Source organism: Metarhizium acridum (assembly GCF_019434415.1).
Source record: "Metarhizium acridum strain ARSEF 324 chromosome Unknown scaffold_347, whole genome shotgun sequence".
Classification (NCBI taxonomy): Eukaryota; Fungi; Ascomycota; class Sordariomycetes; order Hypocreales; family Clavicipitaceae; genus Metarhizium; species Metarhizium acridum.
The window spans coordinates 1-132,468 of NW_027094028.1; the positions used below are offsets into that span (position 1 = coordinate 1).

The following is a 132,468-nucleotide window of genomic DNA, read 5'->3' on the forward strand; positions in this document are numbered from 1 at the left end:
GTAGATGTTCCCATCATTATATCATGTAGAGCGAACTGTGGTCCAAGATCGTGGCGTTTGGGGTACAACCAGAAGAGGTGAACAAGACACGGCATCTCAATTATGCGGCTGGCCATTGTCCTTGATTTTGGCGCTGTTCAAGGTGGCCACAGTAGCGAAACATTTGGTGCAGACATTGTAGTCGGGACAGGTGGTGCACGTATAGACGCGCCCGAAGATTGGCTAGACAGACACAGGTTTCGGTGAGCTTCCATGTCACTAGTAGACAGACAAAAGGGGCTTGGAGGACACTCGAAACTCACACCTAAACAGATGCCACAGGTCGTAGACCATATGTTGTATCGCCTGACCAGCACATCATGACCCTTTGCAGATGCAGAGGCAGACATGGGTTCTCTTTTAACATCGTACTTTAGCATGTGGATGATCTTCTTGTCAGCGCCACACCGCAGCGCCAGAGTCAGGGGCGTCATCTCGGAGGCTTCCCCAAGCCTGAAAGTTACCAGTGACCGTCCGGTTCGCCCCGTGGCGTAGGAGGATCCGGACGACGCTAGCATCGTCCCTCTTTTCCGATCTCCTGTCCTCGGCCAAGTCCCCCTTTGCACGGACGTACCGCCCAGCACCGAGGCGTCCATCCGTCCCTGTTGGCTTGATATAGGTGCTGCGCCATCCTCGCCCCCTTGAGGCCTAGCCTTGACAGGATGAAATCTACCGTCTTGGCGTTGCTGAACTGTGCCGCCCAGTGGAGGCAGGTTTTCCCCCGTTGTCGGCGGCCATCATGTCGCCCCGGCAAGCCAGGAGGACTGCCTGGAAGTTTTGGGACACCGCTCGCAGCGGCGAGGTGAAGCGGCATGCGCCGGAGATGGGGTCAACAACCGCCGGCCTGTATTAGGACCTTCAGAGACTCGAGAATTGCACCACGAGCTGCGGCTAGGAAGGGTGTCCGGTCCGGCGTTTACTGTCGCGGCGGTGGGTCAATGGACTTGCCAAACTCGAGGAGGCACTGGGATCTTAATGATATCGGGTGGCCATCGAGGGGCCAGGTGAAGCAGACTGCGGCCATCCGAGTCGGTTTCGCTCAGATCGGCCCCACTGTCGGCAAGGAGCCGGACAAGGCAGGCATCCCGGACGTGGCCGACGGCTGCCCAGGTGGGGGGTCCGGCCCGAGCCGTCCGGATGGTGCACACTGCATGTTGTGTTTGCCTTCCTGTCAAGCAGCATGCCAACCACGTCCCGGTGTGAGCCTAGCACGGCGTTATTAATGAGAGAGTCCCCGGACCTGTTGGTGCTCTCCGGGTTTGCACCCGCATCAAGGAGGAGCTTGACTACTCGTGGCTCGTGGAGTGTTGTCTGCAGAAGTGTCATTCCGGACTGCGTGTCGATACCGTCCAGCTTTGGCTTCCACTCCAAGAGCTCTTGGACCAGCGCAGCATGGCCAGCCTTGGCGGCAAGGTGCAGGGCGCCTCGCCCGGCAGAGTCTAGGGCATTGAAGTCTGCGCCATTCTTGAGTAGCCACCGCAAACGGGTAGATTTCTCTTCTGCCGCTATCATGAGGGCCGTGGCGCCGCCAGGACCGCACATGTTCAGCTGCATGGGTCGGTCCCCGCTCCGCAGGGCGTCGCAGACTCTGATGACGCTGTCGGGGTCCAGGTTCGAACTCGCCAGCCCGAGCAGGAGTATGCGGATGCACCAGACCTGCTTGCGGTTCGGATCGCCGCCATGGCGGACCAGATGGTTGATGGGTCTGCAAGTGCGGGCCCGCACATGACGGCATACCATAGGGGCGTTCTCGCATCGTGCCCGCCGAGGGTATGAGGGCCTGCGTCGTATTTAAGGAGGGTTCTCGTCGTCTTTGGATGGTTCTGTGTGCATGCCCCTTGAAGCGGTGTCTAGTAAGCCGTCGCCGTATCCATTGATGCCCTCGGTGCGGTTCGGGTCTATTTTGAGTTCAAGGAGGGCCTCGACGACCGAAGTAGCTACCCTCAGTAGCCGCGGCAAAGAGCAAGTTGCTTGCCCGTCCCGACTGGAGATGCGAGGAGTTGTTATTGACATACTCTTGAATGATGTCAACATGACCGTGGCTAGCTGCCTGCCTCCAAGCTTGTGAACCTATTGCTCTTTAGCACGTCTGTCCGGGCGCCGCGTCTTAACAGGACCCCGGCGGTGGATGCATGGCCGAATCTTGCGGACATGTAGAGGGGAGACGGGAAACACTTGGGGGCACGAGGTTCGGTGCTTGCGTCGTTCCTGAGCAGCAATGGTCTTATGATCTCTTATCCCCTGCCTGCATGGCAGCCACGAGAGCATCCGTCAAAACTGCAACGGTGGGGATATCCTCCTGCAGGAACCTCGTCCTCATCTCGCGCCGTCTGGAACCCGCAGCGGCAATCAAACACTGTCTTTGCGAGTTCTCAGTGCCCTTTTTCACGTCCTCGTATGAGAGCATTCCAAGGCCCGCGAGGATGGGCGAGGGAGATTCGGGCGGTGACCTTAGGGTCCCGAGAGAAAGGATTGCTCATTGCCCAGTAGACCTTTGCCCACTGCACAAAGGACGGGGCAGCGGTATCCCTGAGACGGGACAACAGAGCATTGGTGGCATCGTTATAGGACATTTGGATAGGTGGTAGGGCGACGACTGTGCCGCATAGGACGCTATGCCATTGTCACCAGGCAGAATTGGGGCAACGACCTGCCGAAATTGTTTCCAATCAACCCGCAACTCGTATTGCCGGAATATAGAATTCAGAAGATTTTGTGTGCGAGTCATGCAAACATACGAGAAACAAGGCTAGGCTTTGGTGTGCAGCCCGTCTTATCTCATTCCAGATATACTTATTAGTTTCCGTATCTTCTTTAAGAAGATCGCATACGCCGCTCCGGGTGGTCACTCGGTCGTTGCTACACGCAGCAAGCACGCCAATCCACGATTCCAACTCGCACCAGATCCTCTCCATAGCAGCAGGACATGATAAACTCGGTGATTGAGCACTTTTTGTGTCATTTACCTGGCAGCGATGGTGAATCAAGTTGATGGTAAGTTCCAGCCGGCTCAACGGGCGGTAACCACAGAGCAGCCAGTTCAGCACACAACGGAGCCCCTCCATGTCGTGGTCGGATCTCAGTACTTTATCCGGTACAGTTTCAGGGGTGTCGCCAGCATTTGTACGACCCAGGAGACTATTAAATTTACCGAGAGACTTCAGCGAGGGTTCTTGGGCCATCCAGAATGCTCTTGCAGCAGTTCGAGGCATACTTGGCGCGTAGTCTTGTCCATCGGTGCTAGCCTAGACAAATTACGTGCAATTCGATCTTTTACGTCGTCAAGGGGGCAAAGACGCGTCAGTCGATCAGCGTTGACGCACATATCCTTATCATCATGGGGGTAAAGTCATCCAAGTTAATTTTCGGCCAATCCTGTAGTTCGCCCAGCAGAGCATTGGGTGTCCGCAAAGTGACTAGAGCCTTGAGTGCTCAATACGCTTCGAAAGCTTATTCTACTAGTCGAGGAACGCCCTTCGACCATGTTTGCCACATTCGTCAAGGTCATGTAATAGGAGCAGTGAACCAGATCCTGAATTATAATACCTGACTGTATCAAACATGTTGAGACAAGATTTCTCCGTCCATCCACCATCTACTCCTTGTCAGTAAGATTTTCCACATGAGCTCAGGAGCAAGCGTGAGTAAGCACCTCCTTGAAAAGGGGAAAGAGAGAAGGGGGTCAAACGGCGGGGATTTGTGAGTACTAACTGAAGTGAAAATCGCCCTGAAGGATGATATTTTCTTGGCCGAGAGACCCAGTGGCGTGGCCAGCTCCGGCCTGAACTAAGATGTAGGCGAGCATGTCAGTGGCGGAGTTACGGGAAGGATCAGTCGAGTCGAAGGTGAAGAACAGGGCCTTTGCGTAGTGCCGATGCCGATCTCGATGTTTCTCTTGCCATGCGACAAAGACTTGGTCTGCCATTTCATGAGCGTCGCGGGATGAACTTCTGTGCATGTACAGGATTTGGGAGCCCGCAAATTCGGCCCAGTCTGTGTGTGTAGGACTTTCTAGAACTGGGTGGGAGACCAGTTCTGGCACTGCGTGTAATTGAATCGGGCTATGTAGTGCGGAGCAGGCAAGAAGTGCCCTTTCCATGTGTATCCATCCCGCACAAGGAATCCAGTCTGAAAGTAAGCACCGTCAGCTCGGTCAGGGGAAACTCAGAAACTCGGGAACGTACGGTCGTGGTCCCGTGGTACGTGTTGTGAGAGAGATGGAAAACGCGTTATTGTGTTGCCACCTTCTCCTGAAGTATTATCTTGGATGGTATGCCGAGCGTCGCCGTGAAGTAGTTAATACCTGTAAGATGTTAGATCTCTAACTAGATTCGTCTTACTTGGGAATCTCCAAGGGTCTCACAGAATGAATCCTTCCCGCTCCTTTCTAGTCTGTAAAAAGGCTGATGATTCGGCTGCGCATAGTAATCTTTGAGCTGATGAACATCTCAGTAGCCCTTAAGGCGGAGTGGAGTGGGCGGGCCAGCGGATGGACGACTTCATTGAGCTGCGGTCTTATTTCATCTCCCTTGTCCAAGAGGAACTCAAAGAGTTTTGACTCGATCGCTTGAGGATCTATATTACGCTGGGGACGACCCGAGAAGACCTGAGGACAAATTTAAGCAAATAGTTTTAGCTTGCTTAAAGTGGCCGAGACTTACAACCTGCGCAGTGCTGGTACATATTGCGGGACGCTCCTCTTCGGACATGGCCGCAAGCGAGAGTGCCTCGTAGTTTACGCAAGTCAGTTACAGGCTTTGTGTCCAGAGAGGAAGAAGGAAGGGGATACTACCATTTCAACTACAATAGCACCAAGATCATAGGCAATAAAAATGATGGCTCGCTTTATTTTTGTTTCAGACACATGCATAAAACGGCTTGGAAACGCACTCACCCGCACGTCTTGGTGCCGTAAAGCTGCCAATCCATGTAGGAGGCGGATCGCCTGCTGCTTCACCGAGTTTTGCGTCAGATCTCCCAGCAGCAAACTGGCCAGCTCTAATCGAAATACGAGTTCCCTCCTCTGCATTTTCACAGAGGTGATCAACTGTTTGAGATAAAGCACATCTTCTTCCGGACACAAGACCGCCACATGCACCACACTATTCAAGGCATCGCCAGTGAGCGTTACATACCAGGGGAATGAGAGACAGCGGAGGTTCTGTTAGGATTGGGACAAACACTTACTCTATGTTTGGGTGCTTATTATTGTAGTGTCCGTCTTTCGATAAGAAGCTTTTGGTGGTGAGCCAAACCTGTGGCTGTGATTCCTTGACCATATGTCGACGGAATATAAGGGGGGTATAATTGCTATCCAATTAGAGCGCGTTCTTTTTCGTGATACCATGTTATCGAGTTCGGTGTCTGCTTTCAGTAGCTCTGAGCCGGCATATTGGGTCGTCTCTTCAACCAACATCACTGTTAGAGAGGTTAGATATGGTTGCTGAAGCGCCTTTGTTGGAGAATATGATACGACTGCCCGACTATTTGTTGAGTCAAAGGCCGAGTTCCGAGAGTTGGTGAAGAAATGGACTTTGGTTCGCTTGTGCAGGACGGGGCCGTAGGAGATGCGTGATAATCCAGGCTGTCAATCAGCCGCCCTTTCTGTGGGTGATGAACCGCGAAAAAGACGGGCTAGCAATGCATTCCACTCTCAGCAGAGCATTGGGTATCGGAAAACGAGGGCCCCTTTTGTAATTAGACGCAAAAAACGGGAAAGAGGAAGTAATGTCACACGGTTAGACCGCAGCACAGGCGTTGGGCTAACAAAGGTTATACAACAACAACAAAGGTAACTATTACGAGGACCCGAAGTTGGACCAGACCTTGGGCTAAGGCTGCCTCAGGCCTTTAGGGCTCACCGACTTCTTGTATTTATAGAGACCTCTAGCCCCTTAAGACCTTGGAAAACCAAAGACCTTTGATACCTTCAAGTTGATTATGAAAATTGAAAGCCCGCTTACACTGCCCTTGTCACAGATAAAAACAGGAACATTGAAGTGATCTGCGGTCAGCCTCATGAAAAATTAGCACACACGCCTTCATCTCATTAGGATCCGAGTTCCCCCGCGCGAGCGCCGATCGATCGACCCCACGAATATTCCACGAAAGTCAGCGAATTAGCTAGGTAGTACCACCGACGAAGTGCCTCACCACCAACTTTCCCAATTTCCAGTGCGTCAAATAGTCTCTTTACATCTCCCGAAACTTGCCAAGAGACTCGAATACAAATTCTAGTTGAGTCAGTCTCAGCCGCTAGGCGGATCTAGTCAATTATTGATGTGTTGGAGCCTTGGCGCTATACTAATCCGCTCTTTACAATCACATTGACTGCTTTTGCCCAACTTCCAGATAGCAATTTCGGGTCGTGAGCTCGCTTTCCTTGTTTGCTTTCTCAGCCCTGGTTAAACCGCTGAATCAACTCGAAGTCATACTTTTGCCTCAGGACTTTAGTTTGGCTCAAAAGAAGAGTCTTGGCAGCGATGGGCTTTACGTGACAGCAAGTATCCAAGTGCGGTCACCGGAGTGAAAAATTGGAGACCCTCATTCTATTTTCAACATCATAATCTAAGATCCCAACCCACCGGCTCGGCCCGATATGTTGAAGCATCCATGCCTGAGATTTCCGAGTACGCAGCTGAATAACTACCGATACGCAGGATGAATGCCTTTGCCCGAAACTCGCTCAGTTGCATCCTTAGAGCTAATTCAAGCCACGGGGAACCCTACCAAGTCTGCTTGTGATCCATTGACCGAAGCAATTATATGCCACCAGAGGTATCACCAACACGGAGTAGTTATCTCGGTGTCATTTTCTGGTCAAATACTTGTCAACCCGCACTGTGAGTTCTGCCTCTCGCTAGAGTATTCACTCCTCTAGTTCCAGACGGCATCAGACCGCGTAGGATAACACAGACTTGCATGATTACTGCAAAACGACAAAACTCTTTCCACCCTTTAATCAAGCCAAAACGTTGCCGCAGCTAAATTGGCCCTTGGATACTCCGGACTATCGGCCCAGGACCTTTTGTGTCTGCCGTCCTTCTCTGTCACTAGCATCCTTTTCCAGCTCTGCTGCCGGCACTTTTCTGACATGGACCCCAAATGGGTCGACTACCAGAAATACAGCAGCCGCTACCACCATCAATACTGCATCCAAGCCAATGAATAGTGGCTGGTCTCTGATCAATGTGCCATTCCAGCCACCGGTCAATTCGAGCGTACGGTAGATGCTACGGATGTATATGGCAAGAAGTGAGATGAACATGGCACCGAGGATCGCATAGTATGACCGCGGGATACCTAATTTGATGGAGCGCGTCACAAAATTGACGGCCAGCAGTGCGAATACGGTCATGGTGAAGAGCTGGAAGCCAACACCAGCTACCATGATATATGTCCCCGGCCAAGTGTCGCCATCAGGCCTCCCTGAAGCAAAGGATGCTAAAGCACCGCCCGCAGCCTGAGTACTCGCGTGTCAGCATTTCATTCCAAGTATTGCGCCTACACAGTCGAGCCGGGACGCAGTCGCCGTTGGCATTGAATGGCGGCGAAGATAGAAGCAGACCGATATGTCCAAGTACCCACCTGCACTACCAGTGAGATTACATCGCAGGTGCAGAAAACGATAGTATACATCCGTGCTGATAGCAAGCTTGATTTGCGTCCCATGACGACAATGAGTTTACCCAGCAGGATGTACAGTGCGGCTGTAAAGAACGTCGGTCCGATGATCAATGTCGTAATTTGCATCAAGAAGGCGTTTTGATTGTACGGGCAGCGGGATGACCATGTGCGACCAGCCCATCCGATCGTCTCGGCTAGAGGAGCGAGAGAGGTCTGATTAGTGCATATCTTCTTCATTCCGGAGAGTAGCAAAACGCACTCATTACGCCGATCGCGACAAGGCCCGCCGTCCACGACCTAAAACAGATGGCCTGCACGGAATGACCGAGAAATAAAATGCCGAAGAGAATACAAAACGCGATGCCCGCGGCGAGGCTAGGACGGTAGCCGCTCGGCGGAAGCCATCCTTCGAGTAGATTTGGGTAACAATTGTTGGGGTTTCGCACAGGCTCTGGAACAACAAAACTGGACATGATGAATGGAAAAGAATATCAGGACACCATTTGTACTTGGGAATGTTATAATGTAGTACGTCTCCAAGATGGTGTGCAGTGCTTCTATTCTTCCGATTGCAATACAAAACTTTGAGACCGGGTGCAAAGGACTGAAAAGACGTGTTTAGAGAAGGCACTCATAGAGTTATCAGTCAGTCCTAAGGACAAATAAACAGGACCAACGCGAAGAAGTGTGTTGGATAAACTGCCGCGTTGTTGCAATACCTAGAGTTGTCAGCCCCAACTCACATCATATTAATCTAATTCGACCATTTGTCGAAAAGAACGGATGGGCAACCGGGGGCCGGGCAAGGTGGCCACCCTCATTTGTGTCTGGTAAATGTCTCAGATGCATGGCTGGGAGTTTATTGTACGGAGTAGTAAGCAGGAGACGCAACCTACGTTGCATTGCTTACTGCCTGCAGAAATAACTGCATGGCATGCGCTTTTTAATTTTTCATGGCTCACAGCGCGTGCAACCAGAGTTGCCATGTTCCAATCCATTCCATTCGGATGAATTCCGAGTTTGTGCACAGCCCCTCGGTTTTCATTTGTGCCAAAACCTGCGCGCCCTGTCTTAACCGGCTAGAGGGCAAGACTTCTGAATTAGCTTCGATAGTATCAAAGTTTGTACCGGTATGATAGCTAGACATGTTCCATTAATGCGGGAATCAGTTTTGATAGCAGCGAAACTCTTGAGGTGAGATGAAGTCCAAGAGTGCCGTTCCAACGCCTGTCGTAATGCAAAGACGGCACTGGGCTCTCATTGCTGATGGACTCTTTGGTATTTCTCGCCCCAAATTTATGGCGGCTGAACACACGCGCATATACGGAGTTGACTCGGGTGGCTTTACAGTAAGGTGACAGTCTGGTTGTGATAACAATTACTACACGACGATCTTCTGTAGTCAGTATGTCGCCCCCATGTTCATCTGGCTCATGGAAGACATTGGCCTGGTTGACTTGACATTATCGCTTCAACACCGGACATGGCAATTTGGTCTTCCCTAATAGAAACGTGGACCGCTTTGTCTTTTACGCCTTCTTCGAACCTGCCTCGAAAACTGCACTGATACTTCATACCGCAAGCCGTCCGCTTCGACACACATTAAATGGCAGAACCGGAACCAAACCCACAGCGAGGCACACGCTTTCGACTCCGCGCATGGCTGCCATCTCTTCTCTTTGTTATATTATCACTTCCTTTGGGCTACTACACGCGGAGCAAACGCTTTTCGTTTATCCATTGGGTTGGCAGCAACCTGGGAAGCCCTAGTCGGTTCATTGCCCTGCTTCTTATCGCGACGAACTGGAAAGGATTGCCATTCGGGTGGAGTGTAAGAACAGCATTCATATGACAGCAGCTCTGCCGATTTCGACCCGAACCCAGCTAACTTGGATCTATAATTAGGTTCACGTAATTTCTGCTCTTGTCAGCCACCTTTTTGCCAACACATTACATAGTCATGGTCCCGAGAAACTGTTCCGCCATGTAGTCAGCCAGTCCCATGAGCCGCTGCTCGAGGTTGACTACAATCTTCACAAGTCGAATGCTACGTTCTTCAGCGATCTTGATGTATCCCGTACCCATATGCTACATCTCCTTTCTCCGGCCATCCACAGTCTATGGAATAATAGAGCCACCAGACTCGTCATGGATCCCTCCACGCCTGGTCAACTTGCGCGAGGGGGTGTGAAGATCGTCGTTGGTGCTGTGCAGACCAGCTACAAGAGAGAGCTCAAAGCATGTGGAACATACGAGATGTGGACGCGTGTACTGAGTTGGGATCGAAAATGGCTCTATCTTGCCACCTATTTTGTCGTCAAGGGAGCGGACAATCTGCCTGGACCAGGCAGTGATGGTTCTGGCCTCGCCTGTGGTGGTGCCCAAGTTCTCCCAAGAAACAGAGATGACATAGTACTTGCTACTTTCATAACCAAGTTGGTATTCAAAATCGGTCGATTGACAATCCACCCTGCCGTGGTGTTAGATGCGAGCGGCCTACTGCCACCTCGTCCTGGTGGTTGGACAAGTAGTGGTGATGATAACGAAACTCCGCTAGCGAAACCTGTTGCACAAGACTCGGAAAGGAGAACAGACGAGGAAACTGAGGCATCGTGGGACTGGCAGCGCACGGAAAGAGAACGGCGAAGGGGGCTAGATCATGCCTAGCATTTGGCAGCGCTAGATGATCTGTCACAAACGTTTCGTGGTGAGAAGGAGGACGTGCTCGGAAGATTTTGGTTGGGGAAATGTGTAATTATGAAAACACATATTCTTGTCGTGGGGCCACGGTATGGTTCATGAACTCACTGTAGCACAAATATTTCTTTCTCGCATCGTATTATTGTTTGGACGAACAGTAGTTTTGTGGTACCGAAGCAGAAGTTTTGCAGCAGCGTGAGATGACCCCAGTGTCTGCATATTCTTTTCAGCGGGCCCTGCCATAATTGGGCGGTCAAGAAATGTCTGGTTCTTTACAATGCCAGATGTTTTACTGATCAATGTTCACTTCACGGGGTGGAGCGCCTGTCTCGTCGGGCGTTGTGAACGTGGCCGAGAGTGAGACTGCCATCGCGTTCAAGTGAGGTTGAACGTGGAAGTTGGCTGTGAAGAAGGCTGGGTCAATTCGCGGCCTGCCTACCTACCTAATCCACGGTACGAAGTACGGAGTAGCGTAGTTACAATACGTACGGTACCAAGCTGACCCTTGTTGGTTACTATGTCAACGGCGAAGTCGATATACCGGGCATAGTAAGCCTTGCCGTCTCGTCAGCCATTTCCATTTCGAATACTCCGTCCTCCAGCCAATATAGGCTCCGCGTACATACGCAATACGTAATAATATCCCCACCAGAGTTGTTGGTCCTACTCACAATGCACAGACAACAGCCACTGCTCTATTGCTGATTCGCAGGCTTTGGGTCCCCTGGTAAGTTACGACCTGCATGCGCCATGACTCATCAGGTGTCGTAAGTCCAATCGCATTCCTCCCTGTGCCGCGCAACTTGGATCTGGAAGCAGCTTGTTGAGGGCAAAGGCCAAAAGCTTGGGCGGATGGCTCGTTCAAGTTTCATTTAGGCCGCGCCAGCATTGTCGTCGCCATGGCAAAGTGCTCCATTGAAACAGAGAACCAATTCGGTCCTGCTGCCGACTGTTATGGAGGGTTTGACTTCACGCTATTATTTGAAGAGACAGTCCTCACAATTATTCCCGCGACAATAGTACTGTTGCTACTGCCGTTTCTCGTCGCTGATAAGCTCGAGTGCAGTACCAAAGTTGCGCGGACATGGTCTCATAGTGTAAAGCTGGTAAGAGATCTTCGATCTCGCAATAGCCAAGCGTGGAACAAAAGTGTAAAACGCTGACTGAATTATAGGCAACATGGGCTGCCTTGGAAGTTTCGTATTTCGTGCTATTGGGATTGAGTGTGCATCCACATAGTCCAAAGACTAGAGCATCTATCGCCGCCAATACACTGGTCCCCGTTCTGGGTCTCGGTTTGGCATTGCTGTCGCATTTGCATCATTTGCGAAGCGCTCGCCCATCCACTGTTATCATTCTGTATCTTGGTTTGACCTTGATCTTTGATGTTGCTCGCTGCCGGACATTATGGGCACTTGTGGAGGGAGAGTCTACAGCCATAGCGTTTGGTGTCGCCGTCGGACTGAAGACACTCCTACTGTTGCTCGAGTCAATAGAGAAGCACAACATTTTGCTTCCAGAGTACCAGAAGCTACCGCCAGAGTCGATCGCTAGCGAATTTAACCAATGGTTTGCCTGGTGGATCAATCCAGTCCTCCTTAGAGGATATAGACGAGAACTCGAGCTAAAATCGCTGGACGATGTGGATCAGAACTTGCGAACAGGCGAGGAATTCGAAAGCTTTTATTATCGCTGGGGTGCCTGTAAGTGGCCTTTTGAAGCAGAATGCCAATCATGGTTCTAAAGTCTGACTGGAAATTTTTGATCGCGTCTCTAGGCAAGTTCAAAAAGCGACCTAGGGCGCTGCTGTTAGCTTGTATGGTACATAACAAAGCTCTCCTGCTGAAGGGATTGATACCTCGTGCCTGTCAGACTGGGCTTACATTTTCACAACCCTTTCTCATCGAGCGCTTAGTATCCTACATTCAAACTCCGGAGTTGACAGAACGACCAGCATTTGGCACCGGCCTCATCATCTCGTATGCCATCGTATACACTGGTATTGCCGTATCAACGGCTCTGACCCAGCACTGGACTCTCCAACTCATCGCCAAAATGCGAGCCGACCTCATCGATGTCATTTATCGCCACACTCTCAGAATTCGCTCGACTTCTTTACAAGACGCCGACTCTGTCACATTGATGAGTGCTGATGTGGAGAGGATCGTGACGGGCTTTAGGACTATGCATGAGCTATGGGCGTCGCCCATTGAAGTTGGCCTTGTTCTATGGTTGTTACACGCACAACTTGGTCTCGCTCTCGTGGGACCTGCTGGCACCGTCATTATCTGTGCTGCTTCGGGGGCCGTGGTGGCCTCTGGCGCTCCGGTAGCCCAGAAGGCCTGGCTCGACTCTATCCAGATTCGCTTGGCAGCCACGGCGTCGATGCTCAACGTCATGAAAGCCGTTAAGATGACTGGACTTGCTGATAAACTGGGTAAAACAATCACCAATACTCGTGAACAGGAGGTTCAGATTTCATTTGGGTACAGACTCGTGTTGCTCAAGATAGTTTCTATTTCTTACTTGAGTATTGCTCTATCTCCGGTCGGCGCCTTCGGTATCTACATCTTGTTACAGCGGTACATGGGTTACAGCATCTTGGATGTCACCAAGGCCATAACGACGCTAACTCTCTTGCAGCTTATGATTGCTCCCATGTCGCTTTTTGTGGAAGGCCTAGGTGGCGTTATGGGTGCCGTTGGATGCTTCCAAAGAATTCAGCAATATTTGAACACCGACATGCGTATTGACAACAGGATCTTCAGCCAGTTCTATCATCGAGATTCCATTCAATCGAAATCATTTATGCCGAAAACAAGTTCCAGCAGAGCAGGTTCCCTGAATGAAACTCTTGTTAATGACAATGCCAAAAGCTTGTCTCACCACGAGAAGAAAGAGGCGCGGTCCAATAAAACTTACGAGCTGGAGGAACTTACCGAAACGACACGGTTGGCCACTCCCCAAGAACCCCGAGAAAGCGCAGTTGCAATAAGAGTTCAGCATGTTTCCGCCCGATGGAAGGATCATCGACCTTTCATCTTGCATGATCTGAACTTCGACATTCCTCTTGGCAAACTGACAATGGTTGTTGGCCCTGTTGGTAGTGGCAAATCTACCCTCCTTCATACATTATTGGGCGAAACACTCATCTCAACTGGTTCCATAATATCAGCCTTTCCAGATGCCGCCTTCTGTACGCAGTCATCTTGGATTATTAATGCTACCCTCCAGAAGAATATTCTTGGATCTCTACCCCTTGATCCAGACTGGTATTCCACCGTGTTGAATGCCTGTGCTCTTTCTCAGGACATAAGTCAATTCCCACAAGGCGACAACATGCTTGTAGGGAGTAATGGTATCAGTCTCAGCGGCGGACAACAAATGCGTCTTACTCTTGCTAGAGCCTTGTACTCTCGCAAGCAAATGGTGATAATGGATGATGTCCTCAGTGGGCTTGACGCCACAACTGAAAAGTTGGTGTTTGCATCGGTCTTCTCCAAATCCGGACTGCTACGTCGTCATAAAATGACTGCAGTTCTCGCTACTAATTCTGCTCATCGCTTAGCCGAAGCAGATCTGATCGTAGCACTCGGTTCAGATGGTACCGTCGCTCAACTGGGAACCTATGATGAGTTATCAAGCTCCGAAGGATACGTGTCAAACCTTCAAATACAGGATCGACAAGATGATAGTATGCAAAGCAGCGGATTATGCCTCCCAACTGAGGCTGTTCGGGAAGCTCTCTCCAAAGCAGTCCCGGAAGTCAATGCCGCTGATGCTTCCATTAGCGATCTGGATACGTACAAGTATTATATTGAGTGCTTTGGATGGGTCAGATGGTCAATATTTGTTGTAATTTGTGCCATGTTTGCATTCTTCTCCACATTCCCACAGGTGTGGCTGAAGTGGTGGGCAGCAGACAACATGCAGTATCCAAACACAAACGCTGCTTATTACTGGGGTATATATCTTCTTCTTGGCGTTCTGACTGTTGTTAGTCTTGGATCTGCTGCCGGGTAAGTTGTAAAAGGGCCGTACTATACGAAGACGAATATTTGCTGATTTATTGTGTATTAGGTTCCTCATCACCGGCCTAGCTCCTCGCGTTGCGCTGACTCTACACAAACGCCTCCTTTCTACCGTAATGAATGCTCCAATGTCTCTATTTTACACCTCGGATACTGGCTCTATTACCAACCGATTCAATCAGGATATGGAGCTTATTGACATGGATCTTCCTTTGTCATTGATCAACACGGTGGTTATGATATTTGTTCTCATTGCGCGAGCCATCTTTATCGCCGCTACTGGCAAATACGTCGGAGCCGCACTTTTTTTCTGTGTCCTGGCTGTTTATGTCCTCCAGAGTTTCTACCTGCGAACGTCGCGCACATTAAGGCTGCTCGACATTGAATCAAGGTCTATCCTCCTCGCGCACTTCCTTGAAACTCTGGGGGGCCTGGTCATACTCAGGGCATACAAATGGGATCGGTACTTTATCGAGCGTAACAATGAACTTATTGACATTGTACAAAGGCCTTTTTACCTCTTGTTAAGCGTTCAGAGATGGCTTAGTCTTGTCCTGGACCTTATGGTTGGTGGTATAGCCATAGTTCTCGCCACTATTGCTGTGCAGGCACGAGGACTGGATGTCGGATTACTAGGTTTGGCTCTGGTTAGCATTGTTGGCTTCAGCGCTGGTCTGAAACAACTCATCATTCACTGGACTATGCTCGAAACATCAGCAGGTGCTATAACCCGAGTCAAGTCATTTGTTTCCACCGTCGGATGCGAGAACCTTCCCCCCGAGCGAGAGACCGTCTCTGAGAGTTGGCCCCAGTTTGGATCTGTGGCATACCGTAACGTAATGGCCTCATATGGAAAGGACTCTGGGCCCGTCCTTAAAGGCGTTTCACTTACCATCGAGCCTGGTCAACATATAGGCATTTGTGGTCGCAGCGGAAGTGGCAAGAGTTCTTTGATAGCTTGTCTTTTTCGCCTTTTAGAACTAGACGACGGTTCCATTCATGTCGATGGCGTTGATATATCAACAATTCCGCGGCAGCAAGTACGAGAGCGACTGATCGCCCTACCGCAAGATGCGTATATCTTTCCTGGAACAGTTCGTTTCAACGTTGACCCTATTGGTGATAATGACGACGCGAATATCATACAGGCGCTCGAGAAAGTTGGGCTGTGGGAAATGCTCTGCACTGACGAGGTCGGTGGTTTGGATGGGAAATTACCGCAGGATCTACTCTCACATGGTCAGCGTCAACTGATGTGTCTAGCGCGGGCGATGGTGCGGCGCTCTTCTATTCTTGTCTTGGACGAGGCAACGGCTGCCGTTGACAGTGAGACGGAGGCACTCATACAGCACATTATCCAAGAGCGCTTTAAAAGCTATACTATCATCGCTGTTGCACATCGTCTGGATACAATCCGGGAGTTTGACCGCGTTGCAGTCATGGATGCCGGCTCCATAGTAGAATGGGGAGATCCAGTCACATTATTGCGGAGAGAAAGTGCTTTTCGTACGCTTTACAACGATTTGAAGGGCGTTGCGGGGAAGCCTGGCCCTGAATGAAGATTCCTCTACCTCGATACAGTACACTTCAAGGTAATCTTATCATACCAAGTTTACATATTTCCAGATCCAGACGTAATCTATCAGCATGGCCCCGCCGTGGAAGATTCCAGAATTCAGCAATGAAGCAGGCCGTGGAGTGACTCCTCGCACCACTAAGATGAATTGTACAAGAACACAGTCCATACACATTAGTTCGACTAACTAAACCAGCTGTACATGAAACACTTTTCACGATAAACTCGAGATTTCTCTACCATTACCTGACTGTTTCATATTGAGTAAACTGTCCCAGAGTCCAGATTATCCACGACATTGTTATATCTTCCTGTAAAGCTGAAAAGCGCACTCGCGAAACTAGTGCCAACATGAATTTGCGAGGAACGGGCCGTTAGCGACTCAGGGGCAGAAACTCGAGCCAGGGACCATTTTTCTGTCCTGCAATGTGTTCACGCAGCTGATACTCATTCTCAGGTTGTCTACCTCGGCAGCTTGCTGCTGCTCCTTGCTTGCCTCGACCAATCCGTCCCAACTCTCCTGCAGCAAAACGAAAGTCTCCTCGGCGGAGGATGGTCCCAATGGTGATGGCAATTTCATGGTAAGCAAGGCTTTTACCAACACAAGACCGCGTTCCGAGTGAGAACGGATTGAAGGCGGCACGGGCTCGCTCGATGCTGTCGCCGGAGCCATCGTCCTCGATCCAACGCTCTGGTCGGTAGACAAACGGATCAGCGTAGCAGCGACCATCATGATGTATCGCGTAAATGCCCACACCAGTATTGCAACCGGCTCCTATGCGGCTTCCGTCCACGAGGAGGCTATTTGGAGCGACTACCTCTCGACCGAGCACGGCACCGTTTGGCGGTGACATGCGCATTGCCTCATCTATACAAGCGCGCAGATATATGCACGATTGGAAGGCTGCTTCGGAACTTGCGCGCACCCCCGCTGCCAGTCGATCGTATACGAATTTGTTGTCAGCCAAATAGAAAAGGACAGATGCAATGGCAGTTGACGACGTCTCTGACCCAGCCACGATGAGGGTGACGCTCTCGGATGCCAGCTCCTCTTGCCCAAAACTCCTTCCTGTCATGGAGTCTCGAGCTGAAGACAGTGCCTCGAACACATCGCCACCAGTTCCTCCTTCAATGGCGTCTGGGCTAGGCTCCTGTTCGTCGAGTTGAATGCCGCTGAGCTCCAGCTTTGTCCCTCGCTGGATGCGTTCCCGCACGCAACGCACCACGAATTTTAAGAAGCGGTAACGCGCAATGATGGCGTCACGGAAGAAGTAGCGGTCCATGTTAAACGAAGAAAGCCAGGGAATAATGACTAGGACCGACATGCGTACATTGGACTTGGAAATAGCCTCAGGGACATATCGAAATCGTTCAGAGCCGAGCAGATTGTAATACGCACTGAACACAACGTCAGACATGACGTCAAACGTCAACCAATTGCACCAACGGCCCATATCCAAAGAGGCACTCCATTGGCCAGCCGCAAGAGTTTCCTGATACAATATATCGCAAAGTTTGTTCACGTGTACTTTAATGCGGTCTTCGTAGCCTCTCTGTGCCTTCTCCGACACTGTCTGAGAAACTATACGTCGTCTGCGTAAATGGTCTTTCCTATCGCGTGACGTGAACGAACTGGGCGTCTTGTGTTCTAATGGTACGTAGTGCTTGCTCTTTATAACACTTGAAGATGAGCCAACCCCATATATGTCTTGGAGTCCTGCTGCTGAACAAACCAAGACCAAGTTTGGGCCATATCGGACGAAGTCACCTATTGACCAGAATACTAGTTACCAACTGCAGCTACCAATGCAGGAAGTTACCAGGAAGCAATTACCGTATTTTTGATGATCCTCCCATATTTTCAAATGAATATCACCTCGCCAAGCATAGTACGCGTAATATATGTCTGTGAGCTTGGCTAAAAGCGGCCCGGGGTATATAGCAAGTGGGTGGACGTATACCAAGTACAGCGCCCTCGCAAGAACCTGCACACAAGAATTAGGACATCTGTCACTTTCGGATGCTTATATCAAACCTGATGCCTACCCAGGTAGCCACAACGGCTGGGAGGAGAACTACGATCAACATCGTATCGATTGCAATTCCTGATTCTTAACGCAGTCTGTATTTCGGAAGTTGTATTCCGGAAAATAATTGAGATATGTGCCTGTATAGATCTTTGACTCGCAGGCCACGTTTTCTAACTGCGTGTATCCAGCCTCATGCATGACAGGGCCTAGGTTTCATGGTCGTAGAATTGCATAGTAAGCAATAATACATAGCGGGGACTTTTCCCCTCCGTGGATAGACACCCCATCTCATGTCGTATGATCTATGCCACCTCAGGCGAATCCAACCGATTTAACACTACACAGTGCTTAATATTGCTGTCGCCTAGAGACTAAATGTAGTAATACAGATACAAAATGTCCTTGATTCAAGCGTGAGTGTCTTTCCATTATAGATTGTGTGAATTGAAGATAATACCATGCGGGCAATTTCGGCATAGTCATTGAGCCAATTTTTGCCGTTTCTCTTACACTATGACTGGGTGCTAAAATGTGAGACACCATATTGCTTGTCACATTATAAGAGGCACTAATTATCACGATATAATATATATATAAGTTTATATTTAATTATAAAAGAGAAAATTATATATACTCTTTTTATAAGTATACTTATCTTTATAAGTACTTACTTATAATATCACGTTAACAGCTATGGAAGCAAATTGAAGAGTGGAATTGTCCTTGGGATTGAAGCTATCTAGGTACGGAAAACAGGCCCTTATTTATAGATATCAAGGTCGTCTAACAGGTCACCTAGAAAGTCATCAATTTGAGGGGTTCTACGGTATCCAGCTATTGAAGGTCCGGCTTCAATGGGGTGGTGGCGCGAGCCTTCTTTTGAAGCTTTTCGTACAATCGGAAAGCAGCTATTTGAGGCGTTTTGGGGCTTATCGGGGTCCCCGATGAATAGCAGCCTTTTTCCATTGAAAGGGGCCTTTGGCGTTGACATATAATTAAAAGCTTACCCTTATTAAGGTACAAGTACATATTTTATACTCGTAATAAGTAACCTATTTTAACATTACTTTTGCTACGCTAGCACTCTCTAGCTAGCCTTTTTTCCTTATACACATGATCAAGCTCTTCACTTCTTTTAGCTCTCTTACAATACAACTTGTCAGTTGCATCACGAGCTCTTGTAACCTCGCTGTAGCTCTCTTCCGCGGTCCCTCACATAAAACCTCCCAACGACGATAATCTTGTACAAAAAAACTGCTAGAGAGAATTTGAGCAGTGTGGCTTTGTAAATTTTGGAAACTATCGTATTCAGAACTGGTTGAATCAATGGGTACACCTGCCTGTCCTAACTACTCGAGATCTCTGATCCCACCACGAATAAGAATAGAAATTGAGAATGATATCCATAGCAAGTAATTACGACAGCAGGAAACCTCCCTTACTACACGAGATATGAGTAAATATAGAGTTTATCTATACACCTAACAACTATGCGCAAGGAAAAGAGTCGAATGGTTTTGACGGTTTTCAGAATACAACAGCATGAACGTCATCAACTTGAATCTGCATACCCTGGTCGTATTTCTCATTTCATTTAGGGTCCGATTAACAAGCATCCTCTCTGAGTTATCAAGCACCCCCATTGTGGCTTACTGTGGCTGGGACACCCGATACCGGGCCCACATAGATTTTTGTATGGGGATAACGTAAAGGTTATCTGTACGGTCGCGCCTTTGTAAAAAATCACTTGAATTAATCTATTTAAATGAAGCTATTCAGAGATTTCTATCGTCGGCACCGGCTGTCACATAATATCATCCATCGTAGCTGCCTGTTATGTCATTTCTTCAAAGACCTGATCCATTTTACCTTTAAATTCAGGCGTAATATCATCATCCCAAATAAACGAGGCATCCTGACTACCCCATTATGACTCTGTGAAAGGACGCTGTGAGGCTTTTAGCGATGAATTTTGTGGTGTTGAGGCCGTAATTCCGTCATTTTCATTGATATCATCACGGTCCTCAATTGCGGCTGCAAAACGCATGTAAGCTCGAGGGCCCTCGGTGCCCGGCTCGTATGAATCGTCTCGATCAACAGCTCTAAGGCTAATAGCTGTTGAAGTTGATCGTGATACTTTAATAGCTGTGGGTGCTATTAAAGGCGGCGGTTGTTGACGATTTTGATGATTTTTACGGTCGGCTCGAGCCTCGGCGGCTTCTTCAGATATCGTGCGTTATTTGTGGCCTGTTATTTTGGTGTTGTGGTGGTGTGGTGGGTGTGTGGTGCGCTGCAAGCGGCGTTAGTGGTGACTGTGAGGCCGGCCTGTCCAAATTGCCTTCAATGTTACTAATTACTAGTAAATTCCGACACCGGCACCTGAAGGGGCCCAGCCACAATGGGGGTGCTTGATAACTCAGAGAGGGTGCTTGTTAACTAGGGCCTTCATTTATTCTCCTTTAAAAGTTGGGGCAGAGGCAACTCATTACCAGTCACTTTAACTCAGGCAATAATCTGGCAGATTGATTTTCGTCGTGATGCCTCTGTGTTAAATATGCGTTCCACTGAAGTTGAGGGTCGATTACTATGCGACTAGGCTTGTGATTACTAGTACTTGCAGGGTTGACTACACAACGCGAATCATCTGCGCGGTTTGGGTACTCAACAATAAAGCCTTGGGATGACAGTTGACAAAATTGCCGTAATGGGGAAAAAGAAAACATGCAGAATAGCATGTGTATTCCGATGAATACGAGCATAGATATGGACATCAAGTCGCGGTCTTCCTTATACCGGAAAGAAAATTTACGCCTGCGAATCTATCTTATTTTAAATTATTCCTGTTCCCTTTATGAACGAGGTGAATTGGACAGTTCCGGACTGTCGAAAACACCAGTAGCTTTAGCAGTTCGCAAATTCAACACCTGGCCCCCGAGTATCTCAATATGGCTATTCCCGCACCCAACTCAGATATTGGTAAGTTCTGGCCTGAGATTGAACGGTACTATTCCGAAGAAGCAGTCCATAACGAACCATGACCTGTAGATTGGGCTAAACTGCAGCTCACCGACCACTTGCCTCTTAATGGGCACGTAGAGGCACGGTTTTACCAGTCAACCAAGCAGTGGACTGCGCCTACACTGGTAACCGACCCCAAAATCGCCATTTCTGGCATCTCACCAGCGCTAAACTACGGTCAACAATGTTACGAGGGTCTCAAAGCTTTTCGCACGCCATCCGATATTGTTGTGTTTCGGCCAGAGTTTCACGCGAAACGAATGGCAGGCTCCGCTGCGGCTGTCTGCCTCCCGCCGCCCCCAGAAGAGCTCTTCCTTGAGTGTATTCGTATGGCTGTAGCTTCCAATGGGGAGTATGTGCCACCGGAAGATTCACAAGGCTTCTTGTATATTCGACCCGTCCTCTTTGGCAGCAGCGATGGACTACTCTTGGGGCCTTGCGAGGAGACCATTTTTGCCGTATACTGCCATCCGGCCGTCCCATACCATGGGATTGGCGGAGGCATCAAGGGTGTCGTGTGCGAAGACTTTGATCGTGCAGCCCCCAAAGGTGTTGGTTACTTCAAAGTTGGTGGAAATTATGCTCCTGTAAGTTGGACAGTTTTTGGTTCTGCTTTCAACTCTCTAGAGCACCCATGGTAGTGACTCTCTTGGCTTCCTCTGTATCATTTGTTTTCTGCCTTGCTTGTATTAAAATAGGATGAAAAGCCCTGTAACCTGGATGTTTATGCACTGACGAGGGCAGGTCTGGCGGCATGCGGCCAAGGCCATGCAAATGGGTAGAGTGTAAAAACGGGTACCCGTGGGCACCCGTGGGTATCCAAGTTTTTCTTGGGTTATTCGCGGGCTACCTATTTTATTATATAGGTAATTTAGGTATACTATAAGTAACCTAAGAAAAAGATAAGTATCTTATAAATACCTATAAAATATATAATAATATAATATAATAATATAAATTAATTTCCTTAAATTAATTATAATAATTAATTATAATAATTAATATTAACTCTTTAATATTTAATTATATTTATAATAAGTTTTAAGTTTAAAGTATTATCTTTTAATACTTAATATAACTTTAATTATTAGGTTTTAAAGAGTTAATTAAAGAGTTAATAGAATTAATTATTACTTTCTTTTCTTTTCTCTCTTTTTTCTCTTTTCTCTCTTTCTCTTATTCTTAGTATTTTTTATACTTAATTATTATCTTTTTATTTTCTCTTATATATATAAGTTTAAGTATTTTTTTTCTTTTAATATTATTTAATTTTTCTTTATATCTTTATTCTTTATTTATTAATAAACGTTTTATATAAGCTTTATTTTTAAATTCTTTATTTTATTATAAACTATTATAATTATTTATAAGATAATTAATATAAATAATTATTATAAATAAATATAATTATATAAACCTTTTATATAATCTTATAAAAAGATAATATCTTACTTTTAAAAGATATTTAATATATTATATAAAGTGTAAAAGTTCTTAAGTATAATTATAATATACTTTATATATTAACTTAAAATATTTATAATTAAGTATAATAAGTAAATAAGTAATTAAATATATATATAATTTATATATTAATTAATATTTAAATTAATATTATTTTAGCTAACTCTTATAAGGCTTAAATTACATTAAGATTCTAGTAAGAAATAAAGATACTCGTATTATTAATAATCTTCTTTATTAAGTATTAAAATAATACCCTTAAAATAATAAGTAAGATATTTCTTTAATAGCGTTAAATTTTTTAAAGTATTATAATTAATTTAAAGTTAAAGTTATAATAATTATTTATAATAATTATATACACTTATTATTAGGTTTAAAGTAATATAATCTTTTAGCTAAAATTACTTAGTTAAATAATCTTTTACCTATTATCTTTTTAAATTAATTATATATAACTATTGTATTTTTACTTAAAATACTTTATAATATTATTATTAAAAATAATTAATAAAAATAACTAATAAAAACACTTATTAAAGTAATTATAAGTAAGAAAAATTAAAAGTAAAGAGTAATAAAGTAAAAAAAAGAGAGTAATAAAGAAATTTTAATAGCTAATAAAAGCTATATTAAAAATAAGGCCTATAAATATATAATTTTAATAGCTAATAAAAGCTATATTAAAAGTAAAGTCTTTAAGTATATAATTTACCTTACTCTTATATTTACTCTACTATTAGATTTTATATATTTTAACTTTTTATATATTATGTTATTACTTTTAATATATCTTTTTATATTATTTTTATTATAAAATATAGATTTTATTAATTATTTTTAATAATTATACTTATAATTATATAAATTCTTTTTTTTAAGGTTTTATTCTAACGTAATATTATATTAGTTTAACGCTATAATTATAGTTAATTCTAGTATTTTTTATAATAATATATATGTAATTATATTAATTATTTTTACTTATTAAGTTAACCTTTTAATTTAAGTAATAAAAAGTATAAAGTTAAGTTTAAGCTTTTATAAAATATATATATAAAGTAAGTAAAAGAACGTTAATTATAATTAACCTTTATTAAGCGTAAATAAGAAAATAAGTAAAATATTATACTTATTAAGTAACATTATAAATTAAAAAAATTATATAATATTATAAAGTATAAGAAAGTATTAAAAGTAACGCGTAATACTCTTAAAGAAAAAGTTAAGTAATACGTTTAAGTAAAATAATAAGTATTATTTTATTATAATAATTATTTATATTAATTAATTTAATATAAAGAAGTAATTACATTTAAATTAAAGCTATAATATAATACTTATTAAATTAACGTGAGATAAAGATAATAAGAATTTAAATTAAAAGAATATTAATAATAATATTATACATTACGTAAATATAATAAGAAATTCTAATAAAAGTATTTTAAAAGTAAATATTTAAGAGATAAAAATAAGCTTTTAAGATATTTAAATTAAAAGAATTAAGCTAAGTTTTATTTATATTATTTTATTTATATTATTAATATTAATTTAAAATAATAATCGTATTATATTTAAGCTTATACGTAATATAATTATTAAGATATTAAAGATAATTTAGTTTAAAATTTAATAATTTTATATATACTCGCTTAATTATAAGAGAAAGATTATTATTTTAAAGTATAAATAGTTTAATATTATATAAGTTTTCTTTATATTAAATACTATAATAAATATTTAATATTATTAGTTTTACGTGTCTCTTATAGCTTAATACTTTAAAGGTATTTAATTTAATAAAGTTATTAATTTAATACTCTATTACCCGCTTATATTATAAAAAAATACTATATAAGTTAAGTTAATAATATTAAGTATAATAAGATACTTACTTTTAGTAATTAATTATTATAATTATTTTTATTAATTATTTTTAGGTAATATTATAGAATTTATTAAAAGTCCTTAATTAAATAATACGTATAGGTTAACCGCTTATATTATTTATATTAATAGTTAAGTAAAATTAATATAATTTATAATATTTATAATTAAGGTTATATACGTAATCTTAATATAACTTAACTCTTTATATCTTTAAAGTAAAAGAACCTATTTAATTTAACTTATTTTTAATTTATTATACCTAATCATTAAATTATTAAAGTAATTATAAGCTTTAAGTAACTCCCAAAAGAATTAAAGAATATAAAGTATTAAATACTTAAGAAATAAAATAAGAAAGTTATTTTAAATATTAATTTTAAGTTAAAGATTTAAAAAATTCTTAATAATATTATAAAATAAAAATATTAAGAATAATAAATAAATTATAAGTATATTTTTATTAATTAATTTTAATAATTAATTATTAGCTTAACTTTTTAATAATATAAATTTAATAACTCTTAGCTTATATTACCTTATAAGGTTATAGCTTATAGGTAATATAAAATATTATATATAATATAAATAACCCTTTTCTCTTTTTAAATTACCTATTATTAAAGATTTAACTTAATTATATAAGTAATAATTATTATATTATATAATTCTAATATATTATAAATTATATATATTATTATTATAAGAAACTTTATTATAGAATTAATTAAGTATATAATTCTTTTAATAATATATTAAAATAAACTTAATTATAATACTAGTCTTTTAATACACCTTTTTAAGAAGATTTATTATAAGTTTTATTAAAAAGAGAAATATTAATATTTATTTATTAAATAAATATATAAAATAAACTTATATATAATATTTCACTTACCTTTTAAGCGTTATTAATAGGTTTTATAATTTAATATTAACTTAAATTTTATTATATAATAATATATTTTAATCTTTTACTTTATAATTAAACTTATCTTAAATAATTAAAAGAATAAGAAATATAATATATAATACTTACTTATACGTTACTTAAGCTAATTAATACTTATATAAGTAAAATTATTATTTTATATTTAATAAATAAGAACTTAAAAGTAAAAAGAGATAAAAAATAAAAACGCGTAATCTTATAATAAGAAAATTTTATATAAAACTATCTATTAATTACCTTATTATAAGTTACACGCTTATTTTTACTTAATAGAAATTTTATATATTATTTTTACTTATTACCTCTTTATTAAAGCTTTAAGGTTAAACCTTTTTTATTATTTCTTTTTATTATAGATTTTAATTCTAATAATAATATTTAAGAGCATTTATTCTTCTCTTCTTTATTATTAATAATTTATTTATTAAATATTAATTTAAAGAGAATTATAAATATTAATTATCTTTTATATAATATAAAAAACCTTACCTAATAATTAAACTTTATAACTTAATAATTAATAATTAAATTCTATTAATAATAAATAATTACTTATTTAATAAGTTTATTATTAAGTTTAATTATAAGAAGAATATTTTAATTCTTTTATTAATCTTATATATAAAAGTTCTTTATATAAGACGTATAATAGTTAAATAATATATTAAAAGTTATATATAATTATTATTATATTATACTTATTTACTTATTTACGTCTTAAACTAATAATAGTATATTTATTATATTAAAATATCTTATTAAAGCTAGGTTTTATAAAATTAACTATTTATTAGACTCTTTTAAAGATATAAAATAAGAATTTAAGGTAAGTAATATATTATTTATATATATTAATTTTATTAATTAATTTATAGGTTAAAATATTAAAATAATACTAGTAAATATAAAAGAAGTTATTAGTCTTTATTACTTAAACGCACTTAACTATAAATATTTTTATAAACCTTACTTTTAATAATATTCTTAAATTTCTTTACTTAAGTATTATAATTCCTAGTACTTTATTAATAATAAAATATATTTATAATTATATTATATTAATATAATAATCCCTTTTATAATATATTATAAAAGAATTATAAATATTATTAATAATTAATAATTAAACTAAAAATATTTAAATTTAAATAATACTTAATATATTATATTACTTTATTAATATAAAGTAAAATCTTTAAATAATTACTCTTAATTTAATTAATATATTTAAGAATATATTTAAAGAAAGATAAGATTAAGAGATTATTTATCATCTTTAATAGAATAATTTATAATTATATTACCTATTAAAGAAAGTTAAATTTATTATTAATAATAATAGCTTTTACCTTAAGTTAAAGCGTTTTTATAAAGCTATTTTATAGTATATTTCTTTTAAATAATAATAACCTAAGATTTACTTTATTTACTATATTACGTATATTTTAAATCTTATTATTAAAGAGGTTATTTATATTATTAAGATAATAGTAATTGAAAAGAGTATAAATTATTAAAATAATACTTATAAGCTTAAAATAAAGGAAATTATTAAGCTTAATAATAACCTTAAGAGTTATCTTTGAGATATTATTAAAAGTATAAGTAAAATACATATAAATTTAATTTTAATTACTATTCTTAAGGTATAAGATATTTATTTATACTCTTATATATCTTACTATTATAAATCTAATATTTTTATTAATTATTTTTATTAATACTTTTATAAATTTAAAATCTTATCTTATATTTTTCTTAAAGTAATAAGATATAAGTAACCTTTATAAATATATAAGGTAACTTACACTTAAAGTATACTTTATTATAATTAATACGTAATGTTATTACTTAATAGAATTTAATTACTTTAATATTATTATAAGCTTATAAGCTTTACTAATTAATTAATACCTTTTTTAATACTAATATAACTTTTTAAGAGAGTAAATTTAATAATAAGAACTAAAAATAAGTTAATTATTTTATTAATATTAACGTGATTTTTTATAGCTTATAAATTTTATAAGTTATAATAATAACTTAATACTTTTATACTCTTAAAATATAATATAATTTATATATTAATATCTTAATATTATTTAAGAGGCTATATAAAGTTAAGTTAATTGTAACAGTAGCTTAGGTTCTAAGGCATAGTAGGTCTATTTCTTAGAAAGTAAGTTAGGTTAAATGCTATAAAGTAGCTTTTAAGTAGTATTATAATAAGGCTATTAAGAGTATAACTCTTAATAGTAAAACTATTACTTAAATTAATTAATAGAGAATTAAATTACCTAATTATAGCGGAATACCTTCTTCTTAAGTACCCGTTTATTTCTCTATTATAGTCTTAGATTAATTAGCTTAACTATTAATCCCTTTAAACCTTAATTAATTAGCTTAAGGTTTAATTAGTTTAATTCTCTTTAGTTAATACGTTTAAATATTAACCTCTTTAATTACCTTTTAAGTTACGTGGCTAGTTACGTACCCTTACCTTTTTCTTATACCTATAGGTCGTGCCTAGAGCTCTTACAAATATAGTAAATACAAGTGTATTGTGTATTGTATTTTGTATTGTATTGTATTTTCGTGTATTGTATTTAAATACATTTCATTACATAACTAAAATACCTATAAATGTATTATAAGTAAAAAAAACCCCTGTTTTCTTAAACTAAAGATTATAAGGCTAATTATAAGGGTTATAAGGGAAAATTTTATATCATTAAAAAGAGCTAAATTAGCTCTTTAAAATGCCTCACTTTTTATTACTATAAGTTATTATCTTAAAAAGTTATAAGCAATTGAAAATTCGCCCCGCTTTACTTACTTTTTATTTTAAGACATAACTTTAAAGCTTAATATCTCGCTTAATATCCACATTTTAAGGTTAATTTTTGAAGATCTAAAATCACGTGATTTTTAGCTTCATTTTAATATATAATATGCTTATATAAGCATTTATTTATAATATTAGATATTTTATAGCCTTATAATACATTTATAGGTATTCGTATCCTGTAATGTATTGTAATATATTACAATACAATACAATACAATATAGTATAGTAAAAACTACAAGAAATACAATACATTTAGAGGTCTGGTTGTGCCTATCCTAGCTAGTGCGGTTCTATCCCGTCTCTTATATAGTGTCGTTTATAATATTATACCCCTTCTTTATTAGTCTTATCCTTAAGGCTATTAAAATAGGCTAGCTAAGTGTTATACGTTTTTCTTCTTTTATTATTATATACTATTATATTAACTAACCGTATCTTAAAATAGCGGTTTAAAGCTTTATTTACTTCTTTCCTTTACTAGAATAATCTTCTTTTTACGATAATTAATAATCTATCTTTATCCCTTATAAAGGCTTACGCTTACTATACTCGTATAGAATTTTCTTAATGTAAAGCCTTTATTTCTAATTTAAGTTATTATGTAAAGTATATAGTAAATAAGTAAGGGAATTATAATATTATAGGGGTAACCCCTTAGTAGCTTTATAATATTACGAATTAATATTATAAGCTTAAGAGGGAGCTTAAAGAAGCTAAGAAGCGTACCTTAACTAAGAATTAAAAGGTTTTACGTTTATGAAAATAAAAGAAATTATAGTTTAAGAAAATAATACATGCGATTACGCGTAGTATTAATAATATTAAAGAGTTAAAGCGTGTAAAACGTAAAGAAGCGAAATAGCTTTAAAAGATTATAAGAGTTCTTTTTACTCCTTTTAAGAATCTAAATTCTACTTTAATTTATTCCTTAAATACTAAGTTTAATATTAAGTTATTAGGTAATACTTAAAAGATTAATTAAAATGCGTTTCTTAAAAATAAAACTATTTAAGTAACGTTAAGTAATTCGTAAGATTTTCAGCTAGTTCTTAGGTGTTTTTAGAGTTTAAATATCTCTTTTATTTAACGAGATAATAATAATTCTTTATATTCCCTTATACTTTAAGTATTCATTTAACTTTATATTTATTAGTATCTTTTATTATAATATTTATAGTAATTATAAATTTATCTAGTACTTTCTTTAATAATAATATATAAAATATAAAATAGATTCTTATTTTATTAGGTAATAATAATTTATAGTTAGTATTTAAGATTTCCCATTTAATAAGAAATAATTTAATTTTCTTTTAATTAAGTTTATTACTAGGTTACTTAGTTTTAATATTTTTACGAATAAGGTATACTTTATATCTCTCCTTTAGAATTAGCGCTAATAATCTCTTTTTATTCGCATAGTATTTTATTTAGTTTTATAAAAATATTTATTCTTATTATAAGTATTTCTATATTTCTATTATAATTACTATATACGTTGTAGCTACTAGCGCGTTTATATTCTATATTACATGTATTTTAATAATAAGGTTAAATCCGTAATTTACCTGAAATAAAAATATCTTTATATTATTAATCTTAGAGCTATTATAAGCTTATTATACTAATAGTAGCTATTTTACCTAATTATTTTATTAGTAGTTAATATAACTTTACAGATATTATTTAAGTATTTAGTTTAAGATTTCTATTTACCTATTTAATTATAAGTGGAATACTATTCATAAGCTTTATTTAATCTTTATAGTTTTTATAAGGTATTTTTAAAAGTTTAAGGTAAATAATTTATTATGATTTAATATAAGCTTTATTAGTAATTTATATTATATAATAACTATTTTAAAGAATATATACGTTAAGTTCTTAATATTACTTAATTTCTTATATAAAATGTAATAGGCGTATTTTATAAGTTTATTTATAATAATTAAAATGCTATTATAAGTTACTCCTATTATAGGTTCTTTTAACTTTAATAGTTTAATAATAAAGTCTATTATAATAGTTTACTATACTCTTTTAGGTAGTAATATTAGTTATAATTCTTTATATAGTGCGTGTTACGCTAATTTTACTTTATTATACGTGTTACATTTCTTAATAACTTCTTATATTATTTTTCTACTTTCTAAAAAATCGTATAATCTTCTTAACCTACTAATTATTTTCCCTATACCCTAATATTCGTGTAATAGGTACTCATATATTTCCTTAATAAGCTATTCTTAAAGTATACTAGAAATATACTATTATTTATTATATAAGAAGGTTTTACCTTTCTTAAATAAATGCGTTTTCGTTTTTTAATTATTTAAATAACTATTATTATTAATATATAATATAATTTAATATATTTATATTTTATTTAGCTTAACTCATTATATTATATTAATTTCTTAGGTACTTAATATAAGGTTTTTATTCTTAATAGCGCGTAATAAAGGTGTATTACTTACTTACTTATTTGATTTTAAGTTCTCTCTTTAGCTAAGCGTATTTACTCTTTCGTTTTTAAATCCTTTATAATATATAATTTTAAAGTTATAATTCGTAAGGGTTTTATACTATTTAATCTATCGTTTATTTAAATTCTTTATAATTAAAAATAATATAAGATTCTTATAATTAATATAAACTTTAATTTAATACTTTACTCTTATAAGGTAATATCTTTATTCTTTAAAGCACTTAATAATAGCTATAAGTTCTTTATTATAAATCCTATAATTAAGTTTAGGTTTATAAAGTTTCTTTAAGAAGAATATAATTAAGTGTAATTTTTCTTAATTATCTTATTATTTAAGTTATTCGCCTAGTATAAAGTTTAAAGCGTTTATTTTAAGCTTATAAGATTTATCTTAATTAAGTGCTTTTAATATAGGTTTTAACGTAATTAAATCTTTTATCTTTTAAAATACTATAGCTTTTAATTTATTCTATTAAAAGCTAACTTCTTTCTTTATTAGGTTTATAAGAGGTTATAAAATATCTTTATATTCGCTTAAAAACTTATAGTAAAAGTTTATAAATATTATAAATTCTTTAACTTCTTTTAGATTCTTTAATATAAGCTATTCCTTAATAGTTTTAATCTTATTTAAGCTTATTTATATTTCTTCGTATATAAGTATATACCCTAAAAAGTGTATAGTATTCTAGTAGAACTAATATTTTAAGGCTTTAATTAAGAGTTTATTATTCTATAAAGTTTATAATACCTTATATATATATTATTTATATTTCTTAAGGGTATTTAAATAAATAAGAATATTATTAAGGTATATAACTATAAACACTTTTAATTATTTTCGTAAGATTATATTAATTATTCTTTAAAAGGTTACTAATACGTTAATAAGCCTAAAAGGTATTACTAGATATTTATAGTATTCTCTATTAGTTTAAATTACTATTATTTACTTATAGCCTTCTTTTATTTATATAAGGTTATAAGCTTCTTTTAAGTTAAGTGTAATAAACTATTTAACTTTTTTAACTTTATCTTTAATTTCTATTATAAGCGGTAATAGGTATTAATTCTTAATTATAATCTTATTTAAGTATTAATAATTAATGTATAATTATAGTTTCCCGTTCTTCTTTAATACCTATAAAATTAAGTATTCTATTAAAAACTTTAATAGTCTTATATATCCCTTTTATAACATGTTCTTTAAATACTCCTTAAGCGCCTTATCTTACTTAAGGTTCTAAGAATAAATCTTATTAAACGTTAATTTAATATTAAGCTAAAGTTTAATCTTATAGTTCTAACGTAAATACTTTAATAGTCCTATTTTTAGCTCTCTATTAAATAGCTTAATATACTTTAAGTATTTCTTAGAAATCTCTATTATCTTAGCTTTTAGCTCTCTAGTAATTACATATATTCTTAAAGGCTTATTATAGTTTAAATAAGGTACTCTTTATAAGCTACTCTTAGCTTTATAACTATATTCTAGTAAATTCTATTAAAGTTAATTAATTCTTTAATTAACTTATAAATTACTCGCTTATAACTAGGGTATCCCTAATATAATATTATATTTTAAAATTACTATAATATTTAATATAACCTAGTATTTTATACCTTATATATTAATAAGAAGTTACATTACTTTTATATTAACTACTTCTTAGCTATACTTTACCGCGATTCCTTTTATAATTATAAGTTAATAGGGCTTATTTTTAGGTGTTTAAGGTAATTATAATCTATTAACGAGATTTAGCGAGATAAAATTTCCTTATACTTTACTATTAATTATTACCTAAATCTTTTATCTTATTATAATTATATTAATTATAAGGTATACTATACTATTAATATTTATAGTATATAAAGACCTATTAAATCTTCGTTAAGAAATCGGTTTTAATTATAATCATAGCTATTATTTCCTAATTTATTAATCCTATTCTTATATTATACTTTAGCGCGTTATTTTAAGTACTATTATTAATAGTTATCTTTTAACGTATTATTAGAGCTTTCTTAGTAATCGCTTAACCTATTATTTATATTAATTAAACTTAAGCTAAGCGAGTTACTCATAGTTATATAATTCCCTTTATTCTTATATTATAAGGTTATAATTTAGGTAGTATATACGTTATTCTTAGTATAATATAATTTTTCATTTAATATCTTAGAATTAATTTATTATAATTTCGGTTATATTATAAGGGTTATTCTCCTTCCCTTTTATTCTTATAGAAACTATTTATTACCTTACTTACTATTAAGGTACGTGTAGTAATTATTATCGTAATAAAAGGTTTAATTAAAAAGTTTATATTTAACTTTAAGTTTATTTTTCTTAATTAAATAATTTTCTTCTTTTTAAATTAATTCTAGTAAAGGTTTACTTTTTAATAAGAGCGTCTAATATTTTTAAAAGTTATTAGGTATTAATTAGGTTTTAAATTCCTAATCTTTATTTAAACTAATATTATTTATTAACGTGTAATTTCCTTTATTACTTATTATACTAAGATTTCACGTGGGTAAGTCTTTTTAATTTATAGTATAAAGCTTCTTACCTTTAGGGATTAGCTTTTATAGCTTTTTTAGAGCTTTACATTTATTTATAAAGTGTTTAATCTTACTATAATTATAATAAGTCTTTCTCTTTTTCTTATTTATAACGTTAAGTTCTATAAGTCTAGCGTAATATTCGTATATAATAAAGGTTTATTATAGTTTACTACTATTAGCTTTATTATACTTAGTATAAAATTAATAATTCTTACTACCTTTTTCTTAACGTTATTTATATAAATAATTATTTACCTTAATAATTATTTTAATAAAGTTATTATATAGCTTAAAATAATCTTCTTAATAAATATTATCCTTTACTTCTTCTTTAAGTCCTTAATAGAAAACTTTTATTTTAGGTTTAATATTTTAATTAAGTTTTATTATAATACATTTAAACTCCTTAATATAATAAGCTATAAATTTAATTTACTTAAGTTAAGTAAGTTATTATATAGCTTTCTTATACTTATTAGAATTTTTAAATATAATAAGAAGTTATTCTTTAAAGGTTTTATAATTAAAGAAGATATAAATAACTTTTACTCTAACTTTAACGCTATACTTAAGATATACGTAAAGGGTTAGCTTCTATTATTCTATTACCTTTTTAATTAAAAGGTTATTAATATAAAGAATCTATAACTTAAGCGTCTTATAGATTTTCTTATTAACTTAAAGATAAGCTTAAGCTTATATAAGAAAGTTCCTTACATTCCCCTTATAACTATTATATAGTTTTAGTTTAGGAAATTCTAATATATTATAAGTATTTATAAGGGTTATAAGTGTAATTCTATAAACTATTATAAGTTTCTCTTCTTACTTATTAATCTTTTTATAAAGGTTATTTTATCGTTTAAAAAGCTATTAATTTTACTTCTTTATTTTAGTAATCTTATTATAAAGGTACTTTATTATCTTCTTAAGGTTAATAGTCTTTTCGCTTAAAGTAAATATCTTAGAAGTTATTACTACTTAAAGTTTTAAGGTAACTTATAAAATAAAATTAATTAAAATATAATGGTAACTTAAGTTTTAAGGTATAATAGGTTTATTTCTTAGAAAGTAAGTTAAGTTAAATACTATAAAGTAGCTTTTAAGTAGTATTATAATAAGGCTATTAAGAGTATAACTCTTAATAATAAAACTATTACTTAAATTAATTAATAGAGAATTAAATTACCTAATTATAGTAAAATACCTTCTCCTTAAGTACTCGTTTATTTCTTTATTATAGTTTTAAATTAATTAGCTTAACTATTAATCCCTTTAAACCCTAATTAATTAGCTTAAGGTTTAGTTAGTTTGATTCTCCTTAATTAATGCGTTTAAATATTAACCTCTTTAATTGCCTTTTAGGTTACGTGGCTAGTTACGTGCCTTTACCTTCTTCTTATACCTATAGGTTATGCCTGTCCTAGCTGGTACGGTCCCGTCCCGTCTCTCGTGTAGTGTCGTTCGTAACATTAATATATAAAATTCTAGCTTATTTAAAGCCTTACGTATAATTTTATAATAAGTAATTAATAATATAAAGAAGAAAGCTAATAAGTATAATACTCTTTTATATAAAGATAAAGATATATATACTATTATAGCTTTACTTACCTTAATTAATACTAAGTATATAAATTAACGCTATTAAGCGTATTTAAGCCTATTATTTCTTAAGTAATTAAGTAATATAATTAAGTTATATTACTAAAAGGTATTTACGTAAGAGTATATAAAAATATATTATTAAAGCTATAATAAAACTTATTAATAATTATATATTATAAGTAAGTTATTTATCAAGGTCTTTAACTTTAACTCTTAAAAGGTATAATTATTTTATAAATTATTTTTAATAATTATTTTTACTAATAATATTATATTTTATAAATAAAAGTAATAAACTTTAAGTATTTTTATATTATTTATTAGGCTTTTTTTTATAAATATTAGAATATATTAAAAGATATTTATAGCTTTTAATAATAAATTTTAAAGTAACTTTTATATTAAGATATCTTAAGAATAGCTTAAGATTACCTTATTATTTAGCTAAGTATTATACTATTAAAGCGCTCTTAAAGTATTTATTATAATATTAACTATTATAATTAATATTATTTATTAATTAAGGTATTAATAGACCGTTTTTTTATATTAATTTATAATTATAAGAGTAATTAATAGCTATAACTCTTAAAAGACTACTTTTTAAATACTAATATTCTAGTAATAATATAATAATAACGCTTATATAAGCTATAAAAGGCGCTTAAATACTTAAATATACTAGATAAGCCTAATAATATAAGCTATTTTTTATTAAATAAGTATAATATTAATATAAGTATTTATCTTATATTTATTACTTAAATTAAGCTAATTATAATATAAATAAGAAATTACTTACTTAACGTATAAATTAACTTAAAGAAAATAAGCTATATATATAATAAATAAAGAGCTTTAATATTTAAATCAGACCTTTAAATGTATTGTATTTTTTATAGTTTTTACTATACTATATTGTATTGTATTGTATTGTAATATATTACAATACATTATAAGATAAGAATACTTATAAATGTATTATAAGGCTATAAAATATCTAATAATAGAAATAAATGCTTATATAAGCATATTATATATTAAAATAAAGCTAAAAATCACGTGATTTTAAATCTTTAAAGATTCACCTTAAAATGTGGATATTAAGCGAGATATTAAGCTTTAAAGTTATATCTTAAAATAAAAAGTAAGTAAAGTGGGGCGAATTTTCAATTGCTTATAACTTTTTAATATAATAACTTATAATAGTAAAAAGTGGGTCATTTTAAAGAGCTAATTTAGCTCTTTTTAATAATATAAAGTTTTCTCTTATAACCCTTATAATTAGCCTTAAAATCCTAAGTTAAAAAAACAAGGGTCTTTTTTACTTAAAATACATTTATAAGTATTTTCGTAATGTAATGTAATGTATTTAAATACAATACACGAAAATACAATACAATACAAAATATAATACACAATACACTTGTATTTACTATATTTGTAAGAGCTCTAAATATTTTAAGTTAAATATTATATAGCTTCTCTTTATTATAGGCTTAAGCTAGCAGCTCGGGCCTAGGCCGAACCTAATGCAAAGGCAGCTTAGACTTAACCCGAATAATTTATAGGTTAGGTAGGGATATAAAGGGGGGTAAGAAGGGGAAAACCTTTCTTTCTCTTTCTCTTTCTTCTTAAGTTTATTCTTACTTTTTAAAGATATATACTTATAATAATATAATATAGTTAATTCTTAATAAAGAATAAACTTTACTATAAATAACCTTAATAAAGTAATATTTAATATAAGATAAAACTTACTTATATTTAACGCTTTTATATTAGGTAAAAGCACTTTATTTAACTTTATAGCGCTATAAAAGATTATAAATATTTAGGCTAAAAGACTCTATTAACTCTTTAAATAATACTATAACTTATAGAACTAAATAGTATAAGCTACATTTATTATAGGGATACCTATTAATAATAATACCCTAATAAAATGAAAATTAATTTTAACGGGAACCCCTTTTAATAGTAATAAGAACGTGTTTAAGGCTTAAAAGAAGCTTATAATATATAAGCTAATTAAAGACGTATAATTTATTAATAGCTCTTATAATTAATAGGTCTTTATTTACTAGAATCTCTTTAATAAAGTTAAGAGCTATATAGCTTTATTTTTTAAACTAGGTAAGGTAAAGAGCTATAACCCGTTTTAATTTCTAGAATACCTATTATTTATATATTTAAACCCTTATTAAAAGGAAATTACACTTATTAAGCTAAACTAAATATAATAACGTTAAAATAAGTTATTTATAAACTTCTTTATTTAATTTAAGAATAAGCTTATACTTATTAAAGAGATATTATAAGCTAGTTTTATAAAGCTTATAAAACTATAATAAGCCTTAAATAAGCGTATATAAGAAGAAATTATAAGTAAGAAAATATTACGCTTTAAGTATAACGTAATAATAGCTTAACTTTATAATATAGCTATTAATATTAAATTCTTATAATTAATAGAGAAGTTTTAAAATAAGTAAAATAAAGGGGTTACCTTTAAGATAAAATAACTAATAAATAAAGATATACTAATAATAAATGTAATAAAGATAAAATTTTAAATTAAATCTAAGAAAAGTGTAAGTTAAAATTACCTTAAAGGTAATTAAAAGAAGAGAGCCTATTAGATTTTAAAGGAGATAATTAACTAATAAAAGAAGAAAAGAAAGTATATTTATTATAAATTAATAGGGTATTATATAATTAAATATACCCTTTTACCTATATAATAGCTATAAACGTCTAGTATAAGAGGTGCTATAATAGGAGATATAATTAATAGCTTAAATAAGAATAATAAGTAATTAAAAAATAATACGCTCTTATAATAAGTCTTTTAATAAAGGCACTATAATATAATAATAATTATAAAATAAAAAGTATCTTATTTAAAAAATAAGAGTTAAAGGAAATTAAGTTAAGAATAAATATATTATCTCTCTTAATTTTTACGTTAATTAACTTCTTAAAGTTTATAAACGCTTAAGTAAATATAAGCTATAATTATTACGTAATAATAAGTAAAAAGTTTATATAACGTATAAGCTTTAAGTAGGTTTTACTAGAGTAATAGTAATAAATACATATAATAGTAAAAACTAAGTAAAGTAAAGTAATATAATAAAAGTTACACTTTATAATCTCTTACTTAGTATAATTTATAATAAATATAAACGGCTAAAAATCCCTAGTAATAGCTTACGTAATACTAGGTCTTACCTAAAACGTAATACTAGGGATACCTTAAATAATACGCTATAATATATACGTGTAATTAGCTAAAAGAGAGCTTATAATAGGCGTTATAAGCGATTTAGTAATTAAAAGATTTAATAATTAAGTAATATAAAACCCTATAATAATAGTATTAAAGTTAATATTCATAAGACTTATTTAATAGGCTTAAAGAAAGAAGAAGAAGTATTATCTTATAGCTATAAGCTTACGTGAAATAATAATAGTCTTATATGTATAAGAAGCTAAGGCAAATTAAAAGTAAAAATAAGCGCTATAGCTTTTTAATAAGTTATAGAATTTTTAGGACTTATTTAATTAAGAAAAAGTAAATAAACTTCTCTTATATTAAAGGTAATTAAACTATTATATATAATTAAAGAAGCGTTTAAATAAATTTAACCTTAAGTTATTATAAGTATTACTTTATAATATACCACGTAAATACCTATTATAGATTAAAAAATAAGTTATAAACCTAATAAATAAAAGCTAAATTCGCGTAAGTTTCTTACTAATAGTAGCTTTAATCTTACTTATAAAGAAGCTTAGTAAAGGCTAGTAATTTTATATTAATTATCGTACCTTAAATAAAGTTATAAAGTAAAACTATTACTTACTTTTATTAGTTAAGAAAATACTATAATCTCTTTTTAAGATTAAATAGTTTATAAAGTTAAATATACATTTAGTATTTTATAAGCTTTAAGTTACCTTAAGAGAGAAGTATTTAATAGCGTTTTAAATTAGGTTTAAACTATTTAAGTAGCTAGTATACTTATTTAAGCTAATAGGCGCTCTTATAACGTTTTAACGTTATATTAATAGTACCTTAAGAAAAATACTAGAGGATTTTATAATAGCTTATTTAAATAATATTTTAATTTACTTAAGTAGCTTATAAAAAGACTATATACGAAAAGTACGCGAGATATTAATAAGACTTCGCGTAATAAAGCTATACTTAAATATTAAGAAATACGCTTTTTACGTGTAAGAGGTAAAATATCTTAGCTTTATTATTTATATAAGTAAAGAGATTTATTTTAACCTAAAGAAAATAAAGGTAATATATAGCTAAAAACCCCTTACGCGTTAAAGGGGGGTTTAAGGATTTTTAGGGTTTATAAACTTTTATTAGAACTTTATATTAAATTTCTTATCCCTTATAAGCTTACTCTTAGGGTTACTAAAAAAAGGCGCTTGATTTAAGTAATTAAAGGAGTGTAATACTACCTTTAAGTCTTTAAAAAAAGCGTTTATATTATATTTAGTCTTAAAGTAATAAAATTCTATAAAGAAAACGGTTATAAAGGTAAATTACTTAATTAACGCTCTTAAAAAATACCTATTATAATTTAATAATAGAGTTTTTTACCTAATAGTATATTACTTTATAAGGCTTATAGCTTTAAAAAGAAATTATATTATTTATAATAAGAAACTCTTAACTATTATCTCTTACTTAAAAGCTTAATTAATAGAACTTTAAAGTATTACGTAATTATTTATTATTCTTATAAATTATAAAAACCTAAAATACTTTATCTTATTAAAGAAAATATTAAAGAGATAAGTGTATTAAGTAAAAATACTTTTCTTATTTAACTTTTACCTTTATTATAAACCTAAAATATAAGCGTAACGCTTTAATATACTCTCTTAAAGAGACTAAAACTAGAATACCTTTTTACTACGCTTTAATAGTATTATTTAGCTAATAAATATATTACTTATATTATTAGGTAATCTAACCTTAACCGCTAATAATAAAGAAAAGGTTAATAAGACTATTAATTCCTTATTAAGAATAAAGATATTCAATAATTATTACCTTTAAAGCTTATAAGACTAAGGTTAACGTAAAAATAAGGTAATAGTATATTAAATTAAAGTTATTTAAAAGAATACTTAAAGGTTTCTTAAGAAGGAAGATATACGAGAATAAATTATAAACTATACTCTCTTTATACACGAAACGCTATTATTTTAAAGCTATACCTAAACCTTAAAGTAAGAGCTACTTATAATAATACTTATATAACGCGTGTATAACTCTTTAATAGTAAGCTACCTTAAAAAAAATAATACCTTTATTACTTTAATAGAACTATTACTAGAAAGGGATATCTTAAAACGTTACGCGATTTATACGTAACTACTATTATTATAAGGGATATAAGAGTAGGTAGCTCTAGTAGGGACTCCTATAATTAATTTTAATTATAAATAGGTATTAGTTATAGATCTTAATTAACTTTATAATAGACCTTTTTACTTATAAGAAAGGGAATACTAAATACCTAATAATTATTATAGATTAATTATTTAAATACATGTAATTAAAGGCTATAATATTAATAGAGGCTAAGGCGTATATAAAATGTTTTAAGTACTACTAGTAGTAATTTTATAGATTCTTAAAATAAATTATTATAAATTATAGGTTAAATTAGCTTAATAAATTTTAAATAATACTTTATAAACTTATAAAGATAACCTAGCTTCTCTTTATAACGTATTACTTATAAATAAATAGTAATATAAAACGCGTAAACTAAAAGATATAGGTAATTCTTTAAGTTATAATCTTATTTAAGTAATTTAATTAAATAGAATATCTTAGAGCTTACTAGTTAGCCTTAAATAACTAAGACTTAATTATAATTAAAATAAGCTTAAATAAAGCCTTATATAAATTTAATATAGCTATAATTTAAAAGCTACCTTATATATAAAAATTAAAGACCTTAATAAAGGGAAGGGTAATAGTATTTATTAATTACTTATAAGAAGAAATAAACCTAACTTAAGCTATAATTACATTTACCTAATAATATACTTAGAACTTAATAAGTAAATAATAGCGCTTAATAAAGAAGTTTAAGATTAAAGATAATACTTAATTAAATCTATAAAATATTAAAATAAATTAATTAAGTAAAAAGCTAGATTAGGTTATAGTAAAATATAAGGTTATAAACGTGTTAACGTTACTTATAATAAGGCTAAACGTTTTAAGTAATATTTACCTAGTATTTCACGTTAATCTTCTAAAACGTATAGCTTATAACCCGCTTTTATTTTAGGAGTTATAAGACTTTAAATTAAGCCTTAAGTTAACGTAAACGAATAATAAGGTAAGCGGTTAGCTAGTAAAAGAATTTAAGGTAAAGAAAATCCTTATAATAAAGAACGTATTAAGGAGAGGTAAGAAACGAAAAGCCTACGTAAAATAGGTAGGTTATATGTAGCTAACCTAGGAGCTATTAGAAAACGTACGGGAGATAGTAGCATTATAATCGCGTTCGCCTAGTAACGTGCCTAGAACTCGACAAGAAAATAACGGCGCCTAGTAAAGAAGTTTAAGATTAGAGATAATACCTAGCTAAACCTATAAAATATTAAAATAAATTAGCTAAGTAAGAAGCTAGATTAGGTTATAACGAAATATAAGGTTATAAACGTATTAATGCTACTTATAGTAAGGCTAGACGTCTTAGGTAGTATTTACCTAGTATTTCACGTTAATCTCCTAAAACGTATAGCTTATAACTCACTCTTATTTTAAGAGCTATAAAACTTTAAATTAAGCCTTAAGTTAACGTAAATAAATAATAAGATAAGCGATTAATTAATAAAAGAATTTAAGGTAAAGGAAATTCTTATAATAAAAAACGTATTAAAGAGAGGTAAGAAATAAAAAGCCTACGTAAAATAAGTAAGTTATATATAGTTAATTTAAAAGCTACTAGAAAACGTATAGGAGATAGCAATATTAAAGCGTTTTAAAAACTAATAGAGAAATATAAGGCAGAATAATAGCCTTATACTGCCTTCGCGTTACGCTTAAACTACTATAATTATAATAGTACCTATATAAAAAAAAAAAAAAAAAAGAGTAATAAGAGCTTATAATAAGTTAAAATGAAGGTAATAAAAATAATACTATAATTTAAGAGCCTTAAATTATATGAGTAAAGAGACTATAAGGGGCTAGTAAATTTTTTTAGACTAATTAATTATAAATATTATAATTAAAGAATATATAAAAAAAAAAAAACACCTTATTTAACGGGTAATTAACGTTATTAAAAGAGCTAATATATAGCTAGCTTAAATATAAAACGTTCGCGTAAAGTAAAGTTTAAATTACTAAAAACTAATAATAATAAAGGGAAATAATTCTTATTAGTTAAGATATAAGATAAAATAAACTACTAGTAAAAAGTAATAAAGACCTTTATTAAAGTAAGAAGAAGTAGCGCTAAGAGGGAGCTATTAGAGTCTTTAGCCTTAAATTAAGCGAATAAGAAAGAGCTTAAATTAAATAGGTTAATAGAATTAATACACTTAATAGGTAAGTAAACCTTTAATAAGAGGCGCGTAAATTAGAATTAAATTAAAGGCTTAAAGTAGTATTAATAAAAGTAAAACTATTAATATTAATATTATTAACGCGCGATAAGAAACCCTAATAGAATAATATATTATAAGTATAGGGGCTAGTTTTACGAGAGAAAAAGCTATAAGATAAAGCTTAATTAAAGGTATTTTAGGAATAATTAAAGGCCTTTCTCTTACACTTATTCTTACTTTTATTTATTAATAAAGAATTATTAAAATACTAGTTTTAATTAATATTAAACTCTTCCCCCTTAAAGAGACGCTATAGCTTTAAGATAAGCGTAATTAATTACCTAGTTATAAAAGATAAGAGTATATTTAAGCGAGAAGTAAAGGTAATTAACTATTAAGTTATAAAAGGTAAAGGCGTAATTAAACGGGAAATAAAGGTAGCTAATAGTATAATAGAACTAATAAAAGAAAGATTTTTAACTAAAATAAGCTTATTAGAATTATTAAGGGATTATTTAGGGAGCTAATAGTAAGTAATAAGGTTAAGAAGAACGAAAGAAAACCCTAATAAGATAGTATTAAAAGCGTAAATAAAACGCTAGTTATATCTAGTAAGGGATAAGCTAATAAATTTAATTACCCTTTTAAGATAAGCTATTTATATAATATATTCTTTATAGTTAATACGTTAATTATTAATAAGCTAGTTAAGAGTATAAGTAATATTAGCTTAATTACGGTAAAAATCTATAATTATTACTTAATAGCTAGAATTCTAGTAAATAATAGCGCGGCTATAATAAATAATAAGCGTAAGGGATATATTAAGAATAATAGCTTATTAGGCTATAAATAATAAGTTTTAATTAGACTTAATAAAGGAGTTAATCGTTTAAATTAAATTAAAATTAATGCGAGTATAAGTAAGTATAAACTAAAATTTTTTTATTATAAAGAAGAACTTACACGAGAACTTAGCCTAAAAAGCCTTAATATTAGCGCTCTTTTTAATAGTTTTAATAGTAATATAATTATTATAAGCGGTAATACGCTTAACTTTCTTTTATTAATAGTAAAGCTTAAAATTTACCGCGTAAATATATAACTTTTAATTACACTATTAATAAGTATTATAGTAGAGTTATGTTACGAACGTCACTAAACGCGGGAAGGACTAGGCCGCACCAGGGAAGGCAAAGCTATGATAGGGGAGAACCAAGACGTCACGTGCCAGGTCACGTGATCATGAAGTGATCGATGGATCACCTATCAATCACTATAAGCTAAGTGATCGTTGGATCACTTATCGATTGCTATGAGTTAGGGATCGATAGATAGACAAATAATTAGGGTGATTATAAGTCTATAATAAAGAGATAGATAAGTACTTAAGGAGGGGGTATTCCGCTATAGTAGATAGTCTAGTTCTTTATTAATTAATCTAAGTAATAGTTTTACTATTAAGAGTTATACTCTTAACGGCCTTATTGTAATACTACTTAAAAAGCTACTCTATAGCATTTAACCTAACTTACTTCCTAAGAAATAAACCTACTATGCCTTAGAATCTAAGCTACTATTACATTTTAATTAATCCTATTTAGTAAGTTACCTTAAAACTTTAAGTAGTAATAACTTCCAAGATATTTACTTTAAGCGGAAAGACTACTAACCTTAGGGAGATAATAAAGTACCTTTATAATAAGATTACTAAGCTTAAGAAGCAGAATTAATAGCTTCTTAACTAATAGAATAATCTCTACGAAAAACTTAAGGCACGAGAAGAGAAACTTATAGCAGTTTAAAATCTTACACCTACATCCTCTATTAATAATAATAACATGTTAAAATTCCCTAAGCCTAAATTATACGATAGTTATAAGGGTAATATAAGGAACTTTCTTACATAAGCCTAAGCTTACCTATAAGTTAACGAAAAAATCTACACGATACCTAAGTTATAAATTCTTTATATTAGTAACCTCTTAACTAGAAAAGCAATAGAATAGTGGGAGCTAACCCTTCGCGTATATTTTAAGCATAACGCTAAAGCTAAAGTGGAAGTTATCCACATTTTCTTTAATTATAAAACCTTTAAAGAACGACTTCTTACTACATTTAGAAACCCTAATAAGTATAAAGAAGCTATACGATAGCTTACTTAACTCAAGTAAACCGAATTTATAGCTTACTACGCTAAGGAGTTTAAACGCATTACAGTAAAACCTAACTAGAATACTAAACCTAAAATGAAAGTCTTTTATTAAGGACTTAAAGAAGAAGTAAAGGATAACATTTATTAAGAAGATCATTTTAAGTTATTTAATAACTTTATTAAAATAGTTATTAAGGCAAATAACCGTTTATACGAGTAACGTTACGAAAAAAGTCACAGGAAATTCGAATTATATACTAGGTTTAATAAACCTAATAGTAGTAAGCCACACTAAACATTAATAGTATATAGGTACCACGCTAAACCTATAGAACTTAACGCCGTAAATAAGGAAAAGGGGAAGACTTATTATAATTATAGTAAGGCTAGATACTTTATAAATAAATGTAAAGCCTTAAAGAAGCTATAGAAGCTAATTCCTAAAGGTAGAAAGCTTTATATCGTAAACTAAGAAGACTTACCCACGCGAAATCTTAGTGTAATAAGTAATAAAGGAAGCCCTACGTTAGTAAATAATATTAGTTTAAATAAAGATTAGGAATTTAAAACCTAACTAGTACCTAATAACTTTTAAGAATACTAGACACCCTCACTAAAAAGTGAACCTTTACTAGAATAAATCTAAGAAGAAGAGAATTATTCAACTAAGAAAAACGAACCTAAAATTAAATATAAACTCCTTAATTAGACCTTCTATTACGATAATAATTACTACACGCACCTTAGTAGCAAGTAAGGTAGCGGATAATTTCCACGAGAATGAAAGGGAAGGAGAATAACCCTTATAATACAACTAAAATTACGACGAACCAATTCTAAGATATTAAACGGAAAATTATATTATGCTAAGAATAACGTATACACTATTCGAATTACGCCCTTATAATCTAAGGAAGGAAACTATATAACTACGAGTAACTCACTTAATTTAAGTTCAATTAACACAAATAGTAGATTAAGTAATTACTAAGAAAGCTCTAATAAGACGCTAAAAGATAATCGCCGATAATAGCGCTTAGAGATACGCGCTAAATAATAATAAGAGAAGAGGAATAATAATTCGGGAAACGATAGCTATCATTGTAATTAAGACCGATTCCTTAACGGAGATCTAATAGGTCTTTATATATTATAAATATTAGCAGTACTATACACCTTATAGTTAATATAACTATAATAGGAAGAAAGATCTAGGCAATAATTAATAGCGGAGTATAAGGAAATTTTATCTCGTTAAATCTCGTTAATAAATTACAATTACCTTAGACACCTAAAGATAAGCCCTACTAACTCACAACTATAAAAGAAACTATAGTAAAGTATAGCTATAAAGTAGTTAATATAGAGATTGCGTAGCTTCTTATTAATATATAAGGCACGAAATACTAAGTTACACTAAATATTATAGTAATTTTAAAACATGATATTATATTAGGGATACCCTAGTTATAAGCGAGTAATCCATAAGTTAATTAAAGAACTAGCTAACTTTAATAGGATTTACTAGAATGCGGTTACAAAGCTAAGAGCAGCCTATAAAGGGCACCTTATTTAGACTATAATAGGCCTCTAGGAATATACGTGATCGCTAGAGAGCCTAAAGCTAAGATAATAGAGATTCCTAAGAAATACTTAAAGTATAGTAAGCTATTTAACGGAGAGCTAAAAATAGGACTACTAGAGTATTTACGCTAGAACTATAAGATTAGACTCTAGCCTAGTACTAAACTAACGTTTAATAAGATTTATTCTTAGAACCCTAAGTAAGATAAGGCGCTTAAGGAGTATCTGAAGGACATGTTATAGAAGGGATATATACGATTATTAGAGTCTCTAGTAGAATACTTAATCCTATAGGTATTAAAGAAGAACGGGAAACTATAACTATGCATTAATTACTAACACTTAAATAAGATTATAATTAAGAATTAATACCCGTTACCGCTTATAACGGAAATTAAAGATAAAGTTAAAAAAGCTAAATGGTTTATTACACTTAACTTAAAAGGAGCCTATAATCTTATACGAATAAAAGAAGGCTACGAGTGAATAATAGCATTTTAAACTAGTAAAGAATACTACGAATATCTAGTAATACCTTTTAGGCTTACTAACGCACTAGTAACCTTTTAAAGAATAATCGATATAATCTTACGAAAACAACTAGAAGTGTTTATAGTTATATACCTTAATAATATTCTTATTTACTTAAATACCCTTAAGAAATATAAGTAATATGTATATAAGGTACTATAAACTCTATAGGATAATAAACTCTTAATTAAAGCCTTAAAATACTAGTTCCACTAGAATACTATACACTTTCTAGGGTACGTGCTTATACACGAAGAAATACAAATAAGCTTAAATAAAATTAAAACCATTAAGAAATAGCCTACATTAAAGAATCTAAAAGAAGTTAAAGAATTTATAGTATTTATAAACTTCTATTATAAGTTCTTAAGTGAATATAAAGACATTTTATAACCTCTTATAAACCTAATAAAGAAAGAAGTTAGCTTTTAATAGAATAAACTAGAAGCTATAGTATTTCAGAAAATAAAAGATTTAGTTACGTTAAAACCTATATTAAAAGCACCTAATTAAAATAAACCTTATAAGCTTAAAACAAACGCCTTAAACTTTACACTAGGCGGACAGCTTAAATAATAAGATAATTAAGAAAGATTACACCTAGTTGCATTCTTCTTAAAGAAACTCTATAAACCCGAACTTAATTATAGGATTTACGATAAAGAACTTATAGCTATTATTAAGTGCTTTAAAGAATAAAGACATTATCTTATAAAAGTAAAGCATTAAATTAAGGTCTATACTAATTACAAGAATCTCACATTATTCTTAACTATAAAGAATCTAAATAAACGATAGATTAGATAGTATAAAACCCTTACGAATTATAACTTTAAAATTATATACTATAAAGAATCTAAAAACGAAAGAGTAAACGCGCTTAGCTAAAGAGAGGACTTAAAATCGGATAAGCAAGTAAATAATGCACCCTTATTACGCGCTACTAAGGAGGGGAACCTTATACTAGGCACCTAAGAAATTAATATAATATAGTAAGTTAAGCTAAATAAAACATAAATGTATTAGATTACATTATATATTAATAATAACAGCTATTTAAACAATTAAAAAACGAAAACGCATTTATCTAAGGAAGGTAAGACCTTCTTATATAATAAATAGTAGTATATTCCTAGTATACTTTAAGAACAGCTTATTAAGGAAATATACGAGCACCTATTACACGGATATTAGGGTGTAGGGAAAACGATTAGCAGGCTAAGAAGATTATATAACTTCCTAGAAAGCAGAAAAATAGTATAAGAAGTTATTAAGAAATACAACACGTGTAATAAAGCAAAATTAGCGCGACACGTACTATACGGAGAATTACAATTAATATCGCTACCTAAAAGAGCATAGTAAACTATTATAATAGACTTTATCGTTAAACTACTAAAGTTAAAAGAACCTATAATAGGAGTAGCTTACGATAGTATTCTAGTTATTATAGATAAACTCATAAAATACACCTACTATATTCCATATAAGGAATTAAGTAATACTAAGGACTTAGCGTATATATTCTTTAAAATAGTTATTACATAACATAGATTACTAATAAAGCTTATATTAGATCGCGATAAATTATTCACCTTAAACTTTTAGAAATACCTTATAGAAACCATAAAGATTAAATAAAGCTTATTAATAGTATTCCACTTATAATTAGATAGATAAACAGAAATCTTAAACTAAATACTCGAATAATATCTGCGAAGCTATATTAACTACTAATAGAACGATTAGGTAGAATAGCTACCACTAGTATAATAGGCTTATAATAGCTCTAAGATTAATAATATAAAGATGTTACTATTTAGGGTAAATTACGGATTTAACCCTATTATTAAGACACATGTAACACAGAATAGAAACGCGCTAGTAGCTATAGCGCATGTAGCAATTATAATAGAAATATAAAAACACTTATAATAGAAATAAATATTTTTATAAAACTAAATAAAATACTACGCGAATAGAAAGAGATTACTAGCGCTAATCCTAGAGGAGGGATATAAAGTATACCTTATTCGCAAAAACATTAAAACTAAGTAACCTAGTAATAAACTTAACTAAAAGAAGATTAAACCATTTCTTATTAAACGAAAAATCTCAAATACTAACTATAAACTATTATTACTAGATAAAATAAGAATCTATCCTATATTTTATATATTACTACTAGAGAAAGCACTAGATAAATCTATAATTACTATAAATATTATAATGGAAGATACTAATAAATATAAAGTTAAACGGATACTTAAAGTATAGGGAGGTATAAAGAATCGTTATTATCTCGTTAAATAAAAGGGATATTTAAACTCTAAAAACACCTAGAAACCAGCTAAAAATCTTACGAATTACTTAACGTTACTTAAATAGTTTTATTCCTAAGAAACGTATCCCAATTAATCTCCTAAGTACCGCTTAATAACTTAATATTAAACTTAGCATTTAAGAAACGAACTAAAGCAGAATCTAGATCCTTGGAAGGAGTGGGAAGAACCTCTATGGTCTTTTAAAGCTATTTAGCCTCCTTACACTTTACACGTTTTAACTCTTTGACGTTATTAATACCACGCGTAACCACACGCATTATTTTCTTAAACTATAATTTCTTTTATTTTTAAAGACGAAGAACCTTCTCTTCCGCCTCTTCTAGCTTACGCTTTAACTTAATATATTAAGACGTAATATTTCGTAACTAAGTAGGGGACACTCCCTAAACGTTACATTATAATAAGTTTAAATAAACACACTTCGCATATTAAGAGGAGTTAGAAGGAGAAACTTAATATTTAAGGATACTACAGCCCTCGCAAGCGAAATAGGACGGCATAGTTAGAAGAAAAGGACTCATAAGAATAGCCGCTAAAAGATTATTACAACGAAGAATTAATGCCTTAGAAGCCTTTAACTTTTACTTGATAACACGATTAGCAGGTATAATAGCACATGATAATGGAAGAAGGAAGTTACTCTAGGACCTTAAACGGCCTACTTTAATAGCCTTAAGAATAAGACTAATAGGGGAGAGGCATAATATTACGAACGTTACTAAACGCGGGAAGGACTAGGCCGCACCAGGGAAGGCAAAGCTATGACAGGGGAGAACCAAGACGTCACGTGCTAGGTCACGTGATCATGAAGTGATTGATGGATCACCTATTAATCACTATAAGCCAAGTAATCGTTGGATCACTTATTAATTGCTATAAGTTAGGGATTAATAGATAGACAAATAATCAGGGTAATTATAAGTCTATAATAGAGAGATAGACAAGTACTTAAGGAGAGGGTATTCCGCTGTAATAGATAGTCTAGTTCTCTATTAATCAATCTAAGTAATAGTTTTACTATTAAGAGTTATACTCTTAATGGCCTTATTATAATACTGCTTAAAAAGCTACTCTATAGCATTTAACCTGACTTACTTCCTAAGAAATAGACCTACTGTGCCTTAGAACCTAAGCCACCGTTACAAGTTAATATATTATATTAGAATTAAAAGCGTATTTATAATAGCTAGTATTTAAAAGTTAATTTTAATATTACATATAAGGGTTAATAAGCTTCTTATTATTAGAAATCTCGTTCTTATTAAAGTTACCTTTTATAATAAAGTTACTTAAATAGCGCTTAAAGCGTAGAGTAAAAGGGGGTAAAAGAGTGCTAATAATACTAGTTATATTATTATTTTTCTTTTTTTAAATTAACGCGAGAATAAAGGGATTAATTTAAAAGCTTAATAAATAAATTCTATAGGAAAATACGTGTAATAAGGTTTAAAATTATTCTAAGAAAGGGGTAAGAATAAGAGATTATAAAGAATAAGAAGAAAATACTATAAAAGATTTATTTTATACTTAATTTACCTTACTTTTATAAAGAAATAAAGATAAATAAATATAAAAGATAAAAAGAGAGTATAATATACCTTATATAGCTATTAGCTAGATACTAAAAGAGCTTAGGTAAGTAAAAGGGTATTTTATAAGCTTAAGCTAATAGCTTAAGCTTAGGTTAAACTTAATATAAAGGTAGCTTAAACTTGACTTAAATAATTTATAAGTTAAGTAGAGATATAAAGGGGAGTAAAAAAAGGGAAACCTTTCTTTCTCTTTCTCTTTCTTCTTAAGTTTATTCTTACTTTTTAAAGACGTATACTTATAGTAGTATAGTATAGCTAGTCCTTAACACTCTTCTTTATTAATTATATATAATAAGGTATTATTATCTCTTAAAGATATCTTAAAGCCCTTTAACTTAATAATTAAAGCTAAGTATTAAGAAATTAATTAAAGTATAAATCTTAAAGTATAAAATAAAAATAATACTTCTCTTAATATACTTAATATATTAATTATTATTACGCGCTTAAGAGATTAAATTAAAGCTTAATTATTAAGTTTAAGTTTAGCTTTAATAAGTTTTACGTTAAGAAAACCTTACCTAATTAATTTAATATTAGCTTAAAATACTCGTATATAAAAGAGATAATATATAAAGTATTTAATATTTATTATATTACGTATATAAGTTAAGAGAAATATTTAATTAATTAAAAGAGAGTTATTATAATAAAGAGAAATATAATAAAATAATTATTATAATTAATTATTATATAACTTAATAAATATACTTTTAAAGTAATTATATTTACCTTTAAGGTAATAAGTAATTTAAGTATTCTTAAATTAAATAATAATATACTTAACGTAAATAATATAAAAATTAATATTTTAAAATAAGAAGATAAGGTAAAACTTAATAAATATACTTAAATATACTCTTAAATTAATTATATTTATCTTAAAAGGCTAAAGTAATAAGTAAGTTAAATATTCTTATATTAAATAATAATATACTTAATATAAATAATATAAGAATTAATATATTTAAATAAAGAGATAAGATATAACTTAATAAACTCTTATAAGATATTAATTAATAATAATAAAGGTTTTAAGTTATACTTATATAAGTATTATATAAAGTAAAGTATAATACTTTAATACTTAATTAATAATAATAATTATTATAATTTAATATAAAGAAAGTAAGCTATATAAGTTTTATTTAAGTACTTAAAAACACCTAATATTTTTAATAAATAATTATAAGTACCTTATTTTCCCTTATAAATCTATTTAAGTCTTTTTTTCCTACCTATACCTACCTAAAGCCTACGGGTAAGCAACCTACACGGGTACCCGTGGACCTTTTACACCCTATAAATGGGCTATCATATCACCCTGCATCTAGACAGCGCGACCCGCACAATGGTCGATGAATTCGCCACCAGCGCCTTTCTTAGTCACAAATTAAAAAATGGACGTCATGTACTTGTGGTCCCCATCTCTGAGAGCGCCATTGCCAGTGCCACCAGTGACAGTCTAGTGACTCTGGCTGAGCGGGCTGGATGGACTGTGGAGCGAATGCAGGTGAGAATATGCATACGACGATCCCTTTGCCAGTTTTAGGCGATTGATTCCACGAGGACCAATCTGATGAATCTTAGCTTCCATTTTCCGCACTTGGCGAGCTGGACGAGGTCGCAGCTGTTGGAACTGCAGCAGCGGCCGTACCCATCAGAGCTTTAGACAGGCTTTCAACGGGAGACAAGTTGGTCTTCCCGGGATCTGGAGAGATGTCCAATATCTCTCACCTGGCCAGCCTCATGGACGCCATCCAGCGTGGTAGACAGCAGGACGTAGACGGTTGGTGCTGGAAGGTAACTGGATTTGCCACCGCGAAACAGAAATTCAAGAACGGCTCGACAGCTGTCTCAAATGCTAAGACAACTGTATAATCTTCAAGGTTCTGTACTGGATATGCCGGGAGTCGGAGCTCTGATAGCTTCAGCACTATTGGTACGGCAAATGACGGCGACCATATCGGTTGAGTGGCAATTGCTCAACCACGACTATACAAACAACCTCGTGCAAAAATCCTGGGATTCTGGGTTGAGCATTGTTATAGATGAGAAGGAATGAGATTATTTCCACTAAATAGTAAGTCCTTGTTTGAGAGTATCTTGTGTAACTAGAGTGTGGCCTCTATAAGCCATAACATGAAGAGAAGAAAGGGAATAAAGTCAAAGTAGCCCCGGTCTCGTTCGAGTTTCCGAAGAAGTCGCTGTTAATCTCACTAGCTATTGGTCTTTCGGCGCCGTAGAGCTCTTTGAGCTATTTCGATGCAAAGTTTATGCACCTTTAACATGCCTCCAACTCGTCATGCTTGCCCCAAATTCGTCCCTCTTGCTACCAGCCTGGAGCAGCAAGGCCACCATATCAGTACGGCCAGTCATCACGGCGCGCTGCAGTGGCGTGTATCCAGCACTGTCGCGAGCATCGACTGATACATTACCATTCTCCAAAAGATATTGAAGCATATCTATGTGACCACCCGCCACAGCAAGATGCAAGAGCGGCTCGCCTGCATTTGGTATGGGTTGGCTGGAACCAGCAGCTAACTGCCGTACTAATTTGTCCACGTTGAATGATCTAGCATTTCTACCGGGGCTATCAACAGCCCGAGTATGTACATAGCCCTTGGTCGTTACTACCGGGCAACTGCCGCACAGGGGGCACGATGGCACTGGCATTCGTGGTCGTTGCATCACGTCAGGTTCAACTAATGGCAATACGGAGCCAATTCGTGCCGCTGGGAACTTTGAGCTTGCACTAGTTGGAACATGCATCGCGGTTGGTACCTCAGAGCCTCCCAGAATTCCAGTAGCAGTGCTTGGCACTTGGAACGGGCCATCACCGAGCGTATCTGCTCCGTCACAGGATTCTGGCCATGCTTCAGAGTAGCCGCCCATCCAATCGGCCTCTTGCAACCTAGTGCAAGGCGTCAATAATTGTGAGTCGATAACTCCAGCGCTGTCCTCTTTGGGAGCTATCGTAATGGTCGGACTGCATTGGGTGTTTTTCGCCTCTGACGAAGTGGACGAAACTGGCGATGTGTGCGTCTGTACGGAAGGAGCCGAGTCTTCGCGGATGCTTTGACATTGCTCGTTACTTGAAGCTCCCTCGCGCATTCGTTGTAGCTCTTCCCTGAGCATCTTGACCTCAATCGCGCGATCCCGCATGTTTCGTCCTGGAAAAGAGACGTCTCAGTCATCTGAGATCAGGATCCAGGGTGCCAATACCTACGGTACGCCCGCTGCGCAAGCCGGTTCTGGATCTTCCTCCGTTCTGTTGAATCCTGAAGGTTTGTCCAGTTCTCATCGGGCTTCATCAATTCAAGATAGGTATCTGGTATATTGTTGTTGCGACGCCTCGGCGCCGTAGTCCCCGGAGGCGCCGCCATGTCAAACTCGTCGCTCCTCTTCAAGCTCGAGCTGCAGATACAAATAAATACAACATTGAATGGTGGAAACGGCAGTGATTGGCAGCCGTGTATGCTTTTTGAAAGATTTGTTGACCAATACTGCGGAGGACAGTCTATTCGTGGCGCCTTTCTGGGTTGTGTCCTGTGCTGTCTGACATTTTATGGTCTGCCTGGTACTTGCCATCTAGCAGTATTTCGCGCTCTGAAATCCAAGGTCGGACCATACAGGTATCATGTACATCACCTATTTGGGAATCAAAGATGCGTAAATGCTGTTGGTTTGGTCGCTGGTGTGCTGTTGGTTGGGTCTGGTATACGTCTGGTCCAGGTTTTTGACCACAGCCTACATATGTAGTCACCACATCATACCCACAGACATATACATGTCAACTGGTACTTCTGTACGCAGTCATTAGCACTAGCAATGACAGGCAGCTTGGCACGGACACATCTCAGTCAAGAAAATTGGCGTATAAACCTGGGATAGATCTGTGCCATAGAGGCAGCAGGAAAGAGAGTGATGCTTGCAAGATGGCTGTTTGCGCTGCCTCGTCATATTATGGTCACAACAGGCGACAAAAGGAAAGAGTCTGGTACGTCCTGTGGGCAGGACGTATAGTAATCTGCATCATCCGTGGGCCGAGCCAGGCCGATGTAACACAGGGTGGCATCATGAAATGCACACAGCCCCAGAAAATCGTTTGCTAACAAACAACCTTACTACCAGACCAGACCAGGACGCGGCTCGGCTGAAGATTGGGGCAGTCTGGTGTCTCCGTGTCTCCGCCAAGGGCTCAGTTGGCTGCCAGTGATTGAATTAAGTCTGGTATTCAATGTTGAGGGTCTATTTGGCCACCCCTATGGCGGAATTGGCCACGATTTGGCGACTTTTGGCTGCGACCCCCTAGACCGGGTCCCCAGAGTGGTGGCCAAATAAACCTTCAAGTGCTCCATTGAATTGTTCGTCTCCAAGCAGCCTGCGTGGCTGGGTCGTGCCAAAGTTGGTACTGGTGGGTGGGAGAGTAAGCATTCTAAACCTCCATGTCGATTAATGCCAGTAAGCAGCAGAACAAGAATTACTACACCAGCCTATTCCATATTCAGCGTCAGTCTCTCTGTCGTCACCAAAAGGGCATGGGCTGCTTGCTACTTCTGCCATGAAGCTTTCCAGCTTGTAAAAACGGTCCGAGTAAATGAGCTTTCGAGAGCTAAAAAGATGGACGGATGGATAGTCGCTTGTATTGCACAGTCTTTTAAATAACTCCATCTCTTTACCTGTGTATTGTGCGATTTGGTTCAACTCTGACCCGAGAACTACATCTTACCTGTTCATCATGGCCAAGTCATCGAGCACATCCTTAAAACGCGACACTTGGCACCTTCCCGTCATTGAAAATAGCACATCCTTGACTGATGGTCTTGGTGGTGTTTCTATTGCGACTATAGTGAAAGTTGCCTGGGCTGTGCTGATTTGGCACTACACAGGATCTGAGAACGTCAGCTTCTTGTCAATAAGCACGGCAGATGATGAACAACAGTATTATCCGTGCACGGTGCTTGTCTACGGTGACTCGCAGATTTCCGCCTTGACGATGCAGGTTATGCAGAATGTGAAGGAAAACACATCAACAGAAACATCTACCGATTCAACTCCATTTTTGCCTAACGAATCGCCACTCTTGAACACCTTCACGACACTCAAAACAGCCAACTGCTCGACACCTGTGACTGAAAGCCCCCCCGGACCGCCCGGTCGAACTTTGCATTACTAAAATTTGCAATACACTGGAAATCTCCATTTACTTCAGGCCGAACGCCTTGTCTATGCAATTCGCCGACAGACTTGTTGCGACATTTTCTCATGTCCTTACAACTCTGGCCGGCACCCCCAAGGAGGACACAGTTTCGTCGCTGGACCTTGTGAGCAAGAGGGACAAGACTGAACTTTGGGCAAGGAACAAGGCCCAGCTCCCTGAAACCGTTCATGACTCTATCCACAATTTATTTCAGCAACAGGCGGCAAGTCAGCCTCACGCCATGGCTGTGGATGCGTTCGACGGGTGCTTTACATACCGGCAATTGGACACTGCCGCCAATCGTTTAGCGCACGAACTTGTCCGAGAGGGAGTCGGCCGGGACTCCATGGTTCCGCTCTGTTTCGAAAAGTCGTGTTGGGCAATTGTCGCCCTGATGGGAGTGTTGAAGGCTGGTGGTGCTTTGGTCTTTATAGATCCTGCAAACCCCGAGAGCCGGCGCAAAGAGATCATGGGCCAAATTAATAGCAACCTTATAGTTGCGTCTCCCACTCAGGCACACTCATGGGACACTGCGGGCGTCAAGACCATCTCGGTAGATAAAGATCTCGTCAATTCGCTCCCTGACACAAGCGGGCCGCCAAAAACTAGCATGACTCCAGAAGACCTTCTCTATGTCATCTTTACTTCTGGGAGTACAGGAAAGCCCAAGGGCTGTTTAATTGAACACAAGGCCTTCCTCTATGGAGCAGTACAACATGCTGCCAAGTCAAATTTGACTAGCACTAGCCGCGTGATGCAGCTTGCGTCTTACAGCTTCGATGTTAGCATGTTGGAAATCCTGACCTCATTGATATCCGGTGCCACAGTTTGCACACCGGGTGAGGCCTCCTTGTCCAAAGGTCTAGCCTCGGTCATTAATAGCTACGGCATCAATTGGACATTCCTTACACCCTCTATGGTGAAGCTGCTTTCGCCTGACGAGGTTCCAGGCCTGAAAACACTGAGCTTGGGGGGAGAGCCACTACACAAGGGTGATATCGAGACATGGGCACCATGTCTTCAGCTCATTAACGGTAAGTCCGAGTGTTTTTCAATGGGACGGATTGCGATACAACTATTAACGCATATACCTAACTAGGTTATGGCCCAACTGAGTGTTCTGTAGCCGCCGCTGGTGACGCCAATGTTCAACCGGACGCCGACCCAGCGAACATCGGCCGAGCCGTCGGAGGTCTCTGCTGGATTGTTCACGCGAATGACCACAACAAACTCGTGTCCATTGGTGCTGTTGGTGAACTGCTCATCTCCGGCCCCATCTTGGCCCGCGGCTACTTGAACGACCCGTCGAAGACGTCGAAGTCTTTCATTGAAGATCCCCCGTGGTCGACCGAATGGCTGCGAACCATCGGCGCCAAACCCGAGACCTCGATGCGTTTATACAAAACTGGTGATCTTGCCAAGTTCAATAGCGACGGAACTATCCATTTTTTGGGCCGTAAAGATCACCAGGTAAAGCTAAATGGATTGCGTATTGAGCTAGGCGATATTGAACACAACATTGCGCAAAATGAACACGTGAATCATGTTGCCGTCTTCCTGCCGAAATTAGGGCCTTGTAGTGGGAAGCTGGTCGCCGTTCTGAGCCTCCGCACTTTCGCTGTCGAAGCACAACCGGGGCAAAAGGTTGCAGTAGTGAGCACAACTGATCATGAAGCTTTAAGAGACCAGATCGCAAATGTTCGTCAGTTCCTGAACGGAGAAGTGCCTGAATACATGTTTCCCTCAGTATGGATTGTCATAGAAGCTTGGCCTCTGCTTATATCCGCGAAGCTAAATCGCAAACTAGTCATGAATTGGCTGATCTCGATGGACGACTCAACTTATAGGCGGCTGATGAATTTGGGGCTGGAAGACGAGAATGATTCAATCTTGTCTGAGTCTGAGACTACTCTTCGCGCAATTTACAGTCGCATCTTGAATCTGGCCCCAGATCTGATCCCTGTCGACAGGCCCTTCCTTACACTTGGGGGAGACAGTCTCGCCGCAATGAGAGTTCTAGCCCATTGCAGAAAGGCTGGAATCCGTCTCAGATTCGAAGACATCGTCAAAAGTAGTGGTATTCGAGACCTTGCCTTTCGAATTGAACAGGAAAGGGCGAATGAGGGAGAAGACTTTAGCTTGCCAATCAAAGCGTCTCCTGTCCAGTCCATGCTCCTTGGTCCCATTCCACTAGGCGACGATAACATCGGGTTTAGAGAAGCCCCCTGTCAGGTTGTGGTAATCAAAGTAGAGCGAGACATTACCCAGGATTACTTCAAGGCCGCTATTGAAGCGATCGTCTCCTAACATGCCATGTTGCGTGCTCGATTCTCCAGCAGCCCTGGCCACTGGGTGCAGACAACCGAGCCCCAGACGGAGGGATCATTCCACTTCAACGTCTACACTGCGGACAGTGTTGCGGATATCACATGTATTGAACTATCCGCAAGACGACGCTTACGGCCCTCGGGTCCTGTTTTCTCTGCAGACCTTGTCATCATGAGATCACATCAACTTGCGATTATGGCTGCTCATTCAGCAGTAGCAGATACAACATCGTGGAACATCATCCTCCAGGACCTTGAATCCTATCTTTTGACTGCGTCACTTGAAAGTAGGGCTAAAAGTCACTTTCGTCAGTGGGTCGGGAAGAGCTTTGGCCGCGACTCGGCGTCTGATCAACTACCAAACAACGGATCTTCGTCTGTGAACACACGTTCATCGAACACAGACGTGTTGGAGGTGGTAGAGAATACTTTTATAATCGACCGAATTGCGACTGACAAACTCCTGAACTACGAAATTCACAAAGCTCTTCGCACGGAGCCTGAGGACATAATTGTAGCTAGCATGCTTCAGGCTTCCAGTGAAGGGAATTTTGATACAATTTTGCCGGCTATACACATGTTTGACAGCAACCGTACATCTGAGGATAGTGAACTGAACTTTTCAGGCACCGTCGGCTGTTTCAAAGTATTGAACACGGTATCGATTGAGGCTGCTGAAATCGACAGTATCCTCGATATACTTAGAAGGGTCAAGGATGCTCGTCGAATCTCAATACGGAATGAGACAAAAACTCCCGGAGCAAATGAAAACGATGAGCGAAGTGTGAGAAGCGGCGAAGCATTGGATATTCACTTTGAGTATCAGGATCCAATTCATACTGGCACTAGTGTCGGCTCCAAGATTAGGCTTGAAAAAAGCCGTCTCTTTGATTGTCAATTAAGGAGTCTGCACAGCAAACCCGAAGGGACCTTCCTTATCGATGTCTTTGCTAGGCCAGTGGAGACGGGACTACAGATAAGATGTGTTTATAACCCATCTCTCCAGATCCGGGACAAAATTCGGGGATGGTTCGAGTCAGTAGAGCATTCTATCCATAGTCTGATGGATGAAGTGGTCAGATCTGGTACCCAGTACTCTTTGGCAGATTTCCCTTTGCTTCCATTAAACTACAATAGTCTCGAAGCATTGGTTACGGATCGTCTCCCTGCAATTGCGGCTGACATGGACATGATAGATGAGGTGTATCCATGCTCTCCAATGCAAGAGGGCCTCTTGATCAGCCAGAGTGTTTTAGACAGCGGTGTCTACCAGCACTTCAACATTGTAGAGATCACACCTCGCAAGCCCGAGGCAACGGTAGATGCCGCGCGCTTGGCTAGTGCCTGGAGGCAGGTTGTTCAGCGGCATTCGTCTCTTCGCACTGTCTTTATAGAAAGCTCGGCTAGGAATGGCTTATTCGATCAAGTTGTTCTCAAGAAAGTCGATCCTGATATTGTCATGGTTGACTGCGCAGTGTTAGAAGCGGATCGCGTATTCAAGGAGCAGGGAGCTTTACTATTCGCCAGCGGAATGCTTCCTCATCGACTTACCATCTGTCAAGTATCCGCCGACAGGCTCTTGATTAAGTTGGATATTAACCACGCTATCATTGATGGTAGCTCCATTGCCAATATTGTTTACGATCTTGTCTTGGCTTATGAAGGTCAATTACCTGTCGACCAGGCGTTCAGATTCAGCAGCTACATCCAACGCCTTCAGCAGCTTCCTGCGCAGCCGGCGCTTCAGTTCTGGAAAGCCTACTTGGTGAATCTCCGGCCTTGCCTTATTCCTCCACTGGCTCAGCTGGAGGCAAAATGTGTTGAAAAATTGGCCAAAGAGGCGCAAGTCCAATTCAATTTAGCCACAGACGTTCTGTACAAGTTCTGCCAAGAGGCAAATGTGTCGCCTGCGAGCGTTTTCCAAGCTGCATGGGCTTTGGTTCTACGATTATACACTGAGTCTGATGACGTGTGTTTTGGTCTTATTTGTTCTGGCAGAGATGTGGCACTGCCAAATATTGAAGGTGGTGTCGGGGCTTTTCTAAACATGCTGGTGCATCGGCTGGTTTTGGCTCAAGATATGCAACTTTCTGAGTTAGTTGGGAGAACGGCTGCCAGCCTCGTGGAATGTCTGCCGCACCAGCATATTGGCCTAGCAAACATCCAGCACGTCACCCAACTCCGCAGATGGCCCTTTTTTTAATTCTGTCATTACTTTTAATAGCGATGAAGGGCTTCAGGTACTGGATGACAGCAGCATTGACGTAAAGAACATCTCGGTCAACGATCCCACCGAGTATCCTCTTACGCTGGATATTTGGTTCTCAAGCGGCCGTGCCAGAGCAACCCTACGACATTGGGTAGACTTTATGACCCCTTTGCAGGCAGAGAGTATTGCTAGCACTTTTGAAAGGGCCGTCCATTGTGTACTGGCTAATTCTCAAATGACCATTGGGGAGCTCGAACTGGTTGGTGAACACCACCTCGCTAAGCTTGTTGAGTTTAACGGCCATAGCCGACCAAGATCTGAACGCCTCATATTCACCCGTTTCGAAGAGAATGCTAGAGCCAAACCTGAAGCTCCAGCAATCCACGGCTGGGACGGCTCATGGACATACACAGAGCTCGACAATATCACGAACCGTTTAGCACACCACTTGCGCAATTGGGGTGTTGGCCCTGAGGTCATCGTCCCGCATTGCTTCCAGAAGTCAGGTTGGGCAGTCATAACAATAATGTCCATTCTCAAAGCCGGTGGTGCTTTCGTAGGTCTTGATCCCAGCCACCCTGTTCGACGGTTAGAATACCTTGTCAGTGAAGTAAATGCGACCGTAGTTTGCACTACTGCTGACAATGCACGTCTGTTCGTGGGAATGAGAAATTTGAAACACCTTGTTATAGTCCAACCTAAGCTCATTGATAGTTTGCCGGATGAATATGGCCATCCTCATACAGAAGTCAAGCCCAGCAACGCAGCTTGCGTGGTGTTTACTTCGGGCACAACTGGCAATCCAAAGGCTATCGTTATTGAACATTCTTCAATGGCAAGCAACTCAGACCTGATGGGTCCTGTATTAAAACTCGACAGTTCTTCTCGAGTCTTTCAGTTTGCTTCTTACACATTCGACGTGTCGAACCAGGACATCCTTACTACGCTGCAGCGCGGAGGATGCGTATGCATACCATCTGAAGACGACCGCCTCAACGACCCAGGAGCAGCTATTGAGCGACTCGGCGCAAACTGGGCCAACCTGACCAGCACAGTTATGAGTCTCATTCAGCCGGCTACAGTTCCGTCCCTAAGGCGTATCTTTCAGCTCGGAGAGCCGCTCTCCCGGGAGGCTAAGAACCTTTGGGCTGAGAAGCTGGAACTATATAATAGTATGTGTAAAAATAACTTCGTTGCAGAGCCGTCTAACATAGCTCTCTAGCTTATGGTCCGGCGGAAGCGGCTGTGTCGGTTACTTGCACCGCTCCGCTTTCAGTTGAGTCTAGCAGCTCAAATGTCGGCACAGCTCCTGGTTGCTCGGCCTGGGTGGTTGACGTGACCGACGTCAATAAATTGGTCCCACTTGATGCCATTGGAGAGCTCCTACTCGAAGGTCCTCTCCTGGCGCGACTTTACCTGAAGAACCCGGCCAAGACAGCCGCAGCCTTTGTCGAGAATCCCAGCTGGGCGCAGAGAATGTACCCTTCGCAGAATCGTAGATTTTACCGAACTGGAGATCTTTGCCGTTTCAACAGTGACGGGACTCTCACTATTCTTGGTCGTAGAGACACTCAAGTCAAAATCAACGGTCAGCGAGTAGAACTCGATGAGATTGCACATCAGATACAACATCAACTTGGAACAAGAGCTCTCGTGTCAGTTGATGCCATCCGCATTGATAAGACTTCCCGGAGTAAGGCTCTGGTCGCCTTTATTCAGTTCTTAGACCACCGATATGAGGAGGCGGATTCTGATGATATTTTGATCTCAGTCGATGAACAGCGGGCTGCTGAGTTCGTAATCCTGCATCACAAGCTTCGAAAACACCTCCCCAAATACATGGTGCCTTCGCTTCTCATACCGATTCGACATACTTCTCGCACGGCAAATGGAAAACTTGATAGATCCAAGCTCGACGAGATTGCTTCCAGTTTATCAGATGACAAACTATCCAGCTACAAGCTGAGGATTGGCGAGGGTCAAGACCTCAAGACTGATGAAGAAAAACTTCTACAAACACTCTGGAGTGATGTTTTTTCCGTCTCTGCAGGCAAGATCAGTGCAAACGACGATTTCTTCCGTCTCGGTGGAGACTCCGTAACGGCCATGAATCTAGTGTCAGCAGCCCGTGCCAAAGGAGTGTCGATTACTGTCAGAGACATATTCACATCACCATTACTTTCAGAGATGGCCCTAAAACTAAGAAAATGTGAAGAAAATCAAAGAAATGAGCCATTTGACCTTCTCCAAACATCATCTGAAACGCTCAAGGGCATCAAAGATGAGGTCGCGTCACAGTGTGGTGTTCCAAGTGAGCAGGTTGTTGACTTATATCCATGCTCTCCGTTACAGGAGGGGTTCATGGCTTTATCCGCTCGCCAGAATGGTGTCTATAAAGCGCAGAGAGCATTTCGTATTACGGACAAGGACTTTGATTGGTCAAGATTCAAGCAAGCTTGGGCTATCGTGGTAAAATCAGAACCTATTCTGAGGACACGCATCGTTCATGTGAATACAATCGATCGACCACTTCAAGCCGTGCTTGAGGAGGATGGCGATGTCGAGTGGCTCGAAAAGGATAATTTGGGGGCATACCTCAAAGAGGATAGGGAGCACATCGTCTCTTATGGCAGCGTACTTTGGGAGAATGCGATTATTCAGGATGGTACATCATGCTATTTCGTTTGGACAGCTCACCATGCCATATACGACGCTTGGAGTACTGGTATTTTATTTGACCAGATCAGCCACGCCTATCGGACTGGCACAGTATCGACTAAGGCTACTGACTTCAAGAGGATGATCCGACACCTTTCTTCCCTGAAAGATAAAGATGCAAAAGCCTTCTGGCTATCACATTTCCCGGAAGACACGGGTGTACCTACCTGTTTCCCAATAACGCCATCAGCAGCTCAACAAAATTATTGGCCCGATCAATCATTCCGCCTGACAAGCGGAGTGGTTCGATTCCCTGGTCCCCAGACCATTTCTGTGGCTACTATACTACGGGCAGTTTGGGCGCTGACCATTTCACACTACACAGACAGTAACGATGTCGTTTTCGCTGAGACACTATCAGGTCGAAACGCTCCTATATCAGGTGTCTCTGACATGAATGGCCCTGCTATAACGACCGTTCCAGTCAGGATTCGAATAAATCGGGCGAATGGAACAAGCATCAAACAATACCTGGAGGCAGTCCAAGCTCAATCAATTGCCATGATTCCATTCGAGCACACTGGCCTGCAGAATATCAAAAGGTTTGGAGCAAACGCCAAGTCTGTCATCGACAGTCTGACGAATCTATTTTTAATCCAGCCATCATCTTTATCATCTTCATCTGGGACAGGCATCGATGGCTTGGAGACGGTAATTAATAAATTTGAGGATTACGACAGCTTCGCGCTTGTGATTAAGTGTATTTTGGATGAGGACCGCAGTCTAATCCTAGAGGCCCAATACGACAAAGCAGTCATTCAAGCTGAGCAAATACAGCGCATACTCCAACACTACGATTTCATGATCCAGCATATAGTCAATGGTAGTATTTATTTATCCCTCGCCAAGTACACACTAACATATTACAATAGCATCTTGTATACCCTGCGATACGCCGGTACCTCCAGCCGACACACTTGACAGTATACCTACGATAGATCCCGACGATTTTAGAAATGTCAAGGAGTGGAACAAAAGCCTTCCCCGAACCATAAAAGCCTGTGCTCATGAACTCATTGCGCAGCGGGTGGCGGAACAACCCAACGCAGAGGCGATTTTTGCTTGGGACGGCAATTACACCTACCACCAAGTTCAAGAGGCCACTGAGAAGCTGTCTATCCGTCTCCAAAGCCTAGGCGTCGGCCCAGAAATTGTGGTTAGCCTTTGCTTTGACAAGTCCAAATACGCCGTCATAGCAATGCTTGCCGTGTTAACAGCAGGCGGCGCGTTCACGCAGCTAAGCCCAACATATCCTGCTGCCCGCAGGGAAGAAATACTAAGCGCAATCAACGGAAATATTGCATTATGCTCGCCACAGCATGAATCTTTGTTCAGCTCAAGCTCTTGTTGCACTCTTGTGGTTGACGACGAACTCCTTAACTCTCTCCATCATCATTGTGGCCCTATTGCTACCAACGTTCAACCTCACAATGCAGCGATTGTACTTTTCACATCGGGAAGCACAGGAAAACCCAAGGGAATTGTCGTAGAGCACCAGAATCTCTGTTCTATGCAACACTATCAAGCTGCAAATATGGGCATTGACAAACTGACACGGACCTTCCAATTTGCCGCCAATGTATTCGACAACTCTAACTCAGATGTGTTTCTTACCTTGATGCAAGGCGGGTGCTTATGTATTCCATCTGAAGAAGAGCGACTCAATAACATTCCGGCGGCCATTAACAAGTATAACGCTAATTGGTGCTGTGTGGTGCGTCCGGTGGCCGAATCATTGGATCCCAACGAAGTTCCTACACTTGAGCACCTCTGCTTAGGCGGAGAGAAAATTGGCCCTGAACTGCATTCCCGATGGACGGGGAGAGTTAAACTTATAAATGTAAGTTCGGTAGATGACCTCGTCTCTTTCAGGGCAAAAAAGCAAATAACTCGCCTGGAGTTTACTAGTACTAAACCAACAACCAAATTAAGGTATACGGACCAGCCGAATGCACAATCAATACTAGTTCCACATGGCTACAACCAGGCATACTGTCGAATAGTATTGGCCGTGGCCAAGGTTGTCGAACTTGGGTCACTAGCAAATATGACTACAACCAACTTGTTCCCATTGGTTGTGTCGGCGAGCTATGTGTTGAAGGACCAATCGTAACCAGAGGCTACCACGGAGAATCTCAGCTGACTGCCAGAACCTATGTTACTAATCCCAGATTTGCACAGAGTCTTGGTATCTCCAATTTGCGCATGTACAGGACTGGGGATCTAGTCAAATACGCTCCTGATGGGTCGTTATTGTTCATGGGTCGCAGTGACGACCAGATTAAGCTCCGTGGCCAGAGGATTGAGTGCAGCGAAGTTGAATTCCACATTATTTCCAGTGGATTCCCTGCCGACGGTGTTCTGGTTGATCTGATATATCAATTGGGAGATAGGGCAAAGCCAGCTCTTGCCGCATTTATTCAGCTTGATGCAGCTGACAGTACAACCAACATGTCATCTGTTCTGAAGCAACTGTCGGCGTCTGAGAGGCAACGTTTGTTGGCAGTACAGCGACATTTAAGAGACAAAGTGCAGCCATTCATGGTGCCGTCGTTCCTCATCGGCCTTCAACAAATGCCGTTAACCCAGACTGGCAAGAAAGATCGAAGAACACTCCGTGAAATTGGCGCGCAACTCACGAGAGAACAACTGCAGCAGTACTCACTGGTAGGCCCCAGTGACTCTGATAAAACAGCACTCACAGAGGTGACAGACGCTGAGAATGAGCTGCGAACGCTGTGGTCTGAGGTTCTAGGAGTCCCTGTGGACTCCATTCATGCTCATGACCACTTCTTCCAATTGGGAGGTGATTCAATTTGGGCCATGCGACTATCGTCTGCAGCCCGTCGTATCGGCAGAGTGCTATTAGTTGTCGACATATTCAGCCATCCGATTTTGCGTGACATGGTGGAATATTTCAATGTGGCTGTCGGTGGAACTCGACCAGATCACGTACAATCACCGCTCGCCACTAATTCATCTGCTATTGCTCAAGCCAGCAAGAAATGCAACATCAAACAGGAGGAGATCGAAGACATATATCCCTGCACTCCTTTACAGCAGAACCTGGTAGCAGTCACAACAGACAAGCCAGGGGCTTATATTGAGACGAAGATGTTCCATCTGCCTGATTCAGTAGACATCGACAACTTCAAGGCAGCATGGCAGATAGCGGCCGACCTGTTCCCTATTCTACGAACCAGAATTATCCTGGGAATTGACGCACAACCGCTGCAAGTGGTCGTCAAGGAAGAGCTACCTTGGGAAGAATTCGATGTCTCGGTCGACGATTACCTTGCAAGTGATAAACTACATACCGTCGAATATGGCCGTCCACTTACATCGTTTGCTATTGCAACAAAGCCGCGCATATTTATATGGACCGTCCATCATGCCTTGTATGATGGTGTCAGCGCTGCTAACCTGCTGGTTGCTGTCGAGAGGCTGTACAAGCAGAAATCGCTGCAATACTTGCCAATTGCTTTTAGCCGATTTGTAAGCTATCTCGGTGAAGTCGATGGTGACGCTTCAGATACGTTCTGGCATGAGCAACTCAGTGGCGGGTCTCCTAAGAGCTTCCCGTTGCTTCCAAGTCCAGTGTATGAACCTCGCCCAAGTTCTAGATATACCTGGGCGTTCAACATACCGAAGCGTCATAGGTCCTCTGGTATTCGAGATTCAGCTATCTTAAGAGCGGCTTGGGCCATCATTACGGCGCGATATGTTGAATCAGATGACATTGTGTTTGGGGCTGCCCTCTCCGGACGCGACAGTCCCATAGACGGAGTCGAGGGCATAATTGGGCCAACAGTTACCACCGTTCCTATCCGCGTGCGCTTAAACAGTACACAAAAGGTCATTGATTTCTTACATACGGTCCAAAATCAAGCAGACAGCATGATTCCATACCAGCATGCTGGCTTGCAAGCTTTGCGGGGTCTGGGTCCGGATGTGCAAGCCGCTTTGAGTCTGAAAAGCCTTTTTGTAGTCCAGCATTCTTTGGAAAACCTTCATGTCGATTTTTTCCTCGATGAGGTGGAGGGATTTGGAGACTTGATGACAGGGTATTATGACTATCCCCTGGTGATGGAGTGCATTCTCGGCGCTACGACGGAAGGACGTGGTCAAAGTGACATCCAGATCACTATGGATGCCAGATTTGATGCAGTCGTCATCCCGAAGAAGCATATGGTGAGACTTTGCAGACAGTTTCGCCACGTTGTTGAACAACTCGACAATATAGAACAACTGGACACATTGGACGACATACGCCTCGCAAGTCGTGACGATGTTGACCAGGTAAGTTCCTGGAATGCTTCGCAACCTTGGGAGTGCGTAGAAAAGACTGTTCATGATATCATTTCCGATCAGGTTCGCCTGAATCCCAATGCTGTTGCCATTACGGGTTGGGATGGTCAGATGTCATACCTCGAGTTAGATGAGCGCTCAACACGGGTTGCCAAGATTTTGGTGTCAAAGTCCATTGGCCCTGAAACTGTTGTCCCTCTGTGCTTTGAAAAGTCCAAATGGGCCGTTGTCGCGGCGCTTGCTGTCCTGAAGGCCGGGGGTGTCGTCACTCAGCTGGGTGTTTCACATCCTTTAAGTCGCAAGAAGGAAATTCTCGAAGACACCAGAGCAAAGCTTGTATTGGTACCGTCGACAAATATTGGTGACGATTTTGCTGGCATAGTCCCAACAATGGTCATCGATAATCAATCAACAACCCAGCTACTTAAATTTGATACACCCCTTCCAGAAATCAGGCCCAGCAACGCAGCGTACATATTGTTCACTTCGGGAAGCACTGGGCGGCCAAAGGGCATTGTAGTTGAGCACCGGAATCTTGCATCCAGTTCGTTCGCCCACGGCAGGCAATTCAAGATTAACCAGAGTACAAGAGTGTTCCAATTCGCAGCTTACACGTTCGACATCAGCTGCGCCGATGTATTTACAACTCTCCAGCGCGGCGCCACAATATGCATACCATCCGAATATGAGCGTATAAACGACCTGGCCGGCGCTGTTACAAAGTACCAGGCAGACTGGATGTTTGTCACGCCCACAGTCGCCCAGTTAATTGATCCGGACTCGGTGCCTTCCTTGCGCACTCTCGTGTTGGGTGGCGAAGCTCCGACAACTGAGAACGTCAACACGTGGGCTAAGAGGCTGGATCTCATCTTCATCTGGGGCCCTGCAGAGACTACTATCTACGCTTCTGCCAATCCACCCGCCACGCGGGACAGTTCTCCGAAGAGACTGGGTCATGCCTTGGGTTGCCACATGTGGCTCTGCGATCCACACAATCACGATAAACTAGCTCCTGTTGGATGTGTTGGCGAGATTCTGGTTGAAGGTCCTATCGTGTCCCGAGGATATTTACACGATCAGGCCAAGACCCTTGCGGCGTATGTGTATCCAATCTGGGCTGGGAAATCACGCCGTATGTACAAGACTGGTGATTTGGCGCGCTATGTTGAAGATGGCGTTATGCACTTTGTCGGCCGCAAAGATGACCAGGTGAAAGTTCGCGGTCAACGTGTCGAGATCAAAGAAATTGAGTACCACATGCTGGCAAACCCCAGCATTCGTCATGCGGTAGCCTTGGTGCCTTCATATGGACCTCTTGAAGCAAAGCTCATCGCAGTCCTGGCCCTGTCAAATATTTCTGAGCGAGACGTCCCCGAGCATGAACAACTCAAGCCACTACAAGGAGAGGACAAGCAGGCAGTTGGCAATCAGGTTGCTACCATAAGGCAGTTGCTGGAAGAACGTCTCCCTAGCTATATGATCCCCACGGTCTGGATCTGTGTTGAGACGATGGCTCTGACTGGACATGGCAAGACGGATAGGATGGCAGTTGCGAAGTGGGTTGAAAATATCGACCATGAGGCTTATGAAGACCTGCTGCTAGACTCCAGCGAATATGATACGCAAGTAGAGTCTGCGGTAGCTGCGTCAAGTCAGTCAACAGTTATTCGAACTCTAGCCAGCCAAGTTCTCGGCATTCCAGCCGTTCCCATGAATCGCTCTTTCTTTGGACTTGGTGGCGATTCCATTACAGCCATGCAGCTCCGAATCAAGGCAAGAGCAGCCGGTATCGACTTGAGCGTTAGAGATATCTTGAAGGCAAAAAGCCTGTTTGGCATGGCCGAGGCTGCAACACCTATCATCTCCGGCTCTCCATTCCCGATTACGGAGATTGATGCCCCTGGAGCTGAAGTATTGGATACACCATTCCGGCTGTCCCCTATTCAAAAACTGTTCTTTGATACTGCTGGCCCACCTCCGGGTTCTTCTACATCGCACTTCAATCAAACCATACTGCTCAAAGTCAACCGAAAGATGGAGGTCCTGAGAATCCACCAAGCCATTCACGCCATTGTCAGCCGTCACTCAATGCTCCGTGCGAGATTCTCCCGCGGGAATCAAGGTGAGTGGACGCAGAGTTTGACTGACAAGGTGGAGGAATCGTTCACTTTTCAAGCTGAGAGGATAAAGGACCGGAGCAAACTGTACAAGATTCTGGCAGAGCGAAACTCTTCTTTTGATATAAGCCAAGGTCCTATATTCGCCGCCCACCTGTTTGACATCAATAATGAGAGTCAGGGACAGCTTCTCCTTCTCTCAGCCCATCATCTTGTAACTGACGTCGTTTCCTGGCTGGTAATTCTTGTTGACATGGAAGAATTCCTGACCAGCTCCAAGCCCGGCCTACTGTCTTTCGAGAAACCTCTCTCCTTCCAAACCTGGCTACGTTCACAACAAGAGCAGCAGGAAGAAAATTTGGTGCAGGCTAACGGGCTCAATCCCTCCCTGAATGGTATGCAAGCACTTGATCTCACCTATTGGGGCATAACCGACAAGGTCAATAAGTACGGTAGCGAAGTAGAACTATCCTTCTCACTGGACGAGGAAGAAACTGCAAGGCTGTTACGTGGATATGGTAATAAGCCACCACCTGCTACGATCGAGTCCGTCGATATCATGGTAGCAACTCTGTTGCAAGCATTTCCGGCTGTGTTCATCGACCACCCAATACTCCCTACCGTGTTCTCGGAAGGCCATGGCCGCGAGTCTGCAGATAAGGATGTCGACCCTTCGGGAACAGTTGGCTGGTTCACTACTCTGATACCTCTGCACGTAGTGTCGGTCGATGATAATATTGTGAACACGATACGGGAGGTGCAGAAGGCCCGGTTACAGACGAAGCTCCTGGGACCACGTTTCAGTGTTGGTAGAGATTACTTCGGCACACGCTCAACCCGGATGGAGATTCTTTTTAACTTCCTTGGCAGCTTCCAACAACTCGAGTCAAAAAAAGGTCTCTTTTCAGATGCTCCACTGTTAGAGAATGAGATTATCATTGACAACGGCCCTGAGCTGAACCGCCTTGCCCTATTCGATATTTCTGCCATTGTCACGGGTGGGAGACTAAAGATGACATTTAAGTACAATGAGAGGATGCAACACCAGAATAGAATTCATGAATGGATTACGACGACTCACTCCTTACTAAAGGTCGCGGTTGAAAGTTTAAGCAACTTGGACACATCTGAATTCGAAACCTATTTCGCTAAGCCCGGCAGCGAAACAAAGAAGGATGCGTTATCTTTACAGAAACAGATGCTTGATAATTTGGGAGTTGATATGGAAAATGTGCAAGAGATTCTACCATGCGTGCCTCTGCAGCAACACATGGTATCAAAAATGGCTCAGCAGGGTGGGCTGGGAATTTACGAGATCGAGCTCGCCTTCCACATCACAGGAGACAATGTCAATACAGCGAAGCTCGAATCAGCGTGGCAGCAGGTAATCGACAGACACTCAATACTGCGCACGATTATTGTACCCAGTGATGTACGAGCAGGCTTCCATGAACAGGTGGTACTCGCACATTATCCAGCTAATGTGCCCGTTATTACCTGTGTCGACAAGCATGACGTGGTCGCGCAAGCGCAAGCTTACAGATCTGTCGACTACCAAAATTTCAATCGTCCGCACCATCAGCTTACTATCTTCGAAACTAATGATGGGGCTCACAAAGCATGCAAATTGGAGATAAGCCACGCTCTGAATGATGGCGTCTCGACAGCTCTCATGCTTCGTGATCTGCAACAAGCTTACCAAGGACAGCTCAACAAAGGCCCAGGACCCGCATTCAGTAGCTTTGTGTCTTGGCAAAGCGAGGAAATAACAGCCAAGTCCTCTGACTACTGGAAGAAGTTTGCGCGGGGGACGCAGGCGGCGCCAATACCAGCCAAAAGAGCAGCTGCGACAACACACAAAGTGCTTGCCATAGATGTATGCGTCAGCACTGCGAAAAGGATTCGAAATACTTGCCTCGGACATGGTGTCACCATGGCTACCTTCTTTCAGGTTGTCTGGGCCCTTGTGTTGTCTGCCCATACAGGACGAGACGATATACTGTTTGGTTATATGACGGCAAATCGCGACGTCCCCCTCGAGGGCGTAGGCGATATAGTCGGTCCCCTTGTGAATATGATACTCTGCCGAATTGACAGAAGCAAAGGCAGTCTCGGTGACTTATTATCAAGAGCACAAGATGATTTTTTGGAATCGCTTACACACCAGCATGGCCTAATTGGATCAATTCTACCCGTATGGAACTCGGTTATGAGCCTTCAATATCTTGATTCGCGAGTGGCACGAGTGGGCAATGATGACAGACTTAGGGATGGCGGGATTCAGTTCGAGCAATTCTGGGGACATGATCCTAATGAGTGGGATATCACTCTCGGCGTTCAGGTAAAATCTGGATCGAGTGGTAATGATGTAATCCACGCCTTTGTTGGATATTGGTTCGACAGTATAAGCGAGGAAGAAGCCCAGAAGATAAGACGGAGCTTTGGGGAAGCAGTGGAGGACTTGATAACTGGGTCCTAGATGTAAGTAAATCACCTTGGAAACTTAAACTGGCCGCACACAACATATATCAATAACATCTGGTCGGTACTCCGTCAGTCCTTCTTACTTCTTGTAATAATAAAATTATTGTTATAGTTGTGAACCTAACTACCTGTATGTATAACTAATAACTAACTACCTCGCGTTTTGAAGAAGAGTAAGCTACAGCCTACTGGAGATATAAATTTAGCTTAATGAAGAAGAACATATTAAATTAAATTATTTAGAAAATTTACAAAAGAGCTAATTGTAAGACATTTAGTAACGCTATATTTTAGCTGTATTGAGGCTAGCGAACCGCAACTAACCACGCATATAATAATACTACAATACTTTATTAGATTAATATTATATAGCTCGAGAATAAGAGCAACCCTATTGCGCGATACAGTAGTAAAAGTAGCTTAGTTGAAAGCTTAGTTACTTATTGCAAAAACGTTTAGTATCTAGGACAGAAACTGGATATTCCCGCGGTACTAGTCGATACATTCAACATAAACTTCAACTACTTCATTGAGAAAGAACTACATCCAAAAACGTTAAAATATAAACGGCAAGCCTTTGCAGTCATATTTTGGCGCAGAGTCGGTTATGGGGATAGTTTATGGACGTCATAGTCCAAGCAAGTTCATAAACAACTAGCCAAGGGACTACTACAAGTATCTCTTAATCGTGAGGGGATGGAGAGCTTGGGAACTTGGGAACTTCTGGTTCAAAGTCTCATGACCTTCCGTCCCAGAGAATGCCTAATCACACATTCCCGTCCAGTATACCTCGGGAACACTCCGCGTTTCTATCGGCCCAAGATTTGAGAGACTAACCCACCGCCTGGCCTGCTTTAAGCGCAGGTATCACTCCTGCCCTGTCCATTGTCCTGGCATGAGCCAGAGCAGTATGTCGTATACTGGATGGCACCACTTGATCCACCAAGGCAGTAAAAGATGGAGTTATGGACGTGGTTATAATCGTCAGGCTGGCCGGCGACGAGGAGCGCCTGGTTGATTTGATCGGTATATCTTCCTGCACGTATAAGAGACTCTTGGTTAGTCTGTTGCTAAATTGAACGAGGATGAGTAGGGGAATTCACCCTTTTTGAGCAGGCTGCTACCGCAGTAGCTCAATCCGCCGGTGCAATTATCGGCCAAGGCGAGAGGCGCAATCGCCAGCATCGCGAGAGAGATCAAAGTAGACTTGAACATGGTGTAAGAGTGTTTGTCAGAGGATCTAGGGTAGTTACAAATGGTCTTAATGGTAAGTATGTTTTTTCAGAAATTTTCGGAGGATACGAAAGGGGAGAGAGGAGATTATATAGATCGAGGAGAGGGCATGAACTAGCTATTTTGCGTCCAAGGAGAGTTATGGCTACGTCTTACATACATAATATTGACAATAAACATGTGCTTCCTGGAAATATAATCAGCTTACCTCCTGCATGAATTGTACTTCAAACGAATTACAGGTGCGCTGAAACAACTCGCCAAGATTATCGGAGCAGGCTGGCCAACCAAAGGTATCACTGCTTGTGGGCCGTCAGACCGAACTGCTGACGAGTGCATGTAAGAATGGTTCCGTTCGAGCCGTGTCGGCCGGCATTCTCCTCTTTGAGGAACACACAATGGGCCGATGGCCCGATGGGCCGCGAAAGACGTCAAGAACAGGTTTGGAGCTGCAAACTGTCAAATGTATGTAACGGCACTCTAAGTGAGGGGTATTAACACCGACAGCTGCCTATATTTATTACTTGATCCACTTCTTTCGAATCGCCCGCTGCGAAAACTGGCTTGGTGACGTTGTGTGTCTGCTAATCCAGGCGTGCCAAGGATAAAGCCACTCTAACTGTGTGCAACCAATGTCTCATCCAGTAGACTTTGGGGTTTGTTCGTCTCTTGTGCTTGCTCACTTACGCCACTTCATTGTCATGCATCCACCGAGACATCCATGTGAAGACTGTTACAAGAGGAAGATGAGATGTGCTCGATACAGTTAGTAGCTTCACATTGGTGCGTTACTTCGGATTGCAGATTTGGGCAAAGTGGAGTGGTGCTAATATGCTGATATTCCTTGGACGGCTAGGATCGGGTGTTGATTACGATGCATACTACCCTCGTGGATGATGTGACAAGGGCAGGGTAACTTGGCTTGGAATATAACCGGTTTAATGTTTAATAATAAACTTTAAAGTATTATAGGTCTTTAATTTTTTGAAAAGGCTTTAAGAGATCAAAAATCTTTATGTATATCAAAGGCCCAGGTAGCTCTCGCTTGTAGTTCGACCTCGGGCCTCATGATACCTTCTTTGTTGTGGCCTAACCGTGTGACGGCGCGATGCCCAAAATCCCGATGCCACGAATGCAAGCTTAGCTACACAAGCACCACCGTTATTCTCAACTCGGATCAACACTAAATTCAACCCGAAGGGCATGGGCCGGGTTGTCGACAAGATTTCATCACATTGATACGCCATCTCCACGGCAACAGTTTCAGCCCGTGCTTCGATACCCTTTGATTTGGCAATTTCAGAAACGACTTTTCGCGTGATGCCTTGCAGACTACCCCGGTCTGGCGTGTAGAGAATCCCATCCCTGACAAGAAACATGTTGATACAGGACCTTTGGCTAAATTTGCATTCCCATCGGTTAGAAAAACGTACGCAGCATCCCGGTCTCTTGCTTCAAACATTCCTCGAACAAAATCGCCCCATTGGGGATTCTTGACTGTCGGGTCGATGGCGTCTGGTGGAATTCTCCGAATTCTTTTAGCAACGACAGCTCTCCCGCCTTGCGACTGTACCTCTGGGTCCATCAGCCAACCATAAGGCACCAGTAGCACGTAAAGAAGGTTCATGAGATGTTCTGATTTATTTGCCCGTACGCATTCAAGTCCCACGGGTAACAACTATCTGGACATGTGCGCCTTGCAAAAGACTGAGACGAGCCATGTCGTCTAGGGTCTGTATGAGGTCTCTCTTTGTTAGGGCAATTGGAGTCTAGTTCGTGAGCAGCTTTCCTCTAGGTGGCTGATATGGTCGTTCAGTCGGAAAATTTTACCGTTCCAAAGAGAAATAACGTCGTATGTTGAGAGGCCATGCGAGAACCCTTGATCTATGAGTGGAATCTTGGCCTCGACGAGCGGGGCAAGTTGCCCTGCAACCCAAGCGATGCCAGCAGAGTAGGGGCTCGTGTTTGCTTGGGAGTTGGAGACGGGCTCCCAATACGCCAAGGAGACTTTACCTTCTCCATGGAGGACATGTTGAGTCCGCATGTTATGTGCGGACTAGAATAACGGCTCATCGAATCGGAAGTTCTTGTAGCTTCTTTGGTCTAACTAGCGCTTATGATTCAACTGTGCACACTCATTGTCACATACGACCACAGCCGCCTGTGAAAATCACGATCCCTCGGGGCTAAATAAAGAGAGAAGAGATTCCTCAGGAAGACTCTTGCTTTGCGCTATTTGCATACATACAAGTTGGACAATTTCGTGAAAGGCATCTAGTGAGTTGATACAACTAACTAGTCTCTATGCTGTTTTACTATCAAGATAGAGAACAAGGCAAGAAGGAAAGATAATATAATACATAAGAGCATGACGACATTTTATAGCTTCGAGCCAATGCAAGCAACCGCCGTCAAAGCGGCTTGCCCGTTACAAATTTATGAAGTATAAAAGCCGCATAATCATTCCCTCGCAGTCACGCCCCTGCTTCACGCAAGATTTCTCGTCACCCCGTGGCCCCTGGGCTGGCTGCTTGTCGAGCTGTGCCTTTCCGCCAGATTCACAAGACGCCCTTCACCTCCCTGCTCATCACAACTGCTTCTCGCAAGACTCCTTCTTGTCGCCCGGTCGCCCCTGGGCCGAGGTAGATTCAGGAGACGACGGCTTCTGATCCTGGGTAGGGGTAGGCTTACGCGCACAGCAGAAAATCAATGCAGGTCCTTCATCTTTATGATGGATTGGTTGTCGACCTTCGGGGCAAATAGTCTCCCGTATACCTTCCTGCTCCTCGCAAGATTTCGTCACGTCGCCCGGCTCCCCCGGGGCCGAGGTAGATTCGAGAGGCGGCTCCTGATCCTGGGTAGGGGTAGGCTTACGCGCACAGCAGAAAATCAATGCAGGTCCTTCATCTTTATGATGGATTGGTTGTTGACCTTCGGGGCAAATAGGCTCCCGTGTACCTCCCTGCTCCTCGCAAGATTTCGTCACGTCGCCCGGCTCCCCCAGGGCCGAGGTAGATTCGAGAGGCGGCTCCTGATCCTGGGTAGGGGCCGGCGTAGGCCGGCAGCACGCAATAAGCCCATTCATTCCGTTATAACCAATATATTGTTAATTTTCAGAGCAAATAGTTGACTGAGTACCTCCCTGCTCCTCGCAAGATTTCGTCACGTCGCCCAGTTCCCCCTGGGCTGGCTGCTTGTCGACTTGATTGTTCTCATCGGCAGCCCGGGGTAGGGGCAGCCGTAGGGCAGAGACTAGAGCAGCGGTGCAGACGAATACGATGGCGCACTTCATGGTAGAGGTGGGTTTCAGTTTTGAGATGCTGGTGCGGATGGGTAAAGCGGCAGTGAGAATTAGGACTAGAAGTGATGATTTGAGGCGAGACTTGATGGATAAGACCGGTGATGGCGCGATTGGTACCAGCTGGTGAAAAGACGATTGAACAGGTCGGAAGCTCAGGTATATTTATAGGAGAAAGAATTGGAGGTGCCATGTCATGACCATGTTAGCATGACAGACGAATTTCCATAAAAGAGGCTATTAATACCAGGGTCCAGGAGTCTCAAACACCAGGATACAACTCGGGGTTGTCGTCGAGTAACTGCTACGGTGAAGCCTTGACTCATGATTGTCATGCTTGGGCCTCCGTGGCACAACAAGTTAGACAACTAATATCCACACTTTTTAGTGTGTTTTACATGCAAGACTAGTAATAAGCTTACCTTGATAAAAGTAATATTAGTTTTACAGCTTATATTGAGCGTTTATGGTGCGTTTATCATGAAGTTCCCACGTACTATTATTAAAAACAAGTTGTGAAAGTATGTACCACATGTATAATGTAGGTCTGCTAAATTACAGCCTCCCCCACACTGAAATACGAGACAGCTCCGTGGCCACCCTGGAACATTGAAAGTTGTCAAGCGTACAACCGAATGGACCAGTCCTAGCTGGAGATGACTGCGGATTCGTGCGAAGGGCAAATGATGACTCGCGCCGCACTCACCAGCATGGCATGGTCACGATGGTCAGTCTCCTGAGTCCACTTTCCTTATCGTTATCCCACTGGTTCATCCCACCTTGTCCGTGGGGATCCAAATTGATCCATGATGGAAAAAGTCGCTGCTCAGCAGATATTGGTCCCCATCACCCATGGCTTTGGTCGTCTGTTTCAATGACAACAATCCCTTTGGGTGCGCGCCAAAGTGCCATTTTTGCGATACCCACCCGGTTACTTTTTGGTAATAAAGCGAAAGGTTAAAAGGCGGGCCTCTTGGGGCTATAATCAATACAATGCAGCTCTTAATAAACTTAACAATTTATTATTAGTGCCTTTTAATTTAGGATCTTTTATTAGTTTATATTTTTATTCGGTACGTAGTACTATGCACGTGGCACCCTGGCGCACTCAAAGGGACATGTTGGTATCACAACCCCAACAATGCTTGATACGCACCTCCACTTCAGCAATGTTGCCAAACCTTTACCCCCTAAGATAATTAGCCACTCCGGCGGGGGCAGGGGTTGAGCGGACCGGTCCTAGCGTGCTTTGAGTTGATTGCCTTGGTACATAGTTCCAGCCAACCGAAATCGTCTGGTGGAATTATTTAGCAAGCCCCAGAGGCCCTACAAGCGGCGTAAATCTCTTTGAGTGCATGAAGGTACGTTGGCTGTATAGGCTCCATTATTCTACAGTACCTTAAGGCCATCTTTTTAACAGCTTTTAATCTAATAAAATTACTAATTATAAAGTAACTTTTCATGGTTTAAATTATTAGTACGTTTATTATTTCCTTATTTTAAGAGACTTAAGTATCCTTAAATATAAGTTATTTTATTAGGTCTTATCCTGGTTCAGTACAGCTAAGGTTCAAGGCACCTTCACACACTCAAAGGGTTGATGAGAAGGATGCGCTCAACCGTGACAAATGTGCCTGGCAATTCGGTGTTATCACTGTAGCCGGCTACAACAGATAGAGCCCCGGCGAAACGACTCGTCTACAATAGTAACTCCTTTCTGCGGGTACCAAAGAGAGCCATTACTCCGTACAGTGATGTGCTAGCTGGAGGCCTTGGACGAGGATCCCGGAAATTCTGTCAAGGTATATCGTGACCGTAGCACTTCCAGCTCTGCTGATTAAGATGGGCCTAGATAGAGCTTGGCGAGCGCAACGATGACGCCGGTAGCTGAGCCAGCCGATGTCATCCAGAAGCTCGCTATTCCGGTATGTTTATTTCTGGTGGAAGAGACGCACAGGTGCAAATCGTATACACAGACGCAGATGGACGAAATACCTGTGATTTGAACCTTTTGAGGCTCACATTATTATAATTTGCAGAACAACTTCTCGCATGCCTGAAATGGCTGAGCGAGTTTCAGATACTTGCATGCATCCCACTGGATAGCAGCATCTCTACGGAGGAGGTCGCGGACTTGGTCTGCGTGCCGGAAACACAACTTGTCCGTGTGGTGCGCATGACTGCGACGGCAGGCTTTCTTGATGAACCCCAACCTGGCCACATTTCCCACACCGTAATATCGACACTATTCGTCTTAAATCTCGCCTACCTGGATGCTGCTATCTTTGCTAACTTGACTACAGCCATGGAGATGGTGCTTTGACATTATCTCCCTATTGCAGACGTCGTTTTCCTCCTCGTCATATTCTTTTGCCAGAGTACCGATATGTCGCCTAAGCCCGTTGCAGCAACCTTGAAAGATTGTATGAAACGCCTTGAGCCGATCGGTACCTTCGTGTTCATGCCGGCTACCGTCTCCATTCTGCTCGCGCTCCCGTGGGGTGGCACTACGTATGCCTGGAAGGACGGCAATGTCATTGCACTATTTGTGCTCTTCAGCCTTCTTAAGTCATCCTTCATTATTACTCAGTGGTGGATCCAGGATGACGCTACGGACCCTCCAGGAGTCTTCAAAATCCGCATCATCTGGTCTGGTGCACTTTACCAATTTAGCCTTGGTGCCAGCTTCTTCTTCTTCATCTACTACCTTCTGACGTGGTTCGAGGCAGTTCAGGGCGTGAGTGCCATCGAGTCTGGAAAACGAACACTGCCAATGCTTATTGGAAACATGATCGGGACCGCCCTTGTTTGCAGTGCGGTAATGATTATAGGCTACTACGCGCCATTCGTGATCGTTGCGACCATGTTGACATGCATCGGCGGCGGCTCATTGACTTTGCTCAACACTTCAGTGTCTCCAGCCACTTGGAGCAGTTCCCAGGAGTATTAAACATGGCACGTAAACTAATAATAGAACTGAGTTGGGCAATAGGGAAGCTGACGCAATCCACGGCTATGGTAAATAACCCTGACGGCTAAGGATGTCAACACCTTGGGACTAAAATATTAGTCCAGCATCGCGGATTGTAAGATTTAAAAAAAAAAAATACTACGCAAACGGCTATTGCAATACGTGTGTTACTTTGCACATTTCGCACTGGCTAATGTAGGGCTATAACTGTCAAGGTTTCTATATGGCGGTAGCGCAGCTCGTGCGTGCACGCAAATGTTGGGCCTACTTTTCTTTTACATATAATCTACTTACTATTCATCCTCTTCGCATTCGCTCCTAGAAAGTCGTGAACAATGACCTGCAGCCATAATGGCCAGCCTCGAACCGCCGAAGCGATGCCAGAGGATTTAGGAACAACAACTTGCCCACCCTTCCTATCGAAAATCTGAGCCACTGTGTCTTGGGCCACCTGCTCTGGTGTGAGAAACGTGATGCCCGAGCTCTTCAGATGGCCCTTGAAATCTTCCACAAGCGGCGTGGCCACAAAATTAGGGTGCACGATGGTGGTCATGACATTCGGTGCGCCGTACACATGCTTGATCTCGGCTTGAAGCGCTTCATGGAATGCAAGGGCGGATGCCTTGGTAGATCCGTAGTCTGCATGACCGGGAAGCCCTACAAAGGACGCGACACTAGCCATGGTGACAATGTGGCCCTTGTTTGCTTTGATCATGCTAGGCAAGAACTGCTGGACGGTGAGCCAGTGACTCATGGTATTAATAGAAAAGATCTTCTTAAGCGCCTCTTCTTTAGTATCGAGAATAGACTTTGGAACAGCAATGCCAGCATTGTTCACCAAAATGGTGGGCTCTCCAAATTCGCGGCGTACACCAGCCGCCGCATCGGCGAGTGACGCAGCCGATGTGACGTCGCATTTGTAGAAGCGAACATTGGGGCTGCCTTGCAGTTGCTTGGGCAGAGGTTGAATGTCAAAGACGGCGACTTTGACACGGGCGGCAATAAGCTTTTGCACAATAGCAAGACCGATACCGCTGCAACCGCCAGTAACAACGGCAATCTCGTTGGGCCAGTCCCAGCCGGGCGCGCCGCCCAATCGCCATGAGTTGGCAGCCATGGAAGTGAGCTTCGCGTTCACATGGCGCAGCGTGCCAATGGCGATGAGGGCTTGGAGGATGGACTTGGCAAGCGTCAAGTCATGGTTGGGCGGAAGCGAGGCTCGCGCAAGGAGATGCTGGATAGTCTCCTGTGGTGCTTTCTCAAGAAATAGAAGTAAAGCGCCGGGGACGACTGGGTTTAGAAGGCTGCTGGCAACAGTGCTGAGGGATTTGCCGATGAAGGAGTCCTGCAGCAAATATAGAAGCGACATCGTGGATGAAGTTGACGCGAGTAGATGGGCTCGGGAAGCAGGATGGAAGGATTTGTAGCAAAACAAATGGCGGATTACTTGTCTGTGGAACGGCGGGCTTCCACAACCAAGCTGGTTAATTGGAACAAGAGTCAAAGTAGTTCAAGGCTGCAGCACCGGACTTGACTCCATACGGCAGATGCGCACGGTGGGAATGAACCAGACAGCCTTCGGGTGCCTCGGCTTCAAGCCGGCAGAGCGGGCTGTCGGGGCATCCTCGAGATGGTCCCCGTTCCGACCTGCGGCTAGTACGGAACAGGAAGGCATGACGAGCGACAAGAGTTTCAGAAGATGCCTTTATTGGCGACTAGAATATTATCATTTTTTTCTAGGAAGAGCAACAAAATGTCCAGGATGCAGAAAATAGTGTAATTAGGACCAGAACCTCCACAAGTGTATTTTTGAAACAGCTCATCTCAAATGCTAGTTTTTTGGCTTATTAACTAAGCCGGATCTTGATCTTTGCTTTCTACAATATGGTCAACGGCCTATTATAGCGTAAGAGTTGTTTTCAATCCTATACTACCTCGTAACCGTCCCTGTACCTAGATCAGGATCGAGTTGGGAGAATTATGCATGCCGTATAGATTATGCATGTGGGCTTTCCTTTCCGCCAAGCTAAATGGTGCTTCTTGTATAGAATAGGCGGGCGCGCAGTGACTCGAAATACTACGCTATCTTAGTCGCCGTCAATTTTATGATAACATGGTTCTATTTTCCTCTTAGCACTTTTCGTTGTGTCGTAAGGGTCCTAAGGGACTCTGACAAGCACCAGACAACATCCAAGTGCAATACTTTCTGGAACCTACTAACGCAGGCATATTCCTACGCAACCCTCTTCGGCTAACAATTACCGCCCATCTCGCTTTTCGACATCTGGCTGGTAAGAATTGGTATAATAGCATCTGTATAAACTAGTGTCGCCGTGGTCCCTGATATAGTTGCTGTACACTACAATTGACTTGTTTGCCGCACAGGGAACACATACTACGCATACTGTCGAGTTGATGCTTGGCCCAGTGCTCAACCTGCCTTCCAACAATTTCATAGAGTTCAGGGAGTCCTAGCACCCCAAATCCACTTGCTTTATTCTTTCCAAATCTTTGATATTTCTACAGATGCACACCGGAGTACGAGACTCTAAGATCAAAGAACAATGGAAAGATGTGTCGTGTCAAATGCTTTCGTTCGACTGGGATGTGGAATTCACGGACGAGCGCGACGCCTTTCCTCCGGGCCGTCCGGCTCGCCTTCCATTCGGTGAATCTTCCTTCTTTCATCGCAATGAATATAGAAGTTTACGACTGTCCTCCTCGGCCACATTACAATCCTAAAGCTATTGTACATCCGCTTCCATGTAGTTGACCACTCAAATGCTCTGAAAAGTCAACCGCGTATGCGACCAGCTCTACTTGTGGTAAAAAAACTTAAAGCGACGTTCTGACGATAGAGCAGAGGCCGTCGCTAGAGCACTAAATACCATAACATTTTTGTTGCGAACGTAATTAAAGAGAAAACACGCTCGCGAAAATAGTCACCCCAACAGTTCCACAGTTACTGCACAGACAGCTCTAGTGGAGTTCTTATATGAGCAGAGCTGTATACTTTCAGTTATTTGCCCCGTGCCGCAACCCCCTCGGCTTAGCCTATAACCTAGTAGTGGTATTTAACACGTCGCTAGTAACTTCTGAGCAGACAAACGCCAAGACATGTTTCATGTTCCGGTCATGCAATGGGCGAATGAATAAGAAGCTGCTGAAAAACGGTCGTGGATGGCGCTTGGATCGCAAAGGTCACTGTAACAACACGAGCGCCACCAAAATTCTTTCTTTGGACGATGCTGTAGTGGGTTTAAGACAAGGCGCAATCAAACGCTAATAATCTCTCTATCACCGTCCACTTCTGGTACATGTCTCACTTTCACTGAGAAGCGTCCTGTTTGGCTTGATCGCATTGTCTCTGCCTCCTCGTACGTGCCTTAGCTCTGAAGAATAAATGCAAGGTTTTTTCTGCTTAGGAGTGTGTCTAGATGATCTGGGCTTCATATCCTTTTACAGGGCTCGAGCGACTCCTAATGTATGTGTTCGCTCCTTATACTTGGCAGCTCTACCAAGCGCCATTACCAGGCAATTTATGCTACCAAGTGTATCTAGATGCTCTTTGCCTAGTATCTTCTCATAAAACTCGAGTGTCTGTTAATACATATTCTACCTCCTCGTGCTTTCCACAAGCACTAAGCATTTCGCGAGGCTATTCGTGATGGCAAGCGTATCTAGATGCTCCTCGCCGAGTAACTTCTTGCGAATCTGCAATGACTGCCGATAATTCTCGTCCGCTATATGAAATGGACCAAGCATTAAACTTTCAGCTCTACCGTATAATAACGAGTCTCAGCTTCTTAATCTGTAAGATGCTTTCGGAACACCATCGCAGCCTGAGCGTGCGGCAAATACGTTGTGCACACTTCTCTGTTCTCGTGTTTCTGCAGCTAACTTTAATGTGAAAAATAAGGACATTTTCCCAAATTTAACAAATTTGACTGGTATATTCGATGTGAATAACAAGAGGAACATGGCGCACGCAGACAGCGACAGCTAAGCCGAAGTCTTTGGACGCGTACATTGGAGCCTACTCATCGATCAGCGATGATCGTATCGCCTGAGCCATTGGTGTGCCCTAGCTGCAGCAGGCAGATCTATCCCGGTGTTACGGCTACAAATCAAAAGATATGGCCACAGCCCAAGTGCGTAGACTTCCGGCACTGCACTGTTTGCTCTGGCCAATGTGGCCGTGTATCCACCCAACTGAGTAGGGGTGTTGAGTGTGGAGTGTCGGCTTCGGCAGTCGCGGTTTATAACAGTGCCAACTCGGTCCAAGTCATTAGGAAGGTCGTAAAATGTGGAGTTAGAGAGAAGTCCGGCCTACTGTTATACCTAGTTTGCGGCGGCAGAATTTGGTCTGGATGGTAAACATGAGTTGACATGACGTGACGCGGCCTTGGATCAATCCAATAACCTTTCCCATGGCGCTACCAGTAGTCAAGCCGAGAGCTAATTTAGATGCTATAGATCAAGTTTTTTGGTATGAGTAGTAGGTGCATGTTCATATGCATGACACTGTTGATGAGAACTGGCGTAAAGTCGAAATGTGAGCATCACGCCGCATTGCTTAACGCTTGTAAAATAGGATTAAATTGGCATTATTACTAATCTGGTAACTGAAGCTTCAAGTTCGGTGCAGCTAGTAGGCAGAGTGTAAGCGGAAAAAGTAGGTAATTGATATTAAGTGCCTATAAATGTGTCTAGTCCTAGCAGCATAATTACAATAGTTTTTGGTTAGTCAGAGTCGCTGGAATTGGAACGTCCAGGACATAAGTGAGAATTGCCGCCGAGCTTGCCGGCCGGTTTCTCGCCACGTGGCTGCCCTAGTCCATTCTATTAAACCTTAACATGTGCCAGAACTGGCGACCATGATATACTCATTAGACGCCAAGGGAGCTTAATTTACACGAGTTTTGTCTTGATCTCGATCATAAACCCGCTGCCAAATGAATATTTAACGAGGGGAGCTTGGAAATCAGCGAGGCATTTTATCCCCTCCGTCGTCTATACGTTTTATTATACAGACACTTCTTGGAAACATCTGCCTATTGTCACTGAATTTCAGCTCCTATACAAGAGAACACGCACGACAATGAAGCACGTCTTGTTTATCTCAACGACTCTGACGACGGTAAGCCTCGTCAGCGCCCAGACTCCGAACCCGGCGTGTGCGCCGAATGGCGCACATATCCAGACCGGTTCTGTGACCTGTCACTGTAACGTCGATCAAAGCGTTACCTGCGATGCCTTTAGTATCTGTGGAGTTGGCAACACCAATGCAAACGTGGATCTCGTCAGTACCTACACCGCCACGGTGCAGTGCCGTAACCATGGCGGCCAGATTGTCGATGTCAAATCGCAGCCTATTACAAAGGCAGTGCCAGTGCATAATCTCCGGACTAAGAACGGTTGCCTGACCGTACCGTCAGAGTCAACTACCGCGCCGTCATCGTCAGATTTCACGAACCAGGCTACATGCCCGAACAATAACTGGACGAAGGAACTCTTGGGAGGCACTATCGCGGATCATTTTACATTCAACTTGGTTTTTGCGGGCTTTAATTGTCCATACATTTCCTTTTCTCAAGATTGTTCTTCTTAGGGAGGGCGTTATTGCGGTGTGTTTATTACTCTGGTGCCTAGCACCCATTGTTGTTTCCATAAGTCCGAGATTGATCCCTGTTCTTTATGGAGCTTGATTAGTGGTCCAATTAATACAGATAATAAATGTAATGAACTCCATGAACGGAATATAATCAAAGTAATCCTACTACCGAGGATGGACCCCATTGCTAATAGGCTCAGCGTCAAGGTGACGAGGGTCAATGGAGGAGGGTTACTGCAGAGTACCGTTTACTCGGTACCAACGCCTTTGTATGTAGCCATGTACTGGCAATAACGGAGTAAATGCTCCGTCACCAATACTAGTGAATCCGAAGCAACCAGTTAGAACGGGCGTTCATTGCCCGAACACTCACCTATACATGGCACGTCTTCCCTAATCTGTCGGCTGTTCGCTAACCCTGCCGTTTCTGCATGTGGACTCGAGGGCTCTTGAGGTTGTGGTGGCTCTTGACCAGCCAGGCAATCGATCTTCGAATCAGCTCACGTATCTGGGTGAAACAGGTAGTCCCTGAAAAAGCCCGACACCGCATTTCTATTGTTCCTATAATTCAAGCAAGTGCCCAATTACCACGGAAAAGATACAGGCATGGTTGATATGGGCTTGACCATGTGTAAGCAAATCCCTCGTAAGAGCTAGTAAAGGTGGCACACAGTTTCGTAACAGACTATAAAAGACGTGTAAAGACCTGGAAATCGATGTGCCACTCTCACCGAATCTCCACCCAGCGCAATAGACGAGGATACAAAGGGTCGAGAAAACCTAGCGAAGGTGGTGACTTGCTATCACGGTTGCGGGAATAATCCAAAGCCTAGGATAGCGGATGCTCATGTTTCCGGCTTGCGGCCCTTACACGTTTTGTTAGAAGATTAGTTAAGGTCACTTAGACAGATAAGTTTCTGATAACGAAATGCGGCTGTGCTCCTTATATTTTGCGCGATGTCACATATAGTGTCTGTATGCTATGTCCAAAGTCAAGTGAACTTGTTCAATCAAGCGCCTGTTTGTCCGAAGTAAAGTGGACTGTGCACTAAAGATAGTGGATCTGACCGCTTCGTGTATTAGGCGGCTGTGTTCCGCGATGTTATTTTCTGTTTTATTGTCACTGTTGTCGAATTCGAGCCGAGACAGACTATGCTATCCCCATAACATCTAGGGACTAGTATACGCTTACGTCGCTCGTATTCTAAGTTTTGGATCGGATAGTGTTGATTGGTTTAGTACGGAACTCATGATTTAAATTAGACACGTTGTATTTGTCAGTCATAGCCAAGGTTATCTTTTGGTCTCGGAGGGCAAAATATACCGTGGATAATGCTAAAGTGCTGCTTGCAAAACCCTTTGTATTCTTAAGGGTAGCTATGGGAGAGAGTAGAATAAGGATAGTGAGAAACCAGGTAAGCATTGTACGGTACTCACGGCAAGCACCTACTATGGTTTCGAGAATGTTGTTGTTACTAAGAATATGTGGAAGAGAGTAGTAAGTTTTTATTGGAGCCCATATCGCGTGACTGCCACCTGGTGGGAAAATTGAGTATAACTTTCATTCTTTCGAGATGGCTTTTAGCAGAAATGGCGCTGCCATATGCCAAGATGACAGGGTTTTAGGCGGTGTTGGTAGAATATCAGCCTGGTCCAGAAGGTTGATACTCCGGCTCTTGGGAATCCACTGAATCTTTTGTGTGAGTTTCTCGGCTTGGACACGTTTATTGTTGAAATTTCGAAGCAAATACTAATAAAAGATCTTGTTTCTCATCCCATTATATTGTGGTTGATTCCAATTGTACGGAAATGTTTATCCAAGTTGCTATTCCACCGGGAGTAGGTAGCCTCTTTAGCACGATGAAAGCTATGGATTGATTGATTGTGGAAATTGGTCCTTGTATTGAAGCTATGCAGCTGGATGATTGAGGGCCTTTTATAGATATCAGAGGTCACCCAAGAGGTCACCCAGAAGGTTCTTAATTGAGGGGTATAGCTGTATTAGAAGTCCGGCTTTAATAGGGCCGTGGCGTGAGCCTTTACAAGGCTTTTGGTGGCTATATTTAACGATACCGTGCCATACCAAGCATGTATATGATATATAAGGTACATGTATTGCCTGGCACACTTGACGCAGGCTAGCTAATCCTGTGTTCTTGGCTAATGCTAACAACCATAGTGCTCGCTTAGTGCGTTTTGCCTCTGATTGCGATTAGCTAGTTAGGGTCTTCGGTCTTCGCCAACTGACGCTGCAGCTCAGAATGATTGACGTCCTAGTAATACTGCTAATATTTCCCCCTGACCTAGTTTTACCTCCTGTAAATCGCTCCAAGTCATTACACAAAATTGACCTTCGTTAAAAGACACTGCTCTTGCTCATTTTCTGAATGAGTTAGCCAGTTGTAGCGCCAGGATGTCATTATACAAATGTGATACACCGGCGCCCACGCGTGTTCCGTAGCAAACTGAAGAGAGGAGAAGGAAGGGTTTAGGATGAACCGGCTATGTGACTCTTTGACACCTTCTTTGTGGCTTTCGGGGGGCAATTGGGTTTAAGAATTGTCCGAGTGGCGAAAGTGCTCGTGTTTTGCCTGGCCAAGGCCAGTTGACGCTTTATTGGCCCCGGATCCCATTTATTTAGTTACCGTCAGGCCATCACTCGGGCGGCCCCAGCCTTCAATCCGCTGCAGATTTATCAAGATAGCTACGGAGGTTCAGCCATTCCGGTCACTTGAAGGGTGCATCCTAGCTAGGATGTAGCCAATTGGTGAAACTAACTGCCACCCCCATCTCCTCAGCTGAGGTGAATTGCTACCAGCAACTGCCACCCATTCTGGAATGAGATTAAACCCGCATTAACTTGGAGGAAACTGTCTGTATTCAGAGAAGTAGCTGAGACAAGAGACAGCGTGTCCTGTAGACGTCGTGAGTCGTGAGTCGTGACAACCCGCCACTTCAACAGGTTCAGGAGCTCCGCATTGCTCTGCAATACAAAGCTACGTCCCCCTCGCCTACTGTACATGTTCCCTCTTTTCTACCTGCGATACTGTCAAATTTGTACGGACAAATATGGCCTCAGACAACCAGGCGGATATCCTGATTCTCACGGCCGTCTTTGGTTTCGCGTCGACCCTCGTCATGGTATTGCGCGTCGCAATACGCAAAATTAGAAAAAAGACGCTCAACATTAGTGATTACCTGACGCTTCTTGCCATCGTATTTGTCCAAGCCCGGACTTAGTATATAACTGTCGTCGTCTTTTGGGGCAATAATAATGACTTCCTACAAACAGCCAGACCCGGCCGAGATATACCACCTTGTAGTTGGGAGCAAGCTTACACTAGCTAATAGATTCATATACAACACATAGTAAGTAGTAGACGGCGCTCCGAATAAGTACTAACGGAACATATCTGCTCTGTCGCACCGGACTAACGATATATCGGTTCATAGCCTATGGATACAGAAGTCAGTCGTCCTTCTGTACATGCGCATATTCTCACCCTTGCCTGCCGCAGCGCCGAAAATTGCTATATATTGGATCGTTCTCTATGTTGGGTATCTTGGCTTTCAGGTAGCCTGCGCCCTTGACCTTGTTCCGTTGTTCCTTTATTGGCAGGTTTTGCCAAACCCTGCTTAGTCCTCCGCTTTCATGCTCTTAGAGCCTGGCGCCAGGTTGTATCGTGTCTGACAAAATGGTACGACAAAAGCAGGCTCCTGCACCAGAGCTCGATTTCAACTCTCGACCTTTGTCTCCCTGAGTATTTTCACTGGTGATATGCTTCTCATATTCCCAGTGGTTTGGATATTGTCACTTCAACATAGTACCCTAAAACAGTATGTGTCTCACAAGCGTAGTCTTGAGAATTACTGGATAGTGAATAAGTTGCAGATGCTAATCCTACCAGCTGACCCCAAGTAATTGGAATCTTCTCTATAGGTGTCCTCCTCATCACTATTGCCATCGTGCGTTTACCAGTGTACAGAAACGGCACGTCGCAAGTCCGGCGATACCTTTGGGGGTCTATCGAGCAGCTTGGCTCGGTGCTTGTGGCTAATCTTCCAGTTATTTATAGCCTTGACAGGGAGAAATCCTCCGGATAGCCCCCACACGGCTGACTGAGGCTGACTTGCTCGATGGCAGGAGGCTAAAGAGATCGTCGCTATCCTGTTGGACGTCAGGAGTAGAACTAGGCAGCTTGCCGTCCCACAATACCGCCATTGAGTTTAAAGGCACCTCTACTATTAAAATCAACTATCCTGAACGAGTGGCGATTGCTATGGTGGAATTACATGAAGAACTCACCAATTATGCCCGACTTCACTCAGCGGCCCTCTCTCCCACCAAATCGGACATGCCAGCGTACGGTCAAGTAGCGTTGTGTTCAAACCTGTGGCGAGGAGCAGCCTTGGTCGTGTCAAGCGAGGGACATGCTCTTCAGCAACTAAAAAGTAGTAGTGCCAATTAATCTCAGATGGCGGCTCTCCAAAGCTGAGCTGTTTATGTAAACCATTGTCCCTTATTAACATTCAAGTCCTATCATGCCCGTTTGGCTCCTCTAACGAGAGAACGAGCCTTGCGCCAACCCGTCTCGACCTGTCTCGGTATAACTTCGAGCTTCTGACCGACTTACACCCAAGAGAGTCCAGTGACCTGGGCTACCGTGGGTTGCCACGTCATGAAGCGCTTAAAGGCGGGTTTCGTCCAGAAACGGGTTGTCCAACATGTCGCTTGCCTCGGAACAGCAGGGCACGGGTCAAGCCGAGTCTTGTTCCCAGTAGAGTATCTCCATACTTTACCGTTCTATTTACACTTCAGGCTCCAAGATTCTCTTATAAGTCCCTGCGTTGAGACAGGCTTAATATAAAGTAGTTGCCTTAGCCTTCAGGGGGCCGCTGTTGGTGCTAGACAAGTAGTTTGAGTCTCCTACGATTGATTTAGATACATTAATCCCAGTGTAGCTTCAACAACGACCCGGCTCTTGTATTGCATTATCTACTTCTAGGAACAATGTCGAAACATTGTGACAGGGTGGGTGGTAGCTACCCCTTGATAGTCTTTTCTCACACATGTCTGTACGGGTGACATCAATGCATATCGTTGCAATCACACAACGCACCATCTCCAAATTAATGGCAATTGGCGCTCCTGGGGCCAGGATATGATGCACTTGGCCATTGATTGTCACTCTTGCTGGAGGAATGTGACTTCGGCTCTAGTCGACTTGGTCCTCATCCTGAAACATGATAATAGGGATCAACAATAAATTTTAGCTGCCCGACTTGACATATTTTGGAGTTGTAAGCATTGTATTTCTATTCCAAGCAACGACCAGATGTCACGGCGTGAAATCAAGGCCGTTCATCACACTGCATTCATAGCGTGCTGTTTTGAAGACGAGGCGAGGCTCCGCACATGTTTCCGGGAATGGATGTCGTAGGAGGCGATAATATTTGATTAGATTGGAACTGTGTATGGTGATTGGTCTGTGGTCTTTTATTGAAGCCAGCTTCTCATGTACCTGCCAGCTATTACGAGACATTTAATGCAGGTCCATCGCACAGCAAATCACGGCGTTTTCCTCAACACATGCAATTTCTATATGATAAGATGGAAGAAATTGATGGAAAAAATTGGTAAAAGAAGGGAATCATCCATAAAAATCCATTGTGGTCCCTACTTTCGCTTCTTATGCATAGAGGGGTGGCTTGCATGTGTCGGTTTCGGCGACTCCTCTAACCCGTCTATAACAAACACGAATCCGTTTGGTAAAAGTGATTTCCCGCTCCAATTCATGCTTTCGCCGCTAAGAATAAGCTTTGGAATATTCTCCGTGCCTGTAGGCAAAGTTTCCTTCCGCGCTGACAAACGCACGATATTATCTAGTTGGGGATGCCTCCTTGCCATGCCAAATTCTCAGAGACTTCACTATTATCTATACATTAAAGGAAATAAAGGTGAGTTGTAGTTAGATCACACGATAAACACATGGTGTGCAAGACCAGTCTCACGAACGTCAGCGGCAAGCAGAGAGGTTTGTAACGGATATTCGTACCATCGTCGGACTTCCGGGGCAGCGTTCCACGTTTAACTCTCCGTTTCCCACCTCCGAAACCAAGGAGATCCGCAAAATTTGCTACTCAATGTCTCATGGAGTGTTCCCTGCCAACTTGTCTTGATGAGCCAGGGCCAGACATGCGGGATGCTTTCAAGGGAAACGCCAGGCTGTCACCTGTGCTTCGGGGGCTTGCGCTTGCAGAAACAGGGGACTCGCAAAGAGTCGTCTCATTCCATGAGATATATAATTCTTGCAGTTGGAGGTTGAGCGTTACATGGTTGGCCCACAACAAAGGAGGTTGGGCCAACAACGGTCACACAACAACAAAGGAAATATCACGAGGCCTAGAGTCGGACCTAAGCGAGGCCTGCTTCAGCCCTCAAATACTACCGACTTCTCGTATATATAAAGACCTTTAATCCCTTAAGGCCTCGTGGAAATTCAAGGACCTTTAATACCTCAAATTCGATTATTGAGATTAAATTGGACCCTCTGTTCCAAGCCCAGTTAACCTGCCCTTGTCGCATTGAGCTTTTATTTGGAGCCAGTTCTTTCTTTACTTTCATCGAAATACGCCAGCGCAATAGTAAATATCATGCCCATATATGCTTGAACACCAGACTGAATTCCCCAGCAGGTGCGACTATCAGGTTCACGTAGCTATGAGCGGCAAGGGTACTCGTGTAACTTAAAAGTACATATGTAATTACTTACACTTAGTTACAGGGAATATGACCTCGTAGCTGACACACCCAATACGTGGTCGTTTCCGTGAGACTGGTACATGTACATCAACCGGCATTCGTCGGCTCGCGAAATCCATTAGGAAATCGGAACAGCCTTCGGGATGAATTCTTACATATGTGTTCTGGTCCAGGTAGCAGCGCTAAGATCGACTTTCTACCACCCCGCGCGAGCTTCTCGGAGACAGCGCGCTTCGCCGCCCGCGATGAAGGCACCAAGCCAGAGAAACCCAAGCCCGGATCTCTGTTTATCAACGTACACAAGCGGAGCCGGGGGTCCCTGGCCTTGTCGGAGTCGAGGAATGCGAATGAACCTGTGCCAAAGCGCCACAGGCATTACAGGCTACGACCGGATTGAAAAAGACGCTTTTCAAAAGGCCCTTTACCCCTCGTGTGTTGCGGCTCAGCGTGAGTAGTCGATCTAATTGGCAGAGTTCCCGTCCCAAGCCGAAATCGCTTGTTTTCTCTGCTGCCGAGTTGGTGCCTTGCGCGGCGGTCGCGGAATGAGCAGTTTCATTTTTTTGTTGTTCGGTTTTGCCACTGAAGCCGCTGCGAGGGCTGTTCAGCTCTGGTTTGTAACATCACATGTGCATGGAAAGCACAAAACTCTAACAGGTAGCGCATAGCAGTGCTGAAGGATGCGGGACGTAGTCGGTGGCATGTGAGCGAGGCTAGATGCTTGTCGAGATGGAAAAATTAGACCTGACTAGATTCTAATAGCCCATAGTGCGTAGATGTGGAAACCAGTGTTGCTCTTCATTGAGGCCTTCCAACCATCTTCTGTTGACAGGACGACTGTCCACCACCAAGCAGCATCTTCATCCACATCCCCCACATCCACCACAACAGGAGAACTGTCGTCTTCTAGCCGTCTCAACTTATTTGCGGCGTTTGACTGGTCCTGGTGGTGGTTGTAAGTAGGCAAGCGTGCTCCAGGAATAAGTTCCGCCCATCTAGCCGAGAGAATATATGCCCAAGCGAGCGTAAGAATGGTCACATGGTTGCTCTTGACGCTAAGGCAATCACCAAGCCCTGTTGCTGGATGTGAGTCAGAGACGAAGACGATTGTTATTACGCAGCTTGAAGCCACCTGGAAAACCACATCTTGGTGAAATGGTGAGAGATCGCAGGGCTCGTGGGTGATTGTCCAATTGGTTTTACCACTCATGACTGTGTTTTCAAATGACTTGTCCAGCGGAAGGAACTCAGGGAAGTATGGATGGTGGGGGAATGCTAAACAAGGGCCGGTAAGGTAGTGTAGTGGGAAGTGCTTATCCGCCACGGTTCTCTCCCAGAGTGCCGATCAAGTTCGGTACCCTCTCATACATCGCCTTGAAGGCTACCTCATTCGGGCGAACTGCATCTTCCATGGACAAAAGATGAATAGCCGGTTGTTAGGAGAATATGCGTAGTTGTATGTGTGTCTGTAGAAATCTGTGATAGCCAGGGTAAGATGGTCCTTCAATGGTGATTGTTGTTGCATCACGTGGCCGCGGTACTCTGAAACTGGATGACAAAAATATTCGCTACAGATGTCTGTATTTTTGAGCCTACAGGTGGGAAAACGGTATTTGCTATTGCAGACTCCAGAGTTAGTTCCAAAGCACTGGCGAGGTATCGGTATCGATATCGGTAGCTGATTGATAGTTGAACTGTTATTGTAGACTTGATAAATACACTTACTAGCTATCAGAAATTTTCCAGCGGTCCCAGGCAAGGCCATTCTGGTCACATGTTAATATGACAAGGTCTCACGTTGACATCGGGCCTGGTGTTTTATCAGCTTGTTTGGTAGGCTGTCCGCTCGTTCTACCTTGAGCTTGCCACCGGTAACGACCCTGCCGTCCAAGGCTGTCATGGCTGCGGTCGCCTGCTCCCTGGTTTTGAAGTCAAGAAAGCAGTAGTGGTGGTTGCCTGGTCTGGACCTCGTGGTCTGGTACGGCGTGATGCGTCAATGTACATGGTGATCATCCAGGGCACGATGCAGCTGGAGGATGAAAAGATTTCCACATGCGGCGGGTAGTCGGAGAAGAGGTCCGTGATGTCTCGGATGTGTTGAGGTTGGTCAATCATCTTACCCAGCCCACCAACATAGAGCCTTCGCCCCTCGGAGCCTTCTCGCATATCTTCAAAATGATTCATGGCGCCGTGGGGAGCCTGTTCAATGGCCTTCGTGTCGCCATGGCTGGATTGGATGGTCCAATCGCCCCATCGCTCGAGGACGGGGTTAAGGCTTTGGTTCTGGCCTCGATTGCGCTGCTTCTTGGGCTCGCAGCGACCAACCAGTTGACCTTGATACGCCGTCCGCCGATGGTTGCGCTCAAGGAGCCAAGGGCGAGGTCGTCAGCGTCGCGGTCGGGAAAGTCGACGAAGCAGTAGCCAGGGTTTCGCCCGCTGACGAGGTCAAAGGATACATGGATCTTTTCCATGTGGCTGAGGCCATTGATCCCGAGCCCTTCCTCAATATCGTAGGGTTTGGCCGCGTAGGGGAGGTTACCTAGACGCAATCGTCAGCGTTGTCGGAAAGCAGAGGCACCGAGGGCCGTACCCAGGTAGATGCGTGTGGCCAAGGCGTCAGGCTGGCGCTAGGGAGCTTGTTCCATCAGTGGCTGAATCGAATGACCGCGATTGATAGAGCTATGCCCAGGTGCTGACATTCAAGACATGGATGTCTGGCAAACTGCGACCAGGGGACAAGATTTCTGGGACATCCTTGTGGTGGAAACATTCATGTTTGGAGGCCCAAGCGCCAGTGCAAATCGGCTGGCTGCGGACCAGTGACATCATTGGTGTTTACGCACTTGCCTGATTGAGGTGCCGCGAAGCTCCGAGCGCTCTCGGTGCAATCGAACTTGACATTTAAATCAAGAGAGGCAATCGGAGAGCGGCTGTGAAGCCGCCATTGTTTCTGCCATAGTTGCAAATAGCTTTCTATCTTTCGTCCCAACGGAGTTTCAGATAGCGTCTGGTGGAATTTGGGGGATCAATTGATACAGCTTGTCTGAAACACGAGACACCAAAGTGCCGTGACGCTTCTTTTTCTGAGCAAGGGCCAAACGCGGCGATCATGACTAGCACCAGATCAGCCATGTCAGAACTAAACCGATCGCCACTCATGCGAATGTCTAGCTTGTGTAAGCTATGAGCCTTCTGGTCATGAGCTGTGATCTCAGCCTCGCCCCAGGCTCCCCTAGCTCAAGCTTTGATACAACGCCAATCTCGGTCCATACAGTCGTTTGATTTTCGTAATTACAAGTTCGATTCCATTTGATCGATAATATTCCAGAGCTGCCGCCACATACGATTCCTCCAACGTGGCTTGCACCAGATACTCTCAGCTTCTCCAGAAATGTATCCAGCGATTAGTGGCTGCCCTTTCCAGCAAGCTCGACTAGTTCAGTACTATTGCTTCACTATACGGAGAACGCCACTGTCGTACTTGGCTCGTCTGTCTGTGAGCCATCTAGGTAGTCGGCTTCACTGGACGTCTTGGAGACACTTCGGCTAAAGCGACTAATATGCCACTGTCCGGAGGCGCAGGCTACGACGAGTCATAGAACTAGTCGCAGGAAGTCGTTTTTTAGGTATTGAGAAGTGAAATCTCGTCGGTTCCACACATATGCACGTATATATGTACATATATATGCTACTAAGGGCACCTGGCTTTCTATGAAACTTTTCCCAGCTTTGAGGGATGGTGGATAATTGCGCTATATTCAGGCTCTAAAACTAGTACAAGCCGGCTCCTGGTGGTTATGTCAATCATATAACCATGAGTCTTGAAGGCACGGTCATTTATGCCAAGGCTAGCGATTCATAGTCGGGGTTAAATGATTAAGTCGACATTACCCCAGTTGTCTTATCCCATTTAAGCTTCCATTTTAAACTAGATTACCTTTTAGGTGCAGCATGTTTACTTAATTCCAACCATGCTGGTTAGTGCTACAGCATTTATGTAGAATTTGGATACCCCCGGAAGATCTAGTAAGCAAGGGGCTCAATATCCCAGCTCCATTCCCCACACCTGTAAGAGTTAGACAAGACGACGTTTGATCCCTCGGTGAAACCGGATCCGAAACTCCTGGTATCACGGCGCCCCTATTATTATGAAACTCGCGTTTTTTGCGAGTGTATACCTCAAAATGTAACCAGTTCCTTAAGTAAAGCCAGTTCTCATTCTCATCTTGTCTCTTCCTTTTGTATCGGCTGGCCCGCAGTATAAGTCTCTCCATTCAATGGTAATCTTTCCTGTTGTTATTTTTTATACTATTCTATGCAGAACCTACCTAGTACTCGGAAAAAATGTTTAAACAAAGAGGAACTGGTTTGTTGGTCCTATGTGCTCTCCTAATCCTCTGTATATGCTTTGGTGAAGCCGCTCCTCAGCGTAAACAAGGCAAACAAGGTGGTAATCAAGGCGGTAATCGTGGCGGTAATAGCAGCGGCAAAGCAAAACAAACACCACAACAAAAGGCGGCCCAAAAACCAGGAGGCATTTCCAAGGCCCAAGATGGCTCCGTCATTCTTGACACAACCGTCAAAATCAAGTAAGAGCACGCCTGTCTTTGACCTTCACGATATAGTTTCAGCTCAGCTAACCAGGACGAACTAGTGGCCTTGACATTAGATACAAAGTCAGCGCTCCTGCCGATCAATTCAAAACAGGCTCTGGCGTGAAGGGTGGCAATGCTGCGGATGCTGCGGATGCTGCAGGCACGATTGGCATGAATGTATTGCTTCATGGTGATGGAGGCGATTCGTTTTTCGACTTCCCTAACCAGGGCGTCAATGCCAATCTGATGGGCGTTGCAGTCCTGGCTCCCGACATAAACCTCAAATGGGGTGGTGCTGACAGGGGAAACCAGCAGAGGCCCGATGGCGTCGCTCATTCCCAAGCTGTTGCCGATCTTATCACTCAAGAGCTTCCCAAAGTTGTCTCCTTCAATCAATCAAATGTCTGGTTCACCGGCGTTAGTGGTGGCTCTCTCACGCTCTCCGGCTTCTTTATACCCGCCCATATGGGCCAATTCCCAAATACGGGAGTTCTACTGAACTGCGGCGGTTTGCCTCCTCAAGTACCGTTCACTCGCGAAGCGAGAGCTGCTATTCCTAATACTCGAATTCACACCCAGTCATCTCAGAGGGAACTCTCATCTCTACAAAGAAGCATTCCTCAGACGGTTCAGGCGTATGAAGACGAGGCTAGGAAGGCAGGCTTAGATACCCAGCAGATCGACGCACTTCAGACGGTGGATAACTCTCCAGGTGGAGGCCATTGTGACTTTAACGGGAAAGGTTTTACTAGTGGTGTAAGATCTGTCGTCTCTAACTTTGACAAAATCATGCTTCCCGAAGGTAATGGCAAGGTTAATGGAGTCGACGTGAAAACAGGGGTGGTAGGCAACGAAAAGCTGCGATTTACCGGCAGTGATCGGTAGAACAAGCCGATTTACGGACATGGATACATGGACCATGCAGACACTTTGGATCCAACATTACTGTAGTGAGTTTTCGTGAGACGGGTTACAGCTATAGTTAACGATACTAGGTCGTTAGGTAGTTCCATGCCTACGTATTCTAAATGATAAACATATCTAATTTAACAGGGCAGGATGGGAACTTTCGCCTTAATTTGCAATTTTTATACGCCTACATTTTGCCGTAAGCGTAAAATATAAAATGCGCCCTTTTCGCATTAAAACAGTGTCGCTAAAGCTCTACAACAATTTTTAGTGAGCAAATCGTGGCTCTTGCTAATCGCTAAAGAGAGATACGTCACGGTACGCTTGTCTCCAAACGCTGGCTAATCTTCATTTCTCACAAGCTTTTTACATATTGTCTATAGCTGCGGGAACATCCCCCGCCTCCATGTATTTGCAGTCCTCCGGCTATTTATATGGCTTATAACTTGGTGTTTACGCACCGGCGTGTGCGGCTGCCTTGATATGGCGGTAGGTGCTGCTTCGTTTCCTTTCGTTTCGTGTAAGATTCTACATAATATTTTCTTTTAACAAGCTAACTCTTCATGTTAACTGAATTAGGTAAATCTCGGTAGATACGGAAGAGCTACACTCTACAGGAGAACAAATACCTTTCATTTGTATAAGATAACGGTAAGTGAGCAAGCCTAATAAGAGTCCGAGGCCTCAATTAGGTCTGAAGCCCTTGTGTAACTATTGTCAGGTTCAAGGTGCAGCCCGTGCTTATATTACTACGTGACCATGTAACACGTTATCCGGTCTGCATCGCTTCCTTTGATTTAAAGACGCACTTCGAGTTTCTCGTATCAGAAATATAAGCATCTTAGCATCTATTATAATAATTAAAAAACGTAGTAATAATACTAGAGAATTATGGAATTGCTAGGTTAGCTGTGTTCTTAAAATTACTTGTCGTATTATTGAAAGGAGAGAACGTTAGCTGTCGCTGCTTTATCGTGCGGTGGTTTTTGGTGCACAGCTCACATTGCGATCCTTTAAGTAGTCAGACCACACACGAAAAACACACTGGACAGAAGAGTATCAAAACTTCCACGCGATGATATTCAAGTCACGTATCATGTTGCGGCGGACCTAATGTGTGCGTTTTGAATAGTGATGCGATTCACACAGCGTTGAGTAGACAAAATCTTCTCCCTAATCAACTAGCACTACTTTTGTCATACCTTTTCTACGAAAAATGTCTTTTCGACGAGTGACATCGAAATCTGTTCCTCTAGCGGGTATGGAAAAGGATCCTTCTATGAAACACAACAGACCAGGCTATATCTGCTTGGAAGTGCCGAGGTTGCTGGATTTCCACGAAATACCGCAGTGGCAGCAAGACAACCAACACACTTTAACTTTAACGGGCTATAAGTAAGCATATAAGAGTATATATATAATATGACTGAACTGAAGTCCTATGGCAGGCCTACGTCCGGTTCTGCCTCGGCTTCCTTTTCCAGCCTATTCTTTCTACACAACCAAACGATTAATATATATTCACATTTATTTGGGTGTATTGCATTTTTGCGCTACCTTTCTTCTTCTATTCCTATATTTACTAGGGCCGCTTCAATGCCCATGTTAACGACGTGATTGTAATATCTATTTACTGTCTTAGTGTTTTAGTGTGCTTTGCGTTATCAGCAATGTTAGTAAGGCTTCTAAAGGTATTTATTTTGTAATATTACTAATCGCTGCCAAGCTTTCACATTATGTGCAATTATAGCTACCCTCTTGCCTTATTATGCAATAAACTAACTAGATTATCTGAGATCTCGGTATCCTAGTTCTAATACAGGGTGCCGGTATTCCAACGATTTATTATAGCTTCTTTTGCAATAAAACTTTATAGTGGCTATACTAGATAATTGTGGGTTAAATAATAATCCCTACTTGTCAACTAGTCTAACGTTTCCTACACAAGCAGCACTGCTCTGTGTTGTGCTATGGTTACATTATACCCGCGTTTTGTCTCGCCGCAATTTAGATGTTAGCGTGTATGCTTTTACGCTGAGTTTAGGCTAAGCTCTGTTATATTTGTCGGTTATGGCTTGATTATCTGCGGATGGGATCTTCAAAGAGCATATATGTCACTGAACTGGATGGCCTGGATGGCCATGTCTAATCATGTAGGCGCAGCCCTTTATGCAGCTAGAGTAAGATCTTTCTGAGTTACAGCTGTGAACCCAAAGTGTTAACTTCAGATAGGTTCCGGAAATATGGACTCCTTGCACGGTTGATATATTTGGCGCTAGTCACCAAATTTTTCACGTTGCGGTTATGATTGCTGCTGTTATACACTTTTGCGGCCTACTTAAAGCCTTCTTGGTTATTCGTTGTAAAGTCGATACATGTATTTGCTAATAGTGCTTAAATTAAGCGGAAGATAAAAGACGCAGTTACTACGTAACCTCTTATTTATACTAAAGTGGATACTTTGCAGAACTATGTCACAAAGAGGACGCGCCCTAATTGAACAGCAATTATTGCCCCTTATATTTGGGTTGTCGTTGTGCTATTGATATACGACCCGTCTCAGACGTCTGGGACGAGGATGCGGCAGGACTGGCTACTAGTTGACATTATTATAGGCAGTTGAAGCCAGTTAATGCTAACAGTCCTCCTTTGTAGAATTGTTGCATTTAAACGTGATAAGGATAGCCAAAGATTATCATGCCGAATACTAGGGAGAGAACGCCACGCGATTCCAGTCAGACAAAGATGCGCAAGTAGCATCTAAGAGAAGCAGCGTTGTGGATGGTTAGTACAGCTGCGAAGGGATTTTTAGGTTAGTTAAATATATGAAGTTACTATATCAGGTACTGAGTAAGTATCTATTTACCTACTTATAGGAAGTTAGTCGATTAAAGCTAAGTGAGGCTCTATGTGAAGGGCTTAAAGTTGAAAAGCAGTTCGCCGTGTCCAAAGTCGAGACAACAAGGATCCCTCCCGCATTGTGCCCAACACAATATACATCACGTCTTAACGGCCTTCTTAAACATAGGATAGATGTAACGGAGTAATACACAAAATATGAAGAGAATCCAAGGACCGCTATTACCCCTAGCACGTTTGGCGGGAACCAACGCCGCTTACGAGAGCTTTGATCGCGAGGGCTAGACACACACCTCAACGTATTAATAGCCTCCGTTAAGGCAATTTCTATTTCAATAATATAGATAAGCCAAGAAGAGAATATATGAGTGATAGATAGATGAAACTAGGGAAACTAGACGGCTATAGTTCGAGACTAGCAGCCCATGCTATCCCGCCCACATTAATTGTTCTTGCTTCTGCCAACCTCTATGCGTTTCCGGAGACGATAAGTAATAGCGCGCTCGCGGCTCTCCTGGCTCTGCGTGAAAGCGGCACTGCCGCCAAAAGGACCAGCGCCGGCCGTATTGCGCACACGAACAATGCACACGTCTTTGACACTGACAACTTCCCCATCACATGTTATGCCCTCGGGCATCTGGACCTGGAAGGGGTGATCAGTATTCGTTGTCAAGCCAATACCGGAAGATCCAAGAATGTCGCAAATGACCGATGCCGGTTGGAACGCGCTGACATCAGAGCCGCCGGATGTGCCGTCGATGGCAGCATCAAGGGGCCGGCGCCATCATCATTAATCTAGATAATTGGCAATCGCAAGTGCGGGAGGTGACGTTAATTTCGGACAGGAAATTAGGCTACGAACCTGGTGATAGATCAAGTTGATGACGCCCTCGTCGTTACAGGTGGGAAGACCTGTTTCCGCACCCTGGCCGGGCGTATCGTCATTCAAAGCCTCCTTGCGATAAATCTTGGAGAGATTTTATTCCGCGCCCTTGCCTTTCCCTTGACTTTGCCTCTGTCTTTTGCCTTCCCCGCGCCGTGGGGAGGCTTCTTTTGCTTGGGCTTGCTTTTGCTCGCGCCGTCATAAGGCGTCGTGCGGCTAACCACGTCATTGCCCTCGCCTTTGAAGAGCTCAGCAGCCTGACGCTTGTATTCTTCGAGGCTTTGATCAGGCGTTATGGAGCTATTGTCTTCGCTTGGCACCACGCCAATGGTTCCTAAGGCTCCGTCAGGGCGCTTGCTAATGGGAGCCGGTCCACTTGTGCCCATGAAGCTGGCTACAACAGCAGAGGCATTGATCCTGCCGTGCCCTTGGGTTTGGCCCAACGAACCGGATTGACCGAGTTTTATTTGGATGTCGCGGATAATGGCTGTGTCCGCTTGCGAGCCACAGGGATTATGTGCAGTGACGGGGAGTGTCGTTGGCAACTTTTCACACAAATCGGATGTTACACCTCACTTCGTTTATCGCAATCTTGCTCCAAAGAATAAGATGCTGTCTTAAAGCGTACTTGAGCTCATTCTCTTGAACACTGGAGAAATTGACCCGGAAATAAAAAAATAGCAAGAGGATCTTCCATTTAAAGCTACCGAGAGCTTTATCGAACGACGTTCGAATGATAATCCATTCGAGTTGCTGCGGACGAATCGCAGGACCTATCTGCCGCACACAAGCTCCGGCGACAAACAGCCGTGCCAGGCGGCTTTTTGCCCCTATTATTTCGCCCCCCATAAGATAGAAAAGTAATATTCGAGCTGAATATACGCGCAAGGCGGCCTCCGACCCGGTAGTTAATGGGAAAATGCGTCTGCTCGCCGGGGAGAGCGGTGGGTCTTGTGAGTCCAGCGGTTGTGAGGATAGCTGAGACGGATTGAGTTTCAAGGTCATTTAGAAATAAGTGTGTGAGTGAGAGATGTGCTGAGAAGAAAGAGTAACGTACGGCTGAGTAACGAACGGCTGTGCCGGATAGGCGGAGCGGGGCCGCGCCGGATGCCGCGGGTGTAACATTGAAGTGTCATGTCATTATTTTGCTTTGGGTCCTTGCATCTCGAATTCAGGTTCACTCAGGACCATTGTGAACTCGCAAGTGGCGACGCCAATATGCCAATCTAACCGTCGCTTTATCGTCAACATTGCCTTGTCGGGTTGGCCTGAAGCATGATTCCTGGGTCCAAACGTTGGCTCCAGCTGGCGTTTTGGCATTTCCGGACGAGGAAGTCTTTTGTTTCGCAGCGTTAACAATCAAGAGCTCTTCATGAATAAGCGACTCGGACCTCTAATGGACCAAGTTCGCTATTAGTCTCACAGCCCCTGCATTTTACGGATGAAAACACAGAGTGCTCGCATAACTGTCGCACGTAGGCACGGCAACTTGGCATTTGATGATAAACGGAACATTGAAGAATTGTGTGCGCCCCTGATAAAAGGGGTGCTTGGCTCCACACATCGCTATGCATATCATCTACGTAATTCCAAGCGTGTTACGCGGCCTGATACCCAATACAGCTAGTGAGCTGCTGTGCCGTGCGACAATGAGGCGACAGATCCTGGATCCTCGGAATCGTCAGTGGGGCTGCTTACCTCGGGATATCGATTCCATGGGTTCAACCTGCTCCAAGGTAGAGAATTCTTACATAGTCGGAACAAGCACCGGCGTCACGTCAGAGCTCATACATGGTAGCCACAGATATCGCGCCCGTTTTAGAACGCCAAAGATTATGCTTGGGAGTGAAAGCTCAGCTCTCTGTTCTCATAGAAATCGTCCCCACCCCCATGACCTTATTCCGAGGACCTCGCTCTTTTCCTTGGCATCCAAGCCAAGACAGATCAACCCACCACCAAGGGCGAAGCTGTGAGCCGCTCTACTACCTACTTGTGTTTTGTTTGCCATGCCATTCCAGGGTCGTCAGCCACGCTATAGATCAGCCGTTGCATGTCAAAATTGCCGTCGGCGCAAAGTGCGATGCAGCCTCTCCGTCACCGGCGTCCCATGTGTCGGCTGTATGCAGGACAATGCTGAGTGCCTTGTCCACCAGACTCAAAGCCAAAAGTTAGAATATTACCACCTACGCCCAGAATGAGATATTCCCTCTCTCTTTTTCCGCCGAAGCGCTGACCAACTGGTTATACGACTATCAGACGACAGAAGATCCAACCACCTCCCCAAACAGCTGTTGGCCAGGAACGTCAAATCACTGCCACAGGTAACATACCTCACTCGGAATCTCCAGCTTCGCCGGGGCAAAGACTCGATACTCTGGTGACGTATTCCGCCCAAGAGCAGGGTTCGGTAAATGCTGGGGCTGAGTCTAGTCCTCCTCGGTCCACTACCGGATTACAATCTATCCCAGACGAACGGCGTACTGGAATCGAAATCTCCTCTGCGGCTTTGGGACAAGGTAAACATGTAGGCCAAGTACCATTCTACACTGGTAAGCTGGGTCACGGGACGTCTTTGGCCTTCCAGATGCACAATCACTCAGCACGAAGCTCATCATTGCAACAGGTGAAGCCCCTGGGTTCTCATCTGTACTGGATTATTGCTCGCCGTCGTCGCAGCCTGTCGCCCGGCACATTCTCATTTCATCCGAGAAATCGACTTCGCTGTCCAAAGAGGACCATGACTATCTCCAGCACAAAGGAGTCTTCACTCTGCCGCAGAAAAGCACATGCAGCGAACTCCTCCGAGCGTACTTTCATCACATACACCCCATCATGCCAGTAATCGATGCCAAATTGCTCCTTACATTCCACCAAACCGGTGAAACTAGTGAATGGAACTTGCTGTTATTGTGGAGCATATTCTTCGTGGCTGCAAATGTAAGTTGGCAACTCACTGGGTAAAGAATGTCTTGGCTAAACTGGGTTGCAGTTTGTCGACGCTCGTACCTGGACCGTAGAAGGCTACTCATCTCGCAAAGAAATGAAGGCTGCAATGTACTCTCGTGCGAAAGCAAGTAGAAACACCACCTCCATTCACGGGAGTAGCTATGTTTTGTCTTGTTGCTAATAACTCCTGGGGATGTTAGTGTATGTATGATAACGGTGGCGAGACGGACAAGGTGGTTCTGCTCCAGTCGGCTCTGCTCATGGGATTGTGGCACTCGCAAAGACACAGCCATGCACAACCATGGTATTGGACAGGAATTGCAATCAGTATCTGCCAAATTTTGGGTCTGCACCGTGACCCAGACTCAGTAAAGTTTAATGCGTCGTTCCCCGCCTACCGACGTCATCTTTGGAGACGTCTTTTCTGGAGCTGCTTCTTTCGAGATCGATGGCTGAGCTTGACACTTGGTCGACCATTGAGGATGAACATGAACGATTGCGACACGCCGATGCCGTCGGTCGCTGACGTGATAAGTGACCTGGATGAGTTACCACCGTCAATTATCCAAGGCCATATCCCGGATGACCTGTCTCAGTTGGCCGAGTACTGGATTGTTCTCATCCGATTAAGCAAGCTCCTTGGCGATGTTCTGGCATTAGGCTACCAGCCCTTTGGCCCAGCTGCCACGCTGCAACAGGTTGAATCCCTTGAAGCAGATATTCAGCAGCTTCAGGTTCCGGACAAATGTGCAAATGAACAGAATAAATTTTCCCTCTTCTATCTCTACCACTTGCAGTTGCATTACCAGTAAGTGGACGTCTTTGTCCCTACAAAGTGTGCTAGCGCGGTAATCTAAACAAGATCAGCACGCTTTTGATCACATTTTATAACCCCTACATGACCAAGGTTCCAGAAGATCTGCCCCTCGCCAATAGACAAGCATGGCGAGCCAACATAAGAAACAAGGTAGACGCTGTAGCCCTACGGGCCAATGCAATTATTGACAACATTGTTCGGGACCGACTTGTAGGCTTTGCGGCCCCAATGACGTTAGTAATGCTCCCACATACATCTCATATGGCGCTTGCTAAAATTGTACAGTCCTCCCCTTTTAGTTTCGGTCATGCACATACATTTTCTCAATTGTAAATCTACTGATGCACTTACTCGCCGACTCAGCCTTAATAAACTGGAGCTTTGCATGATGGTTATGGAAGAGCTGGAAGAGACTTATGCATCTGCTTCCATTTACGGCGGCGTTTTCTTGGAAGCGATCCGTCAGCTATATCCCAACTATTCAACCAATACGCTGGCTTGTGAACCCATTATGAGAGATCCTTTCTTCTCACGAGCGAATGCCGCGGACGAGTCAACCATAATGCCTACGGCCAATGATGAGATTCTAGATGCATTTTTGGACGAGGCATCCGCTATGAACTTTTGGGGGTCTTTTGGTGACATTCAACTGGGGTCACTAGTGCCAGATTATCGCGACTGAAAGCTAAGGATCGAATTGAATAGTGGATTGGTCCTTGGGTTGAAGCCATCTAGCCACGTATGTTAGACCCTTTTTATAGATATCGTAGGTCATCTAGAAGGTCATCCATTCAGGGATTTCGCTGTATTGAAAGGCAGGCTTCAATAGGGCCCTGACATGAGCCACTGTGAGGCTTTTGAGGCTTTTGAGGCTTTTGGTGACTTTATTCGGCGATACCGAATAATAGTGGGCTTTTTCCGTTGACACAAACTTCTAAGGGCGGAAAGGAAGTGTATTCCGAATCTGGGCCAAGACGAACTTCCCAAGAAGTATAAAAGAAACTATCAAGCCGGTTTATAATGTCACTCCTATCGGCGAGCTGGCTGGCATCTCCCGGACTCATATGTCTTCGACTATATGTCCCGGAAGCGAGCCCAGCGACCAAGGGAATGGCCCAAGGCGCGAGAAGGAGTAGTGCAGGGATGTCATAAGAGAATGTTACAGGAAGTGTGGCCCGTGTAAACGCACTATTTCATACTCCAGGTCTGGCGATAGTACTGACACTGTCCCCGGCAAGTTCTGGCTAGGAGGCCTCACCAGACAAGACGCAAAATCAGTGCAACGCTAGCTGTCGCATTGGATAATATCAATAGCTCTTCTTTGTGGCTGGATGCTCAGACTAGTATCAATGAGAGCGATGGAATACATATTGACTGTGGTATTCAGACGGAGACTGCAGATGGCTTCTCAAACCGCACAGCGAATGACCACAAATAGGTGGCACTCCGATCCAAGGGTGTAGGGGTGTATGAAATGCAGGTGCCACCCGTGGCGTATTATGAAGGATAGCAGCGCCGAGCTGTAAACAGCTGACAAATTATACCTAACCCGGGATAATAGAGAGCCTCAAATTTAGCCTGAACAGCCATGAGATAGCCAAGGCTAAATCTGGCGCGCAAAGATTTCCAAGTTTTGTGGGTAATGCTGTGACGGCTTGGTATGTTCATTACGGTATGACCAAGTCGTTGCCGAAACGGCTTCATGTTTCCACCAAATCGCTTACCTATCTGCGAATTTGCCTGTTTTATTACTGTTCAAGTCATTTCTTATTGTATTATTTTCCAACTAATTTGCCGTTGCAAAGTTCTCAGCTATAAAACCAACTATGTAATGGATCCTTCTGTAACTGTCACAAAAAACGGACGTGGCCACGCCTCAGTATTTTGTGTGTTATACACCCTTATATTCTCTGCGACAGTAACGAAGGCCCACTCTTCCGCAAAATAGCATATGTCATCGCAGTATGAGACTGTATGTTTAGCGTAGCTACTGCCGGAGAAAATACCCTGTTGGTAATGGTCTGATGACCAAGAAGCCCCATATGCTCGGGGCTGGAATATTGGGCATGCTCGCTCACTACTTTTGTGCCTGCTTTTGTGTACATTGCCGTGATAGTCTCTGCAACTCCATGTATACTTGAAACGTACAGTGCGTGGGGAGACTTCTTTACCTCCTTTAGGATATGATCCAGCGTCAAAAGAGCGGCTTTTGCCGTGGAGATGCTTCTTTCATATAGACTGTGTACCATCCTCAAACTGCAAGGATAAACGTTAGGAGACAAGTCGCCTTGCTTGTGGGAACACTTTGTTTGTGGACGATTTGATGGATTTCATGAGTGGTAGCAGGATATTTTTCGGCAGTCGTATTTCGGGGCGAATTAACACGTCTGACATAAACCAGGAACCAGTGGAACAGCAGCGATTCGACTTATTGTCCCCTCTGCCTTAAGACCGACTCAGGCTGTGCTTGGCTGGCGAAGCATTGGATGTGTGTGGATTATATGCTCGGTAGTAGAACACTATGAGGGTCAGGATTGAACATTGAATTCAACTACCAAGCTTGCTATAGTTTCATCTAAATAAATGCCTTTTTCTAGCTACAGTCGTCATTTCTACCAGCGACTTGGGTCCTACTAATCTCTTCTACCATTGTCTATGAGTTACTATGACTATGCTGGATGAAGATGTACTCTTAGACAAAATATTGTTCAGCCGGCGGATATCTCACATCCGTTGTTGAGCGCAGGCTTGGGTATTCACAAGATGCTGATGCCAGTGAATGCTCGGTAGTCGTCTGAGTGAAGTACGCGCTTATTCTTACCATCCATATCACACTGGTAAATATTGCCGCCGAGGTCAGTCAGGTAAATATGCCTATTCTGGGTATCCAGCTTCAGGCCAATCGCCTCCTTGAGACTCCTAGTGAGAACTTCATATCTTCCGGGGGAAGCAGACTTCACCAGGCGGCCAGAATTATCTAGCCGAGCCCGATTTACGGAGTTACCAAAGGGAAGTTCGCCACGGTCAGTCCAATAGAGCGTGCCAGTTTCTTCATCTACTTCAAGATCGATAGGCTCAGGCAGAAAATCAAGGAGACATTCAACATCGTTCCTAGACGGGGCGGATTGGCCACCGGGAGTTGCGATGTTGGCGGAAAATATGCGTCCCTTGTTGCCCTTTGAAGGCCCCTTCTGAGTCCAGTAGAACTTCCCCAATTTAGGGGAAACAGCAATACCAACACACCATTTCAAGGCGTCCTCTCGGTCCTTTGGATTTTCGGCGTCGCCATTCCTGATTAAAAGTTCTAGCTTGGAACCATCGAAGTTGCAACGAAATATGCCAAGGCCTTCGCGATCCGCGAAGTAGATCTTCTTCTCAGTGCCCTCGACCACGAGTTGCTTGGGAGTGTTAATAGTGCCGGGAGGAACCAAAATACGGACGTCGGTTCCATCGAGGTTAGCTGATTGGACAGAGCCATCATTCTTCCCTGGGACGCCCATGTTGGTCCAGAATATCCGCCCGCTTGCATAATCCACCCCGAGGCCATCGGGGTATGACTGGTTGCGAACTAGAACCCGTTGAATCTTCCCGTCGGGAGAAATCTCAAGTATCTCACCAGATGTCGTAGTCGGAATAGCTGCAGACAGGCCGATATCCAAGACCAGGATCCTTGGCTCATCCGACTTACTCTTGGTGGTGGTGGAAGTTAAGTCCGTTGGCGAATAGAGACCACCTTTGGCGCATTTATTTCCCAACTTGCCTTGGTCTAGGTAATTCTTTTGCAAGAAGTTAACAGTCTTCTCAGGTGACAAGCCACGTTCCGCAACATAATGGTCTTCGATGAATGCCACTGTATCGAGTCCGACCTCTACATTTCTCGTTAGTGCGAGCCCCAAGTTGCTCCTCAATATCGAAAAAAGGAAAAGAAAACACTGACCGTCCATTGTCCTGCAAGGTGCCAAGCCACCTTTAAGAAACATTTCAGTCCACATCGAGTCAATTTCCTCAGGAACGGAAACACCCTCGGCCAGAATGGTCAAGACTTCACGCTTGACAGCGGCCCAGAGACGATTAAAAATGAAGCCAGTCGATTCCTTCCTTGCAACATACGGTAGCGTCGCCGCTTCCCTTGACCGCTCAACCATGAAATTGAATATCGGGTGCGACGTGTGGCCATCCGTCATGAGTTCCACAATCATGCATGCAGGAGGCATGTAGTAATGCATATTCAGGATCTGAGTCTTTCTTTCCGATGAAACCTTGTCAAGCATTTCAGAAGACTTGTATGATGAAGAATTAGAGGCTATGATGCAGTCAGCCGGCGCAAGAGCGTCCAGCTCAGCAAAGGTATCGATCTTTAACTGGAGCTTCTCCGGAATGGCTTCTATAACAAGCCAAGCGTCCGAAACGGCATCTTTCACGTCCTCGACTGCCTTTGCAGTACCAGGAGCCTTTCCAGTTTTCTGAGCATACGAGGCTACATTTTCATCGAAGTATGCCACACAGTCGTCGCGTTGCTGTGCGCTAGGGTCTCGTATGTACACGTTGTATCCCGCCGATGCCCAGATACAGGCTATTGACCGCTGTTAGCTTTTGAACTTGAGATGTAATAGGGAGTTCGTATACCTATTCTGCGCCCAAGGACACCTGCGCCGAGAATGGCAACGGGACGGCTGGTGTACTTTACGGGTGGATACCACGTAGGGGCGGTCATTATGTGATCAGGCAGCTTCAGAATATGTGGTTTAAGAATAGGATTCTTATAAAAGATTGAGCCGTGCAAACTGGTGATGTGGTGACTGACAGAGAAGGGGAAAACGTACTTATACGACGACTGAAGGCTCTTTTTGCCATGGTTGTGGCTCTGCGAGCCTACATTTCGTCATTCATGGAATGCCAGACTAGCTTGTGTTTTGGGTCGATAAGCTTCCCGAGGATCAACAATGCGAATTGCGCCCGTCCGTGATATCCGAGTCGTAAGCCCAAGAGTGGATTGGGCTGTGACGATAATATGGAGCAACGGCTCCCGAACCTCGGCGGTTATGGGGTCGCTGGCGGTGGCTTTCCATCACGCATATGTCTATGGCTATTCCGAGCGGGGGCTGTCCATAAGAACTGCCATTCTGAATCAAAGCTATTTTGGGGTTTGTAGCCGCGGAAAGAAGTCACTTCCAGGGCGCGGATATCAAAAGGAGTTGATAATTTTGGTCTGTGCGAGACACGCTAGTCTAGCAATGTGTTTCTATGCTCCGCAGTGGCCCAACATTTTTCGTGTCACGTCACCAGAATAATTCAGAGACAAGAAATTCGCAAATCTTAATGAGACAGCATCCTTGGGATACAGTCGGCTCTGAGTACGTTTCTTGCCGCGGCCTAAGAAAAACCTCAAAATAAATCTGAAGAAATTTCAGCAAATGTCGCAGCGAGCCCATAGATAATTGTGGACTCTTCCTGGGAGCAAAGCTATATGCAACGAGAAAGCTGTATGCCGGCTGTGAGGGAACCCGATTCACGGGAAGCGCGGCCGAGTCTCCATCTAGTGTTACGATCCGTTTGTAGAAAAGTAGAATTGAAATGACAACATCTATCTATACAACTAACAAGAGTATATAAATGTCTAATAAGACGTAATAGCAATGCCAGAGTGCACCGGATGCACTAGAAGCAGAAGATCTGGTCCGTCATCTTGGAAACGGCTCCTGGGGCTTCAAACCCCAATGCTATCAACGACTTCTTAGAAGCATTTACCATGCCTGGTGGCCCACATATCATAACCTTTGTGTCGGGAGATGGCTTAGGTAGTTTTGAAGCCATGAGCTCTTTTGTAACGTATCCCTTGCCATAGGCCCATTTCGGTGGAGGTTGTTCCAGCATATACCATATTTTAAGGTTCTTTGGATAATTCCCGGCGAATGCTTCAAGTTCCTTGCGTAAAAGGATATCCTCTTCCGTGCGATTAGCGTACATTAAGCTAATTTGGGTTGTATCAGAATCATCCTCGCAGATTGCTCGGATAAGCTGGTACATGGGAGTGATTCCAGTTCCGCCAGCGATCATTCCTATTTCTTTGCAGAGGCCCTTGGTATATTTCATGGCCCCCTTTGGCCCACGGAAAAGGACGCTGTCGCCAAGTTTAAGATGCTGGAGATACTTTCCGGTGAGCGCCCCGTCAGGATAACATTTAATCACTAATTCCAGTCTGCCTAGATCAGTGTTGTTTGACGTCGGAGTGTATGACCTCGAGATGTCTGATCCGCCAACGTTGGCTTTGATGGCGACATGTTGACCAATAGGTAGACCGATAACGTCTTGGGGGCCAGGCAGCCGGAAAACGAAAAGATACACATTCGGCGACAAGACTTCTTTCTTGATGAGACGGAGAGACTTGTATTCCTTGGGCTCTAGGAAGCCTTTGGAAAGATGGGGGTTTGCCTTAGCCAACGGTCTACTCTTGATGTGTGGAGGGTATTTTTCGAAACCCGATTCTATTTGAGTCAGATTGGAAAGCCGAAGTCCAATCATGCCACCGATGGCTGCGCAAAAGAAAGTAGCAGCGATGAAACCGTTTGAAAAGCCTCCTTGCGGTATGTGGACAGTTGAGATCCATCTTGATTGCAGCTGAGAGAGTGGACTGAACCTTGACAACACGTCGGGCAGGCCAAGACGGCCTTGTGACGCAATCAACAGGGAGAGGGCTGCAGTAATCGAGCCGACTGTGACAGTAGTTGTGCCAATACGAACAGATGCGCTTGAAGTTGGCCTTGGGTTTTCAGCCACATTCTGAACCAGTCGTACAGCCTTGGCACGACTAATCTCCTGAGCATCTTTGGCGGTACCGACCACGTACGCCTTTAGAAGCTCATCTGCATCTTCAGAATGTCCAACTTCATCATATGCCACCGTTGCATCATTCCCGGCAACATCAAGGAGGACGTCAGCCCCGCCAGGGTGATCTCTCACGTATTTCGTCACGTCCAAGACTGGGAGCATTAGTTAGTAGAATGACAAATATCCGGCGGGCGTTGCGCATTTGGAAGTAATGCTACCTTTTCCGTGGATGATCACCCAAAGGTCATCTCTGGTTTTGTGTCCCGCCACGTCTGCCACAGTGTATTCGCCCATGCTGTTCAATGGGTTGCTTATCCTGATTACTTGGGAAAAGGAAAACGGTCTTGTCAGTCGACTAGGTGAACAGGGGATGATCCGGAAAAAAGCAGCTGACAGAATCGGATGGGTATTTGAGGCTAGAAGTATCTGGCTGTCACAAGGTACATACAATGTAGACTAGGTTTGCAGAAAACTTTTCATATTTACTAACGGTACAATCACAACATGCGCGTACAAAAGATCAGGGCAAAGCGCCAAGCACGGCACTTTTCCTCGGCCCAGTCCCACTATTTCGCCGGGGAGCTCCGTCCATGACAGCCAGCCGAACCAATTAGTTATATCCATGCCGCGGAGACTACTGACAAGCTGCAGGGCCGGGAAGCAGTACCTCGGAAAGAAATATGGAGTCTGGTACCAAGGAAGGAACTTGGTGCTTGATGGTGGCTAATGACGAAATAACTCTCAGTCTGCTGGCACGGGAATAAGCCAGCTCGGACCATTGGCAGCAAGATCCGAAAGCATTTAAAATCTTTGCATATAAGTCTGATTCATCGCACAAGTTGAGACTTTTGACAAGACAAACACCAGCGGCTTTTCCGTACAACACCAAGCATCATGGCCACACAACAGTTTCACTTGCTTGGAGAGTCACCATCAACAGCCATTGATATTCCGGTTAGCCAGAATCTGAATGCTGACGGACTAAAACATCTTATTGCTTCTTATTTTGCTATTGTCGAACCCAGTGGTATGCAACACTAGAACAGTCTTTCGCTAAATCACAGTGCCACATACTAAGAACGTACGCAGGAATTGGATTCCAGGTGCAGAGCAGCGTACTCCTAGATGTCGCAGATGTCATTTCTGCGACCGGACCAGTCGCTATTTCTGTTGACGGACGTGCCGTTCGCGATCCTCCAGGGCCAAGAGGCTTGCCCTACGTTGGAAACTTTTTCGAGGTCTACCCAGATCATCTCGGCAACCACCAGCGCCTCTTTGAATATTACGGCCCAGTAATAAAGACTAATAACATGGGACGTGTCACATACCACACAAACGACCCCAAGATTGCGGCCATTGCCTTCGTCGAGTCCGACTTCTTTACCAAGAAGATCAATGCAGCCCACCCACTTTACGCAATAAAAGCACCATCTGCTGGAATATTCCTCGGCGACACTGACACGCCGGAATGGAGAGTGGCTCACAAGTTCCTACCTCCAGCCCTTGGTCCCAAGGCGGTCCGACACTACGCACCAACGATGCAAAAGACTGTTGAAGACGCTTTCAAGGTGTTTGATGCGCTGGATGAACAGAAAGAAGCGTGGAATGTCTACCAATACATGTTAAAGCTTGGCTCACAGGCTGTTGGTAAGCTTACTCTAGGCATGGATTTCCAACACTTTTCGTCACCTGATGCGCCTTTGCATGAAATGGTGCATTTGATTGCCGAGTTATTATCACTCAACAAGAAGGTTACTTCCAAAGGTGATTGGTACAGCAGTTTGCCTTTTGGCGACCCTCAACGGTTGAAGTATGTTAGGAGCCACATTGAACGGCTAGTCGACGAGTCTATCCAAAACGCTGCCAGAGGCGGAGTGGAAGACCTCCCACTTCAAGATGCTGCACTGAAGGCGGCGAACGTGGTCGGTGAGTAACAACGTGCCTGCCGTCCAATCCCGCTTTGAGTATCTGAGCTGACATTGCGCCAAGATTACTCGATCCGTGCCATCGACAACAAAGGTGAAAAGTTGCCCAAGACTAGTCTAGTTTGGGCATTGGTTGTGGCTACTGGCGCTGGATTCACCACTACTAGTTCCTTGCTGTCATGGCTTATCTATGGTTTGGTCACCTACCCAAATATGCAAGAGAGACTCCTCCAGGAACTGGTCGATAACGAGTTTGACGATAATACCACTATGACTGCCGAATATACGGAGCGCTTAGTCTTCCTGGACAAGTATATAAAGGAGATGCAGCGCCGACATAACCCATCATATCAACCTGGACGCACTGCCAAAGTCGACCTTATCTTGCCTGGAGGATACAAGCTCCCCAAAGAAGCCGTCATAATCCCCGCTATACACCATATTCACAATAATCCTGATTTATGGGACAACCCATATAAATTTGACCCTGATAGGTGGGATACGGATAAGGTGAAGAATCGGCACAAGGCGGCGTATGTGCCGTTTGCCACCGGTCAAAGAATGTGTATTGGATTCAACTTCGCGCTACAAGAGGTTAAGGTCTTCTTGCCAAAGCTGATTTACCGGTACAAGTTCTCACGTGAGGGGGACGGGACGGTCGAGTACGACCCCATGTTCCAGCTTATCAGACCGAATAACTTGTACGTTCGCGCGGAAAGGCGCGTGAAGTGGCCTCCCAAATCGCAACCTGCTAGTACCAAAGTCGCTGCCTAATTGCAGACACCAACTGCTCCTACACTTGGGTAGATGCAAGGATAACGGTGCAACTGAAAGTGGAATAGAGTCATAGTTCATAAAGCATTCTGTGGCTTCTGTAGTTCCTGCGCCAGAGGGCTAATGCCGTTTCAATTGTCACCAATGTACTATGCAATATATAGACTGTCTTCTGCATTAAATCGTTCAAGAATCATAACTTTGCATATGGGTCACGAATTGTTAGTAACACGAGACAGTTTTGAAGACGGCATATCCGGGCGTTCAGTCGACGTTGCCGTATTTTTTGTCCCAATTCAGCTGCTCGCACCACCCCATTGCAGGCTTGCAATTCAGTGTCCAAGATCAATCGGAAATGGTCTCTGCAGAGGAGTAGTTTACTCGGGCTTCTGGGGCAAAAAAGCGGACAGACTCCGGCGTACTCGACTGCGGATGTGACCCTCGTTTGATCGTAGGCTCCCTCTGCTGGGTCAAATTTCCCAGCCGGGGGAAGCTTTTCGCAACGTTGCGTCCCGCCGTAAAGGGCGAAATTTCTTCCTTTGGATTGGAGTCGTGAATACGAAGAGGCATTCCGAATGTGTGGCACGGAAAGCACGGCAGAATGTTATAGTGGTTGCGTGGGAGAAAACAGAGAAGATCGGGTTCTATCGTGGTGTGCATAGCACTCGAGATTGCTATTCGCACGGACTATCTCGTATGATTGCAAACTCTATGTGCCAACGACAGGCTGTATATAATTTACATAATTTTGTAGCTGTCCTTAGGGACATGATAGGCGGTAATATCGACACCGTTTTTTTCCGGGGAGGCGATTGGATGTTGCGGCTTAAAGGTGCGCATTGGATTCTTTTAAAAAACCAACGACCGAAGGGAAACGAGACAATATTCGTCGCTCTCAAACACTTATCTTGTCAGTAGATGATATGGAACCAACACATGTTGAGCGGCCCTCCAACAACCGTTGCGTAGGCGCTTTCGCCTCAGTAGTATCGTTATTAATTGGTAGAGGACAAATGGAGCTCTTGGATGTTTCGATAATAACGGAGTTTATTAAATATTCCATTGATTTACTCCCTCCGGCCACTGGAGGAAGTTGGCCCTGTCATTGGAAGAAAGTTCGCGAATTGGAGCATGAAGGATGTGGTGAATTTTAATTCCAGTGGCAGTCTAGAGTAAATTTACGGTGTGGCGTGACAATCTAACGCAGGCGTCTATCTACTAACAAAGAATATAGCTCTCAAATGACAACAAGCTACCATTAGAAGACCCGTGCGACGCAAACAAGCCAAGAACAGCAGTTCATCCTCCAAAGCCGAGTAGTCATCAACAGAGCGAGGTTTTAATGGCTCAAAGATCGCCAATAACCTCGGAGCCGCCGGGGCCGCGACATGTTAGAGCCTACACAGTCACGTGTGAGGCACCATATCACTGTTGCTGCGCTGGCACCTTCTAGCTAGCTCTTTTCCTGACATAAATCATCAAGCTTTTCACTTCTTTTAGCTCTCTTGCAATACAACTTGTCAGTTGCATCACGAACTCTTGTGACCTCGCTGTAGCTCTCCGTCGCGGTCCCTCACCCGATACCCGTGCTCCGTCTCAACCATTGCCGCCCAAAGTGGGATACCATTTGACATCAGGAACTCCGAGTGACTGGCAATTCGTGTCATACGACCCTTTGCTACTTAGTGTTATTAGCTTGTAGGTGATTCCAGGTAAAGTATATTGTTTTCACCTCTCCCTCACAAAGAATATACAAGTCGTAATTATGGTTTGGCTCTACCGATGATTTGATACAAGCGCCCTTAATAAGAGTGCTACTTTCGGGAGCTTTGCGTAACAGATACTGTCTTGCCGATACGAATGGAAAAAGTTCGGGTACCTGGAAACACCACCCTCGCATTACATCCTTCCGTGCGAGAAGTAGTTTCCTTCCCGGTAGTAAGGTAGCTTCTATGCTCGTGCGGCAATAATTCATCTACACTTTCCAAGCATGGAACACTTCGTTGATCAATGTTTGTGCTGTCCCGGGTCAGGGTAGACAAGGTAGGCGTTATCGGTTGTATCCCAGTTTGCTGCGGTTCGGCTGCGGGTGTCGATGTGGCGTCTTTTTTTGACTTGTCGCTCCGGAGGAATTTCTGTCTCTGACAAAGTTGAAAAATGCCCTGGCCTTGCTCGCAATAGTGAATGGATGACTTTTTCTGAGATACCGAGTCAATGTTGAAGTTGCAGGAAGACAGATGCACAACGTGATGGAAGCCTCGACCGACACCCAGTAACCGAGACGAACTACTGAGTCTGCAAGTACAAGGACAGCCAATAATATTGATCAGGCTTTTCCAAAGTAGTAGAGCGTACATGTTATATCTAAATTAAGGGAGGTACCAGCCTTCAGAGCGCTTGTTAGGCCGCAGCTCAGCGGCTGACTCCATCGCTTTTCGACCGGGTTGCACATGAAGACAGTGCCAAAGGTCACGCCCAATAGCCAGGCGGCGTTGAGGAGGTGAGTGTTGGCAAGAGCGTAGTTAAAGCACCTTGTATTTGCGTGCCAGGGAAAGATTCGAGAGAAAGAATAGTGCTGAGCACTTGGTCAAGAACAGATTAAAGTTGTACATATAGTACAGAGCATAGAGGAGTCCTAGAAAACGGCAACCTTCTCTGGCGGCACAAATTGAGTATGGCGGCCGAGCCCGTGGTGCAGCATGGCAAATATTTTGCCGCATAGGCCGAGAATAAAGGGATGGAGACCAGGTTCAAGCTTAGTGACGTGTGTATTGTCAGAGCATCTGGCTTCTTGTTTGCGAACACGTACCATGGCAGCTAATGCAGCCCAGTCATCCCACCAGAAACGGGAGACATGGAAACTGCCCGGTGCATCTGGGGCCCTCTGAGTACTACGGGACTAGAAGCGAAGAGATATAGTTGTGATAGTACCGGTAGTTAGTATAATGACAAATGTTCCGCTGCCTCCGGAGGCATCGTCTAGGGCGGCAGTAGGTGGTAACGAGGTTGATTGGGACATGGTATGACGCTCCGCTACCTAGCATCGTTATAGCTTATATACCTGATATCTTCAATTATGTTTTGGTCTAGTCGCCACGCTGGCAGCCGTGTAGTACTCTGGGTTTGGACACGATTAGCTGAATTTTTAGAAACAGTCTGGTGAGCCTGACAGTTGACGAGGGATGTTGTAGCGTGGCTTTATACACTCGTCTCATTGTAGAGTAATGTAGTGTGCCATGCCGAGAGCCCAGTTGCAGCACTTCTGATTTGCATATGTCGTGTTTTGTGCCACATTGCTTACGTTGCTGTGCACTGTAGTTCCCGTCACGGAGAGAGTGAGTCTTAGGGTTGTGTTACCACATTTGCGGCCTATTCCTGTAGCTATTGGTAAAAACCGCTTTCCCTGAATATATGACTAAACCGTTATATGTAGGCTGTAAGATTAGGGTAACTTTTGCTACCCTACCGCTGAGCGTTGGGGCGTTTTGCTATTGCCTTGTATTACGCGCATCGGCCCCATCCTTGATGTTTCAAATCGTAACTATCCCTCCGCCAACTCGAGTTGGTTGCACGCACATCGCCCAGACTTCACACACATAGTTTTGATCTATTGCTAAGCCATGAAAGGCTGTGAATATTGTGGAGTCCAAAGAGTGTCAACGGCATATAAGGGGGTATAATTGCTATTCGATCAGAGCGCGTTCTTTTTCGCGATAAAGAGCCTAGAACCGCATCTCAAATACCTGCAGGTTTAGCATGCGGTTATGTGCCGACGCATCGGCAATCCCAACTACCAGTCTGTGCAGGCGGCTCTACCAAATTTGTGCCGGATATGGAGGCTGTCGACACTGTGGGATATAACTGGCTAGCCACAGATACGCCTGTCTCATGGCCGGATTCACTTTACGGGGAGCATTGTTGCCTATGTTGGCGCCGGAGCTATTGAGATGCTCGTAATGCAACGACTATGTTGTCTCGAGTTACTTCTGAGAATTTAGTAGGGTTGGAACTCCAGGACTCATGGGGATCATGCCTAAGTCTACAAGTTACACTCTGTGGTAGAATACATTTGCCTACTAAGAAGTGTAGCTCGGGAGCTATGCCGATGTGACAAGGACTCAATAGAGGGCTTGAAGCAAAAGGGCTCAATCCAATGATAATCTCGTAGGATGTCAAAGGTCCTTGGTTTCCTCAAGCCTCGAGGCGAGGGGAGACCGTCTTTTATACATGAAAGGAACGGCCCGTGCCTAGTGCGCCCCATAGTTCTCGTGATCCTATTATGTAATAAAGGGCTTCCTATCCTTGCTTGACCTAATCCGTGTGACAGCTGACGCTACGGGAGGGCATGTTGGTCGAGCTATCAAGGGGGCTCATGTCACCATGACTACCGAGATTACCAGCTTTCTAAGCTGGCTGGGTGCTTGATTCTTAACATGGCCGCGGGCGGGACAAGTGGATCACTCTGATGGGATACTTGATTGGCGTTAGCATCTTTGATGTGACTTTTGTGCTGTCCCCATCAGATGCAACGGTTTGGACCTACTAGGAGCACTCAGCAAGACCCCAAGGCGGCCCCGAGTTCCCATAGCTAGAGTAGGCGATTCCCATCATATAGGTTGGGGTCGGTTTGTAGTCGCGATCCAGAACTACAGTTAGAGGAATTACACAGTTGGATCACTATGCCGGCTGGAGGGCGAAGGACTAGGGGCTGGAGTTTAACATCGGAAGCCGGAGCAATAGGCTTGAGGTTAGACGCGGACGTGATTTTGTTCGAGACATTATAAGTACAAAAACGCTGTGTTCATTCGAGGAGGGCACGAGGTGGCTTGCGCTATTATTACACGGATTAGGTCAAGCAAGGATTAGAAGCCCTTTATTACACAAAGAGATTACGAGAACTATGGGGTATACTAGGCACGGGCCGTTTCTTTTATGTATATAAGATAGTCTCCCCTTGCCTTCTAGCTTAGAGGAACTAAGAACCTTTAATATCCTATAATATTATTATTAAATTAAGCTCTTTTACTTTAAGCTCTCTATTAAGCTCTTATTATAAATAATCTTCTACCCTTAAAGATAAGCCTCTTATCTATAGTTACCTAACCCACTTTATAATATCCCTTAACCTCTTACCGCTAGTTCCCCTCTTATAAGTAAAGCCTTATAGGAATTATTATTAGAAAAATTATTATTATTCTTATTCCTAGAACGCTCTAGTATTATAAAAGCCCTTATTTAACTACCTTATACCCTTTAGAAAGTTTATAATAGTTTATCTTATAAAAGTATAGGTACCTATTACTTCTTAAATTACTTCTTTACTTTCTTTTTAATTAATACTATTATTAATTAAAATACTTATTATACTTCTAGTAATAATAACGAGAATTATAACCTTAAGTTGAGGGATTATTACTTTATACCTTTTAAACCTACTTAATTATTATTATTAAAGGTACTTAACCCACTTATATTATTCTTCTCTTAGAATAAAGGAAAACACTTTACTCTAAGACCTTAAGCTAAGCCTTACTTTAAAGTTATAGTATCTATTAACCTAAGTTAAATAGTTATTTATAACCCTTTTAGCTTTAAGGTAATTATAAGAGAAGCTCTTAACTTAACCTAAAATATTAAACTAATTAATTAATTTATAATAGCGTATAATAATATTATTAGCTTAAACGTTTAATTAACTTAAGCTTATAAAGCTTTACGCTTATAAGCCTAACACGTTAAAGCCTTTAACTATTATAACCTCTTAACTATTTAACGCTATTACTAAGAGGTTTACGGTAAATATTAAGAGATTATCGCTCTTATAAGGTAAGGTATTATAATAAAAAGGGATAAGTTTACTTAGTTCTAATACGCTATAAAAGATATTACTCGTTAATTCACTAATAACGTATATAGTTAAATTATTAAGTATATATAAAATAATACTAATAGGAAAACTATAATTACTAGAATATAAGAAGTATAAGCTTAAAATTTAATAAAAGTTTAAGCACTTTATTAAAAACTAATAAGAACTTAATATAATATTAAAGGTTAAGCTATAAATAAAAACTAAGTTATTATTAATCTCTTAACCTAATAATATATTAGCTCTTAAAATCTTAATATTTATACCTAAGTATAACTCTAAGATATTTATATTTTAGCTAAATTTATTATTAAGAATACTCTTAAGAAGTTTAAGATAGGTTAATCTATTAATATTAAAAGAATATTAGGTAAGATTAGGCGAAAAGCAGCCTTAAATTACCTAATTTAGTCGCTTATTACTATTATTTTATAAAATATTAAAAGAAGTACCCTTACCCTATCTTATTATAATAAGAATATACTTCGTATAATATATATAAGAAATTCACAGAATAGTTAACGTTACTTTTATTTCTTAAGACCTTTAATTTATAAGGCCTCTTTAAACCCTAGCTATTTAAGTAACTCGTTTAGTAGTAAAGATAATCGTTAAAATAGGAGGCCTAGTAGACCCCCTTTAAGTCCCCTAAGGCCCTTAAACTTAGGTTTAAAACCCTTTAATTAACCTAAATAAGTGAACTCTTTAGCTTATCTTATTAATTAAACTCGTATTATAAAGAGAGATAACTCGCTAAAGATCTTTAAGCTAGCTCTTTTTAATAAAAAGATCCCCTACGAAGTTTCGCTTTTAATAGACTAATATTATCGTATATATTAACTCTTCTACGCGTAGCTTACCCTTTAATTAACTTAAAATTAATTAAGTAAAATTATTGTTAGCTAATAAAGTAAAGATCTAGTATTAATAAAGAGCCTAGTAATTATAAAGTCTTTAAGTAATAAACTATTAGAACGCGTATATTACCGCTATTTAAAAGAGATTTAAAGATATCTTAAAAGTAGCTAATAACCTTAAGAAGCTTTTAAAGATTAAATACTCTAAGAATATCTTATAATTCCTTATAAATATAATAGACTTAAATAAAATAATCTATTAAACTAGCCTTACTCTTTAAACGTATATTATTAAGGTATTATTAAATAAGATAATTAAGCTAATTTACTTAAGAAAAGGTAATATATTACTCTTAAATAAAGAATACTTTAGCGTTATTATTAAAGTAAGCTAGGTTTACGAAAATATATTAATAAACCTTAGCCTAATTAAATTTACGGGAAAAGGCGCGCTTAATTTAACTTAAGAGCTCTTAAAATTAAGCTAATTTAAAACTAATAGCTTATAAAAACCTTTAAGCTTATTAAAGGAATTCTTAAAGAATTAAACTAAGAATAATAAGCCTAGTAAAGAAAAGAGATAAAAGTCTCTTTAAAAAGCTCTTAAAGAGATTAATAAAGCTTTTATTAAGAAAAGAAAGAAGGCTAATAACTACTACTAGTATTATAAATAAGATAACTACTCTTTTACCTAATACTATACTAGTAAAGATAAAGAAGGTAATACCTTACTACTAGCCCCTTCTAAGATTACTAGTATTATAGAATCTAGTAATAATAAACGAAAATCTAGTAAAGAGAAATTGAAGCAAAGCTATTATTAGTAAAATAGCCTAAGATTAGTATAATCTTAGGAGATCTAATAGAATGTAATTACGTGTTACCCTTTAACTTTAATTCGGATTTTTAAAAGACTTCTATAAGTTATCTTATAAGAAAAGGTCTTTACCTTAAAATAAATCTAATATAGCTTTATATTTAAAGAAGCTTTAACTTAATAAACCCTAAATTAAGCCGCGATTAATAATTTCTATAACTTTAATTAAGTAAAAGAAAGAAACGCTAGTTAAAGTTCTTCTTAATATTAATAGCTTCTTACCTATTATATCTTTAATACTAGCTTAAAAATTAAAGATTTTAATCTATAAGTAACCTTAAAAGAAGACCTTATATAGGTTTAATAATAAGCCTAATAACTCTAATAGCCGCTACTATATAAGCTTTATTATTTTAAGGTATTAAGAAAACTACTTTATAAGTGTAAACTTTAAGTTAAAAGCTATAGGGTTTAACTATAATATTATTCTTCTCTACTAGTAAATAAAGTAATATTAGCTAATAAATCTTTAAAATAATAACTTAAATAAGATAAAGTTTACCTTAAAGTTCTATAAAAAGAACTACGTAAGCTTAGATTTACTAAGACCTACGTAAATAAAAGACCACGTTATAATAGTAAAATTAATAGTATAAGTAGCTTTTAATATAGTACCTAAGGAATTTAAAGAGTTTATTTCTATTATATTAGTTAAAGTAACTCTTCGCCTTTTAAACTATTAACCGTAGAATTACTAAATTAAACTAATAAAAGGGAAATCTCCGTTATAAAGACCTCTTTTTACTATATTTATTTAAGAGCTTAAAGCTCTTTATTCTTAGTTAAATAAAATGCTTAAATCTAGCTAAATTAGAAAATCTAAAGCACCTTATAACGCCTCTCTAATATTTATAAATAAGAAAGACCTAAAAGACCTACTTTAACTAGTCGTTAATTATAAAGGTTTAAATAAAGTTATAGTACCTATTAAGTACCTCATACCACTTATTTATAAGCTTTAAGATCGCCTATAAGAAGCTATAATTTTCTTAAAAATTAACCTTAAAACCAAATTTAACCTCGTATATATAGTAAAAGACTACGAATAAAAGACGGCCTTTAGGTGTAAATATAGCCTCTTTAAATATACGGTAATACTATTAGGTCTTATTAGCGCTTCTATTACCTTTTAAGTAATAATAAATAGTATTTTCTAAGATTTAATTAATACTAGTATTCTAGTATACCTAGATAATATTCTTATTTACGTAAGCTTTATTAAAGAATATAATACTATAGTTAAAGAGGTACTTACTTGTCTCTTCTAATATAATTTAATAGTAGTCCCTTAAAAATGCTATTAAAGAGTATTAAAAGTAGAATTTCTTAGCTATATTATCTCTATAAAAAGTATTTTAATATCTAAGAAGAAGGTTAAATATATTCGCGTATAAGAAACGCTTAAGAATATTAAGAACGTTTAGAAATTTATAGGATTCGCTAATTTTTATTAATAATTTATTAAGAGATTCTTAAAAATTATTAAACCTCTTATAAACGTTTTAAAACCTTAGGCCTAAATAATAAAGATATAAAATGCCTTTAACTAGCTTAAAGTAGCCTTTTATATAGCTTTAATCTTAACCTATTTTAACTTAGCTTTACCTTTTTAAGTTAAAGTAAATACCTTAAACTTTACCCTAGGCGTAATACTCTCTTAAAAAGGTTTTAATAGGAAGTAGTATTTTATAATATTTTATTTAAGAAAGCTATTACTAGTAAAGATAAACTATAAGATACACGATAAAGAGCTTCTAGCTATAATAGACTTATTTAAACGCTAGTATTAGTACCTAAAAGGTGCTATATATTATATTAAGGTTTACTTTAACTACTAGAACCTTAACTACTTTATAATAATTAAAGTCCTTAATCGCTATTAAGCCTAATAGGCTTAAAAGCTAGTAGAATTCTAGTTTATTATTAATTATTAGCTAAGAAAGTCTAATAATAAAGTAAATATTCTTTCTTAACTCCCTTAATATAAGCTAAATAAAAGAGAAGGTAAAGATTAGCTAATATTAATAGTCTTATAAAAGAAACACTTTTATTTTTCTTTAATAACTCTATTAACGTTAAATTAGATTTATAGCTCAATAGTAAAGGGTTAAAACCTAGACTTCCTTTAATAGCTTTAAGTATTAATAAAGAATAACTTTACCTATTAAAAAGAATTAAGAAAGCTATTAAAAATAATAATAATTAAGGATAGTCTCTTATATAAAAAAGGTTATCTTTAGGTTTTAAAAGCTATTTAAAAGGAAATCCTAGAGTTAAAATATAACTTTAAGGTAATAAGCTACTTTAATAGAAATAAAATAATAAAGTTAATTATAAGATACTTCTAATAGCTAAATATAAAGATAACGGTTAGAAACTATATACGTAATTACCTTAAATACTAGAGAAATAAGAACTTATAACACGTAGCCTTTAAACTTCTCTAGCTATTAAAACTCTATTACTAGCCTTAATAATTAATAGTAATAAACTTTATTACGAATTTACTCTTATTAAACGAATATAACTTAATTTAAATTATAATAAACCCCTTTATTAAAATAGCTTACTTTATATCTCTTCTAGTAGAAGAAAAGAAGATAAAAGACCTAATTCGTATTTTCACTTAAATATACTAGAAGTATTATAGGGTACTCTAAGATATTATATTAGATAAAGATTCGTAATTTATAATACACTTATAAACTAGCTTTCTTAAGCTTATAGAAATTAAGAGTTAAATAAGTATTGCCTTTTATTTATAAATAAACGAATAAATAAAGCGTATGAATTAAACCCTTAAAGTATACCTTTAAGCCTTTATAAACTACGAAATATTAAATTAAAAAGACCTTCTCTTAATAGTAGAATTCGTATATAATAACTTTATATTAGCCTTAATTAAAATAACGCTATTTTACGCGAATTATAGCTTTTACCCTTTAATAAGTAACTTATTTACGTTATAAGAAAAACCTAAAAACCCTAAAAGTAAATTATACTCTTATTAGATAGTTTAAGTATATAAGAAAGCTAAGAAATATTTAAAATAAAGCTAATAATAAATGAAAGACTAGTTTAACTAATAACGTATAAAAGCCCTTAAATATAAAGTAGATTAACTTATAATATTAAATGCCTAAAATATTAAGATAAAGCGATCTACTAAGAAATTAAATAAGAAGATATTAGGACCCTTTAAGATAATTAAGGTAATCTCTTTAATAGTAATATAATTAGCTTTATTAGCTTCTTAAAGAATTTATAATTCCTTTTATATCTTCTTAATTAAGCTATTTTATATAAATAATAATTAAAAAGCTTTTAATACTATATAAATTCTATGAAACGCGTTATTTATTAAGGTAAACGAAAATTATTAAGTGAAAGTAATAAAGAACTTTTAATAGATTAGTAAAGGTAACGTAAAGTACTTAGTTAAGTAAAAAGGTTAATTAGCTAAAAAGCATTAAACTTAAAAGCCTTATAAATACTTCTTAAGTAAGAGTGTAAAGTTCTTATTATAATAGTATAAGTTAAATAATTCTAATAAGCCTTAAAATTAAAGGGTGTAAATAACCTTATATTACTTAAGGTTAAGCTTATAAAAGAAGAGAGCTAATATTACACGAATTAGGTTAAGTAAGGATTAAAAGCTTTTTATTACATAAAGAGATTACGAGAACTATAGGGTATACTAGGTATAGGCTATTCCTTTTATATATATAAGATAGTCTCCCCTCGCCTTCTAGCTTAGAGGAACTAAGGACCTTTAACATCCTACAAGATTATCATTGAATTGAGCCCTTTTGCTTCAAGCCCTCTATTGAGCCCTTGTCACAGCTATTGCAATGAGCACTAGATCGTTAGTATGTGTTTTGACAGTGAGGCACGCTTATTCTTAAATTTGGCGTGTCAGGATGCCGGACGTCCGAGCCATGTGTTAATAATTGCAAAGGCTACCGAGTCTGGAGGAATAACGGTGCCGTCGAAAGTTGCTTCCAGGAGAAATAATCCGACATGACTCGCTACAACTTTAATTGATACACGCAGTGGTCTTATTTATCTGGCCATCCACACTGCCTGAAGACATTTTCTTGGTTCAATCTTCAAGACACCGTGCTTTGAAGTCCCCCACGGGCCGTGACACAACCTAGGCAGTTTGAGGGCAAGTCATAACTACCACAGTCTACAGTTCAAATTAAGCACCATTTGAAAGTGTTTGTATTATAACCTCACTGGAAGTAGCCAATCTATTCAGCTTGCTCCCTATGTCTAGCCGCACTTTTAAAGTCAACTACCAGTCCTTCCTCAAATTTCCTACCGTGGCATAGCCAGCAGTCATTGTCTTCCTTTGGTCCTTCACCAGTTCTGAAAGGAACTCTCATGGGACGCGAACAGCGCCTCCACATAATCGTACCAGTTATCAGCATCATTATCCGGGGCATTCATATACTCCCTCTCCAAATCTTCCTTCACTAGTGCTTCCCATCGCCCCCTCGTATTCGTCCGACAATTTAGTGTTTCGCACCAGAGAACATTCTGATTTTCTTTGGTAAAGAGCTTTTCTTTGAACTCTTTATCAATTAGACCAAGCCATCCGGGACTAGTTGGCCTTTGAACATGCCAGACGTACCGAAAGGAGAGGACCACATGGTTAGACTTTTTAAACCAGGCGTATACCGCACCACAAACTCGACATTCCAGGGTGACTTGACGTTGACACTCACATTTTTCAATCTACTTTCCTTAAATGTGGTACATTTATACCTCAAAAAGCATTTACAAATGCCAAGCTGGATAAAAGTCTGAATCTCTTTGCCGGCAGAGATATGTGGGCATAGCTTGTGCTCATTAAAAGCATTTAGAACTACTTCAGAAAGCGCTTGTTGAACTGCGGCCAGAGGAATCGTATAGCCATCTTTGATTTCAAGCAGAGGGAGATCCCACCCATACCCTATTTGGAATACCGAGGGATGGATAGCACTATCTTGTGCAATAAGCCGTGGGAATGCAGATCCAGCCAAGCCATATGTATTGCCGCCTTGCCATTTAGGTTGGTGTGACTGGTTTGTGCACACGAGTGAATACCTCGTCTCAAGGAACCGATTTGTCCTTAAACCTTGACACATATCCCGCCACGTGATGGGCCGGCACGAACGATGCTTGCAGAGTGTAATATGTCCGAGTCGTCCGATACATTGCTGGCCGGTGCCGCCGTCATCTCCTTCTTGGGCCTCGGGCAAGAAGAGTGCACTTGCGTGTAGTCGATTGCATCCATCACAGTGTCGCAACCTGCGTAGCATTCCTAACCCGGTATCCAAAGTGCCGCTTTCTTCAGCCGCAAGGCAGGAGGCGCAGTATTCCTCGTGATGTAAAGAATTCGCAACAGCGTTTTTTTCAGCAGCGCTTAGTACATCCACGTTAAACCCGGTGTAGCTGCTAGATAACCCATAGGCTTGATGGAACCTTTCAAGCTCTTTTGTTTGAAATAGTAACATGAATCGTGTCGAAGTCTGGCGCAGGCAGTATAACGAAGATGCTGGTAAATAACCCATGACTTGTAGCATAAGCTCGCTAGGTAATGCCGTGAGAGATGAGCTCTTTATATGCTCGTTATAGGCGCTATTTGTGTGCTCGTCATAGGCGTTATGCTCGTTATAAGCGTTTCGGCGTATTATCCTGTGCACCATCTCACGGATTTTGTTTGAGAGCCTTGGCACTATTCGTTGCGACAAGTTGACATGACCTTTAGCAGGGGTGCCACTGATAGCTTCCTGAACAGGAACTGCAGGGGCATTAGTTCCATAACGAGGAAAACGTTCAGGGTACGATTCAATCTTATCAGTGAAGTCGTCAAAAAACTTTGCATCCCTAAGTAAGTAAGGCGGCATCGTGGCGGTTACTCGGCTTGCAGATCGGGGAGCAGCTGGTGATTTTTGTTGGTGTGGATGTTGAACGCAAGAGTGCCGAGCCATCTTATACCCCGGGCAAAGGGGGATTTGGAAGTAAGCTTCGACTAAGAAGTGAACATAACCATTTATTTTTCAGGCCGATCCAGTGGAAAGCCTTGTACAATTCAATGTACAGACTATTCCGCCTCTGTCTCGATTTAAAATGCTCTTGCTCGAGCCTAGTGTGTCAAACCAAATCCTCGGTTAGGCATTGTGTCAACGAGTACGTCATCCAATGCGTACGTGTTAGCTAGTGTGAAGGGAGGCAAGGCTGACGAAATAGCAATTGCATTGAACTGTCTTGGCCGAACTAATAACAAGGCTGACAAGCCGGGAATATGCGATGCTGTGGGCATCGCGCGAGGCTGAACCCTCATCACGTGACCACCCTTAACACCTCCCCTTAACTGAGCTGTGATATTTAACATACATGAAAATCCGGTATTCGCGTTATTATTTCCTTTAATTTATTCATTCTATTTATAGTTATTACTTGTAGTTTCGTATATAAAATGTATTATTCGTTTAAACATGTTAAAGTTATAATTATTAGCGGAATTAACTGTATTTAACTAGGCTAAGTAGCTTCGTGAGTCTATTAGCGTATATATCTTTTATGTTTACTTACATAATACTAAAGTATTCTTCTTTAACTCTTTAAATAATCTATTTATACTATAAATTAATGTGATAAGTTCTCGTCGTATTATTTTTATTAAGCGCTGTGATCTTCGTATTTTAATTGTTAATAAATAATACTAAAGGTTATAGTTACGAATAATTAAGGTTAGTAATAAGGTTATTAATCTAAAGGGTAGCTTTACTTATAGGCGTTAAATTAATAAATTTAGCCTTTATAAAGCTTAATGTAATAATAGTTTACTTTTTTAATTTTTATATAATAGAACCTTTAGCTAAAAATATAACGTAACTGGCCGTAGAATAATAATCGTGATTATCGTTTATAAAGAAGGCGTTTACATACACTTAAAGCTTTAAATTATTAATATTATACTTATAGCTACTTATAATAATTCCGTTTAATTATATACCTTAAAGATATTACTAGAGATACTTTAAAATGCTAAGATAAATTTATTTTAAACTATAGTTTATAGTATTAAGCTTATTAATTATGTATATAATATTCGGCCTTATACTTATAGTAAGCTAATTAAGACTTCTAGTGCGTTTAAGCTAGTTAATAATATTTATAATAGTTTTAAGGTCCTTTTAATTAAAGGGGATATTTGCATTTAAAGGCTATAGTGACTTCGCTATAGCCTTTATATTAATATTAAACTTCTAAAGTAGTCCTTTAATGTAAGAGGTCTAATAAATCTTAATAGTGCGATTACCTTTATTACGTTTAAATTTTAGGCTGAGAAATTATTTAATATCACCTAATTGTAACGGTGGCTTAGGTTCTAAGGCACAGTAGGTCTGTTTCTTAGGAAGTAAGTCAGGTTAAATGCTACAGAGTAGCTTTTAAGCAGTATTACAATAAGGCCGTTAAGAGTATAACTCTTAATAGTAAAACTATTGCTTAGATTAATTAATAGAGATCTAGACTATCTAGCTTATAGGAATACCTCCTCCTTAAGTACTCGTCTATCTCTCTATTGTAGTCCTAGATCATTTAGATCGCCTAATAATCCCAATAATCCTATCTCGTTGGATCATTTACATGATCTAATAAGCCATCACGTGACCTGATGTCCTAATAATCCCAATAATCCCGTCTCGTTGGATCATCTACATGATCTAATAAGCCATCACGTGACCTAATGTCCTTGCTAGTTAGCGGTTGTGCCTACCCTTGCTAATACGGCCTAGCTTCCCGCGTCTCGTGCAGTAACGTTCGTAATATAATACCCCTTCTCCATTGGTCTTATCCTTAAGGCTATTAAAGTAGGCCGGCTAGGGGTTTTTAGGTAATTTTCCCTTCTTCATTCTCCTTATATATCATCATATTAACTAATCGTATCTTAAGATCTCCCGTCTAATCCCGTAAACTTTCTCGTAAAACAAATAAGCGAAACGCCCTTCTTAAGTTAATAATTAGAAACCTAGTTAATATACCTGCTTATTCCTTTTACTAAGATTAAGGCCTCCAGAATTATAAGGCGTTTAACGTGGACTCGTCCCGTTATTATAAGTGCATTCGTCTAAACAGGTCTTACTATAACATAAATCCTCTTACCCTATAGTAGTTACGTTGTATTAGTACCTAACACTAGAAAGCTAAGTCTAAACTAGAAGCTACCAAGGAAGAACTTAAAAAGGCGAGCGCTAAGGTGCGTTACTTATAAAAATAAAAGAAATTATAGCTTAAGAAAATAATACGTGCGGTTACGCGCGGTATTAATAACGTTAAAGAGTTAAAGCGTGTGAAACGTGAGAAAGCGAAATAGCTTTAAAAGACTATAGGGGTCCTTCCTACTCCTTCTAAGGATTTAGATTCTACTTTAGTTCGTTCCTTAAATGCCAAGTTTAATATTAAGTTGTTAGGCGGTGCTTAGAAGATTAATTAGAATGCGTTCCTTAGGAAAAAAACTATTCAAGTAACGTTAAGTAATTCGTGAGGTTTTTAGCTAGTTCCCAGGTGTTTTTAGAGTTTAAATATCCCTTTTATTTAACGAGATAATAGCGATTCTTTATATCTCCCCGTGCTTTAAGTATCCGTTTAACTTTATATTTATTGGTATCTTCTATTATAATGTTTATAGCGATTATAAATTCATTTAATGCTTTCTCTAATAGTAATATATAAAATATAGGATGGATTCTTATTTTATTTAATAATAATAGTTCGTAGTTAGTATTTAAGATTTTTCGTTTAATAAGGAATAGTCTGATTTTCTTTTAGTTGAGTTTATCGCTAGGTTATTTTATTTTAATGTTTTTACGAATAAGGTATACTTTATATCCCTCCTCTAAGATTAGCGCTAGTAATCTCTTTTTATTCGCGTAGTATTTCATTTAGTTTTACAAAAATATCCATTCCTATTATAAGTGTTTTTATATTTCTATTATAGTTACTATATACGCTATAGCTACTAGCGCGTTCACATTCTATATCGCATGTATCTTAATAATAGGGTTAAATCCGTAATTTACCCTAAATGGTAACATCTTTATGTTATTAATCTTAGAGCTATTATAAGCCCATTATACTAGTAGTAGCCATTCTACCTAATTATTCTATTAGTAGTTAATATAGCTTCATAAATATTATTCGAGTATTTAGTTTAAGATTTCTGTTTATTCATTTAATTATAGGTGGAATGCCGTTAATAAGCTTTATTTAATCTTTATAGTTTTTATAAGGCATTTCTAAAAGTTTAAGGTAAATAATTTATTGCGATCCAATATAAGCTTTATTAGTAATTTATATTATATAATAACTATTTTAAAGAATATATACGCTAAGTCCTTAGTGTTACTTAATTTCTTATATAGAATATAGTAGGCGTATTTTATGAGTTTATCTATAATAACTAGGATGCTATTATAAGCTACTCTTATTATAGGTTCTTTTAACTTTAATAGTTTAATAATAAAGTCTATTATAATAGTTTACTATACTCTTTTAGGTGGTAATATTAGTTGTAATTCTTCGTATAGTGCGTATTACGTTAATTTTACTTTATTACACGTGTCGCATTTCTTAATAACTTCTTATACTATTTTTTTGCTTTCTAGGAAGTCATATAATCTTCTTAGCCTACTAATCGTTTTCCCTACACCTTAATATCCGTGTAATAGGTGCTTATATATTTCCTTAATAAGCTGTTCTTAAAGTGTACTAGGAATATACTACCGTTTATTATATAAGAAGGTCTTACCTTCCTTAGATAAATGCGTTTTCGTTTCCTAATTATCCAAATAACTGTTATTATTAATGTATAATGTAATTTAATACATTTATGTTTCATTTAGCTTAACTTACTAGGTTATATTAATTTCTTAGATGCCTAATATAAGGTTCCTATTCTTAATAGCGCGTAGTAAGGGTGTATTACTCACTTACTTATTTGATTTTAAGTTCTCTCTTTAGCTAAGCGCGTTTACTCTTCCGTTTTTAGATTCTTTATAGTATATAATTTTAAAGTTATAATTCGTAAGAGTTTCATACTATTTAATCTATCGTTTATTTAAATCCTTTATAGTTAAGAATAATATAAGATTCTTATAGTTAATATAGACCTTAATTTAATGCTTTACTCCTATAAGATAGTGTCTCTATTCTTTAAAGCACTTAATAATAGCTATAAGTTCTTTATCGTGGATCCTATAATTAAGTTTAAGTTCGTAGAGTTTCTTTAAGAAGAATATAATTAGGTGTAGTCTTCCTTAATTATCTTATTATTTAAGCTATCCGCCTAGTATAAAGTCTAAGGCGTCCGTTTTAAGCTTATAAGGTTTATTCTAATCAAGTGCTTTTAATATAGGTTCTACTATAATTAAATCTTT

The 132,468-nt window shown here is 40.3% G+C and overlaps 25 protein-coding genes across 26 annotated transcripts; 12 read left to right on the top strand and 13 right to left on the bottom strand.

The window, feature by feature from the left end:
• Positions 1-1,011: 1,011 nt before the first annotated feature.
• J3458_015134 (uncharacterized protein) lies at positions 1,012-1,779 on the bottom strand (the record flags this gene model as incomplete). The annotated part of the gene is made up of 1 exon (XM_066120675.1): positions 1,012-1,779. The coding sequence occupies one exon, from the start codon at positions 1,777-1,779 to the stop codon at positions 1,012-1,014; it is 768 nt and encodes a 255-aa protein (XP_065974267.1).
• Positions 1,780-1,830: 51 nt separating this feature from the next.
• Positions 1,831-2,073, bottom strand: J3458_015135 (uncharacterized protein; the record flags this gene model as incomplete). Its single annotated transcript, XM_066120676.1, has 1 exon — positions 1,831-2,073. The coding sequence occupies one exon, from the start codon at positions 2,071-2,073 to the stop codon at positions 1,831-1,833; it is 243 nt and encodes an 80-aa protein (XP_065974268.1).
• Positions 2,074-7,048: 4,975 nt separating this feature from the next.
• J3458_015136 (uncharacterized protein) lies at positions 7,049-8,138 on the bottom strand (the record flags this gene model as incomplete). Its single annotated transcript, XM_007809662.2, has 3 exons — positions 7,049-7,501; positions 7,627-7,859; positions 7,925-8,138. 3 exons carry the CDS (start codon positions 8,136-8,138, stop codon positions 7,049-7,051), a joined length of 900 nt encoding a protein of 299 aa, XP_007807853.2.
• Positions 8,139-9,813: 1,675 nt separating this feature from the next.
• On the top strand, positions 9,814-10,332 carry J3458_015137 (uncharacterized protein; the record flags this gene model as incomplete). Its single annotated transcript, XM_066120677.1, has 1 exon — positions 9,814-10,332. The coding sequence occupies one exon, from the start codon at positions 9,814-9,816 to the stop codon at positions 10,330-10,332; it is 519 nt and encodes a 172-aa protein (XP_065974269.1).
• A 932-nt stretch (positions 10,333-11,264) lies between these two features.
• Positions 11,265-17,482, top strand: J3458_015138 (uncharacterized protein; the record flags this gene model as incomplete). The annotated part of the gene is made up of 4 exons (XM_066120678.1): positions 11,265-11,471; positions 11,540-12,068; positions 12,143-14,384; positions 14,446-17,482. 4 exons carry the CDS (start codon positions 11,265-11,267, stop codon positions 15,953-15,955), a joined length of 4,488 nt encoding a protein of 1,495 aa, XP_065974270.1. The 3' UTR covers positions 15,956-17,482.
• On the bottom strand, positions 14,935-17,482 carry J3458_015139 (uncharacterized protein). Its single transcript, XM_066120679.1, has 2 exons — positions 15,289-17,482; positions 14,935-15,028 (listed from the first exon to the last, which is right to left on the bottom strand). Exon 1 carries the CDS (start codon positions 17,424-17,426, stop codon positions 16,347-16,349), a length of 1,080 nt encoding a protein of 359 aa, XP_065974271.1. The 5' UTR covers positions 17,427-17,482; the 3' UTR covers positions 14,935-15,028; positions 15,289-16,346.
• Positions 17,483-20,947: 3,465 nt separating this feature from the next.
• J3458_015140 (uncharacterized protein) lies at positions 20,948-21,661 on the top strand (the record flags this gene model as incomplete). The annotated part of the gene is made up of 2 exons (XM_066120680.1): positions 20,948-20,978; positions 21,048-21,661. The coding sequence occupies 2 exons, from the start codon at positions 20,948-20,950 to the stop codon at positions 21,659-21,661; spliced, it is 645 nt and encodes a 214-aa protein (XP_065974272.1).
• A 30,347-nt stretch (positions 21,662-52,008) lies between these two features.
• On the top strand, positions 52,009-54,563 carry J3458_015141 (uncharacterized protein; the record flags this gene model as incomplete). Of its 2 annotated transcripts, XM_066120682.1 has the most annotated exons (3): positions 52,009-52,170; positions 52,248-52,460; positions 52,547-54,563. In XM_066120682.1, 3 exons carry the CDS (start codon positions 52,009-52,011, stop codon positions 52,580-52,582), a joined length of 411 nt encoding a protein of 136 aa, XP_065974274.1. In that variant the 3' UTR covers positions 52,583-54,563. The 2 variants fall into 2 exon arrangements, with proteins under 2 accessions (XP_065974274.1, XP_065974273.1); XM_066120681.1 differs by having other exon boundaries at positions 52,248-54,563.
• On the bottom strand, positions 52,571-54,605 carry J3458_015142 (uncharacterized protein). Its single transcript, XM_007813124.2, has 2 exons — positions 53,887-54,605; positions 52,571-53,830 (listed from the first exon to the last, which is right to left on the bottom strand). The coding sequence occupies exons 1-2, from the start codon at positions 54,041-54,043 to the stop codon at positions 52,932-52,934; spliced, it is 1,056 nt and encodes a 351-aa protein (XP_007811315.2). The 5' UTR covers positions 54,044-54,605; the 3' UTR covers positions 52,571-52,931.
• Positions 54,606-55,888: 1,283 nt separating this feature from the next.
• J3458_015143 (putative NRPS-like protein biosynthetic cluster) lies at positions 55,889-58,167 on the top strand (the record flags this gene model as incomplete). Its single annotated transcript, XM_066120683.1, has 2 exons — positions 55,889-56,894; positions 56,960-58,167. 2 exons carry the CDS (start codon positions 55,889-55,891, stop codon positions 58,165-58,167), a joined length of 2,214 nt encoding a protein of 737 aa, XP_065974275.1.
• A 192-nt stretch (positions 58,168-58,359) lies between these two features.
• J3458_015144 (Nonribosomal peptide synthetase) lies at positions 58,360-72,018 on the top strand (the record flags this gene model as incomplete). The annotated part of the gene is made up of 5 exons (XM_066120684.1): positions 58,360-60,357; positions 60,428-61,568; positions 61,619-63,937; positions 63,987-64,954; positions 65,047-72,018. The coding sequence occupies 5 exons, from the start codon at positions 58,360-58,362 to the stop codon at positions 72,016-72,018; spliced, it is 13,398 nt and encodes a 4,465-aa protein (XP_065974276.1).
• Positions 72,019-72,310: 292 nt separating this feature from the next.
• On the bottom strand, positions 72,311-73,390 carry J3458_015145 (uncharacterized protein). The gene is made up of 2 exons (XM_066120685.1): positions 73,127-73,390; positions 72,311-73,059 (listed from the first exon to the last, which is right to left on the bottom strand). Exons 1-2 carry the CDS (start codon positions 73,236-73,238, stop codon positions 72,878-72,880), a joined length of 294 nt encoding a protein of 97 aa, XP_065974277.1. The 5' UTR covers positions 73,239-73,390; the 3' UTR covers positions 72,311-72,877.
• An 888-nt stretch (positions 73,391-74,278) lies between these two features.
• On the bottom strand, positions 74,279-74,635 carry J3458_015146 (uncharacterized protein; the record flags this gene model as incomplete). Its single annotated transcript, XM_066120686.1, has 1 exon — positions 74,279-74,635. The coding sequence occupies one exon, from the start codon at positions 74,633-74,635 to the stop codon at positions 74,279-74,281; it is 357 nt and encodes a 118-aa protein (XP_065974278.1).
• A 1,208-nt stretch (positions 74,636-75,843) lies between these two features.
• J3458_015147 (uncharacterized protein) lies at positions 75,844-76,341 on the bottom strand (the record flags this gene model as incomplete). Its single annotated transcript, XM_066120687.1, has 1 exon — positions 75,844-76,341. One exon carries the CDS (start codon positions 76,339-76,341, stop codon positions 75,844-75,846), a length of 498 nt encoding a protein of 165 aa, XP_065974279.1.
• Positions 76,342-79,015: 2,674 nt separating this feature from the next.
• Positions 79,016-79,504, top strand: J3458_015148 (uncharacterized protein; the record flags this gene model as incomplete). The annotated part of the gene is made up of 1 exon (XM_066120688.1): positions 79,016-79,504. The coding sequence occupies one exon, from the start codon at positions 79,016-79,018 to the stop codon at positions 79,502-79,504; it is 489 nt and encodes a 162-aa protein (XP_065974280.1).
• A 182-nt stretch (positions 79,505-79,686) lies between these two features.
• Positions 79,687-80,998, bottom strand: J3458_015149 (putative secondary metabolism biosynthetic enzyme). The gene has a single exon (XM_007813118.2). The coding sequence runs from the start codon at positions 80,892-80,894 to the stop codon at positions 79,812-79,814; it is 1,083 nt and encodes a 360-aa protein (XP_007811309.2). The 5' UTR covers positions 80,895-80,998; the 3' UTR covers positions 79,687-79,811.
• Positions 80,999-92,647: 11,649 nt separating this feature from the next.
• Positions 92,648-93,109, bottom strand: J3458_015150 (uncharacterized protein; the record flags this gene model as incomplete). The annotated part of the gene is made up of 1 exon (XM_007813116.2): positions 92,648-93,109. The coding sequence occupies one exon, from the start codon at positions 93,107-93,109 to the stop codon at positions 92,648-92,650; it is 462 nt and encodes a 153-aa protein (XP_007811307.2).
• Positions 93,110-93,951: 842 nt separating this feature from the next.
• Positions 93,952-94,320, top strand: J3458_015151 (uncharacterized protein; the record flags this gene model as incomplete). Its single annotated transcript, XM_066120689.1, has 1 exon — positions 93,952-94,320. The coding sequence occupies one exon, from the start codon at positions 93,952-93,954 to the stop codon at positions 94,318-94,320; it is 369 nt and encodes a 122-aa protein (XP_065974281.1).
• Positions 94,321-96,243: 1,923 nt separating this feature from the next.
• Positions 96,244-97,379, top strand: J3458_015152 (uncharacterized protein; the record flags this gene model as incomplete). Its single annotated transcript, XM_066120690.1, has 2 exons — positions 96,244-96,488; positions 96,554-97,379. 2 exons carry the CDS (start codon positions 96,244-96,246, stop codon positions 97,377-97,379), a joined length of 1,071 nt encoding a protein of 356 aa, XP_065974282.1.
• A 3,828-nt stretch (positions 97,380-101,207) lies between these two features.
• On the bottom strand, positions 101,208-101,531 carry J3458_015153 (uncharacterized protein; the record flags this gene model as incomplete). Its single annotated transcript, XM_066120691.1, has 1 exon — positions 101,208-101,531. One exon carries the CDS (start codon positions 101,529-101,531, stop codon positions 101,208-101,210), a length of 324 nt encoding a protein of 107 aa, XP_065974283.1.
• Positions 101,532-103,151: 1,620 nt separating this feature from the next.
• On the top strand, positions 103,152-104,272 carry J3458_015154 (uncharacterized protein; the record flags this gene model as incomplete). The annotated part of the gene is made up of 4 exons (XM_066120692.1): positions 103,152-103,312; positions 103,402-103,694; positions 103,769-104,082; positions 104,135-104,272. 4 exons carry the CDS (start codon positions 103,152-103,154, stop codon positions 104,270-104,272), a joined length of 906 nt encoding a protein of 301 aa, XP_065974284.1.
• Positions 104,273-104,579: 307 nt separating this feature from the next.
• On the top strand, positions 104,580-105,590 carry J3458_015155 (uncharacterized protein; the record flags this gene model as incomplete). The annotated part of the gene is made up of 3 exons (XM_066120693.1): positions 104,580-104,899; positions 104,959-105,141; positions 105,194-105,590. 3 exons carry the CDS (start codon positions 104,580-104,582, stop codon positions 105,588-105,590), a joined length of 900 nt encoding a protein of 299 aa, XP_065974285.1.
• A 2,074-nt stretch (positions 105,591-107,664) lies between these two features.
• On the bottom strand, positions 107,665-109,622 carry J3458_015156 (uncharacterized protein; the record flags this gene model as incomplete). The annotated part of the gene is made up of 3 exons (XM_066120694.1): positions 107,665-108,776; positions 108,846-109,481; positions 109,535-109,622. The coding sequence occupies 3 exons, from the start codon at positions 109,620-109,622 to the stop codon at positions 107,665-107,667; spliced, it is 1,836 nt and encodes a 611-aa protein (XP_065974286.1).
• A 944-nt stretch (positions 109,623-110,566) lies between these two features.
• J3458_015157 (uncharacterized protein) lies at positions 110,567-112,030 on the bottom strand (the record flags this gene model as incomplete). Its single annotated transcript, XM_007813112.2, has 2 exons — positions 110,567-111,888; positions 111,955-112,030. The coding sequence occupies 2 exons, from the start codon at positions 112,028-112,030 to the stop codon at positions 110,567-110,569; spliced, it is 1,398 nt and encodes a 465-aa protein (XP_007811303.2).
• A 600-nt stretch (positions 112,031-112,630) lies between these two features.
• Positions 112,631-114,435, top strand: J3458_015158 (uncharacterized protein; the record flags this gene model as incomplete). Its single annotated transcript, XM_066120695.1, has 3 exons — positions 112,631-112,763; positions 112,826-113,662; positions 113,726-114,435. 3 exons carry the CDS (start codon positions 112,631-112,633, stop codon positions 114,433-114,435), a joined length of 1,680 nt encoding a protein of 559 aa, XP_065974287.1.
• Between the last annotated feature and the right edge of the window lie 18,033 nt (positions 114,436-132,468).

Excerpts from the sequence above, each read along its gene's own strand:
- J3458_015139 (XM_066120679.1), bottom strand. The coding sequence starts at position 17,426 with ATGGGCCGTTGGTGCAATTGGTTGACGTTTGACGTCATGTCTGACGTT.
- J3458_015142 (XM_007813124.2), bottom strand. The coding sequence starts at position 54,043 with ATGGCGGCGCCTCCGGGGACTACGGCGCCGAGGCGTCGCAACAACAAT. Across the intron at positions 53,831-53,886 it reads GCTTGCGCAGCGGGCGTACC|GACGAAACATGCGGGATCGC; the intron begins GTAGGTATTGGC and ends TCTCTTTTCCAG.
- J3458_015145 (XM_066120685.1), bottom strand. The coding sequence starts at position 73,238 with ATGTTCAAGTCTACTTTGATCTCTCTCGCGATGCTGGCGATTGCGCCT. Across the intron at positions 73,060-73,126 it reads TAGCAGCCTGCTCAAAAAGG|GAAGATATACCGATCAAATC; the intron begins GTGAATTCCCCT and ends TTATACGTGCAG.
- J3458_015149 (XM_007813118.2), bottom strand. The coding sequence starts at position 80,894 with ATGTCGCTTCTATATTTGCTGCAGGACTCCTTCATCGGCAAATCCCTC.